The sequence below is a fragment of the Triturus cristatus genome, chromosome 6 (assembly GCF_964204655.1).
Source record: "Triturus cristatus chromosome 6, aTriCri1.1, whole genome shotgun sequence".
Classification (NCBI taxonomy): Eukaryota; Metazoa; Chordata; class Amphibia; order Caudata; family Salamandridae; genus Triturus; species Triturus cristatus.
Window position 1 is genome coordinate 238,421,199 of NC_140589.1, and position 144,179 is coordinate 238,565,377.

Consider the following 144,179-nt stretch of genomic DNA (forward strand, 5'->3'; position numbering starts at 1 on the left):
TTTTCTGTTGCTATAACTAAATAGTCCGCATTCCACGTAATTTACTGGCTTATTGATTGACCAGCACATGCGCTCACACATTTGCATTCCTACCTATTCCTTTGGAAAAGAGCGTAATATATTTTTCTGTAACTGAATGCTGGGTTTATTAGGCCAACAAATTTGTGAAAGACCAGTTCGCAATGTGCGAAATATACTCGCTTTTCAATTTAAAATTGCCAACACACACGTTCATACACATACTTTCTTGGGAGCTAATCGTTATTGTATGCACATGATAATCGCCATCTAAATCGACCGCTTTGTAAAAGTCCGGTCATTTTGCAATGTGGTAGCATATACGAGTGGGTATATGGACATGCCAACACCTTTGCTATACTACAAAAGCCTATGGTAATGTGATATATTAAAGAAAAACAACTTGTTACGTGTGATATATTTACGTAACAGGAATTGAATACATACTTCGTTTGGAATGATTATCCGACTTCTTAAGCTCGCATCGGGGAAGGGGGAGGCCTATACCAATCACTGTGGGTGAGGTGGAAAACATTTAGAAATAAGTAATTGCCGATAACGTAATGTTATTGTTACGTTCGTTGAAAAAGAAGGGGGCGTCTCATTCGGTGCCTTCTTTAAAGACTTAGGCTGGTCGTACTTACATTTTGGAAGGTTTCTCCTCACCTCAGCCTACCGCCGTGCTGCTCAGTTAAGCACCCGCTTGGTACTGAGGTTTTCACAAGCGTGTTGCCGGAAGCGTGTTTTGATCTTAAACATATAGCTGAAGGCTTTGAATTTAATACGATTCTCTACCTTGAGCCAGTGCAGATCACGAAGAAAACCAGAGATAGAGGCAGCTCTGGGGACTTGGCAGAGCAGTCTGGCGGCTGCATTCTGCACCACCTGCAGTTTACGTGTCACATCCTTATTTGCCCCCAGATACAGAATATTACCATAGTTCAGTCTGGAGGTGACAAGAGACTGGACTACTGTTCTCTGGGTGGAACGGACAGCATCCAACGGATTTTCTTTAACCATCTAAGGATGGTAAAGCAAGTCAAGGCCACCTTCATGGCTTGTTGTGTCATAGATAATAGATCATCAATGATGAAGCCTAGATTGCGTACTTGGTGGGTGGGCTGGGGTAGAGCGCCCATTTCAGAAGGTCAGTGTTGGGGGCCCCAGAGAACTTTATTTTTCCCCAAAATCAAAGCCTCAGTTTTTCCTCCATTCAGTTTGAGTAAATTAGCTTGCATCCAAGATGCAATTTTCCTCAACCCAGACTGGAGAGGGGATGACCTAGACACCTAGACCTAGAAAAAAGATGCCTTACGGCAAAAAGACAATCCATCTCTTAACAGTGAATTAACTATGCAAAAACTCTTGAGTACTCAGTGGCTTGTGTTAGCACTATAAAGAAGCAATCCAGTGCGCATAAAAAAGGGTGACAAGATCAGGAGTGTGAGGGTTGAGACATGTAAAAAAGATGACTCCAAAGATCGAAAGAAAACTCCTCTTCATTATTTCCATTGCAATAGAACTGCACATCTAGCAAATAGCAAAGATTGCATGGGGTAGAAGTCTGTCTGCAAGAAATGTGGGCGCAAAGACCACTTTACAGCTAATTGTAGGTTAGTTAGTGACAAAGGTAAAGAGAGAGCAGTGGAATATATGTCGGATGATGATTGTAATGTGACTGTGCTACAAGTTGGTGCTAAGAGCGATGAGGGCCCTGTGGATGTAGTGCGTGTTGGAGGTGCTGATGTAAGCATTCTGCTATTTGAGGCTGGAGCCTAAATCACTTAGGTACCTAAAGAAGTTTACAATCCGGAACTAAGAGGAAAAGTACAATTTTTCAAAGCAAACATAAAACCAGGAGAGTATTGTGGAGAGCCTATTAAGCTCATAAGCTACTTCTAGAGTGACATTGAGCTTGGTGACAGGATCACAGCGGGGAAGGTTTATGTGTCAATGCGGGGAGACTCTCTCATAAGTTGCATTCATCAAAGAAAGTAAGGTGTTAATCTGTATGCGAATGAGTCTACAGCGGTAAAGTTGAGAGGAAGAGTGAATTTCGTGATGTGTAGCAAAATGCATGAAAACTTATACCCAATGTGTTCAGAGAGGGTTTGGGTTGTCAAACTGGGATCTATCCTTAAGGTTTGTAAAGTAATGAATGTTCCTTTGAAAGTGAGAGATCACAAAGCATGTGAACTGGAAATATTAGAGAAAGACAGCATAATCAAAAGGGTGAAAGGGTCCGAGTGGTTGTCCCTCGTAGTGATGGCGAATGGGGAAGCGAGACTGTGCTTCGATTTGAGATAGCTGAATTAGTGTGTCATAGTGGATAGGTACCCTTTATCCAACATAACAGAGATGTTAAGTTCAATAGGGAATGCCAAGTGTTTCTCCTTCCTGGATTTGACCGTACGTTAATTATCAGATAAGATTGCTTCCATTGTCTCAAAAACATCTTTCATCACCCTGTATAGTACGTTGAAGTATGTTAGGATGCCTTTTGGTTGGGTATCGACCTCATCCATGTTCCAGAGGTTGATGGAAGACATATTGAAAGGGATACCTGGGGTCAAGAAACACCAGGACGGTGTTTTAGTGTTTGGTAGTTCAGTGGCAGAGCAGGACAAAAGGTTGCATGCGATCCTTACGAGACTGGAATTTTGTGGTCTCTTGCTCAAATTAAACAAGCATAAGTTTAGTGTGGACAATATAGAGTATTTAGGGCATCAGATTTCCTCAGGTGGACTCCGTCCAAGGAAAGAATTGGTGTCTGCAATCAGAAATATGCCAATACCAGAAGGTAAAGATGAATTAGTGAAATTCCTTGGTATGGCTGATTACTGCAGCAAATTTGTGGCAAATTTCACAGAAAAGAGTAAGAACATGACGGAATTGCCAAAAAAGGGTGTTGAATTTAAATGGAACGACGATTGTGAGAAATAATTTGCGTCTATGAGAGGAGAGTTGAAGGACGGCACTAGTTTGTATAGCTTTGAACTGGGGCAAGAAACAATGCTAATGATGGGTGCCAGTTCAAAGAGCTTGGGACGGTTCTTATGCAGGTAGTTGATGGCAAAGGAAGAACTATTTTGTTTGTTTCCAGACGTGCTTAAAGGAACTACTCAGTGATTGAAAAGGAGGCTTTAGGAGTGTTCTTGGTAAGTGAGAAAGCTGCGGAAATGTTTGTGGAGTCGTAACTTTATAATTAAGACAGATCACAAACCCATGAAAGAGATCTTTATGTCTAAGGGGATCAATGCAGTGTCCACCAGAATGTGTTTAGCGGGGTGTATGTTCCTGGTGCTTAGAATATCTTAGCGGATTGTGTATCTCACTTGTGTTGGGGACAATCACAGTGATGGGAAAGAAGTTATTTTTGGTGGTGAGTTATATGATGGAGAGGTCAAAGTATATGAGGTCACAGGTGGATCCATTCTTGAGGAAAAGTGAATAGAGGAGATCTAGAAGGATCAGGTGTTGCAGCTGGTGAGGCATCGGGGTCGTCAAAATAAAGAGGATTGTGAGGAAGCAGTGAAAGGCTTCTGGGAAGCAAGAGCAATATTAACGGTGAGTGGGGAACTGCTTTTGAGAGGAAATAAGTTAGTTTCTCCCTCCATTTTAAGTGACCACATTATTTCAGTGGGTCACAAGAGCCACCTTGGGATGTCAAAGACCAAAATGAGGATTAGAACTGACTATTGGTGGCCAGGGATGGAAAGTATGGTGGAGAGAAAAGTGAGGGATTGTGTTGAGTGTTTAGATTGTAATAGAATGTTCAAATGTAGGATATTGCCTTCTTCACCTTGAGCGGAGATTTCTCTTGTAATTGTTTGGCCTATTAGGTCTACTGGCATGGATCATTATATTTTGAGCAGTATGAACTGGTATTCTCGATGGCCAGAAGTAGCAGTTGTAACTTCTGCAGAGACACGGGCCATAGTAAACATTTTGAAAATGGTGTTAGATTGGGAAGGTTACCCTTCTGTACTTTTCTCTGAAGTAGGGGTGTAATTGACATCATGAGAAATGAAAAGCTTTCTGAGATATAAGGGGATTATTGTACATAAATAATCAGTGCTACATCATGCAGAATATTAATTGTATCATTGAAAGGTTCAACAAAGTACTGAAGGAGACCATGCAGCTCAAGTGAGCAAGTAATAAGTCATGGTTGGAGGCGGTACATGATAAAGTAAGGGTGTATATGCTGACACCTCACACAACCATGGGTATGTCACCATTTGAACTTTTCAGGGGAAGAAATCCATAATAGTAAGTTGTGTCCCAGTTGGGTAAACAAGAGGAGAGCGGTTGGTATGGAAAACAACACTCTGGGTTGGAGTGTTGTGGAAGAGTAGGGCGGGGGAGAGAATGGGAAAAAAGAAGGAAGAGTTTTATAATCGGAAGAAAGTTAATGTTCCTGTTCATGCCCAGATAGCTTAGTCTATGTCTTCGGAGCCAGAATTGTTAATTCTCCCAGCCAAGGATGGGTATTCCAGCTCTGGAGGATGATGACTGGCAGAATTGGTTTTAATATATGAAGACAACAAGAGAGAGAGGGTTGAGTCACACTCTTATTCCCCCTGTATCATCAATTTAACAACAAAAGAGTGTGAAAAAGAAGGAAAAAAAAAAGGAATACATTTTTAATGGCAAAGCTATACACATATAGATATATATGTTTATGTATGTTATAAAGTGCCACAGACAAATCAATCAGATATGTGTGTAGAACCCTCACTCACCGACCTAGTCGGTGACATGCTTCATCATAGGGTTCCACCAGGGGTGCCTACTGCACCTCTGGTGTGCTTCGTCTCTTACCTTAAAGCGGAGCGCAAATATCAGACTGACGAGACTCTCGTGTATGATAAATGAAAAAAATGGTGAGATTAAAAAATGCCAATGATTCGCCCACAAACAATTTTAATGATGACGAATCTGGCACTATTAAAAACAGTGAAGGATGGCTAATACTGACTTCTATTGGCCAGATACATCCTTTTGAGTAGATATTATATTGGTCGACATGTTTCAGCTTTTTATCGTTGTTCACAAAGCTTTCTTCAGGACCTTATAGACAAAAACACAACATAGCACCTTGGCGGTGTAAGCTCGCTAAGGCTCACCCTGACCTCAGGTGCAGAAAAACCGGATACACTCACGGTTCTGTGCGGGCCCTCGAGAACTCCACGAAGGCCTCAAGATATCTGTAAGGAAACACAATAGTGTATATAATGCATACATTGTTTTTATTTCCAAAACAAAGGATTCATATGTCGGTTTCCTTACAGACTGAGTGAAAAGTCAAAGGCACAAAAACAACTACTATAATAACGTGTTCGGAAGCCTGGCTTGTACACTGACAATGTTCCATAGCTATCAGTGTTTGTAAGCTCATGAAAGAAAATCACAAATTTATGTAAATATTTCCAATCCATTGTGCATAAAATGAGTGAATCTACTCCATTATGCCATTTATCAAGTGAAATAGACCTGCAGGATTACTACGATGTAACTGTAATCGCTTTAAAGCATTGGCACATTTAAAATATGAGAACAACACCCATAATAAGTGATATACACTACCACACAAGAGTAGTAATAAAAACGGGGCTTACGTATCACAGAGAATCAACTTGCTCCTTAGGCAAACTGGTGGGTGGCAGGACTACAGAACAGCTAAAAATGGGAAAGGGAAAAACGGGGAAAACACATTGCGTTACCAGCCCCGTTAAAACATAACCCAAAACGTACCTCTGTAAGACAGGTTTATTTCACGCGGTACTCACTTCATCCAAGTCCACTGCCAAGTAAATCAACCTATTAGTACCACCGAGCCCGGAGTCACCAGAGGAATGAAGCCTTCGTGTTTAAATAGCGTTGAAGACTGGCAACGGAAAGTCTTATTCAAACGTTGCAAGCCAATCAACACGTCACGTGACCGGCGTGAGGGGCGTCAATGTCAACAAAAAGAAAGAAAGGACTGCGCCACCTAATTCCAAGAAGGGCTAGAATGTCAACCCTTCTCTTCGCAAAAAGGGGCCCGTAACTTAATGCTCATCCTGACCCAAACACAGACGGTTCACAGAATTGGAAATAAATACAGAGAGTGAGTCAATTCACCATGAGGCTCGCATTCCAGCTCAGTTTAGTGTAAGCTGAAAAGTTTATAGATTAATAAACGGGAAGACCTTAGCAATAAGAAACAAACAAACCCAAATCAAGGGATTCAGTATTAGCCCACATTGTTCACATGAAGACATAGCCAATAGGCTTTAAGGTTAAAAGTCAAAATGCGTGGGGGGTCTCATCATGGAAGGGGGTTAGAGGCAGAAATCTTAATTGCTCCGTCTCATGACCGTTCCCCATGGGATATTTTCGTTTAGCCCTACCAGATGTGTTGACACGCGGTAAATCCATCGTTGTTCTTTTTCTAACAATAATTTCGATAGATTGAGCCCTGTTCTGACTTGCTCAATAATAGTCCAATGACATCCACAGTGTGATTTAGACGTAAAAAATGCTCAGTCAATTTTCTAGTACTTTTTTTACAACGGATGTTGCTCCGATGCTCTCCAATCCGCTGTTTGACCTTCCTTGTGGTCATCCCCACATAGTTCAGATCACATGAACATGTGATCAAATAAACCACATCAGTGGTATTACAATTAGTATGCCCCCGTTGGGTCCAGATTTTGCCATTTTCTAAACTCAGTGTCTTGGTGGTTGAAGTTAAGTGGCAGACACTACATGATCCACACGGGAAATGTTCTGAAACTGGTGGTAAACCCCAAGCACTAAGAACAGAGGTTTCAATGGGACTCCTCAAATTCCTAGGTCTAGTGTGAACCAGAGAATCTTTTATACTCTTGGCCTTTTTATACGAGAACAATGGTCTCTCCCATTTGATGTTATTGCTCTCCAATATTCGCCAATGTTTTTTGATGGATTTTGAAATGGCATTTGATGCAACATTATAGGTAGTTACACATGTAAGGGGAATGTTAGTTGCTTGTTTGGGATAGTCTTGCAAAAGGACCTCTCTAGGTTGATTCCTAGCCCTCTTGCAGCTTTTAGTGAGAATCCTTTCGGGATAACCCCTCTGTCTCAACTTTTTTGTCAACTCTTTAGATTGTGCTTGAAAATCCGCCACCTTGCTACAATCACGGCGAATACGTAAATATTGACCGTAGGGCAGATTTTCCCTTAACGGTCGTGGATGGAAGCTGGAAAAGGTCAAAAGGTTGTTTTTGGCAGTAGGCTTATAGTGTGTTTTAGTCAGTAAATTCTCTTCTGTCTTGGTGACCACCACATCCAGAAATACCATCTCATTCCTACTATGGGAATGAGTAAAAAGCAGATTTGGATCACAGGTATTAATCCAAATGAAAAACTCAAGTAAGATGTTTTCAGGGCCTTGCCAAATAATAAAGATATCGTCTATATACCTCTTCCAAAATGAAAGATAAGAGGAAAAGAGATTATACGCACTCAGGATGTGTTTACATTCAAAATCATAGACATACAGCCCAGCCACACTCGGCGCAAAAGTGCTGCCCTTCGAAGTGCCTGTGGACTGAAGATATAGTGTGCCCTGGTATTCAAAAAAATTATTTTTAAGTGCCAAGGTAGCACAATCGATAATGATCTGTTTTGGTGTTTGAAAGGTCCAAGTGACAGAGTCCAAAGCTTCCCCAATGACCTTGATGGTATCGTCCTGGGGGATATTCGTATAGAGACTCTCAATATCCAATGAAACGAGAATAGTAGTGTCATTATCTATCCTCAAATCTTGTAAAGAGGCCAAAAAACTCTTGGTATCTTTTAAGTAAGTCGGGGTATTCTGGATCATTGGTTTCAAGAAAAAATCACAGTAAATTGAGAGGGGCTCTAAAAGAGAACCTATGCCCGATACTATTGGGCGACCTGGAGGGGGTAGCTTGTTTTTATGAGTTTTTGGCAGAGTATAGAAATACGGGATTGTACCTGCTCCTTTCGTAAGGAAATCAGCCTCATGTTTGGTGATGTACCCACTGGACTCGGCATGTTCAACAAGATTGCAAATAATAGCCTTTAGATGTGGAGAGGGATCAGCGGGTAACGGGATGTAGTTTTTAGGATTATCCAAAAGGCGTCTACATTCCTGATCATAATCATTGACATTTTGAATCACAATGCCTCCCCCCTTGTCTGCTGGTTTTATAACAATTGAGGAGTTAGATTGTAAGGACTGAAGAGCCTGGAATTCCATTGAGCTCATATTCTTAAAGGCTCCTTGATCCTGAAATGACTCCACATCATTAAAAACTGCTTGTTCAAACGCAGTTATTTCCGCTGGAATCGAATGGGGAGGGGGTGTGAACGTCGATTTTAGACGTAAACCAGTGTCACTGGGATGATCTACAGTGGTGTCAGACTGATGTTTCTCAAAAAAGAACTTCAATTTAAGTTTTCTAAAAAACTCAGAAAGTTCACAATGTAAGCGGAAACGATCCAGTCGTGCAGTAGGGACGAAGCCTAATCCCTTTTCAAGCACCTCACTCTCAGTCTGAGTAAGGACAATTGAGGATAGATTGGTAACTAAACTCTTTGGTTGCTGGTCCCGGCCTTGCTGCGTGTGTGATTTCCTAACCCCTCTTCCTGTTCCCAATGCACCTGATTGTTTCCTCTCCTTCTCCCTCGTCAACGCCGGCCTCTGTCTAAAAAAGGAGGGCGAAAAGAGTTTTGTGGAAAAGGAGGTAGCTGCATGTAGCCAGGATTCCAGCCCATCAAAGGGAACTGGGGAGGTTGGAATTGATTGTGATAACCTAAACCCCCTTGATTAGGGAAAGGTTGCCAGTTAGGTTGATACTGGTAAGGTCTATTCCTGCCTCTACCCCGTTGTTTAGATTTCATACTTTCATTACTTGAACCACTTGAAAAGGAATCATTGTCATCTGTCATATCAGTTTGATCCTCATTTTTTGCGGGAGGAATGTAATCAGGGTGGGCATATGGATAGATTTTGGTAAATGAGAAACGCTTCAGGTCTTTCTGAAATTTCTGAGCTTTGGACTGAGTGAGTGTATCTTTATACTCAGTAATTTCCTTATTAAGCTCATCAAGTTTCTTCTTGTAGCCAGTTAGAGTTGTTCTGAAATGCGTTTCTGTCAGTTGGATTTCTACCATCAATGCCTCAGATAGTCTTAAGGCAGTTTTAATGATTAAAACAAGCCAGTCGCGGGTACAATGCCACGCGATCTGCGCCCAGTCCTTTCTAAAAACAGGGTCTTCAAGAAAAATACGAGGTGCATTCGTAACCAAAAGACCCTTAGGGGCTACATTATTACGTAAATATTCAGTCAATATAGTCCCATGTAGGATGGTACGAATGCGACTCCGTTTTTGTTCTGTTAATTTTTCACATTCCGTAGTCTGAGAAATCGTCTGCGCTATTGAGGGGTCCGAGAAAAGTGAGGAATCAGCTAAAAGTGCATCAACCTCTGCATCAGTGTACGAAAGCCCTGTGTTCTCCATCATAGTGCCAATGCTAACAGTTTAGTCAAAAAATTCACTGAAATCAATACCAAGCTCTCACAGCTGCATGCTGCCTGAATCATATATGAAAACAACAAGAGAGAGAGGGTTGAGTCACACTCTTATTCCCCCTATATCATCAATTTAACAACAAAAGAGTGTGAAAAAGAAGAAAAAAAAGGAATACATTTTTAATGGCAAAGCTATACACACACACATATATATATATATATATATATATATATATATATATATATATATATATATATATATATATATATATATATATATATATATATATATATATATATATGTATATGTATGTTATAAAGTGCCACAGACAAATCAATCAGATATGTGTGTAGAACCCTCACTCACCGACCTAGTCGGTGACATGCTTCATCATAGGGTTCCACCAGGGGTGCCTACTGCACCTCTGGTGTGCTTCGACGCTTTAAAGCGGAGCGCAAATATCAGACTGACGAGACTCTCGTGTATGATAAATGAAAAAAAATGGTGAGATTAAAAAATGCCAATGATTCGCCCACAAACAATTTTAATGATGACGAATCTGGCACCATTAAAAACAGTGAAGGATGGCTGATACTGACTTCTATTGGCCAGATACATCCTATTGAGTAGATATTATATTGGTCGACATGTTTCAGCTTTTTATCGTTGTTCACAAAGCTTTCTTCAGGACCTTATAGACAAAAACACAACATAGCACCTTGGCGGTGTAAGCTCGCTAAGGCTCACCCTGATCTCAGGTGCAGAAAAACCGGATATTGGTTTTAAGCCAGGTCTGGCTCAGGCATCGTAAAGTAAATTTTTATAAAGTTATATTTCCACTTAAGTTATCAAAATTCTGATTTCGCCATTAAATCAGATTTTGACAGTGAAGTAAGAAATTAGTTTGAAGGAATTTGCCCAGGTGCAGATATGAAATTAAATATTTTAATCACACCAACCCTGTCCTATTGAAAATATAGCAGCACCTACATAGTAAAATGGCTTTCAATTCTTTTTATTATATTAAGAGTCCTACATAGTGGGCTTAAGGATGACTTATGAATACATACAACAGGTTTTCCTACATGGGGAAGTCACTTTTTCTTGCTAAGTGTTACTGCAGTGCATTTACACAGAAGCCCAGCCAGTTCACAATAATGCTCCTGATATTTGGGTGGTGTAGCCCACATGAAATATTTAACCTTCCATGTTGTATGTGTAGTTTAATAACCATCTACAATGGTCTTATAGTTAACTTAAATAGACCAAACAGGGAGTTCCAATTTTACAACACTTTTTTGAGAGGGAAGTGTAGATACTTTACTACTGCTTAGCAAGCTAAAAATCGGAGAGGAAAAAATGGGCCAACCACAATAAAAATGATGTAATTCCTTACAGTTTCATTGCTCTGCAATGCAGTCCACTCACAAAAACAAAGACTATAGGCTGGCTTCATTGATGTTTGTCTCAGCTTTTAACTGGATGGATTAGAACATCTTGTGGATGAAGTTAATAAACCTGGACATTGTCAATAATGACGCTACTTTGCTTCAGACAAGTCCAAAGTTACTACTTTGCATTCAGTTTACCGCACCTCTAATGACACATATGATCCCAGGATGTTGAAATTCTGCTCTTTTGCCAGTGGGATGGCTCAGTGAGTTGAACCTTTCACTGCTGACAAATACAGTCTGCAAGGCACGCTCAGGCTTCTTTCCTTGTGTACCATGCATTGGGTAACAGTAATATTTCTCATGTGCTGTGCTCAGCAACAGCATAATTTAGTGCTTAATAGTAAACACATTTTTCTTTGTTATTATGCTTCTGACTGTTACTTATTCTTCTACTAAACACCAAGTGCCTGATTCAAAAACAACAAACTGTAGGAAGTAAAGTAGTAAAACAGGAGTACCACTTATGTACTACTAAATCTATTCAATAACCTATGTGCAGAGACCTCTGCCACTCTCATCTTTTCTGTGTCTTAATCACCACCACATGTGCTGAAAGCTCTGCACACATAGGTATACATTTTGATAGTAAATGTGGAAGGGACCAAGGTGCGTGTCTGGAAAATGGGGAATATTTACCCCAACATTGGTGGGGTTAGGAAGAGACATGCAACTACAAACACCCACCCACAAAAGAGTAAGCCCATTGCTATTCACAAACTACGCTTCTAAAGTGGCTGCAGACAAAATGTTCCCAAAACAGTAGTAAATGTACTCCAACTCAGCATTAAAGTAAATATAGCTCAATATAGGGCCACTCACATGAAATGCAACTCCCTCCCATAGAAAATATAGAGACAGGGACTTAACATAACAATATTTTATAATTATTTAACAATATTAAATACATTAAATTATTTATCTTTTAAAATAATTATATATAACTTTGCTTTTTGTGTAAAAAAGATTACATTAAAATGTAATCTTTTATCATTTAAACTTTAATAATTAATTTATTTTCTATAAAATACTAAAAGTACTCTTTTAAACTTTAAATAAACAATCAATTTATTTTAAATTAATACAAAAACCATGTACCTATTCAATAAATCAGCACTCTGATTACTAGTATACATTTGGATGGTTTCAGAGGGTATTTCCTTTTGTAGGTTAGCATAATTAGAATGCTTATGATAATAATTACCAAGAACTGAAATTAACTCAAATATCCCACCTTTGAGTTTTTATTTCTTTTTAATGAAATGCCCTATGTTTGGTGGGCATGCACATATGTGGGCCGGCCCACATATGTGCATGCCCACCAAACATAGGGCATTTCATTAAAAAGAAATAAAAACTCAAAGGTGGGATATTTGAGTTAATTTCAGTCCTTGGTAATTATTATCATAAGCATTCTAATCTATTGTTGATTTGCAGACAAGGACTGACCATATGCAAATAAGCCTTGGTCCTCATGTGCAAATTGTAGAAAGATACCGGCTTTTTGCTCCTTTTCCCAATTTTCCTAGTTCAGACATGAAAATACTGCCCAGGCCGGTAAAACGCTGGCCTAGGGGCAAGTGGGCTGGCCCTCTTTCCGGGCTCATAGGCATACTCCAGCATTGTACGGCCGAGAGAAGGGGGCTGGTTTATGAGCCACACACACACACAGCATCATTTAATTGCATCTGGATGTTGCATTCCAACTGTGCAGCAAAATTGGGACAGATGATTGTCGATATACAGATAAAAGTAGATACATTTCAAAACTGTTCAGTGATTGAATTATGCTAACCTACAAAAGGAAATACCCTCTGGAACCATCTAAATGTATACTAGTAATTGGAGTGCTGATGGGGGCCTTGTAGCCATAGCTCAGGGCACATCCCATTAACCTTTTTAGCCTACATAACATTGCATTCTGGTAGTTTCTCATTTAACTATGAAAGTTTGGGATGAAAAATCACGAATACTAATTACAGTCTGACCTTTTCCTATGAAAAACCTGTGCTTGATAAAACTTTTTACAAACTTCAGTGCTGAGATGCTCAGGACTAAGTGAAAAAAAATATATATACAGATCTATACACACACATATATATGTTCCCCTGTGCTTGTCTGATGTTACTATATATATATATATATATATATATATATATATATATATATATATATATATATATATATTGATGTAGTTTAAGCCATAAGCCACACGGGCCCTGCGATACTGCAGTAAAATGGTCAAACTGGATTGAAGCTTCTTATCGGCTGACGGTGCCCATGTTTCGATGTTACTGCGCAGCCCTCACATCCCCGTGCTCACAGCTCGCCTTTGTAGTGCGAGTTTTTTCCATTAAAGGCACGCAGGTTATAAGCCACGACAAGCCGCCCAGCCGAGGAGCACGCGCTCCGTATCTTCGCCGCGCATTCCGCCTCTGTAGCGCGCGGCGAGCGCCTGTGATGGGATTTCGCGGGTCTCCATGTATAATTAATCTGGCCGCTATCTCCAAAGTGATTTATGAGCGCTCGCTGTTTTGAAAATAAATTAGAAATAGATTATACATCCCTTCTGGGATATATTCTTTGATATCAAATATTTTTCAGGAGAGAAAAAAGGGGCTGTGAGATTAAATAGTTTTTTTTGTTCATTTCGTTTCTTGTACAGTATGTACGTAGTTCAAGATAAGGTTTGTGGCGTTGGGAGAACTCGTTACTTGATTGCCGGAATTTGGTGCAAGGATATTTGGAAAATGCCAGCCGTTATCGTCACACCAGTTTCCAACAACTACAATTTTCTCCCCTGAATGGGGAATAACTGCACAAAGCACGAAATAATTTGTCCCTTCATGTGCACCTTTTCCCGGTTGCTAGAGAAAACCACTGACGTTTTTCACCTGCTTAGTGTAGGTGGAAAGTGTCAGCGAGCGGGCCTGGAGAGAAGCACCGGCTGCCCCCCCCATGCAGCTGCAATGGCCAGGCAGGGGCCGGGTTCTGTCGGTTCCCGCAGCCCATGTTCCTGCAGGAGTGAAGACAGGTCTGAAATCTCCGTGCCCAAAATTACTGGGTCTGGATTCTGTGGTTGGGAAAACTCTAGGCCTAGAGACACTTAAAGTTGCATATTGTGAAATTCCACGTGAATATGTCACTCCATGGGCAACAAAGTCATTGAAACCATATTTAGAGCTCGCACCTTGAACATGACCTATGCACACCTCTGCGTCCCTCACCGAGTAGACTTCTTTTAGAGTAGAGCTGTGTGACTAGGGAGTAATCTTCAAAATGTAAGGGGAGAGGATGTGGGCTAAAGGTCTAGGATGGCCGATCTCAAATCTGGGGAAGGTTCGAATCTTGACAATGACGCTCAGCATCCTGTTATTCTGGGCAAGTCGGTGCCTAACGAAAATAAAAATAAAAAATGAATGTGTCCTTGTGTAACGTAACTGGTGTTCATGTAAAGCGCTCTAATGCCTACGGTCAAGTTCGCACTATACAGAATTCCCCCCAAAAAGTGTAATTATTGTACTTTCCCAAGCATCCGTTTAAAACATTTTTAAGAATAAAAAAATAAAATTGTAAATATGAAAAAAATGTAGGCTTAAGTCCAGGGTTCATAGATTTAGTCACTTCTTAAACATGTCATAACCAGTGCCACTGGAACTGTGTATCCGCACTGTTTACCGATGGCCATGCAAATAGCAGAAAAACTTCACAATTTGCTTGACCGCTGGATAAGTGGTAGAGATTATGTGCTGTTCAGCTGGCAATCATTCATACAGCAGAAACTCTTCACTATTTGCCTGGCCGCTCGCGAAACAGTAATGATTCTGCACTGTTCACCCGGCAGCTTTGAAAATAGCAGAACAAATTTACTATTTACCCTGTCGCTGTCTAAATAGCAGATATTCTGCACTGTTTGGCTGGAATTTTTTGGTAAAGATTAGTTGAAGCTGTTTACTCTTCTAAAGCTACACCCCCACTCTTACTCAGAAAGCCATGGGAATGTACAAGGGCCAGATATAGGATCACCAAAAGGCTCCATGTTATGCGAACACCTCTTTTTTGCAGCAAATCAAGGCATTCTGTTATGATTAATTCTGGTTCAGTACAATTAAACAAATCAGACTAAAACACCTGAAAACAATGAATTGTAAAAGCAAAAACCAGAAAAGGGAAATGTAGTACTCTAGTAACACAGAGTCATCTAATATTTAGGGTGATTTTCTCAAAATAGAAAACATTTCAAAGGGTCCCTTATGAAGTGACCAACACAGTATAAATGAGAGGCTTCGTTTAAATCTCATGAGAGAAGTAAGAAAAACTATGGGCCTGATTTAGAGTTTCGAGGACGGAGTTAACCTCAACGGAATGGAGGAGGAACATCCACCCAACCACGTTAGAGTTTTCTGCTGGTCCTTTGGACATCACTTTACATTGGCAGGAACTGCTGTCATGGTGGTTCCTATATATGCATGAAACATTTGAAGGCCCGTACGGTCATACATGATGGCCGGCTAGCAAACATTTAAACAATTTTTGGTTTCCAAAAACAAACTCCCAAAGCAGGAGTTTGATATTGAAAAATAAAAAAAAAACTAAATGTCCCCCACACTTGAAGGTGTCTCCCAGAATGAGGGGGTCATTATTTATTTAGTGTCCCTTACAGCTAGGGTTTACTCTAAATAGGGTAGATGGTATAAATCCCTTCCTTACACAGCCCGTACATTGTTGAGTCATCAGAGGGATTATTCTGTCGAGAAGCAGCAAGAAAAGGAATGGGACAATATTTAAGTGACCTGAATGTCATTGCAAATGAATTATATTCCCCACTGAATAAGAGAAAGGCCTATATTAATTGAAGACGCAGAAGAAAAGAAACTCACAGAGATTTGTATTTATTGGCTTTATTGCAAATTTTGTAAGAAATAAGACACTTAATAAACAGAGACATTTTTTGTGACCTCCATTCTTGTGATTGATTATTTCACAGTTCCTCTTTTATACTCATTTTCCAGATAGGGCATGTGGTCGCAGTATTGAGGTTTCAGAACTGATTTAGAGTATTTCTCTTCAAAATATAATTTTCTGTCTGTCGCTCAGGCAAACCTTTGTGCTATGTGATGGGTCTCAGCATTAGCAATAATGCTGGCTCTAAGCAGAAGTATTCATAGATGACACAATGAAGCATCAGATCTCAGCACCTGGCTGTCACCAGCTTTTCTGAGTAGCCATCAGGCACAGACAAAAGGCAGCCCTGCTGAGTACTTTTGATACCTTTAACAAGAGAAACCTATGACATATCTCTTACTTCTACCATCTACCATATGTAGTCACTCAGGAAGAACTGATTAGGAGCCCTTTGCTAAAAATGACCTCACATAAGCTTTTTCTCTATTCTCCCTCCCTCACTTCAGTTCTGGTTCTTCATCAGTATAGGGAAGCTGTATCTACTCTCAACTAACCTCATGCAAAATGCATCCCATTGGTCCATGCACTGAGACTTTCATCACACAAGGAATTTTACTACTACTACACACTCAGGAGAAATTTACTAAGGGCCTGCGGTGCTCTTGCATCATGCAAGGTGACACAAGCCCCTAAATGGAATTTACTAAACCATGCAAAGCCACCTTGTGTGGTTCTGCATGGCTTAGTAAATCCAGAGTAACAAAAAGGCAGCGTAAATCACTGCCTTGCGTTACTCCGTGTGGAGAAGACATTCCATGGATAGAGCATGGGCATTCCCATGCATTCACCTATGGATTTTGACGCAATCCCAGATTTACTAAAGTGAGTAAACCTGCGTCTGCATCAAAATGGTATGCCTTCCCAAGTGAGGTGCAATGAGGAGAAATATCTGTATTGCTCCTTGTTACTTACTCTTTCCACGTGTGCTGCATTCTGGCCCTTTCTGCAATAAAACAATCCTACTTGTAATTCCAGCACCCTCGCACCACGGAGCAAGAATTCCTGTTTTGGCACTAGGCAACACACAGTGTGCCAGCACAAAGAGAGAGAGAGCAGAAATGCATCATTTATTGGTAGATATCACATTTCTGCACTCTACAAGTCATGCAGCACAGCGAGTTGTCTTGCGTGACTTCTTAGTAAATTTTCCCAAGGCTACATACCCACCTCACATACAAACACATTGAATGCCAGCTCAAAGATCTGGGGGTGACATACAATCCCTTTTTTGGCCATGTGAGATGATCTATCTGGAACCTCCACCACCCCCACTTCTGTTCATCAGAGCCTTCTTATGATCTTATCTTGAGCTTCTCTTTGCTGATTACCATATCCCTTTGACCCCTTTCTAAGTCATTAACCAGCGATCTGAGTTTCTCAAACCCTCTCTGCCATCCTTCACAGACCACACTCATGTTCACCCATCCACCTTTAAACTCCTCTGCTAAGTTTTCTAACCTTCCCTTTTCTTACATGTAAGTCACCCCTACGGTAGGCCCAAGGTACCCCCATGAGCAGGATGCACTGTATGTTAAAGGTAGGACATGTACTGGTGTGTTTTACACGTCCTGATAGTGAAATACTGTGTATTTTTTCACTATTACAAGGACTAGCTCTCCTTTGAGATTTTCATTGGAGCTGCACTGTAACATTTTACATGTGTAACTTTCAATTAGGAACAGCTAGCGATTTAGGCTTTCTGAACTCAGAATTCAATAACATACCTTTTTAGTAAAGGTGGTTTTTAAATTGTGTGTTTGGAAATGCCCTTTTAGAAAGTGGCCAATTTCTTGTTTAACTATCTTGTGTGCCTCTTCCTGTTTGTGTATTCACTGTCTGGTTTTGAGAGACAGGAGCTGAGGATGTGCATTCGCTCCAGACAGTCCCAAGGGGGGTTGAGGTGTGTCTTGCCTTTCCTCAATTACTCATAGCCAAGCTGAATAGACCATTTTGCATTTAGAATGGTGGGAGAAGTTTTCACTAGCACCTGAATACGTAGTGTCTGTTCTACACAATGTTGTCTCCACCTCCGGTAGTGAAGCTGGACCAGGGATGACAGAACTGGTTTCTACTGAGCTCACAGACTCTTGAAACAAAGACTACAAAGAGAAATTGGGATGTAAGGATGGTACCTAAATCCCCAGAATTTTAGATTACTTCTGGACGGGACGCGCGCTGGCAGTGTGAAGTGAGCGCTTCATTGGCAAGCTGGTTCTTTTATTCTGCACTCGTTTTAAAAACTGCTCTAAAAATTGCATACTTGTAAAATGTGGTCGCTTACCTGCATTTCTACACCATCACACCCCTCCCCGGTCCTCCGCGAGGCTAGCTCATTGGAGTGGAGGGAGGTGGATCCTGTTTCCGGGCAAGAGGGAGGTCAGCGCTCTAGTGGCTTAACCCCCTGTACAAAAGCGGATGCTCTTCCGGTCGCGCAGCAGACGCGCGCTGGCAGTGTGAAGTGAGCGCTTCATTGGCAAGCCGGTTCTTTTATTCTGCACTCATTTTAAAGGCAAGCCAGTCTGCGCCCGTCCGCGCCCGGGAGTCGCCAGGAGCCAGAGACCCTGAACAATTTGTAGTAGCAGATGACTTCCCAATGAGACAGACGTACTCTATTGGAGAGTTGTTGGAGCTCATACCTAAGCCCTTGACACCTGGCCATCTCCGGAGGGCCCTTTTGCATGCCTAGTCTGCCGGTTTCAGGGTTCTCTGGGTGAGAGTTCCCCAATTCCATGTGCCCCTGTTAATACACAATCTTCAGGCTATCAACCTGCTCTTTCTGAACATTCCAATCCAGGCTTTGACATCATTAAAACAAGTAAACGCCCCACGAAGCAAGGCTGGAGAAGTCTATTATGTAATCTAAGATCTCTTCCTAAGCATTCTGCCGAGGTTTGGGATCTTCTGTCGTCTGCGCAGCCTGACCTTGGGTTTCTGACCAAAACTTGGCTGAAACCCCACTCTGTTCCCTCCATTACACTCGCCTTACCTGAGGGTTACAGGCTTGTTCGCTTGGACAGACAAACCAAGATGGGGGGGAATTGCCATAGTGCACAGAGACAGCATCAAGGTCACCATATTAGAACAATTTAGTGACCTGACTATGGAAGTCATGGTTTTTCGCATAGACCTCTCGCCCCAAATAAGTTGGAAGTGGGCTCTCGTTTACCGACCTCCCGGCCCTCTAACTGAATTTTCCTTACAACTTATTGAAATAATCGTCCCGCATGTGATCGCGAGCAGCAATTTCCTATTGCTGGGCGATTTCAACATACACAGTGAATGTGCCTCCAACGTGGATGCAAAGACACTCCTGGCGGACTTAGCTACATTAGGGCTATCCGAGTTTAATGAGGGACCTACGCGCACAACTGGCCACACATTGGACATTATTTTTTCTAACTCCCCTAATGTTCTTTGTGAATCTCCACAGGCATTGCCTTGGTCTGATCACGCGTCAATTGAATTTTTTTTCGGGCCCCCAGGAAGACAACAGCTTTAGCCACGCTACCCATCATTGTCGTCGACAATGGAAGGGAGTCACCCCGGAGGGCTTCCACACCCTCTTTGTAGAACCACGGGTCTCAGAACTAGGCAACATGGAGGACACCCTCACCACATACAATCTGGCTGTTTCAAGTGTTATTGACCAGTTGGCACCCCTGAAACTTCTTTCCACCATCCCTACCCACCCCCAAAATGCCTAGTACTCACCCCAGCTACGTGTGTTGAAACGCCTTTGTAGGAAGTATGAGAAACGGTTGCGCCGTACTCATGATGAAGGAGACAGAGGTCGGTTTTATGCCTCTCTGGCCAATTACCATGGGAAAATCAAGACAGCTCGTAAAGCCCACATTGTACTGCAATTGGACCAGGCGCATAACGACCCTAAAGTGCTTTTCCGTATTCTCCAAACCTTTACTAATCCTATAGCTTGTGAGAGTCTAGTAGCTCCCACGCAAAAATTGTGCGATGATATTGGAACCTTCTTCACACAGAAAATAGAGCTCATCTACGATAAAATAGTCCTGGCAGGGAAGCACTCCATAGTCACTTCATCACCTGAGACACCTGTGCAGATTGCTATCCAACCATTGGAGAGTTTTCCCCCAGTTACACAGGTAGAGGTGGAGTCATTGATCCGCACCGTTAAATCAGGATCCCCCAGGACATTATTCCGGCTAAGATCACCACCTCTCTTGCCTGCCTTCTGTCCCCTTCTATTACACATCTCCTTAATCTTTCCCTGAAAGAGGGCCATGTTCCTTTAGAATGGAAAGCTGCACAGGTCATGTCTATCTGTAAGAACACCAAGGCTCCGCTGACTGAGTTTTCCAATCTCCGTCCTATTTCTCTCCTCCCATTCCTGAGCAAGCTTTTAGAGAAGCACATAAATACACATCTCTCCAACTATATCGAACGGACGGATAGTCTTGACCCCTCTCAGTCAGGTTTCCGACCTAACCACAGCACAGAATCAGCCCTACTAGCGGTCACCAACAACATCAGGCTGACCCTAGATAGGGGGCATGCCACTATCTTGGTGCTGTTGGATCTTTCCGCCGCGTTCGACACAATATCCCATCAAATACTGCTCGGGAGGTTGGAGGAGATTGGACTTAGAGATTTGGCCCTTCAGTGGAAGACGAGTTTTCTTTCTTCTCGTTCGCAGGCTGTTACTCTCTGGCCATATCGTTCAGCGCCTACAGAATTGACCAAGGGCGTACCTCAGGGCTCTTGTTTGAGCCCGACTCTGTTTATCATCTACGTGGCTCCCTTGGCCAACCTGTTAAGGAGTTGTGGGTTCACTCCCATCTCCTATGCTGATGATACTCAGCTGCTTTTTCCATTTGCAAAGTTTACTCCATCAGTGCAGGAAACCGTCTCTTCGGGAATGAGAACCATTTCTCAATGGATGAGGAGTAATTTCCTTCAGTGTAATGTAGGAAAGACGGAGATTCTGCTTTTCGGGGAGGTCCAATTACTATGGACCCCCAGTTGGTGGCCAACTGACTTGGGCTCTCCTCCCACTCCTGCGTCAAAAATCTCAGCGTTCGCATTGAACAGACCCTCACTATGAAGGAGCACGCTGCTTAGACAGCTGGCTCATGTTTCCAAGTGTTGGGTCTGTTGCGCCGTATCCTCCCTTTGCTTCCTGACTCGAGCCGGAAAACACTGACCCAGGCTCTTATCTTATGCTGCTTGGATTACTGCAACGGCCTGCTGGCCTCCGCTAACGAGGCCGCCTTTAACAGATTGCAGGTTGTCCAGAATACTGCGGCATGCCTGATTGTCAACGCCCCTCCAAGGACTGCTTCCCGCCCCTTGCTTTACAAGCTTCATTGGCTCCCTATGCGGGAGCGAGTGAAGTTCAAGGTTTGCTGTATTGTACACAAGGCCTTGGTCAACTCTGGCCCTACATACCTTGTGGACAAATTCATTCTTTATAAGTCATGGAGGTCTCTCCATTCTGAATCTAAATTCCCACTTGCGGTACCTAGAATTAAAAGGGCCCAATTGGGCCCCCGCTACTGGAATTCTCTTCCTTTTCAGCTGAGGCAGTGTACAGACCATCTCCTCTTTAGGAAGCAGCTCAAGACCTTTCTCTTCTGTTTCTAGTCTATAATGGACTGGCAGGATCTCCCATTTGCGGCCGCAAAAAAGGTTCGTACATCTGGCCCTAAGTTATGCCAATAGGCCTGCATGAGTGCTTTACAAATATGATTTAATTGCACTTGAATCAACAGCGTAACATCAAATTGTAATCTATAAATGTAGCTCCTGTTGTGTATATAAATACAGCCATATGCAGTCTGTTGCTTGACATAAAAAAGGACAGAAAGCTTTGCCTCAGGTAATGTATTGGACCTGTAATGCCTAATGTAAACTGCTTTTCTTTATTGCATTTCTCTGCTCCTGGCAAATGTAGGAGAATTATTGCATTAAAAACCGTAATTTAGAAAAATTCTGAGCCTGATTCACAGTTAATTGTATCTATAGCTGATATATTTCTGTACAGTGAACAGCAAGTAATTTCCATGTACTACCCATGTATTGTTTTCAGACAATAGACTATTGCTATTCCTGAACTCTTAAAATGCCACATGCTGTATAATTTGTTTGGTCTTTTCCTGGTTTTGTGAAAGAAGTTAATTGATGTGGCTATTTGGGTAGAGGATTTTTCCATGTAAAGGCTACAACAAGCTGTTCTATACAAACACACCCGGCCCCTTTATCTCAGTCCTGTGAGTTCCTGCTTTATCCTTTTGTGACAATTTTTCTACCTTTCCCTTCCTCTTTCGTTTCCCTTTAATTGTTTTTCCCGCTCTTGGTAATGTCTGAAGAGGATACAAAAAATGGCGGTCCCCAAAAATGAGGGCACCCATCGGCTCAAATTAAGCACTGGTCCACTACTCAGTAAATTGACCATTGTCAATTACCCCTCCCCCCCCCCCCAGTTCTGTTCTGGGTCCGATAGGAAGTCAAGCCCCCTTAATGAAGGGAAGAGTAATTAACACGAACCAATGTCTGGTAGCATATGGGTAATAAGGCTGTTATTATGCAACGAACAAAAGCAAGTCTCCCTGCCTGCTATTTGTGTCTGCTTCACATCCTCACCGAATCTAGAATGCAGGAAAACTATTGTTATTGCGACCAGCATCAAGATCCAATCTTCACTTTCTATATAGGCACTGACCTTTACTATAAAGTAACTATAAAGCATAGAAAGAGAACCTTATATTTGAGTTCATTAAACCACTACAGCTAAAACAGGAAATCCTCCTGAGTCAGTGCAGCAGGCAGGCCACTCATTTCAGGGAAATACACCTGAGCTTCCTACACAATAAAAACAACAATGGACATCATGTAAACCGTGAAAGGACAAAGACAGCCAACTTCATCACTTTCCACCATCACCCGTGGACTGCAGTGTCTTATATCTAAGCAAAGGTGATTGGGTCCAACCTCACTCCTTCTTTTTACACATAAACGTAGCCCCATTGGGTTGTAGTTGAGGAAGAACAAAACTTAATTAATCCCTTTTTAACTCAGTATACTGTACTGTTTGAACTTGTTTCAGTCTGCCTTTGCTACTTGTTATCTTTCTTCTATTTTTTGCCAGGACTGCTCGAGTTCTTTTTCACCAGCTGCTGCACCCTTCCCTCCCTCATTGCACATTCCAAGGAGATATTAGAAAGTTCCCATTATTCTTCCTAAATTTATAAAGGCATCCGCTTTTTGTTATGGAGAGCAAAGGCTAAATAACACCTTTAAAAAATCTGATAGCGGGGGCATGGCTAGCGCCCGAGGAGGATGGCTGTCGGCGCCTGACTCTCCCGAGGCGGTGGAGGGGTTTGCGGCTTTGGCGGGCGAAAAATTATCAGTGCAGTGCAGTTCCTTAAAGCCTCGCAATTGCTGTCGGAAACGAGGCAGAATTGTCCAGAATGCTCAGGAGACTTTGAACTGCAATGTAAGCAACGTTATTTACTTTAAAGTTAGCGGAACGCTCCTCACGCGAACTCGACCGCCATTTTGTTGCTTCCGCTGCAAGACGCCCTTCATGCGCACTTAATTATTCCTGCAGCACGGTCATAACAGAAAACGCCGATAATACCTGCTATGCTCTGGAAAGGCTGCCGAGGAAATAGGGCGCTGCTGTGAGGCCCTTTATATTTTCCTTCTTTGTCTGTGTATGTTTTTTTGGTGTTGGTATGCCTCGCTCACAAAATTGGCTGCCATTGTGTACCCTGATACCTGTGAAGCTTTCAATGGATATGTCTAAATCAATTTGATACACAGCGCTGACTGTTTGTATGCCTCTCATTCTTTGAAGGAATGCTATTCAAATTTTTAATTTATTTTTCCTTCTCTTTGAACCAGCACCTCTAAGGGTATTCCTCATGCTCCTTCATGAAGTGAAGTGTTGATGTTTTTCTGGATTCACTTCATTTTTCTCACTCATTGAATACAAAAGATGCATTAAAATATTGCTGACTCCCTACCCACTTTTCAATTTACTTGTTGCTGAGGTTCTCAGAGGAAATCATTTACAGATTGCTGACTTGATTTTTGCCTCAATAATCCTTTCTCCACAGTAATAATGGTGTTATAAATAATTACAATATCTATAAGTCTGTGGAACTATTGGTGATAATTTTTTCTCTGGCTATAGCTGCATGGGCAAACAACTCAAAGTTATTTTCACCCCCTCTAATACAAAATTCTTCAATTCGCTACAAAACTCGTCTACATTGCGCTGCCATGGATAACCTATCGAATACTTCACCAAAGAGCATCACAGCTCCCAATATTGCTGCGTCATCTGCCATGAACAAAACGCAAAGCAAATGGCTAAAGAAAGACCCTCCTTCCCCTCTCAAACAAACTTCTTCGGTTTCTTTAGACTTATTACTCGAAGAAATTAGAGCTCTTTGCCCATTTGTTGAGGAGACTAACTCTCAATTACAGACCCTAATTGAAAAATGGTCAAGCTTGCAGGACAGAGTTGCTACAGTAGAACAGAATCTTGAATCCTTGACTTCTGTCAGCAGAAAGACTGAGGGGCATATTAGCAAGACCTGCGATAAAATTATCGTCGTTTTAGCGGTAGGAAACTGCCGCTAAAACGGCGATAATGGGCTTGCTAATATGCGTTATAGAATTCCAATAGAAGCCCAGGTTAAATGTGCAGGACATCTAACCTGGGCTTCTATTGGAATTCTATAATGCATATTAGCAAGCCCATTATCGTCGTTTTAGCGGCAGTTTCCTGCCGCTAAAACGGCGATAATTTTATCGCCGGTCTCGCTAATATGCCCCTCATATCCTTCACTCTCAAGTGCTGTCTCTCCAAAAACAAGCAGAAAGTTTGGAAAATAGAAACAGTCGGAACAAATTCCGTATTTATGGACTATCAGAAGGATTGGAAGGCTCTGATCCTATAAATGTTTTCAAGTAACTTTTACCCAAAGTACTCAACTTGCCGCACAACACTCAATTAAACATCCAACGAGCTCATCGTTTGGGTCCTACTTCGGCATCATCCTCTACCAGTATAAGGTAACCGAGAGGGGTCATCCTATATTTTGTAGAATATACTGATTTACTCAAGATTTTATCAGCAGCTAAATCAGCAAATCGTATTACTTGGGCTGGCAATACTTTGCTTTTCTATCAAGACTACTCAAAACCCACCGCTGACAGACAAAGAGACTTTTTAGCAATGAGACCTCAACTCAGATCTATTGGAGCTCGCTATGGCCTTTTTCACCCATGCCTCTTTAAAGTTACTTTCAATAACAAAACCAGGATCCTTTAAAATTGAAGAGCTTTCTGAATTGTTGTCATACAGATTCTATGGACACATCTACATCGTCCTCATCGACCAACAAAAAGATATCGCAGATATGTTTTTGCATAGTTGCTGTTAATGTTTTTATCTGTTCCTATTTGTTTCTGTGTGACAGTAATTAATGTTCCTTCTCTTTGGTTTGTGTTGATATGTTTATCATCTTCTTTCTTCTTCTTTGCAGGTTCCGCCCTTATGATGTAGTTCCCCATATTATGTATCGTCCGCCATCTCCCACACCCTCTTGCCCTCGCTAGCGGTTTGGAGCCGTCACTCCTTCATGTGGCACCACCTACCCTCACCTTATATGTGTTTTGGATTTTTTGTAAGTATGTTTATCGTGTCTTCTTTATTGTATTGTGTACTCTTTCTCTCCCTTTATCTTCTTTTCTCTCTCATTTTCATTCCTCTTTTCCTTCATCAGACTCGCTATTTAGATTCGCTACTTTCTCTGCTGCTATGTTCGCATTTCATTTGCTGGATGTCCTCTCTCAACCTATTTCTTTCATCCCTTCCTATTCTCTTCCTCCTTTATCTTTCTTCTTTCTTATCTTTCTTCAATTTTTCAAGTTTCAAATATTACATGCATTCTTATGTTCTTGATATGTCTTTTATTGGCAGTTGTATTAAGACTGATTCAATGTATTTTACACTCATTGTTCTTGAGTTATGGTTTTAAAGATATGCTCATGGAATGTTAAAGGTTTAAACTCCCCAATTAAGAGACAAAGGGTCTTATCGTATTTATCTAAATTGGATGTCAAAATTGCTCTATTGCAAGAAACCCATCTTACTGATTCTGAATCTTTAAAGCTCAAGAGAAACTGGGTTGGCAAACATTTTTACTTACCGGGAGATGGTAAACAAAATGGTGTTGTCACTCTAATCCATAAATATCTGAAGGCCTCCCTTAGTTCGCAAATCAAAGACAAGGAAGATAGATGGATATATACCAAGTTAGAGATTGATGGTATCCCTCTTTCTCTTTTCAATGTTTACGCCCCTACTTCTGGAGATGCTCCTTCTGGTCTCATATGAATCAATTGATATCTCAGAATTTTGATGCTAATGTGATCTTAGCTGGTGATTGTAATCAAGTTTTTGACCCTTTTTTAGACCGGAAATCCACAACCTTTTTCTTTCCTTCAAAGTCATATAAAACTTTACGCAAACCATCAAACACTTACACTTATCAGACGCATGGAGACTCTGTAATCCGGCCCTACAAGAATACACTTTCTTTCTCCACCTCATCAGACTCAATCAGGAATAGATTTTTTTTTACATCACACAATGTTTCCCAATTTCTCATCTCTGTGGACATTGGTACCATACTTATTTCTGATCATGCCCCAGTTTCCATTCTGTTAGACCTCTTATCTCATACAGATCATCCTCGTAGATGGCATTTCAATAATTCCCTGCTTCTTGATTCTCTTTTTAACACCTCCTTTACCTCCTTTTTAATGAATACTTTCTTCTAAATGATGTAGACAACATGCCCTTCCATATAATATGGGATGTCTTTAAAGCTTCTGCTCGAGACTTTATTATTAGATATACCTCTGCTAAATGCAAATCATTTCGGACATGAAATAAAGAACTCCTTCAAAACTGATTTTTCCATCTCCAATTTCACATAGAACCCAACTCACATAAAATATCTAGGCATATGGTTTACCACCTCCATTAAATCATCAATTGATCTAAATTTCAATAAATGTATTGAGAAACTCAGTTCCCTCACGACCAAATGGCACCCTTTACATCTCTCTTGGTGGGTCCGGCTCGATACTATTAAAATGATGCTAACACCCATTATCCTTTATCTACTAACTAACATTCCAATCTCCATCCCCATGAAATGGTTTCACAAAATTAATTCTATTCTTACATCCTTTCTTTGGTTAAACAAAAAACCTAGAATGTCCTTATTGAAGTTGTCACGTCCGAAATCCGATGGAGTGGTTCGCTTTCCTGATTTCCTGAAATATCATAAGGCTTTTTTATTAAAACATATATCCAAATGGCTTTCAATTCCCTCTTCAGATCTCCCTTTATGGATTGATCTGGAAAATTCATTCCTTTCCCCATTTTATTTTCAACAATATTTATCCTTTATGAGGAAACCGCATATCTTGCACACCCCAATTATCAAATACTCGTGCAATAGCTTAAATAAACTCCTCCTTATTGAACCGCATGATTTTAAAACATTTCTTAGTTCCACTATTTGGCACAATAATTTAATTTGTGTCAAAGGTAAACCGATTTATTGGAAAACTTGGAGGGACAAGGGAATTCTTTGGGTACATCAATTATTTGAAGACAACTCCTTTTTTACTTTTTCCAAAGCTAGCTCACTCTTTAATCTACCTTCATCATTTTCTAATAAATGTTAAATTTTACGTTCTGATATTCTGGACTCTTACTCATACTTTCAATCCTTACCTAGCTCTCCTCCACCATTTGAGCACTCCTGGTCAACTATTCTACGCAAATCACCTAGGGCCTCTTCCCTCTACACATGTTTATTATCTCCACTTTTACCAAGAGCTAAAACAAAGATTGAGATCGCCTGGGAGACAGATCTAGACACACTTTGGCCCATACATTTTTGGGATAAAATATGGTCAAAAATTAGGAAGTCTTCCAGAGCTGCTTACACCACACAAACTCTCTTCTTTATTTATAACAGACTACTCCTGACACCAGTCTCCCTACATAAAACGCATTGTGATACTCCTGACACCTACTCGTCTTGTTTGTTTCCACAGGCTGATATCCGTCATTTACTTTTTTCATGCCCTCATATTTTACGATTTTAGAAGTTAGTATGGTTCCAAATTAATACTATTTTTAGGACTTCCATCCCCTTACATTTGCCAATATTTTCCTAGGTAGTCTCTGTACATGCTGGAACAAACCAAAAGTTCAGATTCAAATGACTGACCTATTATTAGCTTCTGCTTTTCAGCTGATTACAAAACATTGGAAAGACACCTCTGAACTCTCATATTTAGCCTGGTGTTATTCCGTTTGCCATAACCATAGGCTTGACACAACTTTTGTATTTTCCCTATCTCTGAAGCATAAGAGGTTGCTTTTGTGGTCTCCTATTACTGAGTTTTTGGATGATAGTGCTAAAAGATCCTTTGCTCCAACACCATATATTCAAGAAGTTGCTCAGCCCCCTTGATTTCTTAGTTTTTGTCATTTGCTATTTATATTTCATATATTATACTATTTTCTTCATGATGCAATTACTATGTTTCATAACTGTTTTTAATTTTCAATTTATCCTTTGCCCCTGCCTGGAACCCTCTCCTCTTATATGACTTTTTGCTTATCTGCCATTTTGCAATATACTTTGTATTGTTTATCTCTGTTACTATGATACATGATATTTATCCATTGTGACATGCTTTTAATAAACGTACCCTTTGAAACTTAAAAAAATCTGATAGCAGCAGAGGCGGCTCTTCCGCTATGGCGGAGGAACGTTGCCCCCTGCCTGCCGAGGTAGACGAAAAATAAAATGATTAGCATTTTATCTTTTGTGGGCAGGGCCACAACATTGCAGCAGAGGGAGGGGGAGTGTTGGGCACTGCTGTTAGTGCACATGATGGTTTGGCTGGCCGTTTTAGGATGGCCAAACCATCATGCGTACTGACTTTTCACCAATTCAGCTGCGTTGCTGGGTGTAGAGACTAGAAGGCACAATATCTCAGCTTCAAATGGAGTGCAAAACAAGTACTCTCTGCCCAATCACGATGCTGCTCTCACATTGAGAGCACCGTCGGGATTGGCTGTAGGAGAGTCTGGGAACCTGTGCCACGAGGATCATAAGTGCGGCGAGGAGAAGAGCGCTGAGCATCCGGTACGTTCATTTATTTTTGTCTGTTTGTTTTTTGTAACTGCCCCCGCACTGCCTCACCATTTTTATCGGAGACCAGCCACTACTGAATTGGAGTTACCATTACTGAAAGCTCTTAGATCTTGTACGGTTCATGCTACCCCCAATTTTTGCGAGTAAAGCAATAAAGTAATGGTTTCATAATCCTTATTTCAAACGGATGATATCATACTGGTGAATTACTTTTCACAGTTCTCTGAAAGTACATATTTCCTTTCAATTATGGAATATATTGTGTGGGGGAATCAATTGTCAGTTTGATTTCCTTGCACTTCATCAAGCTCTAAGCATGACACTGCATTTAAATAATGAAATCAATAAACCATTCTCCCAAGAGCAACCATTGCCCTTTCTTTATTCAGCTGCCTCTTCATCAAAGGAAAAAACACTTGAACTTTCTAATTGCAATCTGGACCCACTGGTGGCTGCACTATGCATACACATGCTTCAAACCCCCCCACTTTTACGGTTAGAATGTGCCTTTTAACAAAGTATAATTTTACATTTTGCACTTATTTTTCCATCAGACAGCCAATTATTTTAGTCCTATGTTACACTTCATGTCTTCAATAAACATTTTACAAACTGTGACAAAATAAAGAAACATTATTACAAATAATCCAATGGGTAAATAGCATTATGGCCTTTTAGATATTGTTAAGTTGCACTCCCCATACCAAATTCTTATTTTTTTTATTTTCGCCTATCTTTGATGAATCTACACAGAGTGTGAAAGTTGTTTGAATGCTCCATCTTTATTTCAAATCCAATGCAGCTCAGTCAAGGGTGGACAAAGGTATTTGTGAAGAGCTAAAAGTAGCAGTTTGCACTTCAAGTCGCATAAGAATATTTTCCGTCCATTACAGCAAAAACTGCTCAATAGAATTATGCCAAAATTCATGTGAAGGTTGAGTTTTACTGAGAATAGATTCACTGAAAACACATTTAATACATTTTGAGATATTTGCATTGGAAGATGGTTTGGTATAGGGTGTGCTTTTAAGAGTTTTTTGTATGTACACCATGACATCTGGGTTCAAAAATAATTTAAGAATTGATTTAAAATCGGAAATACAAAAAATGTTTTCAGTTCTTTAACGCTGGAGAATGTCTGTTTTCTTATTGAAAATGTTGCATCATTTGCTATTACATGATGCGAGTGGTTCTTGACTCACTTCTGTACCATGCTGTGGAAAGAAACCATCGGTAGCCAAGTGAGGTTGAAGAGGGCACACATCAACTCAGAGGGGATAAGGGAACACCCCTTAAAATCCCATTATTTTTAAGCAAATATTTTCTGCATACTAGTTTCAGTAGTTTACAATCTGTTCTCTATTGAATTCGAGGATTGTTTGGGAACCTGCTGTCTGTACCCACAGGCTATGCGTAGCTGACCCTTGTAGTACGTGTAAGGGGGTACAAGGTGTAGCTGAAGACATAGTCCAGTGACTACAGCTGCTGCACATTAGCACAGACCATAAGCAGTGGGTTTGGTTGCTATACTAAGTGTGTGTGGGGCATCAATTGAGGATGTGCTTTGTACACAGACACTAATGAAAATGGCCAAAAATGTGTGCAACATGCTTTGGTGCAACGAGGAGTGAATGCCTCTAAGATGTCACTAAAAATCAATGGGCACGACAAGTGGGGGATTGGTAATGATCCTTAATGTAATTGTATGCTGATAATTTCAGGGCTTGCAACTGATGTATTATCACAGATCACAAACCAGGCTTGTGAACATTACACACTGAATGTTTTGCTAATTGAGATGTAATTTGCTATGTGACCTATATATTGAGAGGTCATATTGTTCATTTTCAGAGGGTTTCAAAACAACCTCCATAATGAATATTAATATGGCAGGTCACATTTCGCAACCCCGTGTAAATCATTGCAAAAGTATGGATGGTGATCTGTAAGGGACAGCGGTCTACCAACAGTGCATTTGCTTTTCTGAAAAGGAAAATTATTTTTTAAAACCATTCAATGTCTCTCAAAGTGACGTGCTGCTTAAAAAACTCATTTGGTAACGCATCAGGGGAGCAGGCAGTGTTCAGTTCGACCACAGTTCGCTCCCCTCTACTGCTTACCATTTCAGTTCACATTCTTTTAGTCCTCATTGGTTCATTGCTTGTGGTGGAAGGAATCAATGTTTTAAATACTGTCCAGTTGCCAGCCACATCAACGTCAATTACATCCACTTATCAGCGTCTGAGCCAGTGCCGTTATGTGTCGTCCACCATTAATGCAAATAGAAATCCTTTAAAGAAAGAAAAGGCACTCCAACTGCAGCACATCTGTTTATTGTGCAGACCAGTAATGACACGTTTCAGCTTGGCAGAAGCCTTTGTCGAATTAAAAACAAGCAACAAAACACAGCAAGGCCCCTGAGTCTAAAATAGAAAGGCAAAATAGAACCAGAGATTGTGGAATGTCCCTTTTACAGAACGATTCCCCTCACCCACCCATGGGTGGCATGCTTTCTCATTGGGAAACTTCCTCGCACTGCAAACCTAGTAGCAATGCCGGCTACAACCCCCTCTGAGAGTGAGGAGCTCAGGGATGTTTTAAGTGTTTCAAAAGAGGTCTCCTAAAACCAATTGTAAAGCAGGGTGTGGTGAGGAAAGAAAAGAAAGATAGATGTGCATTTGAGATAAAACTAACTCTAGGGTAAGCCAAACAGTTTTATTGGGGCATCCGTAGGTTAGGGCTAAAAACAAGTTCTATGAGAGGAGGGGATTCAACCTTTCATAGATAAGTGTTGGTCAACATGTTTCTGCCTCGTACCCTCCGTAGAGGTGTGGCACTTTCATCAGGACCAAAGTAGAAACATTGTGATGAAAAAAGGGGAGTAGGTTGCTTTGCATGTGTCGCAACAAACTTATCAACCTTAAAATGTCAAATACTAAACCAATGGTTGGAGTGAATCCTTACTCTAACAGGTGTTCACTGGTAGTGACGGTTTACCTGTAAGAGATAAGATGCCAAGAGACATACATCACTTAAGTCATTCAAGTACGCAAAAGACAAAAATGAAAACTAGTGTGATCGGTAGCCAATTTAAGGGTTACAGAAGTGATCAATATAGCTTAGTGTCCCAAAAATCTCACTACACTAATTGTGTGAGAGTATATGTGTTTATTGCTAACCCACATAGTCAGGTAATCAATACCACCTCTACCTTGACTCGAGATCACATCTATGTCCTATTAATGAAGGAACACGTAAGCGGTCAGTTGTGGATTCAGCCTATATTGAGATGAACAAACAGACAAAAAAAGTGCAAAACAGGTGACTCCCAAACAGTTAAAAACACATACATATTCCAAGTTGTAAGAGTACCTTATTAAGTGTAATCTAGATCAATGTACTCCACATACTACTGTAGACTAGGGTTTAAGGCATACTACTAGCAGCCTTCAAAGAAAACGTCCTAAATTGTAATGAAAATGAAGTCACATGATCAAAAAGGAAAGGTAGTGTAAGGTAAATGTAAGGTAAATGCATACACATCATGCAGATTTAGGTATTTCTTCACAGTAAAACATCCTCGTCTCACCACTTCCTGAAATAGCAACTTATGTGGACCAATAACATCCAGACTTATGTTCTGAAAAAATGGTCATAAGCTGGTAGGTCGCTCAGCATAAAAGGTGGTGCCCCAGTTGGGTGTGAAAAATATGAAATGGGTGCATGGATATCGTGCAGACTAAGGGGCTCATTAGGATGGCGGACGGACTCAAGCCCGTCTGCCATCCAGGTGTAAACCGGTACCGTCCGCCATGCATGCAGCGGTCCCGCACACCTGATCACGATGGGACCACCACCATGGCGGTCGGATCTTGATCATTAACATTGCAGCGGGTGCTACTGAGAGCCGCACCTGCCGCGATGTCAATAAGCCATGTTGCGCTTTTCACAGCACTGTGTGGTGCCTGCCACGTAGTGCTGTGAAGTAGTGCACCCTTGCCTCCCACAACACAAGGGGTGCCCGCAACAGGCCCCCAAACCCAGTCCCCCTAGCCCGCCATGGAAAGGCTGGGTACAGCCAACATCGTAATTTGGCGGACAGTGCCAGTTAGGCACCGCCGCCATTTTACTGATGAATACCGCTTCGCCAGGCAATCGTAACGATTGCCTGTGGTGGTTCCTTGGTGGATGATCTTTGCGACCGTCACAGTCAGATTCCCCCTGCCATCCTAATTTGGTGGGGGAAGATCACGGTCGGAGGACGGAAGGACCGCCACTGCATGGCTGGCAGTGGCGGTACTTCTGCCATCGTAATCGGCCCCTAAGTGTGTGTTGATGGCAAAGTTTATTGGTCTCATTAGAGTATCAGGAGGCAGTATGTCTGCATCAAAGTTGCCCAATCTGAATTCATGAAGGCGCGGAAAAAGAAAGAACTGATGTCAGCGCGCGAGGGCGGCATCTAAGGAGCTACCGTGACGTCATCCCAGTGACCACAACGCCAACGACGAACGTGGATTCGACCGATGCCACCTTCCGACGTGCAGGGGTACTGCTAACTAAAAACTTTTCGAATCCAGACTGACACCTGGGGGTAATTCTAAGGTAAGGAATCTATTACTAACTGTTTCTTTCCGATACAAGCTCAAAGAACACTTGTGGGCATGGTTAGTACCATAAATTCATACATTATGTTTGAGATTAGATCTGAAGCTCAGCCAATTCGATGTGTGAAAAACAGGTCAAGTGTGTTACACTGTATGCGTGGTCTATTAAAAACGAATTAATCCAAGTACTTTCATGTTTTTTGGTTAGGAGTAATGCATGTCTGTGTCATCACTGTCAATCCACATATTCAAGTACTTTATTAGTAAGAGCTAGATGGCGGGGTTTGCAGACTGAGCAGAAGGATTTTGTCCAGGAAGTGGGAATTACATCCCAGTGGTCGATATATGGTTGTGAAGATGAAGGGGCTTTTAAAATTGATTTAAAATCTTTCCAACTCTCCTTCAAATGATGAGTAGGGTGAATTCGATTTTCAAGAAGGTTACATTGGCAGCATACAACAGGGCAACCTGCACCTAGTTTTTTTGGTCTCTGTTTTTGTGGGTCACTTTAAGTGCTGGATGGATGACCTTATTTATAATTACAAATTAAAAAGTTATAATTGTCATAACTGATATGTGTGTCAATGACATGCATTTGAGTTGGGTGTGTGGTAATAAACCCTTGCTTGCATCTGGATGTGGTACTCTAGAAACAATCTTTTCAAGTGAAGATTATTAAAGGCTTAGGCGTGTGTTCTGTGACTTCTGTGTGTCAGTTGCTGTGACCGGCTTTTAAGGAGTGCACGGTCCAGCTACGTTGAATAGTTGAATGGTTTTCGTTGGATGGGAGGCCCATGTGTGGAGCTAATGTGGTTCTTCTGGGGTTGCTCAGAGTGAAAATTTGAGACAAATGTTTTTGGAGAATCAGGAAGTGAATGCACATTATTTCAAGTACAAGCCTATATCATATCACACCTGAATTTATCAATCAGTTTTATACAATAATATGAAAACAAATAAGAATAAGGAGCAAAGCAGGGATATGGGGAAACCATATGAGTATATGCTGAGTTGAACATCTCTAACAAAGCAAAGGTGTAGTAACTAAACAATTTCATACTCCAGTCCTGATCTTTATTGAGCCTCTCCACCTCTCCTTCTCTGGTACTTTACAGTGAGTATAGCATAGTATAGATGAGGAGAATTCTCTCAGAACACAGAGATCAGAGGCACCTTCATGAAACAAAATGGATACTTGAGGCCAGATTTACTTAAAAGGAACACAGTGCAGTAACTAAATTTGCTTCTGTGCATTATGTGAAAGGGAGTGAGCAGAACAATGCCATATCTACTAGGATGTGGCCACACACACTTTTGGCAGTGAAGCACTAATGTACATACCCATGCACCGTGTGAAAGGGTATTTGTTTTTTTCTAAAGCTTAAGTTTCATACTGAAAGGGGTCACTTCCAGTACTAAAACTATTCTTCAAGACTTTTCCAACTTTTTATGTGAGCTGTACCGTGCAGCACACATGCAAAGTTGGAAAAAATTCGAGGATGCATAGGTTTTTGTAGGAAATCCCATGTACAATTCTTTGTTGATAGAGATTTGCATCAAAACCCATCTGTGGTTTCATCGGAATACCCTTGTACCACTCATGGGATACCCCCTTGATGCAAAGTAATGCAAGGCAGTGCATTGGGCAACTTTACCTTTCTATCAAATGCAAATCCAGGTATTTGTTAGTGATAGTAAATCCCATGTCAACACTTTACGTCAGGTTTGCATTACAAAAGTAATACAAACCCTATGCAAAGTGTTAGTAAATCTGTGCCAAGATGGCAGACAATCAAGAAAACCACCTGTATGAGCAAAAGAAACCTTGTAACCTGTTGAGTTTGTTGAGTTGATAGCTTGCAGCAAAGAGCTGTCATTTGAAAGGTCATTTTGTATAACAATTTATCACTTGTAAAGCCATTAAAAATACAGATCCATGGATACTCGAAATACACTGTTTATAGCAGCAGAATGATTGCTTTCTGTCCAGGTCATGCATGAGATATTAGAAGAAATGAACAGTTATCAAACTTTGCTTCAGTGGAAAAACTACAACTTTACAAACATGGGCCACAATGATCAGAATGCAATGGGAGGGCAACTGAGTCAAGTTTCACTTGAAGTTCACAGCTGCAGGTTATTGGTGAGTGCCAGTCCTGTTTTGAGCGCTGCCAAAGAGATAGTTTTAAATGTTACTGTAATAAAATTCAAAAAGGTTTCAACAATATTTTCAAACAATGGATTACTCAAAAACCCACCCAAAATTGATACTTTGTTGTGAATTGGTAATGTGTTATGTGTATTTGTAAAGTTCACTATCACCCATGAGGATATCCCAATGTTTACAAACACATGAAACACAAGAAGAAGAGAGCAACACGAATTGCAAACGATTGTCAGTGTACCTGGTACTTGGCAAAGGAAGGAAACAGTGCCCCAAAATTTGAAGATTGTGTTTATTGGTTCCAGGCAGGTGAACCTGCATCTGGGGATCAGGATAGTGATATTGGCTGACCGTAATTTGAATATCTCACTACCTGGTGTCCAGTGGCGGCTGGTGACATTTGAATGTGGTAGGGCGTAAAAGTTCAGTGCAGTGAGTGAGCAAATTTGAGAAAGCGAGAAGTTTTATAAGGCAAATGCGAAAGGATAGACTTAAAATACTGAAACACATAAAAATGAAATAAAACTGTTCAACATCTTATATATTACCGTACCTGTATAACTTACAAGTTATACAAACATTGTCTTCTATCACTGTTAGCAGCAAATCAAGCTGCACAGCCCATTTGCAGGTGCCTGCGTTACACCCCTGCCTGATATGTAGAGAGGCACAGATTCTGATATTTATAAAGGGTCAGTTCCCCATCTGCACAAAGGCCTTAATTCATTGCATTTATATCAGCCTTGTGATGAATCTATATGAGTTTGCCTCATAATTCCTCAGACAACCTGTGCTCTATCAGTTTAACAGCTTCATCTGACAGTGTAGAGCACATCGCGTTGCACTCTCCTCGCTGATATCTGTGCTTGGAGCTTACTGACAGCCACCTGGGGAGAACTGCTAGCGTGTCCTGCAGGGTCATAAAACATTTTTGAAACGCATTGTGTCTCGGGTCATCTAATAGTAATGTTTTGCCCTCCTATTTACATTTTGTAACCGTCAAAGTTGTTAACCTTTCATTGCTTAACTGGTTACGTTCAGCATCCTGATCCTATGCAAACTTCGAGCGAAAAGATATTGGAAACAGAGCAATTGCTGCGTATTGTTCCCAGCAACAACAATCCAGATAGTGTTAAATGGCATGTGAGCAGTTCTGAGCATGCCATGAACGCTGTGATCCCACCCACTGCCCCCCTCCCAGGAGAGCAGCATGTCCCCTAAAACACATACATATGTTTTACACTCATCTGGAAGTCATAGTCCATCTAATTTATTTTTCTTTGTTTCAATGACATGGGCTGCACCTGCATGCAGTACATTTAATTAATGAAGCAATAACAAAATGACGCCTTCTCTCAGCCAGTAAATTCAGCTTATCCCCTTAATCTAACCCGTGCCACTAAATACAACTCACGTGCAAGGGGTTGGGTGGGGCTGCCAGGGTACATGCTAAAAATGAATATACAAATAAAATACTGCAGTAACAATCTCTCAATCACACGAAGCTCGAGGCTGCCCAAGTCTGTGCCACACACATACTTAATGAGATGCCAGTTCAAGGCGGCGAGTTCTACCTAGCAGCCTCCCGCAAGCATGGTGCGAACATGCGAATAAGAGTTTTTCATTTTCAACGACAACCAGACAACCAATCACACCTTACCAAAATAACCAAGACATAGTGCTGACGAGCCACGCCATTCCCTCACCTTCCCCTCTAATGAGGAAGTAGTAGCCACCAGCCAGCAGCCACTGCCGGCCTCAGGGAAGCGGACCTGGCGACCGTAAAGCAATTGCAAACCACCGCAGAATAATACAAGCACCACGTACTTCTCCCAACAAAAGGTGTTTTCAAAATAAGATTACAGTTAAACAGTTACCGAATGATTTCCAGCGCCGGCCCGTGACATGACATTTTAAGCATGGATTAGCATATAGACTATGACGAGTGTTAATGAGAAACCGCACAGGGAAATGGAACGGTTCGCCACCAAACATGTAGGGGCCCGAGGGATGGTTTCTCCAAGGGAACAAATGTGTCCTTGCTTAATGTAACTGGTGTTGATAGCATGTTGGAGAGAGAAGTATTTCAAAGGAAATTGCCCTCTTAGAGCAGAGACTCTCTATTGAACATAGGATACGGGCAAGCAGGATGGATATTTTAAATGGGAATGAAACTGCATTAGACTCTGTTATCCAGGTAGCCGATGATGACTTATGTAACTTAGTGGAATTTCGGGCTGCTGATGTTTTATCCTCCCATGTTGTGCCAGCAGCAAAAAAGGAAGAAACGGGGTGTGCAGGCAGTCATGTCTGAGGAGTGTGTTATAACTTGGGAGGCAATGCCTAGATTTAGCAATGTCGAACTGTCACTGCTTGAGGAGTGCTGTGGTAGATTTACATACACCAGCGACGGCCCGGGTCACAGTCAGGAAACCTTAACCACCCTAAAATAAATTAAAAAACACTTACCTGACCGGTGACCGCCTCGCCTTCTCCTGGCCCGCGTTGGCGCCTCTCTGCTCCTTCAAACGGTCCGGAACACCGTGACGCGCAAGTGACTGGCAACCCGGCCCTCAGCCAATCCTGGCGTTGCAGCAGCGCCAGGATTGGCTGACGGCACCGCCTACTCCTCGCCCGCCGCCTGCCCATTAGGAGACCGAGGGGCTCCTAATGGGCATGCGCAAGGCAGCAAAAACACAAGTACGCATGACTGGGCACGGAGTAAAATAATAAGCTCCATGCCCACTCATGCGCACTTGTGCTGCCTTTCCCCAAATGTGTCTGACAATGATGTCAGTCAACATGACGCGGACCGCCCACGGTCCGACGTCATGCTGACTGACATTCACAGAGGAGGGAGAGCTGCGGGCGCGAGGCGCGGGCTTCACAGAGGAGAGGGAGAGCTGCGGGCGCGAGGCGCGGGCGGGGGGGCTACGCCCCCACGCCCCAATGGACGCACCGCGCCTGCTGGTGTCGTACATGATCTGGGACAGAGGCTCTAAACACAGGGTTGCATAAAATTCGATGATGAGGAGGTGTCAGATATAGGTCTGGCTCACAGAAATATTATAAAGCCCAAAAGCAGAAAGGGTTTCAGGAAGGGAGCACATGCCTTCCATGCAATGCTTAATTTGTGCCAGTGGTTTCCAGTGCTCGTCACTGGCACTTAATTGTCAACATCGGCTCTAGTGACAGTCCACCACACAGTGGCACCGTCTTTTTTAAATTTTGAGATGAGCACTACAACACAGTTTATTAAGCCAATACATTAGAAATTACTAATACTACTCTCTCCTGCCATTATTATAGCTGTGAGTTGCCTGAAATAGTCTGAATTGTCACACTTGTAGAAGTGCGATGGTTAGGTGTTATGTTGGTACTTCCATTGGCGGCGCTGGCAGGGTATGGGTGGTGCTAACTACAGTGGCCTTCCCAGAAGGGCCATGGCACTTCATTTTTTTTTAAATTAAGCACTGCTTCCATGACGGGGTTAGCTGGAGTACGACGGACTGGGCACGGAAGGACTATTGAGCAAAATATAAAATAATGAAAGGTGCTGCAGAGAGGGAATACGCTCACCATAAGGCAGCCACTGAAAGCCAAACAGCTTGAAGCAGGCTTGGACTGGCCTATAGGCAGAGACGGAACGTGGTCAGTAAGATTGGGAGGAGTGAGCTTCAGATTTCCCAACAATTTCACTGGTATATATTTTAAAAATACATTATATGAGAAGCAGGACATGAGGGGGGCTGAAGAGGCAGTGGAAAGGGACAGGAGTGTGAGGTACCTAAGACACAATATTCTACTAACTAATCAACAGCTTTAAGGGCATTCAAAACTGAGACGTGTGTGTGTCTGTGTGTGTGTACACACATGTGTGTTTTTGTCAGTGTGGGCATGTAAAAATCCCAAGTGAAATCCAACAGACACATGTACCCAACTATTTACTACAGAATACTTTTATAAGGGGGGTGAACCCACCCCACCCCACTGAAGCTGCAGCCCTGCCTATAGGGCAATCTCACAGTGCTCGAATGTATGGTGGGTCAGCTTACTGTTGATTGTTCTGACATTACCATAAGCAGTGCCTGTAACAAGTACAAATGCATGCAGTGTCCCATACCTTACAAACCCCTTATATTGATTGAATTTACAATTTTAAAACTGCAATGATTTGCAAATGTGCACCATTTTGTTAGTTGTCTGATTTGCTTATGGGGGCCACTTTTAATTTAGTGCCCAAACCTATTTACGGTCCCAGCCTGACCCTGGTGTGAGGACATTCTAGCTATGGCACATGCATCCCATATTGCGGATATTCTGGCAGAGGGGATGAACCAGAACAGGAACTGTGAAACATTGCTTAATGAAGTGCGCTGTGATATGGGCCTGCTGCAGATGGCTCTTTGCCACAAGAACCGAGGTGCACGGCCAGACAGGGACCATCAACCAGCCCTGGCAGTCTGCTTGACCGGCCCTGGTAGCAGGGGGTGAAATGCTAGTGAGAAGCACCGCTCCTGATTTTGTTATAGGGGGCCGATATTGCAGTACTACTGCAAAACCGGCCCGTGGGTCCAAAACCGCCCCCCTCCCCCATGGGTCCTAAACCGGCCCCCACCCTTCCGTCCAAACGGGAAAACGCCTGGTGCCCGCTACGGCCAGTCCGGCCCTGCTGAGGTGACAGTGTAGTTGCAGGGGATGTTGACTCCCTCATGCAGTCGATTGCCCGGCACTAATGTGTGGTGGTCATCTCATGATAGTTAACATTCACAGCTTTGCACTGCCCAACTCATTCAATGTTTTATCCAGTATAATCAGAAGAGTCTGCCATGCGCCCTCATATTTTCAGGGTGTAGGGGCACTATATAGAACTGTTAAATAAATAACGCTTTATTAGTGGAGGGAAGGGGTGGTTTGAGAGGAATATTTAAACAGGTAAATAAACCCTTGAATGCAATGAGGGGTCAATGAGCTCTTGATGTCATTTCCGCTCAAATAAATCCACGTCTGTAGAAAACAAAGATTAGCGTGACTGGGGGAACGGGCGAACACAACTGTTATAAATCGCAGGTCAGTGTATAGAGCTCAATGTCACATATTAATATTCAATGTTGACTGGTGCTCAGGAGGGGGGAGAGCCACCTATTCTACCTCAATTGGAGTGATCCAAATAGTCAATACAAAGATTCCCTGGGCACACAGAAAAGAGTTGAGGTCACGGTTTCAACAATTCTTTATTCCAACATTCTGAGATCCTCTCTTTAAGCATCCTGATCGTACTTCCCACATAGATCATAATCAATCAATCAGAACATTTGTAAAGCGCACTACTTACCCGTGAGGGTCTCAAGGTGCTGGGGGGGGGATGCTGCTACTGCTCGAAAAGCCAGATTTAGAGGAGTCTTCTGAAGGTTAGCAGGTCCAGGGTCTGCTGTAGGAGGATGGGGAGGGTGTTCCAGGTCTTGGCGGCGTGGTGGGAGAACGATCTGCCGCCAGAGGTCGCTCTCCGGATGCGGGAGACTGTGGCGAGGGCGAGGTTGGCGGAGCGGAGCTGGCAGTTGGGGGGTGTAGAAGCTGAGTCGTCTGTTGAGGTATGCTGGTCAGCTGTTGTGGAGTGCCTTGTGTGCGTCGGTGAGGACCTTGAAGGTGACTCTCTTGTTGACGGGGAGCCAGTGCAGGTCTCTCAGGTGGGGTGTGATGTGGCTGCAGAGAGGGATGTCGAGGATTAGGCGTGCAGAGGCGTTTTAGATCTTGCCACATTTACAAATCAGAATGTATACTAAGTGGTAAAGGTGATGTTGTGATGAATGTGGTATATCGGGCTTTGGTTATAACAAAAGCTCTTCATGTTTCTTGCCAATTTACGCATGGGACAATGTCCACACTTGTTTGAACCCTTCCTGTGGGTGTGATCTAAGGCAATGAGTCGTAACTTCCCGCCATGGGACCATTCACGTAATAATTTCAAATCCTCGAAAAAACTGTTGTTGCATGCTTTTTTGCGGACCTACCACGACGTTGCAAAAAAAGAATATAGCTATAATAGCAAAATTATAACCCAAGCACACATGGTGTATCAACGGTCTTTGACCCAGGTGACGGGTTCTGAGGTATACAAGTTGCTCCTTCTATATTTAAATTTGGCATGCTTCTTGATAGCCCTGATGAAGTCTGCTGTGACTGTAACAGCAACAGATGAAACACGTGTTGGCTAAGGGCAGATGATGAACTAATGTCGGAATAAAGAATTGTTGAAACCGTGACCTCAACTCTTGGATTTCTGTGTGCCTGGAGAATCTTTGTAAATCCACGTCCGTGTTGGTGAGCTGCTCAGAACCTAGGACATGGGTCACCTGGATCAGAGGTCTGATGGTGACACAGGCTGCAGTTTTATGGCACAGGGGCCATGTGAAAAGAACTCATTAGCCAGCCAGCTCATATGCAACCTTCGCACATTTAAAACTAGTAATGGTTTGACCCTCATTTCTCTCATTTTGGTGAGAAGGCATCGTGAACGCCTGCACCCCATTCCAGAAGCACAACATGCGGGAGAGTAAGGGCTGGGGTACCTAAGACTTCTGTCATCTTTCCTGTGTCATTTCTGCGCCATATTGTGCATGATCAAGCAACGTCAACCGCAGGAGAGCAAAATCCTCATTCCTGCATAATCTTAAATTCTTGAGTGAAGTTGACATTAGCCAGAAACAATTAATGAAGGAAAACACACTTGAAGCAGCCTCAGTGGGAAAGAAAGGCCTTTCATGAATCTCACCATACTCAACATTTCAATAGCCCAGATACCAAAAGCATGGTAGATCCACTAAAACCCAAGAGAATCAGGTGGACATATTGAAAAAGACTTACACCCTGTACAGATAAAAACCTTGCTAAATTAATGCAGAGTCTAGGTACCAAATCATGGCTTCTTACACATATTGTTTACAACAAGCATTTCAATTGCAACGTGATGATGTGTATGTCTACTCTGTTGGGTAATGACTCGAAATAGCGAAACATATCTTTAAATACGATTTAATTTGCTACATTAGGCAGAAGGCTTTTTTTGACTTATTTTTTTGCCACATGATTTCATGACTGATCCTGAACGACAAAGGTTAATGAAACAGGGAGGGTTCTTGCTGTGCTATCGGCAATGCTGGCTTGATGCAGGTTGGCGCTGTGCTGGACTGCAGGGGGTGGTTTGTGTTTACTTACTCGGGGAGAATGGAGAATCTGCAGGCGGCGCTGAACAGAGGTCAGCTCCTATCACACCATTTCACAATGTTCAAACTTAAAGCGACAGAGAAACATTTCTGCAGGCACTGCGAGATTTGGAGCAATCCAAAGATTGCTTTAAGAGTTTTAATTAATATCGCTATGTTAATTTTCCTTATGATGCATAAACTTGCCTGTTATTCCCTACTTTGTGCGAGAAAAACAACACACATCAACTACTCTGCACACCATGCATTATTTTAAATACTGGAAATCCAGGTTGCAAACAATGGGGCAGATTTACAAGCCCCTTGCGTCACTTTTGTGATGCAGTGACGGCGTAAACAATGCGGACAATTTACAACTTGACGCATCTAGGGAGATTCATCACGTTGTAAAGTCCTGCGTCACATTATACCTGCGTCAGGTATAATGTATGCAGGGTGGGCGTTCCCACACTGGAAAGGCTCGTAAAAGTGACACAGTGAAATCTATAAGATTTCCCTGCACCACTTCTAGGACGCCACTGCGTCAAAAGCTTACGCATGCTTTAAGCAGGCGTAAGTAGTGATGCAGTACAATAGGTATAGGCCTCAACATGCATTGCAGGAGTTGCGTCGTGCTTGCGACATGAATCCAGCAATGTGTGACTTTTGGGCCAACAGATGCGTCAGAATTTCTGACGCATCTGCCAATCCTTGAGACATGGTGCGCCGTATTGTAAATAAGGCGCATCCATGGTGGCACCAAGGTATCGCAGGCTGCCACAGGGAATCTGAGGCATCTCTACAGATGTGTCACTTTCTTGTAAATCTGCCCCATAGTTTCTAAATTTATAATTCCATGTTTTAATAGAAAATGCTTCTTTCTTCACATACGCGTCTCTAAGTGTTGTAAATAACAGGTCTTACAAGTGCCAAATTCAATGGTACTCAATTCACCTACCTCGGAACTATAGGAGGCTGAGATGTCCTTAACTGGATTCAAACTTGTGACCTGCAGCTCAACATATTTTGGAAAGATCTAACATGCTGGGCCGTCTTGTTAGCTTAGCTTTGTCACCCTCTTGGATGGAAATGGGTCCTTGAACAAGCCAGTATATTGTCAAATCCCTTTCTTCTTTTCTCCCAGCAAAACCATGAGGTGTTAATTTGATGGGTTAAAGGGTTGATGCAAAGTTAGATGGTGGTTAATCTTCTATGTGCTTATTAGTCCAGACAACCGATGGTGCAGCCTTCATACTAGTAGATACCCTCGGCTTAAATCAGTCCTCATGGGAAGAATATATAGATAAGTTTAGGGTTGCTTTACTTAATTCCTCATATATGTACCTCGATGATAGATCAATCAATCAATCAATCAATCACATAATTTGTAAAGCGCACTACATACCCGGGAGGGTTTCAAGGTGCTGAGGGGGGTACGGGGGGGTGTTGCTGTTACTGGTCGAAGAGCCAGGTCTTGAGTTGTCTCCTGAAGGTCAGCAGGTCTTCGGTTTGTCACAGGTAGAGGGGGAGGGTGTTTCAGGTCTTGGCGGCGCAATGGGAGAAGAATCTGCCTCCGGAAGTAGTTCTCCGGATGCATGGGACCGTGGCCAGGGCGTGGTCAGCGGAGCGGAGTTTCCTGTTGGGTACGTAGAAGGAGAGTCGACTGTTGAGATAGGCTGGGCCGGTTTTGTGGAGTGCCTTGTGTGCGTGGATCAGGAGCTTGAAGGAGATTCTTTTGTCGACGGGGAGCCAGTGCAGGTTCCGCAGGTGGGGTGTGATGTGGTCGCAGTGCGGGACGTCGAGGATCAGGCGTGCAGAGGCAATTTGGATTCTCTGTAGTCTGCTGATGAGCTTGGACGAGGCTCCAGCGTAGAGGGCGTTTCCGTAGTCGAGTCTGCTGCTGACTAGGGCCTGGGTGACTGTTTTCCTCGTGTTTGATCTTGCGGAGCATGCGGAGAGTGTTGAAACAGGTGGAGGAGACTGCGTTGACTTGTTTGGCCATGGAAAGTTTAGAATCGAGGATGACTCCCAGGTTGCGTGCGTGGTCGGTGGGGGTCGGGGGGGACCCCAGTGATGTGGGCCACCAAGAGTCGTCCCATGCGGAGGGGTTGACCCGATGATGAGGATTTCCGTCTTGTCTGTGTTCAGTTTGAGGTGGCTGTCCTCCATCCAGTCGGCGACAGCCTTCATTCCCTGGTGGAGGTTAGATTTGGCGGTGAGGGTGTCCTTGGTGAGGGAGAGGATCAGCTGAGTGTCGTCGGCATAGGAGATTATGTTGAGGTCGTGCGATGCGTGCTAGTGGTGCCATGTAGACGTTGAACAGCGTCGGGCTGAGGGAGGATCCTTGAGGGACGCCACAGATGATCTCGGAGGCCTCGGATTGGAACGGCGGGAGGCGGACTCTCTGAGTTCTGCCGGAGAGGAAGGAGGTGGTCCAGTCCAGGGCTTTGTTTCGGATCCCTGCGTCGTGGAGGCGCGTGCGTAGTGTGCGGTGGCAGACGGTGTCGAAGGCGGCGGAGAGGTCCAGGAGGATGAGGGCCGCCATCTCGCCGTTGTCTAGCAGGATCCTGATGTCGTCTGTGGCGGCGATGAGGGCGGTCTCGGTGCTGTGGTTGCTGCGGAATCCTGATTGGGACGGGTCTAGGATGTTGTTGTCTTCGACGTGCTGGGTGAGCTGGGTGTTTACTATCTTCTCGATGACCTTTGCTGGTACCGGATGCAAGGAGATGGGCCGGAAGTTCTTGAGGTCGCTCGGGTCCGCCTTGGGTTTCTTCAGTAGGGCGTTGATCTCTGCGTGCTTCCAGTTCTCAGGGAAGGTGGCTGTCTCGAAGGAGAGGTTGATGATTTTGTGCAGGTGGGGTGCGATGGAATTGCTGGCTTTGTTGAAGATGTGCTGCGGGAGAGGGTCGGACGGGGAACCGGAGTGGATTGTTCCCATGGTCTTGATTGTGTCCTCGATGCTCACATTGGCCCAGGTTGTCAGGGTGTCATGGGCGGTGGGGTGCGGTGGGTTTGGTGTGGTGTGGTCGGCAGGGGTCATCCGGGGTCTGAAGCTGTCATGGATGTCGGTGGTTTTCCGGTGAAAGAAGGTGGCAAGGGAGTCACACAGGGCGTGCGATGGTGGGATGTCGTTGCCGTTGGAGCTGGGGTTGGAGAGTTACTTCACTATGGTGAAGAGCTCCTTGCTGTTGTGCGCGTTGTTGTCAAGGCGGTCTGTGAAGGAGGTTCTTTTGGCAGTCCTGATGAGGTGGTTGCGGATGGCGTCTTTGTGGGCAGTGCGGCTGTCTGGCGTCTTGTTGCTGTGCCATATGTTTTCCAGTTTCCGGCAGGTGCGTTTGGAGTCGAGTAGTTCCGGGGTGAACCAGCTGACTCTCCTGCTGGTGTCTCTGTTGGTGGGGTTTTTCAGCGGAGCGACGGTGTTGGCGCAGTCGTTCATCCAGTGTTCGAGGGAGAGTGCACCTTCATCCGGGTTGGTGAGGTTCATTGGAGGGTTGAGTGCGAGGCTTGTCTGTAGTTGTTCTTCAGTGATTTTGCCCCAGCAGTGGCGGGGGGTCTGTGGGGTGCGGTGGTGTGTGAGTGGTTTTTGGAAGGAGAAGTGAATGCAGTGGTGGTCTGTCCAGGTGAGTTCGGAGGCACGGCTGAAGATGACGTGGTGGCTTGAGGAGAAGATGGCATCAAGCGTGTGGCCGGTGATGTGGGTCGGCGTCGTGATGAGCTGTTTCAGTCCGAGGTTGGCGAGATTGTCGATCAGGGTGGAAGAGTTGTTGTCGTTGTTGTTCTCCAGATGATAGTTCAGGTCTCCGAGGAGGATGTAGTCGGTGGAGGTCAGCACATGCGTGCTGATGAGGTCGGCGATGGAGTCGCAGAATTGAGGCCGGGGTCCTGGTGGTCTGTAGATGAGGGTGCCTCTTAGGGTGGTCTTGGGGTCTGTGTGGATCTGAAAGTGCATGTGTTCGGCGGTGCTGAGGGTGTCGTTGGTGTTTGTTGAGATCTTGATGGTGTTTTTGTGGACGATGGCGATTCCTCCTCCGGCCCTGTTAGAGTGGTCTCTGCGGGTGATCTTGTACCCGTCTGGGATGGCTATGGCGATGTCTGGCGAGGAGGCTTCGTTCATCCAGGTCTCGGTCAGGAAGGCGACGTCCGGTGATGTGGTGTCGAGTAGGTCCCAGAGTTCGACGGCGTGTTTGTGTGCGGAGCGGGTGTTGATCAGGATGCATTTGAGCTGGTTGGCTTCCGTTGTGGTGGGTGTCTTGGCGCTTTCGTGGCAGGAGAAGTTGCAGTTCCAGCAGGTGAAGGGTCCGTGGGTGCGCTTCCGGGTGGCTTTGCAGCAGGTGTGGGTCCTTCCTGGGTTGAGAGTGATGAGGGTTTTGGCGTCGTAGCGGAGGCGGTCTTCGTGGCTGGTGTGGGGGCCAGGGTTTGTGGCGCTGGGCGCGGTCCAGGCGTGGACGGGCGCAGACGGGCTTGCCTTAGGCACGCCTCCGGCGCGCCAGCGGCGCGGCCGCACATCGGCCGCCATATATGGGGAGGTGGGGAGGGAGGAGCAGCTGGGAGGCGGGAGGTGAGGGACGGGTGTTACGAATGGGCGCGGAGGGGGCAGGCCCGCAGGGGAGGCAGCGACAGGGACGGGGGACAGGAGACCGGCGCGGGGCACAGAAGAGAAAATGGGTACAAAATCAGGGTTACAGGCACAAAGTAAACACAGGGGTACAGTGGACGGCGAGGGGTACAGAAATAAAAAGGGGGCACAGAGGCAGAGTGGCGAGCGGGGGGCAAGGGTCACAGGCAGTAACAGACACAGAATCAAGGGGCACGGAGGCACAAAGGCAGCAAGTGAGACGTACCTAAGGCCACCACTGGCCACCAGGGATGAGGCGCAGGTGGAAGCCTGCGGGTGGTGGAGGGCCTCGAATTCCACCGGCGGCAGCAGACAGTGGGGGTGCAGGCGGCGCTGCAGCGGGGGGAGCGACCTATCAGAAGGTCAAGGGTTGCTCTCCTCACCGCGCAGCGGCCACCATATATGGGGAGGTGGGGAGGGAGGAGCAGCTGGGAGGCGGGAGGCGAGGGACGGGTGTGACGAATGGGCGCTTACCATCCCAATATTTTGCCCACTATATTATGGTAGCACAATATTTTTGAAATGATATCTTGCCATAAAATTGTGTGATTCCAAGATTCAACGTTCTAACACTGAAAGGCAACCAGGTTGAAATTTTGATTATCAGTCACAAGTCATTCGGTCAAACAACGTGTGGCCTTCCTCCCTGTGAGACTTGCTTTCTATTGTCTCTGAAGTGAAAGATTGGGGGGGGTTTGGTAATTGTGAGAAAGTGGTTGTTAGATCCAGTCAAAGGTTTCAATAAATTTAAGCATGATCTCAACCCCTAGTAACTATAGCACAGAGCATACAGACTTAACTTCATGAAAATGTGTAAAGCGTTTAGAAATAAAAAAGACTGTTAAAAAGTTGAAAAACAACACAGTAAAAATCTCACTCCAATTTATTAAAATAGAAAAATATTTAATAGGCAAAATGACAGCAAAACAACAAAACTCCAGTAAGGGGAACTAGAGATATGATTGTTTAAAATAATTAAGTGAGAATAGCACCAAAAAGAGCAAAGCACAAATGGTAGTCAATGGTGACAGTAGACTGGGACCTAAGCGTGATCTGAGACAGACCACAATGGAGCATGGGTCGGATACTCCAAGTAGATTGACCCCTATAGGACCTGGAAGTAGGGAATCTGCAAAAAGCTTCTCAGTCTTAATCTGGAAAGGGAATTTGTCATTTTTCTGAGGAAAAATTATTTTCCATATGGGATAAACCTGTCATTCAATTCTATGCCGTGGGTTGCCAGTGAGATACTTTTCTCTGTCAATCCCCTTGAAGTTCTGGACTAAAGATTTTGAAAAAGTTTCCAAACTTCTTTTGGCACCCAAATAACCACAGGGGTACACCGCCAAAGCCCCCAGGATCTTAGGGTGAGCACCTAAAGACTCTTAGGTCATCAGGGAGGGGGCAAAGTCCAGTCCAGGTCCAGTTGCCACTGGTCAACTGTGATTCTTAACAGAAATTTCCCCTTAGACTTTTATGTTCCTGAAGCCACCTAGGAGGATCAGCCTAATGGAGCTTAGAGATGTTTGGATGTCAAGTGGAAGGAGCTCCAACCTCCTCAGGTTTTTCTCACAGGTCACAGATGGCAATTGCAGCAGGTTCTGTCTGCGTGGTATCCTTTCGCAAGTCTAACCTTGTTCTGTGGAAGACTGGATGAGGGTCCAGTTTTATAGGGTTCACCAGCCTGGGGGTTTGGGCAAATCCAAAATGACAAAGGCCTTCAGCCACACTAAACTTGGACTCTGAGACCAGGGATTTAAATGGGAAGTATACCTTGGTAAACACATGAAACATAAAAAGTCAGTTTGAAGCAAACACTGTATCCACAACAAAACCAGACGCCAAAGTCTGGTAGAACAAAGGTAGGTTCTTTACGTAGCTGCTTTCTAGTCTTTTGACAGCTCATGTCCCTAGTAGGACACTCAAATCATACTCACTTACCTTCCTCAAAATTCCATGATCCAAGAAGGAATGAAGTCGAGGAGAATACTCGAAGTCTTGGGCACCCAACTCTGAAATTCTCTCCTGACTGACTTGTGAAAGACCTCTAATCTTGTTTTGTTTCAAACAAAGCTAAACCGTTTTGTTTTGTTTTGCTAAAACTCCTTTTGTTGTCTCTTTCTGCTTTTTCTTGTTTTCCATGATGTGCCCCAGGCATCCTTCACTGACTAGTCACTGCCATGATGTGTCCCAGGTGTGGAACCAGAATGTCGTGGACAAATTATCATCTGAAAAATATACTATGTCCTAAATGTTCTTTACAGAAATATTGTCCCATTGTATCTAATAGGAAAACATCAACATCCAAAAGTAAAATATTTTTGTAAACAGAATTTATGAAAAAAAACGATATCAGACAATATTTCTGTCAGTGATATTCTGACATACAACCATACCTCAAGGATCCCCCATGATACTATGAGCTCCAGACACTTTGGAGACCCATTTTGATACATGACATTTAGTAAACCTAACAATTTCTACATTTATATTTGTATTTCCTTTTTAGGTCGAGCATTCAAGGCCTCTTGTATATACTTTAGTATATACTTATATGTGTATGTACTTTGTGGGCTCTGGAGATCAGCCCTAGGACTTGTTGCTTCCGCTTAGGGACTTTTTTTCTGTTCAACTGGCTCTATTTAACTGTCTTAATAGCAAATGACCAGCAGAGGTCAGTAAAATACCAGAATTGCTTTCTGCTTAGGGTCTTTATTTTTAAAAATTTTTCCAGCAACTGCCTCTATTTAACTTCCTTGATAGAAAACGACCAGCAGAGGTCAGTAAAATACCAGTATCACTTTAGCATTCTCTAGATTCCAGTCCATAGAAATTGTCTTCCACGAGCACCCGTAGACAATAATATTTTTTTCAAATCTTGTATTTTCAGTGATATGATCACCGAAGGCCCTGATTTTATATTAAAAACAGAGCTTTGGACTATACCATTTCCCGCTGAAAGGCAATAATTCTCTCCATGTGTTCACATACCTGGTGTGTCACTCAGTTTGGTGCTGATTTTTCCTCCATGTTAAAGAATAATAGATGTTTGAGCACTCAGGCTAATGTGCTGCATAGCTAAATAAATAGAATGTCCCAAAGGCGAGACCGATTGCATCGCATATGCTTGTTCTACCATTGGGCTAATGTTTTCCCCCCAAGAAGATTCCACTTCTTCCGCAATTACATGTTTTTGGTGAATATTTCCTAACCTACATGTTTTTGTGTGTTCACAGACAACAAACCGAGCTGGTAGATCTTCCAAGAAATCCCGACAACCCTCTCCTAATGGCCCAATCCACTTTGTGTATCCGAACCATGCTCTATCGTGGTCAGCTATGTTTTTCAACTTTGACTAGATATCAACAGTTGGCGCTTTGATCTTTTAGGTACTCGTTTTTACTAAAAGAGTTACAAATTTATAACTCCAGATCTACTGATTGGATTTTTATCATTTTGGTGTCAAATCATGTAATAGAATTTACTCTAGTTCTCTAAATTGGTGTGGGAATTTTCTTGCGATGTGCTTCACTTTATTACTGTTTGTGTGCTTCATAAATATGTTACACATTGCCTCTAAGTTAAGACAGACTTCTATTTGTACCAATCTCCCCATGGTTAAGCACAGGTTAATTTTGTGATTCTTTTTGTGGTTCACCTTGCAAGGGATTGTGGCTGTTGCTATCAAGCACTCACCTGAGATTCCTGCAGGAGTGGGCTGGAGTGCCTGCTGCTAGTTCCCAACTCTGCCACCAGGCACAAGCCACCCAATCAGTGTTTTCAATGAGGCAACTCTGACCCAATGGGGGAAAGGAGAATGGAGGAGAAAAAGAATGCACTGGTGGTTCCCAGAATTCATGCGGTCCCTTCTAGGATGGGTGGTTACAGATAATCCCTCTGATTCTACTTAGTGCAAAACAGGACAACCTGATTAGTTCTATGTGCAGGTATTGTTATTCCTCTTCCTTATCTCTAGAAACAAGGTATAACTGCTCAATTGGATACACAAAGTGGATTGGGCCATTCAGAGCTTACCTTCTTACTTAAAAAATGTTTTGAGATAAAATGTTCCTGAGAAGGTAAGGTTCAGTGGGGCCAGGCTGCATGAGGTGTCCAAGGAGGGACTGTTGTTGTTGGATAGCCTTGGATAAAAGTTTGGCTTAGACTCTGAAATGGAAGTCAAAACTCTCCAGCAGGATGAGAAAGAGGGCTGTAGCCAAAGACAGTTCCACCAGGCCGGATACCTGTTTGGTGAAGGACCACTGACAAGGATTTGCTGCTATAGAGAAGAACGTAGTGTTAGAAGCCGCAAAAGTCAATCTGACAGGCGATGCACCTTGGGCGGATAGGCAAGCAATTGGTCCTGGTCTCCTCCTGGCTCTCAATACACGTTTTAGCAAAAAAATGTGTAAGTCCCCACTTTTAGATTTTGGCTATCTGGTCACCTTCAGCACCAATACCAAGCGTCCAGGACTGGTGCGGCACCCCTTGTAGGGTCCGGACTCCCTCAGGCTGGGTTCAGGTGAGGGTCCAAGGTGAAGGGAGCCTTAAGTGTCCCTGAGACCCTAGTCACGAGGCCAGCCAACTATTCTTGGAATCACTTTGGGGTCCTGGGTTCAACAGATGCAGGTCCAGTTCTTCTCACCTAGGTAAGAGGGCAGTAGGCAGCAGATCAGCACAGCAGGCCAGCAGTCCTTCAGAGCAGCAGTCCAGCAGAATTGCAGTCCTTTCAGCAGCAAAGCAGTCCTTCATCCTAGTAGAGTATCCACAAAGAAGTGTACTTAAGAGTTGGTGTCTGAGGCCTTATTTTTTTTATTGTGGTGCACTCCTTCTGCAAAGTGGTGGAAGCTTCTACACAGTGGTTTTGAAGTGTATGGAATTTCCTAACTCCCCTTCCCTGATTCCAAGTTGGCTGTAGTGACAATGTGGAAGGGATCGGTCCTTTGCGTGGAGGCACAGCACTCCCCATTTGATTGCAAGGTGGGCTGTGCTCAACTCCGCCCCCCATCATGCAAGCAGATAGTCCATTCGGCACAAATATTGTGTGGCTATCTGGTAGGAATTCATAAAGTCTAGCTGCTATTTACACTCAGTCATGTGAAAGACAGATTGCAGGCATAAAAGGGCTAAGGGCAGAAAATGCCAACTTTCTAAAATATGAAAAGAAAGTACCCAGAAATGTATCTAGGAATACCCAGTGCACTACAATCAATTCACTATAAAGTGTACACAACGTTAACAAAACAATCGTTGGTGATATACAATTATTCTTATTGTAAACATCAGTAGTCCAATCAGTTTTCAATGAATCAAACAAAGAATCAAATCATCCGGCCATGAAGTTGATTGTATCTGCTTTATTTCTGAAGGTTGCAGATGTAGTGTAGTTGAAAAAATAGCAAATAATACAGCTTGTAGTCAGCGAAAACACCAGAATTTCAAATATCCCAATGCATTTCGGGCTTTTCACATACGCCCTTCGTCAGGGAAATTTGCAAAGTGACAATATCCTCATTTTAATAAATGCGATACGACAACATGAAATTATGAAACATTATGGATCACGGGAGGGCAGGAGAAAGACACAATTATGATCACTATTAGACTGCAGTCTCATTCATTGTGGAAATAAACGTGAAAAACAGTGAGGTGATGAAAAAACGGACCTAAACATCTGGTGAGTGTCAAAAAAGTGAACAATAGGGCAACACCCGTGAAAGCATGCAACCCATAAATCCAAAGCCAACAGAAATAAAAATACACAGTGCACATCGTACCTCTAGCATGGACTCTAAGCGAAGACTAGAACCAACACCAAACCACCGCGGTCTCCTGGAGGAATCAAACATATGCTGCAATATGTTTTAACGGACTGAAACAAGTGAAGTGATCCGCCAAGGGTGAAATCAAGCGCTTACCTATGATGTCACGTTTAAGCACGCGCTGCGAAGTACTAAAAAAGCGATCATATAGGTGCTAAGAACCAAGAGCGTTAACAACGTCTGAAGAATAAACAAAATGGGTACTGCGGTATAAGTTCACAGTGAAAGAAAATGTGAACGTGAAAAAACTCTGAGGGTGAACACGAAACGCTTACCTGAAGCGATAAAGTCAAGTGCTTAGTACGACTTCAAAAAGATACCCGACACCTAAAAAAACGAAACAATTATAAAAATTTGACCACAACTACTTTAAAAAGCGTGAGGGAAAAGCAGCAAAGTAATCCAATCTCACAGCGCACTTGCAGCAACTCGGAGAACGCCAGCTCAAATGAACGTGCTAGTCTGACATGCGCGTATAAGTGTGTACCGGTCAGCAGAACTGTGGTCATCAAAATAGGACTATCAGAGCAGTCTGAATGTCTAAGGCAAAAAACGGCAGCCATTATGATAAACTTGTAAGCACTCACGATACCAATGTCATCCAAACAAACTGAAAAAGTGAAGTCGCGAAAAACTGAGTGAAGTAAACAAATCAAAAGTGAGTGGATGAGAACTGCTGATAAAAAGAACAAGAGTAAAAAAAATGAAATTTCAATGGTAAAATACAGAAAGCAAAATGTAATCACAATGACAAAGTGATATAACCTGATCTAGTACATACATGGTAAACCTGTCCGCAATAAAGCAACAAGCGTAGAGAGCAACAGTCAATCATATGGTAACATTCCAGAAGTTGTAAAAAGTTATAAAAAACAGGACAATTCAAATTTATCATTCAACCCTTTCGGGGACAATGTTTGCATGAACCAAATCCAGTGAGACTCGCGCTGAGATACAACTTTAGGCATGTTTCTATCTGGAAGAGCCTCAACAATCTCAAGAACCCCAAATTTAAGTTGTGCAATGGTATGTTTTGCAACTAGCCAGTGCTGTGCTAACGGAGAGCTGATCGTCTTGGTGCGAATTCTGCTTTTATGCTCAGTGATCCGAGTGCGGAGAACCCTCTCTATTTTCCCGACATAATACAAATCACATGGACATTTAATCACATAAATCACATGATGACTATTGCAGTTTGCATTAAGATTCAAGGTAATCTTTTTGCCTGATCGAGGGTGTGACAAGCTTCTGCCTGTAATCACATTATTACAATGCGAACAGTTCATACATTTAGACATACCTTTGTAAGAAGCTTGAATCTTGTTACTAGATTTATTTAAAATTTCTTTCAAATTTGGGGACCTCTTGTATGCAAATAGCGGGGAATCAGAAAACATTCCTTTAAAGTCAGACTCCGATTGAAGCAGATCCCATCTCTGTAATATACTCTTTTTCAAAAGATTGGAATGAGTAGAAAACGTGGAAACAAACACTTCTCTGGTATTACCAGTTCCCTTAATTTTCTTTTTCAGCAGGTCCTCGCGATGAATTGCTAATGACCTAATTGCAGCCTGATCTACTATCTGAGGAGGATAACCTCTGCTTAGAAACTTCTCATTGGAATCATGAATGGTCTGCAAGCCTAACGCTGAATCTGAAGTGATATGCCTAATTCTTAAAAACTGAGAAAAAGGAAGATGACGTTTCAAAGGCCAAGGGTGAAAGCTTTGGTATAACAAAGCATTGTTACGATCAGTGGGTTTTTTAAAAACAGTAGTCTTAATGAGAGTGCCAGACAGGGTAAGCAAAACGTCCAAAAAAGCAATACAGCGAGATTCAATCTGATAAGTGAATTGAATTCTAGGGTTGATACCATTCAGCTTCAGGATTTGAGATTCTAGATCACATCGTGACCCATGCCATATGATGAGTATGTCATCAATAAAACGTAGATATGCTGTCAATCTCGATGTCCATGTGGTGTTAGAAAGAATGTGCTCAGTTTCAAATTTTAACATGAAAATATTCACGTAGCTGGGGGCTCCCGAAAAGCCCATAGATGTACCATTAGCTTGGAGAAAAAACTGACCTTTCCATTGAAAATAACTGTGAAACAGACAAAAATTGAGGATTTCAAAAAGAAACACTTTATTGGCCCTTATATTGTCATGTCTCAACAAAGCCCATTCTATGGCTTCAATGCCTTCAAGATGGGGAATAGATGTGTACAAGGACACAACATCTATCGTGCATAACCAAATGTCACCTGTCTCGGGAATATCAATGTTTTGAAGAATGTTCAACAAATGTGTTGTGCCCTGCACATATGACGGACTATTTTGAACAATAGGTTGAAGAAAGACATCGAGATAATGCCCCAATGGGTCTTGTATGGATCCACACCCAGGGACAATAGGGCTCAACGGGGGATCCTTCACGTTTTTGTGTATCTTGGGAAGCATGTACAACCCCGGTCTCCGGGGAAAACGAGTGAGTAAATACTCCCTAGTTTTAATACTTATCCATTTCATCTCAACCGCATGTGCAAGAATGGATTCCAATGCTGCTGAAAAATCATCAGTTGGATCCTCAGATAGTGGTAAATAGGTGGAAAGGTCTTGTAGCATCTGGTCAATTTTATTCTCGTAATGTGTGCGATCCATTACCACTAATGCTCCACCCTTGTAGCTTTAGTGAAGTGTAAAGTATCATCATTTTCAAAGATTTTAGTGCAAATCTCTCTCTTTTAGATAGATTCGGGGTGCCTGCCATTACAGATGGTAATTTTGCAATATCTTGTTTTACCAAAGTCTCAAACAGATCAATAGTCTTATGTGAAATAGGGGAGACAAAAGTACTGTGTGGCTTAAATTCAAGATATTCCAATTCAGTTTTGGATTCAGGTTCGGCCACAATGGTTGAGAAAAAATATCGCAATCGCAATTTTCTAGTGAATTTGTACAGGGTAATCAAAGAGTCCTGGCCTATAGATTGATAGGTAGGTACAAATGAACACCCCTTATTTAATACTGCAACTTGATTGTCAGTTAGTCTCTTAGAAGAAATGTTGACAACTAGTGTTTCTTTGTGCGATGTGATGTCCCTGTTTTTACTGAATCAGTGACCTCTGCAGGTTTGACTAATTCTCCTATTGCCTGCGTGGGTGGTTGGTTTGCAGCAGGGCTGGTCGCCAAAAAAGAAACCTTAGAGGTACTAGAAACAGCTGTGGCGATGTCACTAACAGGTAGTTGGGTAATGGAGGACACAGATGGACGGGATAACTGAGTGTCACTCACTGAGGCTAGACTCTCTTCAGATGAAGTTGTTCCTGGCTTCTGCCAGTTCCGTTTTTGGGCATATACCTCGGCCCAAGAATAAACTTCATCTAGCTTATAGTCTATCGTGTCGCGACAGAATTTTCTGACCTTACGTTCATGGATCTCTTTAGCATACAAATCTAGTTTTGTGTTAATTTTGTCTAGAGTGGTGGTCCAAACATCGGTCTCCATACGTGACACTAAAATTGCCTGTAGATCTTTGATTTCAGATTCTAAACCTACTAATACCTGTGACAACTCTTCAACAATTAGTAAGATTAAGTCCAAAGAACACTTGTTTAAAATTGCATACCATTTCTCCATGCATTTTGTATTCATTTTAAATAACATGGGCTTGATAGCAAGACGTAACCCCCTTGGTATGCGACTAGCTTTATGATATTGAATCAGCATGGTGGCATGCAAATGTTGATTGATCTCTCTGCGCATTAGATACTCCAGTTGGTGAATTTGTTGCTGAACTGGGCCTGAAGTTGTGTCAAAGGTCCTGACCTCTCTAATGAGTCCATAAATGTCAGCTGCTTCAGAGGCTGAATAAACTTTCGTTTGTGCTCTATTTTCAGTCAGATGAAGTACATCATCAAAAGACATGGTCAATAACAGAGTAAAACAATTAAAAGGTGGTGCAACAATAGCTGCTGTGCAGAAAATTGAACAACAATAAATGAAGTGCAGCTGGGATGCACTCATATAATCTAGTTTAAACAATATGAATGCTTTTTCAAACTTTCAACGAACTTGAACAAATACTGTGTGCACCAGGTTAGGGGCTCTGCAGGCCACCTGATTCAAAAATGAAAAGAAAGTACCCAGAAATGTATCTAGGAATACCCAGTGCACTACAATCAATTCACTATAAAGTGTACACAACGTTAACAAAACAATCGTTGGTGATATACAATTATTCTTATTGTAAACATCAGTAGTCCAATCAGTTTTCAATGAATCAAAACAAAGAATCAAATCATCCGGCCATGACGTTGATTGTATCTGCTTTATTTCTGAAGGTTGCTGTTAGAAATGGGGATTTCTGGTTGGCTAGGGCTTGCGCCAAAGCCAGGCAGAAACCACCACTCTAGTCAGGGCAAGGAAGTTACACGCCAAAGATAACCCCTGCTCACCCCCTTGGTAGCTTGGCACGAGCAGTCAGGCTTATCTCTGAGGCAATGTGTAAAGCATTTGCGCGCGCACCCAGCAACAACACCCAAGGCCCACCACAAAGGAAACTCCACACAAGGTATTCTATAAAAATAGCCTTTGTATTATACACAACACATTAGATAAAAACACACACTTTACAATGTGCCAACAGGCACGGGCAGAATTTACAAGGGATTATATGTACAGGGGACAGGGCCACACGGGCCACTGTCAGGAATTAGCACTTTTAGATATTTAGCACTTAGCACCAAATATAAAATTACTGTAGCACAAAAATAACATATATATAGCACACAACCAGTACTTACTGGCAACAAGAAAGTACCACCTACGCAACCCTAACCACTTTAGGAGACTATCACGCAGGGACTCAGAACCTCCCTAGTACCACCGGTACCAGGGGAACACAACCACCTAAGTATCACAATACCTGTAGGGGAAAACACACATTACACATGATGCATAAAACATTCAGAGGTGCAGAACATGGCACATGACGCATAAACTCATTCAGAGGTGCCGGGCAGGTAAACACATGATGCATAAAGACATTCAGAGGTGTGAGGAAGGAAACAATTGCGCAAGAACTCATTTGCCACCACCTGTGGCAGTCCCTAGGCCAACTGGCCTTGTCAGGGCTAGGACGCTCTGTCCCAGTCAGGCTGCGCCAGCTGCGCAGAGCAAAACGTAATTATCCCCAACCTAAACGGTGCAGCTGCCCACTAAGTGCTGGGCAGCTGGGAAACGGACCTCAGGCACTCTGCGTGCCTCTAGAGCCCTCTCTGGGCTCTGTCCATTCAAAATGCCCCCTAGAGCCTTCGTGGCCCTAAACAAACAATGCCCCGTCGTTGGAGCCACGGGGATCTAGAAACAATGCGCCCCTTCGTTGGAGCGTACTCGTGCTCTGGACCAAGAACGTCCCCCACGCTGCCGCTGCCCACTGTCAGGCGGGGCAGCGGAAAAATGAGCCTCGGTCCCGGGAGCGGCCCGCTGTTATCTGGGGCCGCTCTCGTGCAAAGAATGCCCCCGGACGTTGGAGAGCTGAGCGAGGCTCTCTGTAAGGTAGGGGCCGCTTGAAGACTCAGCCGGTCTGGGACTGGCACCCGCAGGGCACGCACGGAGTCCCCCCCAGCCTTTCTCACTTACCGGGCTGCTTCTCGGGGGACTCCCGCGTTATCTCCGCTTCCCGCCGTCTGCTCCACGGGTCCGGCCGCACTCTTCTCGCGGCGGCTGGGGCAGTCACGGCGCTGCTTCTCTCCTCCTCTCCTCTCTGGGGAAGCACGGGGTAGGCTCCCGTCCGCTTCCTGGCTGTCACGCCCACGTCTCAGTCAGCGCTGCCTGACTTCCGGGTTTCGGCCCGGGATGCAGCGGTGATTCCTCCGGAGATAAGAGGGGTGGGCTCCCTCGATGGATGCGACATACGGCGGGGTGGGCACCCGCTGTAAGGATACTCAAATAAGCGGGGTGGGCACCCGCCAACGACCACGGCCATGCGGGGTGGGCACCCGCTTCAGATCGGCACCACGAGGGGGGGAATCCTTACGCCGGGGATTCCCTCGTTTCAGGCATCAGCTCGGTGCGGCAGGGGCGATACTGACGCGCTCTCTCAGCGCTGGAGTCCCACAACAACGCGCTCCTAGCGCTATACAGCAAATCCAAGCGCTCCTAGGCGCTACCAGTCAAAGTCCAGCAGCATAAAGTCTTCCAATAGCAAGGGGGGCAAAGACTGGGCCCAGAGCCAGCTCACAGGGCCCTCCAGCAGGGAGGCAGTCCCCAGTGGCGGTCTCTCCTGGCGCCCAGCAGCAGCAGGCCCCCCTCAAGTTGATCCTGCAAGAGAACACATTGTAAGGGGACACAGCCCCTTTTTATACAGTAAAAGTCTTTGTCTGAAGGTGCAGGGAAGGGGCGAACCAGTTACATCTGGTTCCTGAGCACTTTGTTTTGCTCAGCCCCTCTCCCTATTCACTGGCAGGGCTAGGGTCATTAGACGCACCACAGGGGCCGGCGCCAGCATTGTGTGGGGAAAGCCCTGTCCTATTCAGGACCCAGGTATACTCCTCCCCAGCCATCAGCATGCTAACTCCCCATTCACCACTGGGTGACTCCTCCTGACTCTGGGGATTTCCCTAGTCCGTCACATGACCTCCACCAGCCAATCGCCAGACAAGCCACACATTTCATACTGCACACTGAAGTGCCCACTTCTAGAAGTGGCACTTCCACACTAGGTACATGCACGCCGCACACATCATCGCGCAGCATTCAATCACACGAGTCCGCACATACCAAACTCGGGCCTGAACACCCCACGCATCAGGAACTACCAGGACACATACATTCCTCCATGCATTCCTATGGGAGGGCAGGCCAACCTCACAACACGCACGCACTTTACCCTGGGACACAGCGGTAAAGTGCGCAGAAACCCAAAAATCACTAAACCAAGTCACCAATAAAAAGCAAAAAGTTTCGGGGGTGAACCTGCCAGAAGGGCCGGGTCCAACAGTTGCAGATGAAGTGTAGTTGAAAAAATAGCAAATAATGCAGCTTGTAGTCAGCGAAAACACCAGAATTATTCATCACCTCACTGCTTTTCACGTTTATTTTCACAATGGATGAGACTACAGTCTAATAGTGATCATAATTGTGTCTTTCTCCTGCCCTCCGGTGATCCATAATGTTTCATAATTTCATGTCGTTGTATTGCATTTATTAAAATTAGGATATTGTCACTTTGCAGATTCCCCTGACGAAGGGCTTATGTGAAAAGCCCGAAATGCATTGGGATATTTGAAATTCTGGTGTTTTTGCTGACTACAAGCTGTATTATTTGCTATTTTTTCAACTACACTACATCTGCAACCTTCAGAAATAAAGCAGATACAATCAACTTCATGGCCGGATGATTTGAATCTTTGTTTTCATTAATTGAAAACTGATTGGACTACTGATGTTTACAATAAGAATAATTGTATATCACCAACGATTGTTTTGTTAACGTTGTGTACACTTTATAGTGAATTGATTGTAGTGCACTGGGAATTCCTACATACATTTCTGGGTACTTTCTTTTCATTTTTGAATCAGGTGGCCTGCAGAGCCCCTAACCTGGTGCACACAGTATTTGTTCAAGTTCGTTGAAAGTTTGAAAAAGCATTCATATTGTTTAAACTAGATTATTTAAGTGCATCCCAGCTGCGCTTCATTTATTGTTGCTCAACTTTCTAAAATAGGCATTTTCAAAGTTCCAATCAAAAATCTGACTTTACCATTAAGTGGGGGTTTTCATTACAATTCCAAAGACACCAAACATGATATAGGTGCCTGCTGCCAATTGGAAATGACAATTTATTAAATGTAATAAGGAGTCTCCAATGTTATCCTATGGGGGTGGGGGTAGACCTCACAGTAGTGAAAATGAATGTAGTAGTTTTTCACTAGCAGGACATGTAAAACTGAAGAGTACATGCCCAACCTTTCAACTACAAGGCACCCTACCCTATGGGCTACCTACGGCATATTTTAGGGGTGACTTATATGTAATAAATGTGGAGTTTAGAGCTTGGAAAGGGGTTTTTATTCCTAAGACGCCCTGGCAGTTTAAAACTGCATTCAGGCTGCAGTGGCATGCCTGGGACATGTTTGAAGATGCAATGTAAGTGGGCGCCACAATATGCCACTGGTAGCATTTAATTTACAGGCCCTGGGTACATGGTATACCATATTAACCAAAAGACAGGGTCAGAGCTTTTAGAGGACCAAGCACCAGACGTCACCAATAAATCAGCCTATTGTATTAATATTGAGCCTCGGTGCAGTGAGATCTGGGGTGTGACCCACATACACCCCAATTTGGTGGTTAAAAACCACCGTTACCAGACTACACACTGATCCTGCACCCGAGCGATGTATATTACCTCTATCCCAATGCAGTGTGGCTTATTGTGATGGAAACATTACAAAAAACACAATTATTAGGCTTCCCATGCATGCATCTATCTATGAACGACGTAAGTCTTGATTGTAGCTTTTTTTTACTCCATTCTTTATTGAAATTCAATGATCTTCCTTTAACATCAACAAATGATTGCTTTGCCAACGCGTTTCATCCCTCTTGCGACTTCTTCAGGGCTCATCAGCGTGCTGTCTTTTTTGGTAATGAGTATAGTGCCAGACCAATGTTGACAGCACCACAAGTGAATTCTGTATGTTACTAGAATCGAGCGTGGTTATTTGCATAAGTATCTGTGCGGTCAGTAAATGTTTTCAATGCGGACTTCACTTTTTATGTAAGAAACATGAATTCTTCTCCGGTGTAAATATTGCTATGTTGCCTCCTCCATGTCCATGCCGCACTTGAATCGAAAACGTGGTTGGAAAACATGGTATACCACTCTATAAGCAAGCACTTTATCAATTGTTAGCTATGGTAAAGTGCACTGTCCTAAGGCCAACGAAAACGAATTTAGCAATAAATGGAGGGTAAAGGCAAAAGGTTTGGGGGTGAACCTGCAGAGATGGCCAGTTTAAACTAAGACACCTCCTAAAGTTGTAGATGTAATGACCACAAAAGCCAAATAGTAAAAAAGGAGACAATCAGAACTTGTTTCCTTGATGGCTCCGCATTTATATTGTGTTGCTTTCAAGGTCCACTACCTTTTGCTGTGGGGTTCTCTGGCATACAGAAAATTGTGTCACTTAACCTCACCTGCTATGACCCACTTGATTTGCTTGGATATCACCACAGTGCGTTGCTGCCTTAGCTTTGTGTTCTTTATATAATATGTATTCCACTGGAAAAGCGTTTTTTGACTTACCTAAATCTTTAGCGCTGTCTGACAAATCTTCCCGAAATTTTTCCATAAAGTGCAATGCGATTATTGTTGCGCATGGCAATATTTGGAGTGATCTGTCAAGCGGGGGGGTGTCAAAAAAAGGGCGCATCCCATGTTAATTCCCATAGGAGCTTTGAACATGACTACAGCCCGAAGGGCTTGACAGAATTACACCAAATTTGGCAGAAAGGTCGATTTGGTTACGCAGATCACACTTTCACTTATTTGTTGTAAATTAGTTCAGCAGTTGTTGAGAAATTTAAGGAAATCTAAATCTGTTTATCTGCGATTGTGACTAATTTGCAAATAATAATGAGCTCATGCAGGGAAATGCAGAGTTCCTATTGACTGACAACACTTCAACCAGGAAATGTTGACAATCATCTTGGGACTCAGCTTGAGCTGAGTCTAAAAAAGAAATATGAAAAAAAAGAAATATGAAATAAAAGAAAAGGGGTCAGGGTAAGTTAGGAATGCCTTGGTCCTGGGGTTCAGGAAAAACCCCTGCAGGGCAAAAAAAGTATTTAACAAAATATATATTTGGGCACATTTGCAGCAAAGAAAACAAGTGCTGGCTCTGAGCTTGTTTTGTATAGAGCCTCTGGGTGGGCAAGGTCCTGGGGCCACCACCTCCCTGGGCTAAACTAAACAATGGAGGGACTACAACCTCCTCGGAGCCAAATATATTTTTTTAAATGGAGAGGGGCTGCGTGGCACCCCTCCTGGGCCATATAAGCCACCGGGAACCACCGCCTCCGTGTGGTGGCACGTGAACGCGAAAGGAGGGAGGCCATGTGACCACCCTTCTGGAGCCATACATGGTCCTGGGGACCTCTGCCCCCCCCCAGGGCTGGCTCCTGCTATGTCCTGGAGTTCCTATCCCCAGGACATAGCTGTTTGCTTTTGGTTGGTGGGAGCTTCAACAGCTCCTACCAAGCAAAAGAAAACACTACGGTTCCAGTGGCTAGAGTTGTCAAAGTGCTCATGCCTGCTGGAAATGGAGATTTCATCTCTTTCCCTACCCGCAGACATGTGGGTAGGGAAAGCGATGAAATGATTGCTCCTGCACTGAGGGAGCTGCCTTTCCTGAAGCTCCCTCTGTGCAGCAGTAATGCCGGCTCCCACAAGAGGTGATGAGCTGGCTGTGACCGCGGGGGCCTTGATGCTCCCTCGCTATCCCAATTCTGCACACCCGGGGGTCGATTCCGATCCTGTATTCTTTTTTCCGTACGACTCATATCCGTAATTATGTCCGTACGACTCGTACAAATCCCGTCCGACCCGTGAAGTATGATTTGTACGGGAAAAATACATACGGAGCTGCCCAATCCGTACGAATCGGATCGGGAAAAGTTGTACGAGACGGACCCGGACACTTTTCCGTACGAATTGTAAAAATACAGTCCGACCGTACAAGTACGATCCGGACCGGTTTCCGATTTACGAATCGTACGGAAAACGTCCTGTACACGGGGAATGACTTTACCCGCTACTAAGCGAACTTTGTACGACTCGTATCCAGGGAAAAGTTGTTCCCGGGGTGCGAGTCGTACAGGGGTACGAGTCGTACAGGCCCCCCATGCATACGTACACACCTTACAACAACATCGTGTATGTACGCACCGTACATATGCAATGTTGGGGTATGCACCGTACATACACAATGCATGGGGGTGTATGCCTGTACGACTCATACTCCTGTATGACTCGCACCCCTGGGAACGTGTCGGAGTACAACTCATACCAGGAGAACGTCGCATATGACCGAGTCGGACACACAAAAAAACAGAAGCAAATACAACGAAACGAGTCGTACTGAACCACGGACACTGTAAAACAGCACAGTGAGGGTCTATTCGACTCGCACAACACCACAAAACACGTCTACAGTGCACAAAACATGGAAATGACTGACCTGGCCACATCCAAACAGGCAAACAGAGGGGCAAACTCACAACCACCCCATATAACACACCCACCGAAAATTCAAACTGAGGCCCACCCACAAATGAACCAATAAAAAGGGCCCACACACACAAACCATGTGCCTTTGCAACAGACTCACTGCAGCTAGAGAGCACACACCAACAACTGCACCCATCCACCTTAACATATACACCTTCACACAACTTCCTTCACACATACCCCCTCTTCACATTCAGACCCACACCTTCACATTCAGACCCACACACCCACAGCCATCCACACCCTCACCCCACACCATGCCCACAGACAAGAATCCAAAGTTCACAAGGGAGGAGCTGCAGATCCTTGTCAATGAAGTCATCAGAGTAGAGCCACAGCTGTTTGGAACATTGGTCAGACAGACTAGCATAGGCGAAAAATCACGCCTGTGGCAGAGGATCGTCGAGAGGGTAAATGCTGTTGCACCCATCAGAAGGACCAGAACTGAATGCCAAGCCAAGTGGTTTGATCTGCGGAGGTCAGTCAAGCGAAAAATGAATGACGACTATGCCCAGAGCAACATCACTGGAGGTGGTGGGCCCCGCAGACCAGTACATTTCCATCCCTGGGAGGAGAAGGTGATGGCCCTGCTTCCGCCGGTGGGAGTACATGGTCTTCAAGGACTTCCAGAGCCTGGTGAGTACACAAACAACTTCTGTAACAGGGGGGTAATGGCATCCACACCCCAACTACACAAAATGCACGCAACTACCCCTAAGCCCTCACCGGCCAGAACCACAGTCAAAAACAACGCTAATGCCACTAACATGTGTATGCCCCATTGAGAAAGCAAGGCCATGCTATGTCCCATGCTACACGAAGCACTAACCCAAGAAAGGATGTCCGGTATGCTGGGAGGGTGGATGTGACAAAACGCATTGTTGAACTCCAAATCAGACACAATTGCCCTCATCCTATATGGCCCAGGTACATACCCATGCACCATGCACAATGCACAGGGACTGGGAAAGTACTGACAAGATAGCTGACACTTGGCCCTGGTGTAGGCAGCACAAGGCCCTCCTGTGACCAGTGCAAATACAAACACCAAGACAACAAGGTCAGATATCTAGGACAGGAACTCACACTCACTGTCATGGCAGCATGCTCCATGGGGGACTGATACATCACCTGGGAGCCCCAGTGCCAAATCACACTACACCCACCAGCAGGCCCTGTCACACACACCCCTTACACAAGCAGACACCCCCAGGACAGGCAATGGATTTACCCACTGTCACAATGGACATGTAACACAACAAGACCAATACATAGCCGAAGAAGCATCCAAGCCAAAAATCAACAAGTCAAAGACTCAGGAACACATATCAATCTGTCCCCCGCAACATACCCATCCACAAGTGAACATTGAGGAGAATGCTAGGCACATACAACTACCTGGAGAAACAGTGCCAACTAGAATGTGTATGAAACATGGATGTTGCATGAAACAGCATTAACATTGACTGTCTCTCACACACAGGGCAACATGAGGAACCTCCCCCCAACAATGGGGGTGAAGAATCACAGTCCCAGGCTCGGAAGGAACCTGATCCCACCGGCAGCGACGCCTCTCAACACTCCACGGATGACCCTGACCGACCTGGACCCTCTGCTGTCCAAGCCCCTGCAGCACCTGGTTCAGGAACATTTGTGCCAACCACCACCCCCATTCCTGCCACATCCCAGGAGACACCGAGGAGCCATGCCCGCAGTGAACAACTGAGGCAGTCTGACCAGGAGGGACAAGGTTCGCCGGGCACCCAGGAGGAGGCAGACAACACCACCACTGCCATCCCTCAGGGGTCCCGTAGACCCGATGTGCCCACAACGGCAGGCCAGGCTCGTGTGGGCAGGGGTGGTGGGAGTGGAGGCAGGCGGAGGCGAGAACCTGACCAGTCAGCTGAAGAGACCGTTATGTCACACATACACAACATCATGGAGGCATACCGGCGTGACACCAGGGAGATCAGCCAGGTAGTTGGGACACTCACAGAGATAAAGGGGACCATCACAGAGATGCAGAACCAGCAGGCCGAGCAACATGCCAGTCAACAAGAACACCAAGGACGGATGGAGGCAAGACTGGCTGAGCTCCTGGCGGTGCAAAGGGACATAAGCCATTCACTCTGTCGGATCGCAGACAACATGGGCAACCCTCCGTGTGCCACCAGGCGAAGATCACCACCAGACACAGGGAGGGAGGAGGAGGAGGATTTGTCCGACGGAGTGTTCCAAGCATCGTCAAGGCCTGCATCTGAGGGTCCCCCGAGGAAGGTGGGTCATCCACGGAAAAGACCGTGAGAGGCAGCGGGCCATCCACATCTCCTAGGTCACCTGGCCTGGCACCTGGTCTTCATGTGCAACAGCATCACCTCATTGACTGACATTCTCTGCCACATGGACTTGCTGGACACAGTCTGACCAATGATGCCAAACACTGTGGTCTGGACACTGCTGCTTTCAAATGCCAAGGATCCCACCTCCCCCTGGGAACTTTGGTTTCTTTGGTCCCTGTATTGAACCTTTTTCTTGCACAAATCACGCCCCAGACCTTTAATAAAGAAAAAAAAAAATGATGTTGCAGTCATTTCGCATGAGTCCACAACATAAGTGTGGGGATATGTCAAAGTATGCCTGAGTGTGGAACTAACTCCAGCCATCCATACACTGGGATCTGAGTCCGGTCGAGGACACACATGTGTCACAATGTATCATCAAATACAGACATGGAGCCCAATACTCACCCGTGATGGCCTGAAGCTGCTGAGGGATGGCTTGCAATACTGCTCGTACAGACCAATTTGGAAGAGTATCATGAAGGCGTAGAGGTCATGGGTCATGTGGAGGTCCCCGGGGAGGGAGTCCCAGGTCTGTTTGACGAGGTGGGAGAACTATCTCCTGCATGCAGTTGTTCTGTGGATGTGATGAATGGTGGCCAGGGCAAGGTTGTCTGCACGGAGTTAGGCCAACGGGGTGTTGGATGACAGACGTCCAAGGTCGGTTTTGGGTCTGGGGTTGTGGACTACCTCCTGAGTGTGGGTGAGGAGTCTGAAGGTGATCCTGCAGCAGACAGTGAGCCATTGTAGCTATCGCAGGTGGACGGTGATGTGGCTGGGGCGGGGGATGTTGAAGATGAGGTGTGCGGATGCACCCTGGATGTGGACAAGTTCTCCTGCAGTCAGATGATGACCTCAGTCCTGTCCAAGTCCAGCCTCAGGTGGCTGATGTTCAGCCATTCGTCAACGGATCTCATGCCTTCTTGAAGGTTGGATCTGGCAATGGCTGGGTCTTTGATGAGGGTGAGGAGCAGCTGGGTGTCAATGGCATACGAGATGATGATGAGGACGTGTGCGCATGTGATGGTGGAGAGGGGGGTCATGGAGACATTGAAGATCGCCACGCTGAGAGATGAGCCCTGGGGCATGGGCCAGATGACCTCAGTGTACCACATGCGGAAGGGTGGAAGCCGACTCCCTGGGCCTTGCTGGTGAGCTACTTGTTGATTTAATCCTGGGCCCTCCTCTGGATACCAGTGTTGGAGATGTGTGAGCTGACAGTGTGGTAGCACATGGTGTACAATGCCGTTGAGAGGTCAAGGGGGGTGTCTCACCATTGTTGAGCAGGGCAAAGTTGTCATTGGTGGTGGCAATTACGACGGTTGCAGTGGTCTGATTACTGTGGAAGATGGTCTGGTGCCGGTTGCCTGGAGCTGTTTGCGTGGAGGAAGTTTGTCAGTTGCTCGTTGAGTGTCTTCCTGATGACATTTGCTGGGTAGGGAAGCAGGGTGATGTTCTAGGAGTACCTACGGTACTGCCGTCCGTTGTTTAAGAAGGGCCTGGGTCTCTGCATGCCTCCAGCTCCCATGGAATGTGGCAAACTCAAAGGAGACATTCATGACGTGCTGGACGTGGGCTTCAAGGATGGGGAATGATGTGGTTGAGATGTTGTGTGGGAAGGGGCCTGATGGAAAGCCAGAGTGGATGGTGCACATGAGCCAGGTGGTGTATTTGCTGCTGACAGGAGTCCAGAACCTGAGGGGGGTTTGTCCCGCGGATAATAGTACTGTCTGCCTCTGTGTGGCAAAGCTGTCGTGTATGTCCATGAGCTTGCAGTGGTAGAAAGTTGCAAGGGATTTGATCTGCCTTGAAAGGGTGGGGTGTCTTTTGGATGGAGAGTTACTGTCAGTCCACTCACAATGCTGATGAGCTCCTTTATGTCGTGTGTTTTGGTGCCTCGGCCCTATCTGAAGGATCTCTACTTGTCCTTGCTGATGATATGGTGATGGCTGTGTGTGGCATTTTCCAGGGCTGTAAGGTAACTGATGGTTCTTTGTGTTGCAAGGTTTGCACAATAGTCCGGCTAGATCTGTATGAGTCCAGTAGGTCTGCCTTGTCCCAGGTGGCTTAACTGTTGTTGTGCTTCACAGGAAAGTCCGTCAATGTGGCAAGATTGTTGGATCAGTTGCTGATCCAGTGTGTGAGGTTGCAGGGTGTGGCGGGGGTGTTGGTTCGAGTGTCCCACACAGCTTGTCTGTGGTGACTTACACCAAGCATCTTTGGGGGATCGGTAGCGGGGTGTGGGGCAGTGTGTTACTTGTCAGAGACGTGGATGCAAATGTTGATGGACCAATGATGGATGGTGGTGTGGTTCATCTCCATCAAAAAGTTACTGGCCCCCAGCCACATGTAGCCTGTGGAGGTGAGGGCGTGCATGCAGATGTACGTGTTGATGGCTTTGTGGATTTGTGGATGTAGGCCTGGAGATCTGTAGATGAGTGTTACTCTGAGGGTTGCCAGACGGTTGGTGCAAAACCGGGATTGTTGGTGCCATCCCTGCGGGTGATCTTGTATCCGTCAGAGATGGCAATGAAGAAGTTGTGTGCTGAGGATGCTTTTATCCAGGTTACTGTCAGGAAGGTGATGTGTGGGGCGGTTGTGTTGAGGAGGTAACAGAGTCCAATGGCGTGCTGGTGGACAGAGCGGATGTGGAGTAGGAGGCACATGACCTGGTTGCTCTGACAGGGTCTGGTAGGTGGGGCAGCGCTGTGTAGGCAGTTGGAGTTGCACACTCAGCATGCAAAGGTGTCGTGTGTGCGCTTAGGGGTTGCCTGATAGCAGGTGGTTGCTTGTCTGGTGGACATTGCTTGGAGGGATGGCTGCAGCATGAGCCTGTTGTGTGACGTGGGACATGCAAGGACCAGAGGGTCATGCACTGTGCACGTTGCAGGTGCAGACGGTCCTGCCTTTGGCACGGCGTTGGCGCAACAGTGGCACAGACAAGCTGCTGGCTGCATTAAGAATGGGTGGAGGGGGAAGGGAGGAGCATTTTGGAGGCGTGTGGGTTGCAGAATCAGGGCACTCGGTGGGGCGGTGCCGCAGGTGAGGCTGTAGCAGGCGGAAGGGGTGAGAAACTGGGCAAAAAGTAGCACACAAAGACAAGGAGGTCAGAAAGGCACAGTGCAACAGGTGTATGTAAAGAAAGGAGTGTCAGGTTACTCATGGGTCACGCCGAGAAAATGTATGAAGAATCAACAAAAATGACAGCCACAGGATCAGGCAACAAAATGCGGAGCTGTGCACAGGAGACACACCGTCATCAGGCGTTGACGTCCCGTTGTGGGGAGCAACTTGCACAAATACATACACAACCAGGTATTTCATGCACAATGGAGATTATTAGCCATGAAGAACTGCATGCATGTTGCCGAAGTACACATACACTCATATGCTCAATCTTTGACAATTATGCCATAGATGACGCATGCAAACTGGCAAGAGATCTGCAGTGCCAGAGATGAGGCACTTTAGATTGTGCTGAACACCTTTATTGCACAAACTCACACAAAGGGAAATGCATCCATATGAACAGACTCACAGGTCAGTTGACAGAACATGTGGGACATACGCTGGACCCCCCTTCACAATACGGATGTTGTAAATCCCAATGAACTGGCACACAAGTTAAGGGGATGAGCCAAACACATCCTGCTGCACACGGAGAGGCTGCATTTCACCAAAGAGCCTGTTGTTGTGATGTCCCACACTATGTCCACCTGTAGCATCCGCAATGTTTCAGAGGCAAGGTTTACGCACATTGATGCCTTCATCAGACTCCACACTCCACTACAGATGACTGTCAAGAAGGGTGACTATCATGTCATGGGAGTGATGCTACATGTTATATGCTCCATGGTGAGAAGACATGTATGCATGGTACCACAACATGCACAGAAGCAGTCCCCACACATTCCCAACCCGTACCACCACCAAAAAGCCGTGCTGCAATCCTTACCCAAACTGACATTTCCACATGTCCGTGCATGGAACGCTGAATCAGCACACGTTGCAATCCTCATGAGGAATAGCAGGAGGACAAAGATGACACGAGCAGACAACAGGCGCAAAAACCTGGGAATGACAGACACACAAGAAGTCACCTAAAACAAATCTCGCCGCACACATGGTCAGTTACGAAACATGAACAGTGTTGGACACATGTAAATTTCAAAGAAAGTCTCTCCGCAAAACTGTGTGGCATGACCTCATCTCTTGAGTGACACATCAGTACACACATCAAAGTCACTTTGCATTCAGTCAGCTGGACACACACATTGCAACACATGCCACTCAATGCTACAAGCTTGCACACTCATACCCAGTGACTCACCATTATGAGAAGAAGTTGCGTGTGAGCTGACTCCAGATATCATCCTCCTCCTCCTCATCACTTGCCTTGTGACCAAGCCCTGGAACCTCCACGGGTGGGTGTTGCTGCTCATCAGGATCAAGGATGAGTGGCACTGCCTTCTCAACGGCCATGTTGTGCAGCATGCAGCACACAATAAAGATTTTGCAGACCTTCTCTGGTGCATATGGGAGGGACCCGCCTGTCTTGTCAAGGCACCGGAATCGGCTCTTCAGGAGGCCAAACGTCCTCTCAATCACTCGCCTGGTCTACCCGTGTGCATTGTTGTAATGGTGATCTGCAGCTGTTCTTGGATTGCGGAGAAGTGTCATTAGCCATGGCATGTTGGGATATCCAGAGTTCCCTACATGGAACATCATGTAATTAAGTGGGTCAGGAGATGCTGTAAGAGCCAAAGATACCGCAACACACAGGACCAACAGAGTATACCCACCAACAAGACATGCTCATTCGTTGTGCAGCCGCAGCATCATTTGTGGCACCCTGCTATGCCTCATGATGTAGGAATCGTGTGCTGATCCTGGAAAACGTGCATAGACATGGGAAATCAGCATGTTAGCAAGACACACCACAAGGGCATTTATTGAGTGGTAATGTTTACGGTTGCGATAGGCTTGCTCCTGTGCCTGTGGTGGTACCAAAGCCACATGTGTCCCATCAATGGACCCAATGACATGGGACACATGTGGCATAGAAATGCCTCCCAGGGCATAGAAATCTCCCTTCACATCTGTCAACTCCTCAGGAGTAAAAAAATTTGATGAATTCATCAAGGTGCTCCAACATGGCTGCCAAAACATCACGCAGGACACGACTGAACATTGTCTGTGACATCCCACCAACATCAGCTATGGTCAATTGAAACGTACCTGTGGCAAAAAAATGTAGGGCTGCCATCACCTTCATCTTTGGGGTCAGCGCAGTAGGATACCTGTGTCGCGGTTGGAGGTTTGATGCCACCTTGTCGGTCAAGTCCTCAATCAACTGTTCAGTGAATCTGTAACGTCGGATGCAGGCACGTTCCCTCAAGGCAGCCAAGTCTGGCATTGGTCTTGGGACAGGCGGTGCCCTGCAAGACATTGTTAGGAATAATGAAGATTGAGAGTCTGCCAACATCAATGTCAATTAACATAGCACATGCTAAACTGCTACTAAACATCAGGTAACTATGGAGTCTGGTGTGTGCAATACATCCAGGACACATATGCCAGCTTGCTGGCACTCCTACGAAAAGCCAGATACACCTGTTGATTGTCAAGTCTACATGACATGCCCTGAAATGAGCTGGGGGCAAGTCTGAGTGAACAGCCAGTGATATCACCGGAGTGACACACATCCACATAGCTGCATTGGAAGGATGTCATCTCATCCAGACAGTTGACTGCAAGGCACACGCACAGGTCACATGGAATGTCAAATGTACATATGAAACACATTGCGATGAAGGGTTACACTTGAAAACAAATAAACACAGCCATTGAGACGATGAAGACATGTATGCCTGGGAAAATATGATGTCCAATGCACACAGACCCTACAGCCGTGAGAATCCACATGTGGCATGGTGTGCGTAGATGTGTGCCATGCCCATCTCCACACAGACCCATGTTGGATGCACCAACAGCAGATGCAGTTGACGGAACACTAACAGCAAGCTCATGGGAACACGACACACACCTGACATAGTAACATAGGGGCACGCTGATCGTGACATGTCAGTTGATACAGTGTCCCTGTCCCTGGCATCAGGAGACAGGTGCGGGTGGTGATGACTGTGCCATCCCACTGCTGCTGTGCATGACACAGTTGGACTACAGACACACATGTGGCAAGTGTCAAGGTGATGTGTGCCACATAGTGCCCCATCACACATGACATGTGTCCACAGGTCATGACACATCAGTTGTGCAACTAGATGAGATGACCTGTGCAATATCACTGGCTGACACACCTAGGGCCTGCACATGAAAGTATGCAATGACAAGTACTTGATGGACATTGTTAGACCCGGCCCTCGTAACATAGCCATACCTGACCCCTGCACCTCACACAGCCCCCGAGCCCACGGCCTAGCCGATCCTTCCCACCAGAACACACACACACGACCCGGACTTCCCCGTCCGTGGCCTTCCTCCTTTCGGCCACACCGGGCCCGCGTGCCCACTTCATGCACCAAGATGGCCGTCCGGCCCCAGCGCGACCCTGGCCTAGAGGCGCCACTCCGGCTGGAGGACATCGCGCTCCCATTGGGATGAGAGAGGGAGGAGCAGTTTCCATCGCACCTCTGAGCTTCCCTGGGAAGGTGGGTTTTGATCGGCCCGCCGGCCTCCCCGAGGGCTGGCTCCATGCCTGCTGGGTGTCTGGGACTCCTCCCGACCCGGCCCTGAAAGGATCAAAAGACAATGGCAGGAAACCCCGACAAGCGACCCCCAGGTGACAAGACCCCTGCCTGCACAGACTCCGGATATCAAAGAGGAGTCGCCCTATAACAAGGGGTGCTCTGGGACTGTCCGGCAGATTCGCCTTTGGAAACACCTGAGCCCTGCTGAGTGACTCGCGGCTCCCTGAAGATCGTAAGACCTCCGAACTGGTGCTTGAGCCCTGCTGAGTGACTCGCGGCTCCCTGAAGATCGTAAAACCTCCGAACTCGTGCTTGAGCCCTGCTGAGTGACTCGCGGCTCCCTGAAGATCGTAAGACCTCCGAACTCGTGCTTGAGCCCTGCTGAGTGACTCGCGGCTCCCTGAAGATCGTAAGACCTCCGAACTTGTACTTGAGCCCTGCTGAGTGACTCACAGCTCCCACAGACTCTCTTGGTCCCGCCGGACCCCACGACGACAAGCGTATCCCCCAGCTCGAGGATTGTGAGCTGTGCGCCGGGTACGCTCCTGCATTTGATCCATATCCCCAAAGACTGTCCCGCTACCTCCTACCCCCCTCCAAGAGTCTGTGAGCCCGCGCTCCACTTGTATATATTTGCCTTGCTGATCATAAAGATCCTACAACTCCGATCTGATAAAGATTTATTCTTAAGAACTCCCGGTGTGGTGTCTCTTTGTCGTGTGGTGCCGAGTGTACGATCCTAGATACGAGATTCCTCCCCTGAGGAGTCTCCCGCGAGTGGCCGGCTACGATACCTCGAGGGTTGGTCTCAGGATAGTCAGGGCCCCCTCCGGGCTCCTCTGAGGTCGCCTTCTAACAGACATCCTTGTGCGACTCGTAGCCCTCCATTCCTGCCATGTGTATGTCTCGTATCACTATTGTATTGGTGCCGTTGGGGTACGTGTGAAACGCACCGTACCCCCGTATTCATTGCGTGTGTATGGTCCGTATCACTGTTCTACTCGTGCCCTACGGGTACGTGTGAAACGCACCGTACCCACGCATTCATTGCGTGTGTACGGTCCGTATCACTATTGTACTGGTGCCGGACGGGTACGTGTGAAACGCACCGTGCACCCGCATTCATTGCGTGTGTACTGTCCGTATCCCTGTTCTACTGGTGCCGTAGGCGTACGTGTGAAACGCACCGTACACCTGTATTCATTGCATGTGTATGGTCCGTATCACTGTTCTACTGGTGCCGTAGGGGCACTTGTGAAACGTACCGTACACCCGCATTTATTGCATGTGTATGGTCCGTATCACTGTTCTACTGGTGCCCTACGGGTACGTGTGAAACGCACCATACCCACGCATTCATTGCATGTGTACGGTCCGTATCACTATTGTACTGGTGCCGTACGGGTACGTGTGAAACGCACCGTACACCCGCATTCATTGCGTGTGTACGGTCCGTATCACTGTTCTACTGGTGCCGTACGGGTATGTGTGAAATGCACCGTAAACCCGCATTCATTGCGTGTGTACGGTCCGTATCACTGTTCTACTGGTGCCGTAGGGGTACATGTGAAATGCACCGTACACCCGCATTCATTGCGTGTGTACGGTCCGTATCACTGTTCTACTGGTGTCGTAGGGGCACTTGTGAAACGTACCGTACACCCGCATTTATTGGGTGTGTACGGTCCGTATTACTGTTCTACTGGTGCCGTACGGTTATGTGTGAAACGCACCGTACCCCCGCATTCATTGCATGTGTACGGTCCGTATCACTGTTCTACTGGTGCCCCACGGGTACGTGTGAAACGCATGGTACCCACGCATTCATTGCATGTGTACGGTCCATATCACTATTGTACTGGTACCGTACGGGTACGTGTGAAACGCACCGTACACCCGCATTCATTGCGTGTATACGGTCCGTATCACTGTTCTACTGGTGCTGTACGGGTACGTGTGAAACGCACCGTACACCCGCATCCATTGCGTGTGTACCGTCCGTATCACTGTTCTACTGGTGCCGTAGGGGTACGTGTGAAACGCAGGTACACCTGCATTCATTGTGTGTGTACGGTCCGTATCACTGTTCTACTGGTGCCGTAGGGGTACGTGTGAAACGCACCGTACACCCGCATTCATTGCGTGTGTACGGTCCGCATCACTATTCTACTGGTGCCGTATGGGTACGTGTGAAACGCACCGTACCCACGCATTCATTGCGTGTGTATGGTCCGTATCACTGTTCTACTGGTGCCATACGCATTTGTGTGAAACGCACCGTACCCACGCATTCATTGCGTGTGTACGGTCCGTATCACTGTTCTACTGGTGCCGTAGGGGTACGCGTGAAACGCACCGTACACCCGCATTAATTGCGTGTGTACGGTCCGTATCACTATTCTACTGGTGCCGTAGGGGTATGTGTGAAACGCGGGGGATCGGAGTCGGCGCCTACCACAGGTCCGAATACGGTGGCAGGACATCCGGTGCTGGACCCGGCGGATCGCCCAGGTCCAGCTGCGACTCGACCCTCCTCGCCCCCACTGCGGGCGCCAACGCCTGACCTCCCAGATGACCCGTGTCATGGCGGTGGTCTTCCCTGACCTCCATAGGCAGTTACAGGAGAGACTGCAGCAAGGAGGGGGTAGGTACATGGCTGTTTGTTGTGTTATGTGTCACCAGCTTTGGAAGTGCTCTGGAGCCTGGATACATTCCCAGAGTTTATATGTGCAGTGCATTTTCTGTTCCCCAATGTCACCTGGTGCTCTTTTTCATCCCTTCCCCTCCTTGACATGTGTCCCCTGGTCTGTGTGTAATCACATTTGCACTAGGTCTTCTAGGGTGCCAGAAAATCAAAGTGCACATTGCTTTTCGCATCATGTGGGAGGGTGGTCTGTGACATGTGTTGGTACCTTGCCTGTGCCACGACCTGTTCACTATGTTGGGGGTCCATATTTGTTGGCACTGATGATGAGTCTCAACATAGGAGTGTGAGGTGTCAACTGAACACCCTTGCACCATGCATGACCAATGTTGTGGCCTCAGACATGATGTGCATGAGTGGGAGATATGCATAGTGCCATGACGGTTGCTCATGGTACAGTCAGCTCATTCCAGGAACACGGAGCAGTGTGCCCACTACAATCCCCTGAGACACCCTGGCCTCCTAATCATGTGTGTCATCCAACACTGTGCACATTCTCTGTGGGTTCAGCATAGGTCTGCCTCTGTGGCATTGTTCCCTGGCCTAGTTTGCATATTTCCAATGTGTGCTACATGTGTCCACTGGACAGGGATACACCATTTGGCTTGTGCATACTCACACTGGGCAGTGCCTGTGTTGCTATTCACAACAATCTGTTGATGGTTGTTTGTCACAAATATGTGTTGGCAGCCCCACGAGGTGATGTTGTGTCAATTTAGCAATTGTTGCTGCACAGTTTTGGAAACCCTGATTAAGAGGTGTCACTTCTTGATCTGTATCAATCACATTGACGCAGGTATGGGGGGTGTTGTGCAGAAGAGGCCTACATGGGCACCCCTGATTTCTCCTTGCCAGGTCTGACCTGTGTGTGAGAATTGTCTGTACAAAGAATCACCGTGCAGTGCCCCTTTGAAAGCCTGTGTCATTTTTTTAACAACATGAATACTGCTCATAAATTATTGGAAATTATTGGCACATGTGTGTGGTTCAGATGCAACGCAGTTTGGTCTTTGTGTGCTGACATCTGTGTGGACATTCTGGCTTGCCATGAGGGTGTCTCCACAGTACAGCTATGTTTTTTTACAACACAATTGCAGGCCCATTAGCTTATGCATTGTCCTGGGTTTGGACATGTGTGCCACTCTACATCACAGGCAGTGGGTCATATGTGTAGCCAACTGTGTCATCAGGTAAAGGATGGCCATGTGACAACTGACATAATTCAAGTTGTTAGTCAACAATGTTTGTACCATGCCACTCACAGCACTTGTCGACAGTTCTTCATGTTTTAAATGTGGTCATTTGATGATTTGTGTTAAGAACACTAATGTGCCTGCATGAAAGATGTCTCCCAAGGAAGTGCACACCAAACAACATTTCCACTTTCATGGAACACGCTGGCACCTTTTCAAAGAAGCCACTGTTAGAAGACATCAAGACCTCCGTGGGCCCATGTATATGTACTTTCTGCAACACCATTTATTTCTAACAGTGGCTTCTTTGAAAATGGTGCCAGCTTCTTCAATGACAGTGTAAATGTAGTTTTGTGTGCACTTCCTTGGGAGACATCTTTCATGCAGGCACATGAGTGTTCCAAAGTACTTACAGGTCTCTGAGTCTCTGAGTGTGGTGACACCTTGAGTAGTGAGGTGTGTTAGTTTACTTTGGGTGCACCACTACTGTTTCTTTCAGGGTAAACAAGAGGTGGCATGACTTCATTGTATTGCTGTGCTCACCTGTTCACAGACACTAGCTTCTCAGTGTATTTCTCATTCAAGTTGGGGCCTGGTGTGTTCTTTTTTTCCTTGTGTCCAAGTGGCATAGTGGGTCTACCAACTGGGCAGTGCAGGGCTTACATATGTGCGGAGTAATCTAGCTGTTACTCATGATGCATTGCCTGATATGCACTGTGACCTATTGTTTTTTTTGCTCATGTGTCAGATGTATAAAGGTGACTGATGCATTTCTGTTTCTTCTCCTTGCCCACAGCATCATCATCGGAAACCGAAGGAGACACCTGCACGGACCTGGAGGAGGGACCCAGCGACAGTGCCACCAGTGCTGTAGAGTCAGAAGGAGGCAGTGGCAGGGAGGGCGAGGGGAGTCAGTCCGAGGACCTGTCTGGAGGCGATACCAGCTACGACGCCGACGGGTCCGATGCTGACCTCCTCGAGGAGGCGGAGGCTGCAACAACACCTAGCAGCATCCCCACATCTGTCCCCGCCTCCTCCGTTACCATCTCCGCCCTCCCAGTTGCTCCCGTCCCTTCTGTCCGTGCAGAGGCCCACCATGTCTCCTTCGGCCCAGGCACCGCACCCCCTGCCCCTGTCACCCCTACTGCCCTCAGTGAAGAGTCTGTGGACATACTGCGGCAGTTGCAGGTTGGGCAGGCATCGGTGCTGAATGTCCTCCATGGCCACACTTAACTGCTTACACAGATGGTGTCATTCATGGAGGGCATGTCAGCAATGATGTCTGACCAACGCAGGATTCTGCGGTCCATGGACTCTTCCCTGACGGCAGCAGTTACTCTCCTGCAGCGCTCCTTCCCCCCCTACTCCGGACCCATCCACACTTCCCTCTCCCATACCTGTCCAACGCACACCCAGACAGTCACGATCACGCACCCCACCAGACACAGGCAGCACACCCCCAAGTAAGGCAAAGCGCACACCTCCTGGCACGCACACTCAGGGGGATGTAGGCACACCCACAGGGTCTGGGGACAGACGACATACACGCAGCCACAGTCACAGTCCGCAGTCCTCACAACCCTGTCCCTCCAAAACCACTCCCCTTGGCTCCCCTGACAAATGCTTACCCAATTTTTATTCTACTGGTGCCGTAGGGGTACATGTGTAACGCACCTTACCCACGCATTCATTGCGTGTGTACGGTCCGTATCACTATTGTACTGGTGCCGTAGGGGTACGTGTGAAACGCACCGTACTCATGCATTCATTGCGTGTGTACGGTCCGTATCACTGTTCTACTTGTGCCGTAGGGGTACGTGTGAAACGCACCATACCCACGGATTCATTGCATGTGTATGGTCCGTATCACTATTGTACTGGTGCCGTAGGGGTACGTGTGAAACGCACCGTACCCACGCATTCATTGCGTGTGTACGGTCCGTATCACTATTGTACTGGTGCTGTAGGGGTACGGGTGAAACGCACCGTACGCATGCATTCATTGCGTGTGTACGGTCCGAATCACTATTGTACTGGTGCTGTAGAGGTACGTGTGCAACGCACCGTACACGTCCACTTCCGTTGTTGCGGTACGCAGGAGTTGCTGGCCACGCCCCCCCAAGTGACTGGACCCTGGTGGTAATGTATGGGCTCCATATTATAGGTTTGGATTTGGGCATGGGGTATGTTTCCTGCCCCTCACCCCCACCCTGGCCCCTGGGTGTTGTTCTCACCTTCTGCGGCGTGTGCGTCGGGTCCGGTGCACCAGGTCGTAGGCTAGGAGGACCGGGATGACACGTACGATGGGGTTCATGGCGTGTACGTCGCGTACCGGGGCTCCGTTGCGTAGCGGTTCGCATAGGACTCTGCTTTTCCGGCTGTGTTTGCCTCCCGTAAAAAAAGAGCCGTACGGAGTGACGTAGGGACGAATCGTACTCGCTGGGCCGGAAACCGCTGCTTGAATACGTCCGGACGTCGCGTACAAGCTGTTCCGGATCAGAATCGTTAGTTTTTTTGCCCCGTACGGTCTTTTGTACGAAAAGAACGGAAATAGGCTTTCTGTACGAATCGTACTTCCTAGATTGTACGGAAAGTTTACCGGGTACCAGTCGTATGGAGAAAACGCTCTGTAGAACGATTCGTACAGCCTTTTTCCAGGATTGGAATCGGCCCCTATATTTGTATCCAAAATTATTTTACACCCCTACACTTCTTTTTAAAACAAAAGTTCTTCCACACGACACCTGTTGGTCATGTTGTAATTAAATTGGATCTAATATGCATATTTTTTTTAATGACTGGTTGTCCGACAATTTTTAGTCCCGGTCAGTTATAAGATAAGTACTGTCTGTGGTTTGGCCATCCCTTTTTCTTATTTCAATATATTCTTAGGAGGATGTCATGATCCGCACCAACATAAGACACCTATTACCAAATGTATTGATATGTTGATTGCAATTGCTTTTCATGTTAGCACTTCAAACTGGAAAGATTTGGGAAATATTTGTCTAAAGAGTTGGTAGAGCATTGTTTGAAAAAATCATAAATTTGACACATAGGAGGTTACATTTGCGCAGTTAGCTATTAAGCTGACCTTTGGAGACCATTAATGTACTTTTTGGATCTTTCATCACACCCATACCAGCAGCTTTAAATCAACTGAAAACCACAGCAAATATTTTATTATGATTTCTATACTTTTATTCTTTTGATGTATTATTTTTCAAAAATGTCTGATCTTCATGTAAAGTATTGGTATCTCTAGACTGTTTATGCTTCTTTCCTGGTTTTAATCATATTGACTTGACTTATCTTTTTCTTCTACCCGGTTGTAGTTCAATTAATACTATATGCTTATGTGCCAACATATATTGCTTTACCCGCTTTATTTATTATAAGAATTGCATTTATGTTATTTAGTACAGGTGTTCTTGTTTTATAATTTATGTATTTCATCTGTTTCTTTTCTTTAAAAAATGTCTTGCATTTTTTGATCACATGTTGCATATATTAATTGTTATCTCCTTATTTATAACCTAAAGATTGAAGAAATAAATACCAGCCATTAAAAAAGTAAAAAAATGTGATAATTGACAGAATATCACACTAACAGAGAATACACAAACAAAATGTAAATATAACAATTGAAATGTAGAAATATTTTTTTACTTAAAATCTCAAATGTTAAAATATTAAAAATGGTTTAAATATACATCAATAATATAAACCTAAAATATATACAAAAACAAATTATTGAAACAAATACTTTTCTTTTCAAAATATTTCACATATATAAACCAAAAAAAGAAGAAAATTGAAAACAAAAGAAACATTGCAGAAAATGTACAACGAACAGGACCGAAATAGAGAAGAAAAGATAAAATCTGAAATGTTAAAAATGTACATAGTAACAACTACCTATGGAATACTCAAGTCAAGTCAAGATAAACTTTATTCAGCCAGAGGCCATAAAAGCACACAAAACCAGACCACAGATTTTTAAAATAAAAGTATATAAAATGCATATCGCTGATCCAAACTAAATCAAGAATATTCAATTCAATTCATAACATTTCATGACATTAGAAAGCATTGCCGATTACAAATCCAGACAGAACAACCACTTTTGAGGTTCATAACCCCTCCTAATGTAAAACGCAGATTTTATAAAATTGAGTATGGAAAAGCAGACTTCAAGTGAGCCTAGTGCCTGCATAAACAAAGGACCTTCCTTGTACTGTCTCATATTGGCTTTGCCTAGAAGAGGTGCCAGGAAGCGGCGTCTTGGCTTCTGGTACAAGTGGCAAAACAAAAGCTAGTGGCTAATGCTTTGAATTGAGCTTTTGTTACACCTGCAGAAGGGCAGGTCTTTCGTCCAGGCACCCGTTGCGAGAGAGGCAGATTTAAAGTGCAAAGTGCTAAGTCTGAAAAGATTAAGGCAGGGGATATGAGCCTTCCTAAGTAAGTCTCTAAGCCGGGGGTTGTTAATTCTTGAATATAATTTACAATGATTTGCATCTTTTGGGCCGTATCTAAGCAGTTATTTATGCAATGCTCCAGATATGCTTTTTTAACACATACCTTAAAATTTGGGCCAATTGAAAAGGGGAATTGTAGAAATAAGACAGACCCAAACACTTAAAAGAAACCTTCAAGTACTTAAGCCATGGTATTTGTTCTACCCCATCTAGTAGCAGGCAGTCGGAAATACAAAATCTTGTTTATCCGGCCTCTTGGAATGACCAATTTTTCATCCACAGTAATAGTGGTGCTAGCCCAATCACATCTTTCGAGGAAAAGGTGTAGGGCAGTGGCCAGGGCTGCTGACTCCAGCACACGTGGCTCACGGTTCGATCGCCGGCACCATGAGACTCTGGGCAATAGCTCGCTTAATCTTCCTGATGGCCCCCAGCACCTTGAGACCCTTAGGGGGGATTAGTTTTCACTTTACAAATACCAGGTTATTGGTATTAGTATTATTATCGCACCAAAAACGAAATGTCTAGCTCTTAATGGCAAATGAAAGAGGAAGTGCTTCCCGGGACTGATAAAAGTCTACACATAAATTGGTTCTTCGCATGGTGTAAAGTTTCCACATTTTTGTGTCCCCAAAGGCCAGCACCATAAACTCAGGCTGACATACACTTACTCTTGTAAATTTACAGCATTGTTTAAATTGGTTTGTTTTCAAGCTTACTAGCGAATTTTAAACTTGCTTCAATATTTCTCCTGAAAATCTGGCCTCTCAGTGTTATAAGTGAAAACCAGCTAAGAAACCGGTAAAACAAAATCCCCAGATAATTAAAAATATTATCCTTTAATAAGGCAGACTCACTCATTTTAAAAGACTTTGACTTGGTACCGGGGCTACCACAAGTCATAATGTAGGACTTTGAATAATTTACTTTAAGGTCTATATCCTCCATATACGTTACAAAAAAATCTAAAAGACATTGGAGGCTATTTACTGTTCAGACTATTAAAACTGCGTCATCCGCATATAATAAAATGGAGATAGGGGTATGCCCCATACAGGGGACATCTTTACTGCTCCTAGACAAAGACTTGAAAATTCAATTTATAAACAGCAGGAAAATAATGAACAGCAGGAAAAGGATTGGGGCCAAAATGCTTTTCTGCCTGACACCCCTGATTGATCTAATGCTCAGAAAGCATTCACCTGAGGAGCCGTAGTGGATCTTAACTGTGAGATCCTGATGGAGGAGCATTATGAGGGACAGTAAATCCTGTGCAACTCCCATTTTACTCATAATCTCCCACAGTTTAGAGCGATTAACAAGATCATAGGCGCTCGATAAATCAATAAAAGCTAGGTGCAGAGAACCTTTTTTTGGCTTTCACATACTCCCCTCAGATTAGGTACAAATTCAGGCATTGCTCAACTGTCCCAATGCCCTGTCTGAACCCGAATTGCACATCTGCCAAAATGTTTTTTGTGGTGGCCCAATCTCCTGGGGGGAGGGGGGAGAGTGTAATATGGCCTAATATCTTGGAGCTTGAATCTATCAGGGAAATTGGCCGATAACAAATCGTCCGATCCCCTTCTCAAAATATTGGGTCCACAACAGCAGACTTCCATGAATGGGGTCTGGGCCCATACTCCAGAGATCTAAACACATTTGTAAATAGAGGAAGATTTGATTTTAAACAGTCAACTGTAACCCCATTTGGTCCTGGTGCTTTGCTTGTACTGGACTTATTTAGGGCAGTAATGACCTCCTGAACTTGAAAAGAATATTGGGTATTGTGTGCTAGAACAGGGGGAAGATTACTTTCATAGCCAAAGGAGAAAAGGTTTTTGTGAAGTGCGTGACCCAGGCCTTTATTGAAATGACTGCATCAATACTAGATTCATCATGCTCCTTAAAGAAGGGTCTGTTGACCACCTCTCCGAACAACTGCCTCTCATTTTACCCGCCTCCTGGACGTCCTCCCAAGCTTTGCTTCTAATTTCAGACTTCCTAGTTTCTTAGGTTTGTTTATACAAGCCCCTAGATAACTTAACTTCAGAGGCTACACTGGGAGATTTTTTTAGTGCGCCCATGTGTGCAGGTGAGCATGCCCAATTAAACCAGCGAGGTGATGATCTGGCCCTGGAAGGAATAGAAGATATAAGATTATCAGAAATGGTGTTACAAAACATTGGAAAACTTGTACTGGATCAAAACCTCACCCGCCTCTGCAGATAAGCAGGCCATGATAGAATCCCTTGCCTTACCTACAATAAGATAGTTGAAGGCTACAGGGTCAATCTTTTCCCATTTCAATATAAGGCCTTTATTCTGAGACAACTTCAAATTATCAGGGTGACTTATTTTAGTAGGATTGACTTGGGAGGCCAGCTTGATGGAAAGTGAGTTGTGATCACTCACACAGCTACTGGCTATTGTAAAATACTCAACATATTAAAATAAATGTAGAAATTATTCAGAAACATGACGTTATTTTAAAAAATGCATTCAAAGTAATTATGTAAAAGAGACGATGTTTTCAAAACAAATTCAAATATAATCAATTAAGTAATTTGTTTATTAAATTAAATGATTAACAATTACAATTCAAAAACAAAATGTACATCTTTACACTACTTCAAACCCACCACCCCCAACGAAAATAACATAATAATAATACCTAACCCATAAATACCATTTTAATATTTATACCAACTCAAACTAAAACATTTCAAATACAAACTAAAAAAGGACAAAAAAACAAAATGATGTATTTTAATAATTAACACAATCAATTTAAAGTATTAAAAAATAGCAATTATATAACATTTAAACACACTTCCCATACTACTCCGCTACAATGTCAACGCACCACCAATAAAATAGCATGTTAATTAAACTACAGTGATTTCCATTATACAAAAAGATTAATATAAACAAATTATACATTTAAAATCTATTTTTATAAAGAATGAATGAAAATGTTACAAATGATTAAGGTATTAAATAAATTAAATGAATAATTATATAAGTTACACAATTAATCAATTATCCAAACAATTATATAAGTAACACATTTAATCAATTAAAAAAGTACAAAATATATGCATTCAAAATCATGTCCCATTCTATTAACCTACAAGCCCAATGGCCGCCAAATAGAAAACACATTATAATGAAATACTACAAAAAAACTACAAAGAAAGTGTAATTATACAAAGCATAATACACAATAAATAATGCAAGAGAATAAGAAATTACTCTGAAAATGCAAAGTAAAACATTTATTGATGCATGGTAATGACCGAATTTTCAGAAAAATGCTGTTCTGTGAATTTTTTGTAAAACTCACAAGTATGGGTTTTGGTGAACAATGTCTGTTGAATGATGAATTACTTACTAAAGAAGGTCCCAGCTCCAAAGTCTAATCTATGTCCCCGCTTCCTGTTACAATACCCTTTTGTATTATTTGGAAACAGCACACTATGATAGTATTATAGAATGATCGCTCTCAGATGACCTGACCTCTTTCAAGAGAGACTGCATTCCCCCTTTTTATCTCCTACTCGGTGTCTGCATCAGAAACCATTTGCTATGTCTTTTCTTGATTAGTCAAATTACAGGTGCCGTTCTCGGCTTCTTCAAAGGAGTCGCAGGTGTCTGAACAAAAGCGAACAGCAATTTCATTTTATTCTCCGTGAGAGAGACTCATTACTCTGATTAGCGCTTTCAACTCTGCAGCGAAGCCACAGTAAAGGGAGTGCAACAGAAGCTTCGGCTCTCATGTGTTTTTGAAACATACCTTCTAACCCTTTTTTTCATGCAACGCTGAAAAACAGGTTTCCACAGGTGATAAAGGAACAAACGTTCAAAAGAGAAGTTGTGCCAAACAGTGCTATTGTAGACTCTCTGGTTGCTGTTTGCAGTTACAAGAGTGTGTACGGTTTTATGAACATTAACGACGGCCATGATGAAACGACCGCGTGAATGTACCCTCACTGACACACAAAATGGCCGCTTCATCCTCAGGGAGGGAACACAGCTGTGACGTGTCCGAAGGGAGGTATCACAAATAATCAGTCATGTTTTATGAAGCTGCAAAGTATTTGCATATACATCAGACTCTAAGTTCCAACTAGACCTATCATTTATGCATATAAGTTTAATGAGAGCAGATGTACAACTGGTGGGGTAGCAAGGTCAGGCGGTACCCGGTGTGGAAAATTTCTTGTCACCCCCGGCTTGACAAAATGGCAAAAATATATGTTTAAAACACATATTTTTGCCATTTTGTCAAGCCGCGGGGGGGGGGGGAGAGGGGGGGAGCAGGGGGGGTGACAAGTGACATCACTGAGTGGGGTGACAAAATGGCACAAATATATGTTTAAAACACAAATTTTTGCCATTTTGTCAGCCCCCTCAGTGATGAGACCCGGAACGGCCCGCACCCACCGCAGCCCCCTTCCTACACCCCAGTGTACAACTATTTATTTCTGTTCAGGAGTTGTCTTTTTTGGGGAAGGAGGGTGGATGGGGGAGTTAAGGTCACTAAAGCATACATTCACGTAGGAGACTCCTGAGTTTTTACGCAAAATATTGCTTAATTTTATCTATCTCCCATCTGAAATTGCCTCTTCTCCAATGAATGGGGAAAATACTGTCCCTTGATTTAAAAAATAAATAAATATCTTATTTCCTTTTCTAAAATGATGGCATGTACGCTCTAGAATAACTTACTGTGATGGGTTTCTGAACGAAGGTAGCCAGGTGAAAGCATGGAAAAACACAATGGGGCATATTATCAAGACAGGCGTTAAAATTATCGCCGCTTTAGCGGCAGGAAACTGCCGCTAAAGCGTCGATAATGGGCTTGATAATATACCCTTGAGATTTCCAATAGAAGCCCAGATAATATGCCCCAACAAGTGGTCTTTTTCAGCATTCTGTGGATCTTGTAAATGTAGCATAATTTAGGATTTGTTAAGTCCCTGACACAAACTCATCCTGGTTACGATCTGTGTTCCAATATGATTTATGTGAAACCTATTTATGTGGCCACACCACAACAACTTTCTACCTGCACTTACCCTAGTGTCAAGAGATAATATCCCTCGCACAATCCCATTGATATGGGCTCCAAGGGCACCAACACTAAAAATATGTATTTCATGCATACTTATGGATTTGCTGCATTTGCTACTTAATCCATCATTTGCTGCAGAATTTGCAGATTTTAACCAAAAAGTTGTTTCTATCTCAAACAGATCAAAAGTTACCCAAAAAATTGTGACGTGTTGCCGAGTAGTAGAAGGCCCTTTGCAAAGATTGACTAAGCATCTTTCAGTAGTTTGTTGCTGTATTTGTATGTTAAAGTGGTACTAATGAAGTGACAACTTTAGTAAGGCATTGTAACTTGGATGAAAATGACAAACTAATGGAGTAATACTATCATTAAATGTGCTGCATTACGATGCATAACTTGCCTTTTCTTGCTAGATAATTTAATCAACCCTGCGGCATAATTCTAAAGGCCCTGATTAATGGTTCACCCAGGTTCTGTTAACTACAGACCCATCTACCTGCAGCTTTGCACCGAGGTAGATATACAGCTCAAGCGACACAGCATCTGTTATCAGGAGTATAGGACGTCTCTCCGATTAAGCCTGAGCAAGGCCTTGGGTGGCTCTGTCAATTTAAAAGCTACACTGGGGCTATTTGTACATGGCACCTGTAGAAAAACTGTAGATAAACAGTTCCTGGCCTCTAACACTTTAGGGTTACAGCTGGATCCCCACATTCCCACTTATTACTCAACTGACAGATTCAGGGGCATAGCTTGGTCAGTAAGATTGGGGTGGTGAGCTTCAGATTCTCCTACAATCAAACTGGCGTATATTGTAAAAATACATTATGCGACAAGCAGGGTGCATGAGAGGAGGTTAAGGGTCAGTGGGAAAGGAGAGAAATATGGATTGGTAGTGGAAGAAAATACAATATTTTTTTAAATAACCAAAAATTTTACATGCTTTCTAAACAGAGGGGGATATTCAAAAGAACGTGTGATAACTGCCGCAAGAGTAGCTTAACGCAACTCTCAACATCGCAGCCCATCACAGGAAAATAACCCCGTGTCAACGTGGAATTCAAAATAAGGTGGTACCATGCGATAGTCTGCTGAAACTGCGGACAATGTCCGCGACACAACCACCTCGATGGAGATAAAAACACAAACCACAACACCAAAAAACCCGCGATGGGCCAAAGGGCGATGAGGAAATCAGCGATAAGCAGCTGATCAGGGCTGACCAGCTGCATCGAGGAGACCCCACTCACCATCCAAATCACCCAGCAGGAGGCACCCATGGCCCCGCCAGTCCCCAAGACCCCCAGGAACAACACATGGCCTTCCAACGTTGTGTGCTGGAGACCCAGAGGGAGACGGTTGAGCAGGTGCGGGTGGGGTTCGACCTCATGGCTACCAAACTGGACGTCATCCATGGGTGTCTAGACCCTCTCCATGGCCTCCAGCGAGCCCTGACTAACATCGCTGGAGTCCTGACGTGGAGAGAAGAACACCTGTCTGCTCAGAGGGCCTCCAGCGATAGCAGCCATGAGCTGGCACAGATACGGAGGCTCATGGAGGACATGTGTGGATGGAGGCGAAAAGGATAGCAGCCACCGCTGTACACCAGCGAAATGTAGCTGGAATCTACCATGCCCTGCAGACCATCATCACAGCATTGCTGCCACAAGGCGTGGCGCTGATGAATGCTGCTGACCCCACACCTTTCACATCTCCGCCCCCTGATGTGTCAGTGCCCCACAGTGTGGTAGGCGTATCCACTCCAGCATCTGATGTGTCACTGCCACATAGTGCGGCCGACAACCCTCCTCCGGCCCCTGATGTGTCAGTGGCACACAGTGCCCCAGCCGGAACTGCAACACCCACATGTGGGGCAGAGCACACATCCGGGGATGAGGACATGGATGGGTTTGTGATCAGGAGGCACTAGCATTAATTTCCGCCACCTAGCCTGTTCCTGCATGGTACCGCACATGGCCCCATGACCTACCACTGACCCCCGATACACTCCGATACATTCACCTTGGACAGCGACATGGACTGCCATATCCTGTTTGATGACCAATGACACGGCGACCACACTGCGGACTGTACCCTACCTCTTCCGCAGGACTTCTCATCCCCGGATGGACTCTGGCAGGCCCTCCATGGGCCCATATTGTGTAGTGTGCTCGACATTGCCCTGTACCGCTCCAGCTGCAGGACTGCACTGGATGTGCAATAAACATCCAGTGACACACTGCTGTGTTATGTCATTCATCATCCATGTATGAATGTGTGGTGAATCTAGGGACAGTGATGTCCCTTGAGACAATGATGCTCATCCTGTGGGATGTCATTCAGAGGGTGGTACATAGCATATTGTGTACCGGGTCCCGTGAACACTACAACAGGGACACACGCATCAGTCACTTCCATGTTCGGGACTGGACTGAACCACGCCCAGATCCCACGTGTCATTGTTGCAAGCCCTGCGCTGGCCCGGCGTATGGCAGGCCAGACCACTCCTCTTACGCTCTGAGGGGGGCCCTCATTGCTACCCGTCGCAGGCGTACTCACTGGTGGTGTGCAGGTCACTGGTCTAGTTGTCAGCATGTCACAGCCACTCCCTGAGGTCAGGTTTGCACACACACCACACCCATCCGGCACAGGCGTCACAGGCCATGTGACTCCGCCAACATAAGGGGCCGACGATGTCACATTCCCCTCTGCCGTTGGTGACTGGATGATGAACGCTCCACGGTTCTCAATCATAAAGGGCCCATGAGTTGTTGTGTACAGGGTTAGTGGCAACCGAGGCCTTGCGTCCATCACGGGCCTGCCACCAGGTGGCACTGACTGGGTATGCACAGGGTTAGTGGCACCCGAGGCCTTGCATCAGTCACGGCCCTGCCACCACGTGGCACTGAATGGGCTGCTTGCACAGGGTTGGTGGCACTTGGAGCATTGCCGCCAGCACAGGCACCCTGCCACGGGATGGTGACTTTGGGTGCACTGAGTCAGTGGCACCTTAAGCTGCTGAGCGGGTGTGCGGCCTGCGATGATGCCCTGTCCCTTCTTCTTCTTCTCTCTCTCTCTCTCTCTCTCTCTCTCTCTCTCTCTCTCTCTCTCTCTCTCTCTCTCTCTCTCCCCCTCTTCCTCTCTCTCTCTCCCCTCTCTTCTTCTCTCTGTCTCCCCTCTTCCTCTCTCTCTCCCCCTCTCTTCTTCTTCTCTCTCTTTCTCTCTCTATTTCTCCCCCTCTTCCTCTCTCTCTCTCTCTCCCCCTCTCTTCTTCTTCTCTGTCTCTCCCCCTCTTTCTCTCTCTCTCTCTCCCACTCTCTTCTTCTTCTCTCTCTCCCCTCTTCCTCTCTCTCTCTCTACCACTCTCTTCTTCTCTCTCGCTCCCCCTCTTCCTCTCTCTCTCTCCCGCTCTCTTCTTCTCTCTCTCTCTCTCCCCCTCTTCCTCTCTCTCTCTCTCCCACTCTCTTCTTATTCTCTCTCCCTCCCCCTCTTCCTCTCTTTCTCTCTCCCCCTCTCTTCTTCTTCTCTCTCTTTCTCTCTCTCTTTCTCCCCCTCTTCCTCTCTCTCTCTCTCTCCCCCTCTCTTCTTCTTCTCTGTCTCTCCCCTCTTCCTCTCTCTCTCTCTCCCACTCTCTTCTTCTTCTCTCTCTCTCCCCTCTTCCTCTCTCTCTCTCCCGCTCTCTTCTTCTCTCTCTCTCTCCCCCTCTTCTCTCTCTCTCCCCCCTCTTCCTCTCTCTCTCTCTCTCTCTCTCTCTCCCAATCTCTTCTTCTCTCTCTCTCTCCCACTCTCTTCTTCCCTCTCTCTCTCCCTCTCTTCCTCTCTCTCTCCTTCGCTCTCTCTCTGTCCTTTGATGTGTGCAGAACACACCTTCTCATCATGATTTTTGTCTTGCAGGCTGTGACCTACATATTGGCCCGAGGGGAGCCGCAATGTGTCTTCATTTAATTTCTGTATTAATTTTAATAAAGTATGATTTGTTTCTTAGGAATGAATGTGTGATGCTCATTTTTGTGACGACACATGCATGTCACCAGTTGTGATTCTGCGACATCATGCGGATAATTTTGTACGTGATTGGGTGTAGCTGATGTGGCATGTCTTTGGTCGGGGGGCAGGGAGGAGGGTCCTGGGGGTGGTTGCGGTGGGTGCTATTTCCCTTTCGGCCCTCTGGGCTGCATGTTCAGTTGCCCAGGTGCATCTGTTGTTCTTCAGGCGTGGCTGTGGGCTGTTCTCCCCTTTGTGGTGCAGGCTGTGGTCGACTTAGCACCAGGTCATAGCAGGTGTTATTTTCCTGCTGCTAACGTGCCTTATTGCCTGTTTCGTGTTCTTATCACAGTTCTGTCTGGTCGTTGTGAATGTTGTGGAGTGGTGTTGTTGTGGCTTTTGGCACGGAAACGCCTACTCTGCATCTCATTAGCGATAGTTGCGGGGGTCCTCTGTGGTGATGTTTTTTGCGGCTGCTATCGCAGGTAAAACTGGTGCTATGGGCTGTTAACACCAGCTTGTGAATGGGGCAATGAATTTATTGCAAGTTTAGCTGCGATAAAGTGCCGTTAACTCAGAGATAGTTCCTTGTGAATATGCCCCAGAGAGCGGGAGAGACTGTGTGTGTGTGCGTGCATGTGTTTTCGTCTGTGTGTATGTAATTGTTCTTTGTGAAATCCGTCAGACACCTCAAAATAGCCAATTAAAAGCACCTGTTTACCAGAAAATACATTTATTAGGGGGTGTAACACCCAAGCACCCTGCCGAAGCTACGCCCCTGAACACTTTTCAAACACCACCAACCTTGCATTTTATGATGACATCAGAGTGTTTCAGCTCTGGCTGGCAGTAGAACATTCTCCATAGCAAAGCATACACGCCCATACACACAGACGTGCATTGAGAAACCCTGCTTCAATGCAAGGCCAATAAGTACATAGTCAAATGCAACATCCACACCCAAAGGGACGATGGACTGCTGTGCCCGTGGTCGGACTGCTGCGAGCTCGGCGGTCTGACCATCGCATTAGGAGATGAGAGTATTGCCTATGCATAGACCGCGGCTGAACTGCTGACACCGCAAACCGCCGTGGTTGTGGTCAGGGGAAAGAAGCTGCCATAGGGCGGTACAGAGGAGCTATACCACCGTCCATATTATGAGTTGGCTTTCGGATGAGCTGACCATGGTGATAGGCCTGCCAACTTCAGGTCGGCGGAAACAAAGGTCTTGGGGTGCATACTCACCCCTTTCCTGTTCTTTCCACTAGCAGTCGATGTGGATCCCTTTTATCAGGTCTCTCCTTTACAGCAGCATTGTCACCCCGAGGAATAGGACCCCGTCTGCAGCAATACACTGGTAAGTCCTTTTTGTACCACATATCCATTGTCAGGAATGGCCACATAGTGGTCAGACTCCGACAATGGATAGGTGGTGTTTTTCCACATGTATCATGCATATGTGTATATCCAACACATATGCAATTTAAATGCTCACACATGCATCCATACATATGGAAAAGTACTCACCACAGCTGCAAGACCTCGCAGCCACACCACAGACACCTCTGTCAACTCATAAAACCGGCACTGTGGTCTTCTAGGGGCCGCAGCCACATTCTTCAGGTGGTCAGACTGCGAAACTCGAAAAAAGGTCCTATGTGAAATCATAACTTAGAACATGTCCAGTGTACTTATCCCACCTCTGTCAAGAAGATACCATAGCTTACATTTAGGACCTGATTCCCACCTTTGGGGTTGAACTGCCAGACCGCAGAGTCGACAATCGTGGGAAAGCCCCCAAGCTGATGATATCGCAACCGCCACATTCTGAGTTGACCGCAGAGTCACAGAGTCAGAGTGAGCTTGAAGGCAACGCTGCCACACTGCAGCACCTACATTGTCATGCGTGTACTGTTACCATGCATCATGTTGTGCATGGCACACAGTGCGGGCACGACAGTGCAGGCATGGTGGCACAACATGTGCCCCTAGTGTCATGTCCTTTAGGATAGTCCCATCATGTACATAACAATTACATAAATTTTGTCCCACCCATAAGGCATAACTGTTCTACACAGGTCACCTTTTACCTAGTAGCTTACCTCTGTCTCTTTGACCCCAAGCTACTGGTACCCGATCTTAATCCCTGTACCTGACGTACATAAACATCTCTCCAGGCACAGCAGATTTATTCTGTATAATGGTCACCACTTTTTTCATCCATGGCCAACAGCCAGCTGTGCATGATCATGTTTATTTAGAAAAGGATTAGCAGAGGATTAGTGAATGTTTTCAAAACATATTGATTCTAGAAGAAACCCTGGAGTGACCACTTTAGTATAAAAGACCCTCACTCTCCCTTACAGACACAGAGGAGAATTCCTTCCAGGCTGAACCGAGACTCTGCAGGCGGATCCTTCGACAGGCAGAGACCTGACATCCCTTGCGAGGGGCCATCCTTGACGCAGAGACGTGGTCCTTCATTCAGAACCATCAGGTAAGGGGTTAGCACTTCCCCAGGGGATTCTTGACTCCATTAGGATATATCCTGACATTTACATACACATGCTTCACCTACATATCCAGACTAGGTACATTTAGGTAGGCTGCGCATTGTAGGAGTACGCCAAAGCTATTGTTTTATATAATCTGCTTTTATTCATCTTCTTAGCACTATGGTAGAAATGTATCTGCTTTTTACGATATTGGTGCTAGCGATCACATTTGTCTGCTCCTGTCTTTTGATTATCGCAGCGAATATGTTTCGTACGAGACTGATGCTTGACCAATAAATAATTATTGAAACGGTTCCAATCGTCATTCTATGTGTATTCTGAGAAAATGAAGCATGAGTGACTGAGCGAAAGATACCTTATTGTTTCCACGATGCCTGTGGAATCAGGGTTGTCATGTTGAGTAGTTGCCAGAAACTACACACACCGCTGTAGAATACAGGGGGGTGGTAGTGGCACTATAGAGCTAGCTGGTCTAATGGCTGACTCATCCTGTGGGGGTGTTCAGAGTCTGTCTGTACACCAAGCTATCAGTTTAGGTCATCCAAAATGCACAGGTCCTGGGGTGTCCTAGGAACTACACACCACTAGCCACAATTCCCAGTATGTGAAAATGACCAGGGACCTTGTTTGGGGCCTCCTCTTTGCTTTTCTGCTGACCTTTTAATGGCCGGATCCCCGCCATGAAAAGGCCGGTGGAAAGGCAGGTCGGAATATGTACCGCCCCCATTCCTTGCCGTTTTCCCCACCGCTGCAGGATCAAGAATCCTGGTGGTGGCAATGGTCTTCTGTCGGTCTGACTGCCAGGGTGGAATTGGGCGGTCGGGCTGCAGAGGTTACGACGGTCGGACTGCTGCCATGGCTACGGCGATCTTGGGATCGCCGTACTCGTAATAAGGCCCTAAGCCTGTAAACCTCATGAGGGTTACACAGGTGAACAGGAATTTAGCCTTACAGCTTATCAGGGTTATGCATGGGGTTGCAGCAGAAAGGTTGGAATAATAATAATAATAATAATAATAATAATAATAATAATAATAATAATAATAATAATTGTTAGAAATTGGGTCTCTAGTTGGCAGAGGTTTGCACCCTGTCCAAGTAAGGACCACAATCCCAGTTAGGCTAAGTCAGATACACAACCTAAATTGACCTGTGCTTGGCACAGGGCACTCAGGCTTAATTTGAGAGGCAATGTGTAAAGTATTTGTGCAACACTTAAAATTAAAGTAACACAGTTAAAACACCACAAAAAGATTCCATAGCACTTTAGAAAATTGAGAATATATTTTTTTTGTTTACATTTCTTTATTGGCATTTAGTTTTAAAGCACCATAAGTCATACAGAGCACTGAAATAACGGATGTCTATCAAGTAAACAAATAGACCCTGCCTTTGTGCATACTTTAACAATGTTTTGAAAGCAGAAGCTTCAGTAGTATATAGAGTGACAGGCATGTAGAGAAAACCGATCAACATAAAACACCTGAGTCCAGAGAGGAGTAACCAATGTGTACTTCGTAAACAGAAAAGAAAGATGAAAAGAACTGAGCAGTAACTGTTAAAACCCTCTGGCTGGGGCTGTTATGTGCAGCGAAACAAGGTTGTGGCCTTATGAGTGGTAGCAGCGCACTGCCACCATGGAAATATGGGCAAACGGCCATATGGGGGCAAGAGTGGGAACAGGGACAAGCAGGATGGGTGTGAATAGCCTTGCCATAATCAATCCCCTTAAACACAAGGTCCCAGTGGTGTTCAATAAGCGTGTGTGTGCAAGGTAGGAAGTCACCCATTGGCTCAGTCTGATCCACACCATCCAATACCCCATCAGGCTCTACTGCCTAGGGGGGAAGTGGGTTCAGACTGTTGAATAATTTGAGGACATAGGTATCCCATAACGTAGCCACTCCTCGCAACCCACAATCATGTGTCATGGACTTTGCCTGAGCCCATTTGTGAGTCACCTGAACCCACACTTGATCCAAGGCAGATAGGGAGCCTTCCATGCCATGACAATTAAAAGCTTAAGGAGAACCAATGCCAGATCGACTAGCTTCAGGTAGTGTTTGTTGGGTTTAGTGCCTTTCTTGATCCCCAGGAGACAAAGAAGTAGGTCTGGTGGCAGACGGACATCTATCACTGAGTACACATGTTCCATCACTTGGGTCCATGTGCTCAGCAGTGTTGGGTATTTCTAGACCATGTGTAGAAATGTGGCATATGTGTGACCGCATCTCGGACATTGTGAGGACACCATCAGAAATATGGTGTGATGTAAAGGTAGGTTTGATGCAAGTAATTGTATTGAGTGACCTATAAGCAGGCATTGCGTGATATTCACTTTACCCATTTCAAGGTCACGGTCCACTGATTGGTGGTCAGGTTCGTGCCCAAACTCTCATCCCATTTGGGCTGGCCTGAAGCACAAAGTCTCTGCAACCCCCCTCTAGTGCTGTTTACAACACTGAAACCACCCAGCACCCAAACCCGTCTATCAAGAGGCACTGTAACCCCAAGTGTGATGGCGGCTCAGCCTGCCCCAATCCCCAATTGTCCCCACCCCATATCATTGAAGAGAATGGCTCCCAGGTTTTAAAGTTTCTGCATGCCCTGAAAGGACAGCAGAGCACCATCTCTGTATAGGTCGTCTTACTGGGTAATCCCAGCCTCCCATCATGGGGTAAGATCGTAGACCCCCAGCAGTGCCCTCATGGCTGGAACGCACCACAGGGGTAGCTGCGGTGCATAAGGGTTCAGTGCTCAGCTGGGCTGGATATACTGGATCCAGACGAGCTTGGGCACACACTTAAGCTTACCCAACTCTCTAGCCTTACGTCCCAGTGAGAGCAGCCATTCAAGGATGCCCCACAATTTTGTCCTAACCAGGCTGCCTTCTGCAGTTCCAACCTCGGCTACCCAGCGCATATGCCACTGCAGTTGATCTGCTGCGGAAAATACAATACCAGATCCGGGACTCCAAGCCCTCCCTCAGTCATAGGTCGCTGAAGCATGGAAACTGAGAACCTCTTCCGAGTGCTCCCCCACACGAGCTCAGGCTCCAGAGTGAAACTGTGGCAGAACCAGCATCTTTGCAACTGACGCCCTTCCCAGAGGCGAAGGAGGGAGTTCTGCTGTGATTACCATCTAGTAAATCCCTGACCCTATGGTAAATGTTCACACTGAGGTAGTGAAACATTTCAAAGCTCCAGGGGAGGCACCCATCCGCTGGGACCACTTGGTTCTCCAGCTCGATCAGGCTCAATGGGAAAATACACGACTTGTCCCAATGTACCTTGAGGCCAGCCATCTACCCAAATAGATCAAGTCAGTTGTGAAGGGCCGGAGGGCGAGCGTATGGTCTTGGAGATATACTAACACATCATCCAAGTATAATGACATGGTGTGCCCAAATGGTCCTACCCGGATACCCCAAGCAGGGACCTCAGCGCACAGCATGGCAGCAAGTGGCTCCATAGCCAGCTCAAACATTACCAGTGACAGACAGCATTCAAGCCAGGTCCCTCTACTTACAGGGAAAGATTGCGAGATCTGATGGCTTGTGTGAACCCTCACCTGCCGGGCAGTATATACAAACTTGACCCAACCAAGGAATACAGGACCAATCCTCATTGCCTCCAGCACTTGTAACAGATCGGACCAACTCAGCATATCGAATTCTTTTTCGAACTCCAGGAAGACTTCCACCAGCAGGTTGGACCCCCGGCTACTGCATCCATGAAGTGGCAGGGACGGCGTATTTTGGAATGTTATGTTATGTTAATGTTATGTTAATGTGTCACCCTTTGCAGAACAAATCCACATTGGTCTGAGTAAACAAGAGAGGTAAGCATTGGGATCCTACTTAATATTTTGTAGTCAATGTTTAACATTGACAACGGGCGATAAGAGCTTCCCTCGAGTGGGTCCCTACCCGCCTTCAGCAGCACCACTATAAGGGCCTCACAACGAATCCCCAGAAGAATGCCCCAGTGCAAGCAGGAGCTATTGTTGCTCCAAATGTCAGAGAGTACTCCATGGGGATCCAGTCTGTGCCTGGGGTCTTGCCACGTGCCATCTGCTGATTGCTAGGTTAATCTCTATCTGGAGAGGCTGCTCCAAATCCAGCAGCTGCAACAGAGTTAAGCTAGGTAGTGCAACCGCTTGCAGGTAGTCTCACACCCGAGCCGGGTAGGGCTCCTGGGGTGATGAGTGTAACTGCTCATAATACTGAGTGAACACTATGCACTATCATGCACGGCCCCTATCATGGTCTGGGGGGTCTCTGTCCAGAGTAGCCATGCCAGAGTTCACCCGGATGGCACCATGGGCATGCTGGCGAGCCAGGAAGTATTTATGATCACAGAGATGCCCATATCCTCCTGCTGTTCGTGTTGCAAATCCACCAAGTAGGGGTGTGTGGTGGGGGCTGACACAGCCTCAAGCTCTGTGGTCTGCAGGCGGGCCTCTATGCTCATCACACTATGAGTGAGAGATGATTTAGCTCTCCATGTCGTGGTGATGCAGTGTAACCTCAGAACCACCTTCATGGCATCCCACTCCATCCTGCAGGAGCCCACCATCCTCAAAGTAACAGGAAATATGCATGGCAATAGTTTCTCAGTATACTGTGTCCTGCAAGTCTTCTGTCTGGAGTTGACAGGTCAGAACAGGAGCTCATGTCCCTCCCCCACTGGAATGTGACCCGCAGCAGATTATGATCTGACAGTGTCCTGCCCAGGTAATCTGAACTGCTCATGAGGGGCCAGCAGTTTGTCTAGAAGGAGAAATAATCTAGCCTTGCATGAACCAGGTGTCCCAATGCATAAGAAGAGTACTCCACCTCACCAGAGTGCCCCAAGCGCCAGATGTCATGTAAATTGGATACACTTTTCCGGTGTCGGCGAGGAGGGGTAGGTGATTCGGCTCCTTTCCTCAGCATATTGGACATCATGTTCAAGGTGTCTTTTTACTCCGCCGGACACCAAATGAAGTGACACTTCTACTACAGATAGGTCACTGTTAGAAGGCGACCTCAGAGGGGCCCGGAGGGGGCCCTGACTGCCCTGAGACCCACCCTCGAGGTATCGTGGCTGGGCACTGGTGGGAGACTCCTCAGGGGAGGAATCTCGTATCTAGGATCGTACACTCGGCACCACACGACAGAGAGACACCACACGAGGAGTTCTTAAGAGCAAATCTTTATCAGATTGGAGTGGTAGGATCTTTATGATCAGCACGGCAAATATATACAAGCAGATCGTGGGCTCTCAGAGTCTTGGAGGGGAGTAGGAGGTAGCGGGACAGTCTTTGGGGATATGGATCAAATGCAGGAGCGTACCTGGCGCACAGCTCACAATCCTCGAGCTGGGGGATACGCTTGTCGTCATGGGGTCCGGCGGGACCAAGAGAGTCTGTGGGAGCCGCGAGTCACTCAGCAGGGCTCGGATACAAGTTCGGTGGTCTTACGAACTTCGAGGAGCCGCGAGTCACTCAGCAGGGCTCAAGCACAAGTTCGGAGGTCTTACGATCTTCAGGGAGCCGCGAGTCCCTCAGCAGGGCTCAAGCACAAGTTCGGAGGTCTTACGATCTTCAGGGAGCCGCGAGTCACTCAGCAGGGCTCAAGCACAAGTTCGGAGGTCTTACGATTCTCGGGGAGCCGCGAGTCACTCAGCAGGGCTCAAGCACAAGTTCGGAGGTCTTACGATCTTCAGGGAGCCGCGAGTCACTCAGCAGGGCTCAGGTGTTCCAAGGCGAATCTGCCGGATAGTCCCAGAGCACCCCTTGTTATAGGGCGACTCCTCTTTGATGTCCGGAGTCTGTGCAGGCAGGGGTCTTGTCACCTGGGGGTCGCTTGTTGGGGTTTCCTGCCATTGTCTTTTGATCCTTTCAGGGCCGGGTCGGGAGGAGTCCCAGACACCCAGCAGGTGTGGAGCCAGCTCTCAGGGAGGCCGGCAGGTCGATCGAAACCCACCGTCCCAGGGAAGCGCAGAGGTGTGATAGAAACTGCTCCTCCCTCTCTCATCCCAAGGGGAGCGTGATGTCCTCCAGCCGGAGTGGCGCCTCTAGGCCAGGGTCGCGCTGGGGCCGGGCGGCCATCTTGTTGCATGAAGTGGGCACGCGGGCCCGGTGTGGCCGAAGGGCAGAAGGCCACGGACGGGGAAGTCCGGGTTGGGTGCGTGCGAGTTCTGGTGGGAAGGATCGGCTAGGCCGTGGGTTTGGGGGCTGGTGTGAGGTGCAGGGGTCAGGTCTATCTATGTTACGAGGGCCGGGTCTAACATGCGTCCCCCCCAGCTGAAAGCCGGAGAAAACTACCCATCTTCTTGGGGATTCTCTTCGCTGAGGCGGAAGAACTGGGAGAGGCCATCGGCGTTGGCGTGGTCAGTCCCAGGGAGATGTTCCACGGTGAAATCCATCCCCTGGAGGGAGATTGACCACCGCAGTAGCTTGGGGTTTTCTCCTCGCATCTGCATGAGCCATCGCAAGGGGTGATGGTCGGTTTGGACCTTGAAATGGGTGCCGAACTGGTAAGGGCGTAGTTTCTTGAGGGCCCAGACTACGGCGAATGCCTCTCGCTCGATGGTGCTCCATCTCTGTTCCCTGGGCAATAGCCTTCGGCTGAGGAAGGCTACGGGCTGGTCTAGGCCTTGGTCATTTACCTGGGAGAGGACTGCCCCGATGCCATGCTCGGAGGCATCAGTTTGTACCACAAACTCTTTGGAGTAGTCGGGGGCCTGGAGGACGGGGGCAGTACACATGGCCGCTTTCAGGGCCTCGAACGCCTCTTGGCAGGCAGGGGACCATTGCACCTTCTTGGGCTGCTTTTTGGACGTGAGTCCCGTGAGGGGACCGACCAGGCTGCCGTAATTCCAGATGAATCTCCGGTAGTAGCCCGTGAGGCCCAGAAAGGCTCGGACCTCCGTTTGGGAAGTGGGGGGTTCCCAGGCTAGGATGGCGTCGATTTTGGGCTGTAGAGGGGCGACCTGCCCGCTTCCGACCTGGTGCCCCAGGTAGGTTACCGAACCTTGCCCAATCTGGCACTTGCTGGCTTTCACAGTGAGGCCTGCCTGGCGCAGGGCGGTCAGACCCTCCGAAGGTGCTGGAGGTGCTCACTCCACTCAGAGCTAAAAACTGCGATATCGTCGAGATATGCAGCACTGAATTTTTCCAGCCCGGCCAGGACTCTATTTACCAGTCGCTGGAAGGTGGCCGGGGCATTTTTCATCCCGAAGGGCATCACGCGAAAGCGATAGTGCCCATCCGGGGTGGAGAAGGCGGACCGCTCCTTGGCTCCTTCTGTGAGCGCAATTTGCCAGTAGCCGCAGGTGAGATCGAAGGTGCTGAGGAACCTAGCAGCCCTGAGCCGGTCAATGAGCTCGTCGGCTCGGGGAATGGGGTGGGCATCGGCTCGGGTGACTTCATTGAGTCCCCGGTAGTCCACACAGAAGCGGAGTTCTGGTGCGACCCCGGGGGCAGCTGCTTTTGGGACCAGGACCACGGGGCTGACCCAGGGGCTGTCTGAGGGTTCGATCACGCCTAGGGTCAACATTTTCGAGACTTTGGCTTGGATACAGGACCGGACCCGATCAGGGACTCGGTAGGCCAGGTGTCTCACTGGCAGACTGTCCCCGGTATCCACGTCATGGACACACCAGTCGGTGACCTTAGGGACCAGGGAGAAGAGGTCCGAGAACTGCCCTAGGAGCTGGTGGCAATCTTCACGTTGCTGGGGAGTGAGAGACGGGAAGAGGTTCACTCCCTCTACGGAGCCGTCCTTCTCTTTGGTGCACAGGAGATCGGGGAGAGGATCTGACTCCTCCTCGGACCCATCATCAGTGGCAAGTAGGAGGCTCAGCTCCGTTCGCACAAAGTGGGGCTTGAGGCGGTTCACGTGGAGGACCCGGAGGGGGTCCCGGGGGGACTGGACGTCCACCAAGTACGTGACCTGGCTCTTCCGCTCAACCACTTTGAAGGGCCCGGTCCATTTATCCTGGAGGGCGCCGGGTTTCACGGGGGCCATGCCCCACACCTGCTGGCCCGGCTGAAACTCGACCAGAGTGGCGTTCTGGTCATACCAGCGCTTCATCTCCTCCTGACTCGCCTCCAGGTTGGCCTCGGCCATCTCTCGGAACCTTCTAGTCTGATTTCGGAGGGTCAGGACGTAGCGGAACACATCTCGGGGGGGCCTCGAGGCGCCGCCTCCCAGCCTTCTTTGACCAGGCTGAGGGGCCCCCTGACGGGGTGCCCGTAGAGTAACTCAAAGGGGCTGAACCCCATGGATTTCTGGGGAACTTCGCGGTATGCGAATAGGAGGCAGGGGAGCAGGATGTCCCACTTACGCCGGAGGGGCTCTTCCAGGCCCGCGATCATCCCCTTCAGAGTCCGGTTAAACCGTTCTACCAGGCCATTTCCTTGGGGGTGGTACGGGGTGGTGAACTTATAGGACACCCCGCATTGTTGCCATAAGGACTTCATGTATCGGGAGATAAAGTTGGTACCGCGATCGCTCACCGACCTCGCGGGGGAAACCCATGCAGGAGAAGATTCCCATCAACGCCCGGCCCACCACGGGGGCCGTGACGGTGCGCAGGGGGATGGCCTCAGGGTAACGGGTGGCATGATCCACCAGGACGAGGATGAACCGGTGCCCTTGGGAAGTTGGGGGGTCCAGGGGCCCTACAATGTCGATCCCGACCCGCTCAAAAGGGGTACTGACGACAGGGAAGGGTTGGAGGGGAGCCTTGCTCTTCCCTCCGCTCTTCCCACTGGCCTGGCACGTGGGACAGGACTTGCAGTGGGTTCCTACATCTGCTTTCATTCTGGGCCAGTAGAAGTGGGTCACGAGGCGACTGTACGTTTTCTCCTGGCCCAAGTGGCCTGCGAGGGGAACATCGTGGGCCAAGCCCAGGAGGAGGTTTCAGAAGCGTAGGGGTACCACCAGCACCCGGCCGGACCGTAGCTCCACCGACTTCTGTTCGCTGTACAGGAGGTCATTCTCCCAATACACTCGGTGCGTCCCCGTTTGGTCGCCTGCGGCCTGGGCCTCTGCCTGTTGCTGGGGCCCGTCCAGGGAGGGACAGGTAGCCTGCTCTCGGCAGAACTCTTCTTGGGAGGGGCCCCCCTCGTGGCGCCACTGGGCTAATTCGGGCAGATCGCCGAACTCGGTGACGGGGGTGGAGTCGGAAGGCGGGGGTTCGTCACTGGCGATCGACTCTTCTGGTGGGGTAATGGGGGGACCCTCGGCTGGGACCATTCTATCTTCAGGGGTCGGGGCGTCGTCGACTTCCCTCAGGGGGGTCAGTCGAGCCGCCATGGATCGAGTGGTGGCGCACACCCACTCAGGGAGGCCCATCATCCCTAGATGGGTCTTGCGCTCAACTTGTCCCCAGGGGGAACTTTCCAGGTCGTTCCCCAGGAGACAGTCGACGGGCTGGGAGGTTCTCACTGCAACCTTCAGTTTACCGACCACCCCTCCCCACTCAAAGGGCACCAGGGCTACCTTACATAGGCTTGAGGTATTCAAGATATTACGATATGATTAGCGCAGTATATCTAATGATAGTTTACCTCGTTATGGTGAATTAAACGGCTCGAGATCCCCGATTATGTTTAGTACGACAAAAAGGGCCGAGAAACCGAACCGCCTCCATCTTGGATTGCGGCTCTCTCTCTCACTTGGGAGTCACGTGGTCTTTTCCGCACACCCTCTGCTTTCCCCTTTCCTTGCATTTAATTAGGAGACAGGCTGAGTTGCTGAGAAGCAAGGTCACATCTGCTAAAAGGGAGTATCAGGCAAATTCCTCTAGGCCTGGGATGAAAAGGGAGTTACCCTTTCGACCTTCTCTGTAAAGATAGTAACCCTTTGTATGTGCAACCGAAACTAGAAATGCGCATGAGCTCATTAGGGGCGCCAGGACTAACTGGTACTTTTCCACATATATGGTTTTGTATGCTGTACTGATAATGTATAAAAGTGTGTTACTGTCAAGGAGCCAGCAGTCTTCCTCGGCGCACCTGATGGGTGAGGATCGACGAGGCTCCTCTATATAGAGTTCTGTGGTGACTAATAAACGTTTGAACCTTCCACGTTGCCAACTGCTCCTTCTTACCTATTATTGCGGGCCAATGGTAAGTGTGGCCCTTGGAATAATTATTTTGGACACAACAGTTGGCGACCACGAAGGGACCCCGTGAAAGGGTCTTCCCCCCCCCGTATTCGGGTGGTGGGGTTGGGGGCGTCCTGACCGGTTGGCGGGAGAGGAGCCTGAGGATTTCTCCCACCCTGCACGACTTTTCGGTACGTCCCCTGCTGCTAGTTACCCTTCACCGGGGTCCTACGGGCTTAACCCAGAAACTGGATCGATTTGGTCGGGAGGAGTTGGCAGCGGAGAACGAACATTCGTATCTGGGTGCACCCGGTGAGTATTGATTTGATTTTGACGCACGCGTTGTACACGGTGCATTATTGGTTTAGGCACGCGTCGAAGACGGTGTGCTATTTGATTGATTTGAGAGCATTCGTTGGGAACGATGCGTTTTTGATTTTGAACACGGATTGCATTTGTTTGAAGCTCGCGCTGGACAGCGGTGCATTGATTTGAAGACACGCGCCGGAGGGTGGTGTCTTGCTTAATCGAGGTTAGCATTACCGTGGTTTGACTCGAAGTACGTACAGGTTGTATTTGATTTGAGTAGAAACGGCGCGCCGAAGGATTACAAACGGATTGCACGTGGAAGGACCCGCGACCTAGACTGGGTAGCCACAGGGCATACTCCTGACGGGGCAAGTCCTCGTTGGGGGCTGGTCTTAGTGGTGAGCCAGGAGGGTGGCCGGAATCCCGCGTGTAGTTTGGTGTTTGGACTGTGAACCAGAGTCGACGGGCTTGGTTCTCTGATACGGATTGTATGTTGTGTATGATTCATGTTGACTGTTGTTTATGTATACATGTCTGAAAACTAACAACAAAAAATGTCTTGTTTTAGTAAATTGAATTGTTTTGGCTGCTGTTGTCGAACGAGTGACTCCAGACTAGCTGAGAGCCAACCTGCCCCGCCGGAGGGCAGTCCTAGCCATTTTATGTATGTCAAACATGGGATCTCTCCGTTGTTGTTTTGCACTCTGTGGCATAAGTATACCAAGGGCAATGTGGATTTACGCTGGCCCAAAACGGGCTCATTTGATGAAAAGAAAATTGCGTTCCTACAGGAACAGCTGTTTTCTAGGCGAAGTAGGCAGGCCATGTTTGACGCCCTCATTGCATGGCAGAAGGAGGCCAAACAACGGCGAATAAGGGAAGAGAAAGTAGCCAGAGCCAAGGCAGGACAGAATGTTACTCAGAAAGCTATGGCCTATGACCGAGACAGAGTAGAAAGGGGATTGGATTGCATGAATCATGAATTTCGACTGAAGGTGGATAAGAGCTATGTGACCCGCCCGAATGCAGAAGATGAGATAGAGGATTTACTGGACACCAGACCACCACCCCCTTATGTGCCACAGAGGATATATCCGGAGGTATCAGGGGCCTCGGCCCCGGCTCCAGATATGTCCCAGGGGGCCTCGGCTTCGGCTCCCCCGACCACCACTACCCCTCCCTCCCTGCCGAACCTCTCCCGGTTACCGACATCTGTGTCTGAAGTTATGGCCATACTGCCTAATTTATTGACGGCAGCTGCAGCCGGGACCCCTCAGCTGTCGCTGGGGTCAATGCCTTCCCCTTCTGTTCTGCCCTCCTCCTCCGCCAGTACCACGCCGGTAACAGCTGCAACTACTCCGCTACGTCCGGCCAGTCTCACTGAGGGTAGGAAGTTGTTCACTCGGTCGGCCTTGGGAACGGAAGAAAGGGAAACTATAGCTACACAAGCATCCCAGTGGATGCGACATCCCATTTATACGCTTGCTGATATTTGGAGTACCATGAGAGACTATGAACCGGTGATGCAACAGCATGCTCTGGAGCATATGGCCAACCGTCTTATTTCTGTGTGGGAACAGGTACATCAGGAAGGGAAGGCTCCGGCTATACTATATGATATTCTTGATCAGGTCCATAAATCTCAGTTGACACCGGAAGAGGTGTATGGGAAGGTACAGACTTTGGTCTCTTATAGAGCTCGTTTGCAGTCTACCACTCCCGCCGGATTCTCCCAGTTCCCTATGCGGGAAGTGCACCCTATCTTTCATCCAGAAGTTGCCGCAGTAGTAGATGCCCACGGCGTCGTTACCCGTCCCGGGGTAGACGCCCGGTTCCAGGAACAATGGGTCTATACCCCCTGGAAGCGGAGTGAGGTACTATCCCTAAAAAGCCAGTTGCCAGATCCTAGAAAGAACCCCACCGCATATTACAAGGAACTGACCGAGGCCGCCTCGTCAGCGGTAATGACGTTGGCAGATATTGAATTATTCTTTGCTTTATTAGTACCGGTGGACATTTGGCGCCAGGTACATGACCAGGACCATGTTACGGAATTTGGTGGGACATGGGATCAACTGAGAAACTGGGATAGAGATCGTAAACCAGGGAACAAGCCCCGACCTGAGATACTGGCCTTGCCTGAGAGAATAATAACTTATATGCATTTGCTGATCCCACCCAGGAAAGTAGATTGGGACAAGCTGACGGCCTGTAAGCAAAAGAAGGACGAGAGTGTCTCTGATTTTTTCACGAGGTTTGAGGGAGTGTTCATTGACTTCAGCGGACAGGACTTGGCAACGGAAGGGGGTGTACGTTTATTTGTTAATAGATTTGTAACAAATTTGCTACCCGAGGTATCGGCTCGGTTACAGGCAGCCGAGAGTACCTGGACGACCACCACGCCCTCCACGATACTGAGCATGGCTCAGTATTATGAGCATCGGGAAAATGAGAGCAAGGATAAGACAGAAAGAAAGTCGAAAGAATTGAAAACACGAGTGTTACTACAGCAAGTGGAGAGGGGTAGAGGAAGAGGACGAGGGTTGCAGAATTTCGCTCCAAGAGGGGCGGGACCGACACAAACAGCTGGGCGAACAGATTTGGGCATAAATCAATGTGCTTTCTGTAAAGAGGAGGGGCATTGGAGAGCGCAGTGTCCGTTACTATATGAACAGAATACGGCTTCGAGGGGTCGCGGACGGGGAAGGATGAGTGGGCATCGTGGTGGACACACGAGACAAGAACAGGCAGCCCGAGGTGAGAACAGTCAGAATTATTTCGACCAAAACCAGGGTAAACAGTACTACAATGATGGACGTGTAACGGACGAAGACGCCGGGTATACTCCAGCATAGGACAGCCAAGGGCAGAGTAAGGGGCATGTGTCAATCCCGATAGATCAAGCTGGACCTTATGTCCATGCACGATTGTTGGATGCATCAGGTAAGTTTTTGGTTGACACAGGGGCTATGAACAGTTCTGTTTCACGTGCCCTGGTCCCGGGGGCCGCTCTGTCTGGCCAGACTAATGTGTCCGTGGGGTTCTCTGGAACTCCGGTGGTGAGCCCCATTTCTAAGCCACTTTCCCTTACTCTGGGACCGGTTACGATAGAATCGCCTTTCCTCCTCACCTCCCAGTGTGGGGAAAATCTCCTGGGTATTGATATATTGAAAAGATTGCATGCCCACATCTATTGCTCCCCCGATGGAGTTTATCTGACCATTTGGAATACCTCTATCCCTTCCGTTCAATGTTTTTCGAAAACGGACTCACTACCTCCTGAACTTGCACAACTCCCGAAGGATCTTTGGGCCCTGGGGGACACTGACGTAGGATTCCTACAAATTCCCCCGGTGTCCATCACCCTGAAACAGAATGCCAAATTGCCGAGGATCCCACAGTATAAAATAGCCCCCGCAGGGGAACGCGCTTTACTGGCCATTATTTCTGACTTGATTAGAACAGGGGTGGTGGAGGAAACGGCCTCTAATGTCTGTAACAGTCCCATTCTTCCGATTCTTAAACGAGCCCCCGTACCCCAATCCCCTGATTATGCTGATACCCACCGATTTGTGATTGATTTACGAGAAATTAACAAGATCCATTGGTACCAGACATTAATTCCATTTTGACCATGATTCCTCCCACTGCCACATTTTTCTCGGTGATTGATTTGAAGAATGCCTTCTTTAGCATTCCCATACATCCGGATAGCAGACATTTGTTCGGTTTCTCATTGGGGGGCCGCAGCTTTAGATTCTGTTGCGCCCCCCAGGGGTATACCGAAAGCCCTAGTATCTACTGCCAAGCCCTAAAAAGAGTATTGGATTCCTTACAATTGCCGCCAGGTAATGTCCTATTGCAGTATGTTGACGACCTCCTTGTGGCCTCTGATACAGAACAGGGTTGCCGCGATGCTACGGTTACCCTGCTACGGCACTTGGCCACTCATGGTAACAAGGTGTCGCTCTCTAAATTTCAATATTGTCGACCGGAGGTGACCTATCTCGGTCATCTCCTGTCGAAGGAGGGAAGACGGTTGACTTCTGAGCGCATCGCAACCATAACTAACATGCCTGTTCCTCGCACGCAACGTGATGTCCGCGCTTTGCTTGGTATAACCTCCTACTGTCGCCAATGGATTGCTAACTATTCTCTCTTGACTAAACCTTTCTTGTATCTAACTACGAAGGATGTGCATGAACCCTTACCTTGGACTGATGAATGCCAGACTGCTTTTTCTGCTCTGAAAACTGCTCTTTGCTCTGCTCCTGTGCTTGGCACCCCTGACTACCGGAAACCTTTTTGTGCTCTATGTGCATGAGGTGGACGGTTGCTCTCTTTCAGTGTTGACACAGGACTTTGGTGGTAAGCAAAGGCCTTATGCATATTTCTCGGCGGTTTTGGATAACGTCGCCAGAGCACTTCCCAGTTGTCTGAGGGCTGCAGCGGCAGCGGCAGTGGCTGTAGCGATCAGACAATCGGAAGGGCTAGTCCTGAATACGGATCTGACAGTGATGGTGCCTCATGCTGTGGACGTATTATTAAACAGGACACAGACGCAGCACTTAACTAGTGCGCGTCTTACAGGGTACGAATTGACCCTGTTTGCACCTCATATAACGATCAAACGATGTGTTAACTTGAACCCTGCCACACTGTTGCCCCTCCCTTCAGGGGATGGTGGACAAGACATACATGATTGTATTTTTTGAACTGAAGAAGAAACCAAGGGCCGGATAGATCTAACTGACACCCCACTTTCTGATGCCCAAGGAGAATTGTATGTTGATGGGTCCTGCTTTAGATTACCGGATGGTACGACAGCTGCGGCTTATGCGATCACTACCCTGCAAACGGTAGTCGAGGCAGCCAAGATACCATACCGGTCGGCCCAGGCGGCCGAATTGGTTGCATTATTCAGGGCCTGCGAGTTGGGGAAAGGCTTGAAGCTAAATGTCTACACCGATAGCCAATATGCGTTCGGTGTAGCACATAGCTTCGGGAGGTTATGGGCTGAAAGAGGATTCTTGACATCTCATGGCGAAAAGATAAAGAATGGGCCATTAGTTGACCGATTGCTGGCTGCATTAACGTTGCCTAAAACCCTGGCCATAGTAAAATGTAGCGCACACAAGGTTGTAGTGGATGATGTGGGGAGGGGAAATTCCTTTGCGGATAGGATCGCCAAGGAAACAGCCCAGTCTGACACCACTTCCATGTTTGTAGTGACAAAAATGATAGAGGCAGGGGTTTTTAACAACACCATAGACAGTGTGAAAGAGCTACAAAAGGAGGGGACCCCGGAAGAACTGACATACTGGCAAGAACAGGTGGGGAGGCTTGATGAGAATGGATGTTGGACTGATTTGTCAGAGAGGTGTAGATGGTTACTGCCAAACGCATTTGTAAATGCAGTAGTAGCTATGGCACACGGACCTTCACATGTAGGGGTCCAGGGCATCTGTGCCACATTGGATCCTGTCTGGTACAATGTTAATATTCATAAGACAGCTAGGAACCTGGTTCAGCATTGCATGATCTGTCTCCAGCATAATCCTGGGGTTAGCATTCCCGTCTTGGCGTGTAGTTTTGCGCCGCCCACCCTGCCTTTTGAAGTACTTCAAATGGATTACATACAGCTAGAACGAGTTAACAATCTGAAATACGTGCTGGTGGTGATCTGTACTTTTAGTAAATGGGTGGAGGCGTACCCCACAAAGGAAAATACTGCCCTGGCAACCGCGAAAGCTCTGGTAAAGGAGTTTTTCCCTCGATATGGGTTGCCACGGGTGATTTGGAGTGACAACGGGACACATTTTAATGCTGACTTAGTTAGGCATGTATGCAAGGGTCTGTCCATTCAGCAGAAGTTTCACGCAGCCCGACATCCTCAATCAGCGGGCCTAGTTGAGAAATATAATGGGATTCTGAAATTGAAACTGGCTAAACTTCAGGACACGACAGGATTAAAATGGCCTGATCTCCTGCCCCTGGCCCTGTTGTCCGTAAGAACTACTCCCCATTCCCGGAGCGGTATCTCCCCTTATGAGGTAATCTTTGGCAGACCTGCCAACGTGTGGGGAGTACCTCGGCCCAAATCCTTCAGGGACATCGACCATCCTATGTTGACTGATTATTTGTATGCTTTGACTAAAGATCTCCATTCCATTCATCAACAGATATCTGCCGTACTGCAGCCCCTGCCGGAGGGACCCGGACACAGCGTGGAACCTAGACAGTGGGTCTTGCTTCGGAACTATCAACGAAAATCGAGTTTGGATCCGCGCTGGTCCCGACCGTACCAGGTGCTCCTGGTAACGCGAACGGCGGTGAAAGTTGAGGGTAAGCAGCGCTGGATCCATATCTCCCATCTTAAGCGAGTTCCTCTCCCATTGCCAAGGGAGCAGCTTGACCAGGAGGAAGGCCTGCCAAACCAGGGCGAGCCCAGCACTAGGAAACGACTTTCCCTGGACACCCGCAGAGAAGTTGACGGGCGAGGGGAGAGTGCTGTGAGCCTGCAAGACCCTTTTTGCGACCACTCAATTGCTCCGAGTGAGGCGCCTGGTCAGGAGCCCAGCTCCCCGTCTGATTCCATTGTGCCTGCTTTGTTTGTGAATCCTGATACCCCTGGTCGGGATCGATATCATCTGCGGCCCCGGAAATAGGGAATCCCAGGTCTAGCCTTGGCAAGTGAAGTTGGAAGCCTCGGCAAAGACCTGAGGATTGGTAGAACACTGGACTGAACTCGTTGAGAGCATGGAACTTTCAGTAAAGCTCTGTTCAGAACGAAGGTAGAGACATTGGTTGGACTGGTGGGGGCCCAGGTGGAGTTTCCTTTCAACAAGGGTTGCGTCAAGTGCGACCCCAACGCGAGAAGTTTTTTCTTTTTTCTTTTTCTGAACAATAGGAGTCTGCCTGTGAGGCTCTATACGGACACAGGAAAGAAGCACCCTCCGGCAGGTCGGACTGCTCGTAGCCCTCTTCCCGAGATTATATTGGACTTTTAGTGAGAAAATGTACCCTTTTGCTCGTTTTGTCCCTGAAGAAGGGCGGCCCATAGTACCCCGTACCATTCCCCCGCATTTGCCAAAGTTCTCCTCATGGAGTTTGCGTGTTAAAATTGTTTTCATTTCTATATTGATTGTATCCTTTGTGCTATGCTTAGGTCTGTTTATATATCTGGAGTTTCGCCATCCTGTGCACACCTTGATAGTGTCTACCCCTGCTCCTAAGGAACATCATTTCCAGACTTTTGCCCCCCATAAGGAGAGACACCGACAGACATATGTACATAATGCTTTCATTGAGATGCTACACCAGACTCATAGTTCCACAAATGTTACTGATTGTTGGGTCTGTGGTCTTCTCCCGTCAGTGATGCATAAGCAAGATTTGTTCATATCAATGCCCTTGTCTTATTTAGGTAGTTGCGAAGCCTGGTTTAAAATGTTATCCATGCTATATGAACACTACGCTATAGATGAACGTCGATTCTCAGAGAAGGATTACGCCTTGATTTTATCCTATATAGAGACACACCAAGGTTTTACTCCTAATGCTGAGGGGACGGATGGTACCCTTGATCCTACCGCCTGTATGAACGTATACACTGATCATGAGAATGATACCTGGTTGAGGGATGAAGTGTTGGATTTCATGACCTTTAATTTTACTGAGTATTTCAAGTATTTCCAGGAGCGAAATGTCTCAGATGAGAAAATAATTCTGGTCCCAGTATTGAATACGTCCTCCTCCTTCTGTGTGCAGGGTACTGGACATCTATCCGTAGGTTATAGTAGATGTAATTACACTTATAAACTACAGACTTTCAGTAGTCCCCCAACACTCACCCCTCCCAATGTTTATTTCGTGTGCGGTGAAAATGCATACACTTGGCTACCCAGGGAATGGGCGGGCCGATGTTACTTATCTTTTCTTTACCCACCGGTCTACATATCTCCTTCCGATTATCACAAATCTCATTCCTTAAATCGGCGGAGCCTAAAAGCTGAAGCCGCCAGTAATGATGCCACTGACCAGACTGACACTCCAGCCCAACACTTCGTTGATATCATAAAAGGGGCGTTGCCCATATGGGGACCCATCCTCAACAGTAAAGAAGTTAGGAGGCTATCTAGAGTAGTGGAAGGGGTGGTCAATACTACTGCAGGAATATTAACTAATATTACAGTGGAGCTCCAGGCGACCCGGCTTGTGACCCTCCAAAATCGTCTTGTTTTAGATGTTATCCTAGCTGATCGCGGAGGAGCTTGTAGAGTCATCGGCAGCTCCTGTTGTGTATATATACCTGACTCCGCCCCTTCTGTCCATTTAGCCATTCAGAAACTACATCGGCTAGCTTCAGAAATTCACACCGAGACTGGTACTTGGTCCTTGTCTGGGTGGTTTTGGGATTTGGTGACAACCTGGGGATGGAAGTTATTTATGATTCTTTTAGGAATAGTGGGGTTCATTTTCACCTGCTGTCTTTGTCTACAGTGCGGGCCTGCTTGCTGTGCATACTGTGCCGCTCAAGTTCGCCGATCCATCCCTAGGCCAGAGCCCGTCCAAACTAGAATAGATACCCAGCGGGCTCAGAAGGAGACGCACGACTTAATGCAGATTGATGAGGGTATTTTCGAAGACTGACCCCGTTATTAGCTATGCTGCGCTAAAAGGGCCGTTCTGAGGTATTCAAGATATTACGATATGATTAGCGCAGTATATCTAATGATAGTTTACCTCGTTATGGTGAATTAAACGGCTCGAGATCCCCGATTATGTTTAGTACGACAAAAAGGGCCGAGAAACCGAACCGCCTCCATCTTGGATTGCGGCTCTCTCTCTCACTTGGGAGTCACGTGGTCTTTTCCGCACACCCTCTGCTTTCCCCTTTCCTTGCATTTAATTAGGAGACAGGCTGAGTTGCTGAGAAGCAAGGTCACATCTGCTAAAAGGAAGTATCAGGCAAATTCCTCTAGGCCTGGGACGAAAAGGGAGTTACCCTTTCGACCTTCTCTGTAAAGATAGTAACCCTTTGTATGTGCAACCGAAACTAGAAATGGGCATGAGCTCATTAGGGGCGCCAGGACTAACTGGTACTTTTCCACATATATGGTTTTGTATGCTGTACTGATAATGTATAAAAGTGTGTTACTCTCAAGGAGCCAGCAGTCTTCCTCGGCGCACCTGATGGGTGAGGATCGACGAGGCTCCTCTATATAGAGTTCTGTGGTGACTAATAAACGTTTGAACCTTCCACGTTGCCAACTGCTCCTTCTTACCTATTATTGCGGGCCAATGGTAAGTGTGGCCCTTGGAATAATTATTTTGGACACAACAGTTGGCGACCACGAAGGGACCCCGTGAAAGGGTCTCCCCCCCCCCCCGTATTCGGGTGGTGGGGTTGGGGGCGTCCTGACCGGTTGGCGGGAGAGGAGCCTGAGGATTTCTCCCACCCTGCACGACTTTTCGGTACGTCCCCTGCTGCTAGTTACCCTTCACCGGGGTCCTACGGGCTTAACCCAGAAACTGGATCGATTTGGTCGGGAGGAGTTGGCAGCGGAGAACGAACATTCGTATCTGGGTGCACCCAGTGAGTATTGATTTGATTTTGACGCACGCGTTGTACACGGTGCATTATTGGTTTAGGCACGCGTCGAAGACGGTGTGCTATTTGATTGATTTGAGAGCATTCGTTGGGAACGATGCGTTTTTGATTTTGAACACGGATTGCATTTGTTTGAAGCTCGCGCTGGACAGCGGTGCATTGATTTGAAGACACGCGCCGGAGGGTGGTGTCTTGCTTGATCGAGGTTAGCATTACCGTGGTTTGACTCGAAGTACGTACAGGTTGTATTTGATTTGAGTAGAAACGGCGCGCCGAAGGATTACAAACGGATTGCACGTGGAAGGACCCGCGACCTAGACTGGGTAGCCACAGGGCATACTCCTGACGGGGCAAGTCCTCGTTGGGGGCTGGTCTTAGTGGTGAGCCAGGAGGGTGGCCGGAATCCCGCGTGTAGTTTGGTGTTTGGACTGTGAACCAGAGTCGACGGGCTTGGTTCTCTGATACGGATTGTATGTTGTGTATGATTCATGTTGACTGTTGTTTATGTATACATGTCTGAAAACTAACAACAAAAAATGTCTTGTTTTAGTAAATTGAATTGTTTTGGCTGCTGTTGTCGAACGAGTGACTCCAGACTAGCTGAGAGCCAACCTGCCCCGCCGGAGGGCAGTCCTAGCCATTTTATGTATGTCAAACATGGGATCTCTCCGTTGTTGTTTTGCACTCTGTGGCATAAGTATACCAAGGGCAATGAGGAGTTACGCTGGCCCAAAACGGGCTCATTTGATGAAAAGAAAATTGCGTTCCTACAGGAACAGCTGTTTTCTAGGCGAAGTAGGCAGGCCATGTTTGACGCCCTCATTGCATGGCAGAAGGAGGCCAAACAACGGCGAATAAGGGAAGAGAAAGTAGCCAGAGCCAAGGCAGGACAGAATGTTACTCAGAAAGCTATGGCCTATGACCGAGACAGAGTAGAAAGGGGATTGGATTGCATGAATCATGAATTTCGACTGAAGGTGGATAAGAGCTATGTGACCCGCCCGAATGCAGAAGATGAGATAGAGGATTTACTGGACACCAGACCACCACCCCCTTATGTGCCACAGAGGATATATCCGGAGGTATCAGGGGCCTCGGCCCCGGCTCCAGATATGTCCCAGGGGGCCTCGGCTTCGGCTCCCCCGGCCACCACTACCCCTCCCTCCCTGCCGAACCTCTCCCGGTTACCGACATCTGTGTCTGAAGTTATGGCCATACTGCCTAATTTATTGACAGCAGCTGCAGCCGGGACCCCTCAGCTGTCGCTGGGGTCAATGCCTTCCCCTTCTGTTCTGCCCTCCTCCTCCGCCAGTACCACGCCGGTAACAGCTGCAACTACTCCGCTAAGTCCGGCCAGTCTCACTGAGGGTAGGAAGTTGTTCACTCGGTCGGCCTTGGGAACGGAAGAAAGGGAAACTATAGCTACACAAGCATCCCAGTGGATGCGACATCCCATTTATACGCTTGCTGATATTTGGAGTACCATGAGAGACTATGAACCGGTGATGCAACAGCATGCTCTGGAGCATATGGCCAACCGTCTTATTTCTGTGTGGGAACAGGTACATCAGGAAGGGAAGGCTCCGGCTATACTATATGATATTCTTGATCAGGTCCATAAATCTCAGTTGACACCGGAAGAGGTGTATGGGAAGGTACAGACTTTGGTCTCTTATAGAGCTCGTTTGCAGTCTACCACTCCCGCCGGATTCTCCCAGTTCCCTATGCGGGAAGTGCACCCTATCTTTCATCCAGAAGTTGCCGCAGTAGTAGATGCCCACGGCGTCGTTACCCGTCCCGGGGTAGACGCCCGGTTCCAGGAACAATGGGTCTATACCCCCTGGAAGCGGAGTGAGGTACTATCCCTAAAAAGCCAGTTGCCAGATCCTAGAAAGAACCCCACCGCATATTACAAGGAACTGACCGAGGCCGCCTCGTCAGCGGTAATGACGTTGGCAGATATTGAATTATTCTTTGCTTTATTAGTACCGGTGGACATTTGGCGCCAGGTACATGACCAGGACCATGTTGAGGAATTTGGTGGGACATGGGATCAACTGAGAAACTGGGATAGAGATCGTAAACCAGGGAACAAGCCCCGACCTGAGATACTGGCCTTGCCTGAGAGAATAATAACTTATATGCATTCGCTGATCCCACCCAGGAAAGTAGATTGGGACAAGCTGACGGCCTGTAAGCAAAAGAAGGACGAGAGTGTCTCTGATTTTTTCACGAGGTTTGAGGGAGTGTTCATTGACTTCAGCGGACAGGACTTGGCAACGGAAGGGGGTGTACGTTTATTTGTTAATAGATTTGTAACAAATTTGCTACCCGAGGTATCGGCTCGGTTACAGGCAGCCGAGAGTACCTGGACGACCACCACGCCCTCCACGATACTGAGCATGGCTCAGTATTATGAGCATCGGTAAAATGAGAGCAAGGATAAGACAGAAAGAAAGTCGAAAGAATTGAAAACACGAGTGTTACTACAGCAAGTGGAGAGGGGTAGAGGAAGAGGACGAGGGTTGCAGAATTTCGCTCCAAGAGGGGCGGGACCGACGCAAACAGCTGGGCAAACAGATTTGGGCATAAATCAATGTGCTTTCTGTAAAGAGGAGGGGCATTGGAGAGCGCAGTGTCCGTTACTATATGAACAGAATACGGCTTCGAGGGGTCGCGGACGGGGAAGGATGAGTGGGCATCGTGGTGGACACACGAGACAAGAACAGGCAGCCCGAGGTGAGAACAGTCAGAATTATTTCGACCAAAACCAGGGTAAACAGTACTACAATGATGGACGTGTAACGGACGAAGACGCCGGGTATACTCCAGCATAGGACAGCCAAGGGCAGAGTAAGGGGCATGTGTCAATCCCGATAGATCAAGCTGGACCTTATGTCCATGCACGATTGTTGGATGCATCAGGTAAGTTTTTGGTTGACACAGGGGCTATGAACAGTTCTGTTTCACGCGCCCTGGTCCCGGGGGCCGCTCTGTCTGGCCAGACTAATGTGTCCGTGGGGTTCTCTGGAACTCCGGTGGTGAGCCCCATTTCTAAGCCACTTTCCCTTACTGTGGGACCGGTTACGATAGAATCGCCTTTCCTCCTCACCTCCCAGTGTGGGGAAAATCTCCTGGGTATTGATATATTGAAAAGATTGCATGCCCACATCTATTGCTCCCCCGATGGAGTTTATCTGACCATTTGGAATACCTCTATCCCCTCCGTTCAATGTTTTTCGAAAACGGACTCACTACCTCCTGAACTTGCACAACTCCCGAAGGATCTTTGGGCCCTGGGGGACACTGACGTAGGATTCCTACAAATTCCCCCGGTGTCCATCACCCTGAAACAGAATGCCAAATTGCCGAGGATCCCACAGTATAAAATAGCCCCCGCAGGTGAACGCGCTTTACTGGCCATTATTTCTGACTTGATTAGAACAGGGGTGGTGGAGGAAACGGCCTCTAATGTCTGTAACAGTCCCATTCTTCCGATTCTTAAACGAGCCCCCGTACCCCAATCCCCTGATTATGCTGATACCTACCGATTTGTGATTGATTTACGAGAAATTAACAAGATTGTGGTACCCCAATATCCGGTGGTACCAGACATTAATTCCATTTTGACCATGATTCCTCCCACTGCCACATTTTTCTCGGTGATTGATTTGAAGAATGCCTTCTTTAGCATTCCCATACATCCGGATAGCAGACATTTGTTCGGTTTCTCATTGGGGGGCCGCAGCTTTAGATTCTGTTGCGCCCCCCAGGGGTATACCGAAAGCCCTAGTATCTACTGCCAAGCCCTAAAAAGAGTATTGGATTCCTTACAATTGCCGCCAGGTAATGTCCTATTGCAGTATGTTGACGACCTCCTTGTGGCCTCTGATACAGAACAGGGTTGCCGCGATGCTACGGTTACCCTGCTACGGCACTTGGCCACTCATGGTAACAAGGTGTCGCTCTCTAAATTTCAATATTGTCGACCGGAGGTGACCTATCTCGGTCATCTCCTGTCGAAGGAGGGAAGACGGTTGACTTCTGAGCGCATCGCAACCATAACTAACATGCCTGTTCCTCGCACGCAACGTGATGTCCGCGCTTTGCTTGGTATAACCTCCTACTGTCGCCAATGGATTGCTAACTATTCTCTCTTGACTAAACCTTTCTTGTATCTAACTACGAAGGATGTGCATGAACCCTTACCTTGGACTGATGAATGCCAGACTGCTTTTTCTGCTCTGAAAACTGCTCTTTGCTCTGCTCCTGTGCTTGGCACCCCTGACTACCGGAAACCTTTTTGTGCTCTATGTGCATGAGGTGGACGGTTGCTCTCTTTCAGTGTTGACACAGGACTTTGGTGGTAAGCAAAGGCCTTATGCATATTTCTCGGCGGTTTTGGATAACGTCGCCAGAGCACTTCCCAGTTGTCTGAGGGCTGCAGCGGCAGTGGCTGTAGCGATCAGACAATCGGAAGGGCTAGTCCTGAATACGGATCTGACAGTGATGGTGCCTCATGCTGTGGACGTATTATTAAACAGGACACAGACGCAGCACTTAACTAGTGCGCGTCTTACAGGGTACGAATTGACCCTGTTTGCACCTCATATAACGATCAAACGATGTGTTAACTTGAACCCTGCCACACTGTTGCCCCTCCCTTCAGGGGATGGTGGACAAGACATACATGATTGTATTTTTTGAACTGAAGAAGAAACCAAGGGCCGGATAGATCTAACTGACACCCCACTTTCTGATGCCCAAGGAGAATTGTATGTTGATGGGTCCTGCTTTAGATTACCGGATGGTACGACAGCTGCGGCTTATGCGATCACTACCCTGCAAACGGTAGTCGAGGCAGCCAAGATACCATACCGGTCGGCCCAGGCGGCCGAATTGGTTGCATTATTCAGGGCCTGCGAGTTGGGGAAAGGCTTGAAGCTAAATGTCTACACCGATAGCCAATATGCGTTCGGTGTAGCACATAGCTTCGGGAGGTTATGGGCGGAAAGAGGATTCTTGACATTAGTTGACCGATTGCTGGCTGCATTAACGTTGCCTAAAACCCTGGCCATAGTAAAATGTAGCGCACACAAGGTTGTAGTGGATGATGTGGGGAGGGGAAATTCCTTTGCGGATAGGATCGCCAAGGAAACAGCCCAGTCTGACACCACTTCCATGTTTGTAGTGACAAAAATGATAGAGGCAGGGGTTTTTAACAACACCATAGACAGTGTGAAAGAGCTACAAAAGGAGGTGACCCCGGAAGAACTGACATACTGGCAAGAACAGGTGGGGAGGCTTGATGAGAATGGATGTTGGACTGATTTGTCAGAGAGGTGTAGATGGTTACTGCCAAACGCATTTGTAAATGCAGTAGTAGCTATGGCACACGGACCTTCACATGTAGGGGTCCAGGGCATCTGTGCCACATTGGATCCTGTCTGGTACAATGTTAATATTCATAAGACAGCTAGGAACCTGGTTCAGCATTGCATGATCTGTCTCCAGCATAATCCTGGGGTTAGCATTCCCGTCTTGGCGGGTAGTTTTGCGCCGCCCACCCTGCCTTTTGAAGTACTTCAAATGGATTACATACAGCTAGAACGAGTTAACAATCTGAAATACGTGCTGGTGGTGATCTGTACTTTTAGTAAATGGGTGGAGGCGTACCCCACAAAGGAAAATACTGCCCTGGCAACCGCGAAAGCTCTGGTAAAGGAGTTTTTCCCTCGATATGGGTTGCCACGGGTGATTTGGAGTGACAACGGGACACATTTTAATGCTGACTTAGTTAGGCATGTATGCAAGGGTCTGTCCATTCAGCAGAAGTTTCACGCAGCCCGACATCCTCAATCAGCGGGCCTAGTTGAGAAATATAATGGGATTCTGAAATTGAAACTGGCTAAACTTCAGGACACGACAGGATTAAAATGGCCTGATCTCCTGCCCCTGGCCCTGTTGTCCGTAAGAACTACTCCCCATTCCCGGAGCGGTATCTCCCCTTATGAGGTAATCTTTGGCAGACCTGCCAACGTGTGGGGAGTACCTCGGCCCAAATCCTTCAGGGACATCGACCATCCTATGTTGACTGATTATTTGTATGCTTTGACTAAAGATCTCCATTCCATTCATCAACAGATATCTGCCGTACTGCAGCCCTGCCGGAGGGACCCGGACACAGCGTGGAACCTAGACAGTGGGTCTTGCTTCGGAACTATCAACGAAAATCGAGTTTGGATCCGCGCTGGTCCCGACCGTACCAGGTGCTCCTGGCAACGCGAACGGCGGTGAAAGTTGAGGGTAAGCAGCGCTGGATCCATATCTCCCATCTTAAGCGAGTTCCTCTCCCATTGCCAAGGGAGCAGCTTGACCAGGAGGAAGGCCTGCCAAACCAGGGCAAGCCCAGCACTAGGAAACGACTTTCCCTGGACACCCGCAGAGAAGTTGACGGGCGAGGGGAGAGTGCTGTGAGCCTGCAAGACCCTTTTTGCGACCACTCAATTGCTCCGAGTGAGGCGCCTGGTCAGGAGCCCAGCTCCCCGTCTGATTCCATTGTGCCTGCTTTGTTTGTGAATCCTGATACCCCTGGTCGGGATCGATATCACCTGCGGCCCCGGAAATAGGGAATCCCAGGTCTAGCCTTGGCAAGTGAAGTTGGAAGCCTCGGCAAAGACCTGAGGATTGGTAGAACACTGGACTGAACTCGTTGAGAGCATGGAACTTTCAGTAAAGCTCTGTTCAGAACGAAGGTAGAGACATTGGTTGGACTGGTGGGGGCCCAGGTGGAGTTTCCTTTCAACAAGGGTTGCGTCAAGTGCGACCCCAACGCGAGAAGTTTTTTCTTTTTTCTTTTTCTGAACAATAGGAGTCTGCCTGTGAGGCTCTATACGGACACAGGAAAGAAGCACCCTCCGGCAGGTCGGACTGCTCGTAGCCCTCTTCCCGAGATTATATTGGACTTTTAGTGAGAAAATGTACCCTTTTGCTCGTTTTGTCCCTGAAGAAGGGCGGCCCATAGTACCCCGTACCATTCCCCCGCATTTGCCAATGTTCTCCTCATGGAGTTTGCGTGTTAAAATTGTTTTCATTTCTATATTGATTGTATCCTTTGTGCTATGCTTAGGTCTGTTTATATATCTGGAGTTTCGCCATCCTGTGCACACCTTGATAGTGTCTACCCCTGCTCCTAAGGAACATCATTTCCAGACTTTTGCCCCCCATAAGGAGAGACACCGACAGACATATGTACATAATGCTTTCATTGAGATGCTACACCAGACTCATAGTTCCACAAATGTTACTGATTGTTGGGTCTGTGGTCTTCTCCCGTCAGTGATGCATAAGCAAGATTTGTTCATATCAATGCCCTTGTCTTATTTAGGTAGTTGCGAAGCCTGGTTTAAAATGTTATCCATGCTATATGAACACTGCGCTATAGATGAACGTCGATTCTCAGAGAAGGATTACGCCTTGATTTTAGCCTATATAGAGACACACCAAGGTTTTACTCCTAATGCTGAGGGGACGGATGGTACCCTTGATCCTACCGCCTGTATGAACGTATACACTGATCATGAGAATGATACCTGGTTGAGGGATGAAGTGTTGGATTTCATGACCTTTAATTTTACTGAGTATTTCAAGTATTTCCAGGAGCGAAATGTCTCAGATGAGAAAATAATTCCGGTCCCAGTATTGAATACGTCCTCCTCCTTCTGTGTGCAGGGTACTGGACATCTATCCGTAGGTTATAGTAGATGTAATTACACTTATAAACTACAGACTTTCAGTAGTCCCCCAACACTCACCCCTCCCAATGTTTATTTCGTGTGCGGTGAAAATGCATACACTTGGCTACCCAGGGAATGGGCGGGCCGATGTTACTTATCTTTTCTTTACCCACCGGTCTACATAGCTCCTTCCGATTATCACAAATCTCATTCCTTAAATCGGCGGAGCCTAAAAGCTGAAGCCGCCAGTAATGATGCCACTGACCAGACTGACACTCCAGCCCAACACTTCGTTGATATCATAAAAGGGGCGTTGCCCATATGGGGACCCATCCTCAACAGTAAAGAAGTTAGGAGGCTATCTAGAGTAGTGGAAGGGGTGGTCAATACTACTGCAGGAATATTAACTAATATTACAGTGGAGCTCCAGGCGACCCGGCTTGTGACCCTCCAAAATCGTCTTGTTTTAGATGTTATCCTAGCTGATCGCGGAGGAGCTTGTAGAGTCATCGGCAGCTCCTGTTGTGTATATATACCTGACTCCGCCCCTTCTGTCCATTTAGCCATTCGAAACTACATCGGCTAGCTTCAGAAATTCACACCGAGACTGGTACTTGGTCCTTGTCTGGGTGGTTTTGGGATTTGGTGACAACCTGGGGATGGAAGTTATTTAGGATTCTTTTAGGAATAGTGGAGTTCATTTTCACCTGCTGTCTTTGTCTACAGTGCGGGCCTGCTTGCTGTGCATACTGTGCCACTCAAGTTCGCCGATCCCTCCCTAGGTCCGAGCCCGTCCAAACTAGAATAGATACCCAGCGGGCTCAGAAGGAGACGCACGACTTAATGCAGATTGATGAGGGTATTTTCGAAGACTGACCCCGTTATTAGCTATGCTGCGCTAAAAGGGCCGTTCTGAGGTATTCAAGATATTACGATATGATTAGCGCAGTATATCTAATGATAGTTTACCTCATTATGGTGAATTAAACGGCTCGAGATCCCCGATTATGTTTAGTACGACAAAAAGGGCCGAGAAACCGAACCGCCTCCATTTTGGATTGCGGCTCTCTCTCTCACTTGGGAGTCACGTGGTCTTTTCCGCACACCCTCAGCTTTCCCCTTTCCTTGCATTTAATTAGGAGACAGGCTGAGTTGCTGAGAAGCAAGGTCACATCTGCTAAAAGGGAGTATCAGGCAAATTCCTCTAGGCCTGGGACGAAAAGGGAGTTACGCTTTCGACCTTCTCTGTAAAGATAGTAACCCTTTGTATGTGCAACCGAAACTAGAAATGGGCATGAGCTCATTAGGGGCGCCAGGACTAACTGGTACTTTTCCACATATATGGTTTTGTATGCTGTACTGATAATGTATAAAAGTGTGTTACTGTCAAGGAGCCAGCAGTCTTCCTCGGCGCACCTGATGGGTGAGGATCGACGAGGCTCCTCTATATAGAGTTCTGTGGTGACTAATAAACGTTTGAACCTTCCACGTTGCCAACTGCTCCTTCTTACCTATTATTGAGGGCCAATGGTAAGTGTGGCCCTTGGAATAATTATTTTGGACACAACAGGCTTTCTGTGTTGTCGGCTGAAATGACAGGGCAAAAGACGTTGGGGAGGACCTGGTCTTCGTGTACTAAATGGCTAAGGACACCGGTGATGCTGGCCCCGGTGTCATGGAGGGCTTCTACTTGGTGGCCATTGATCGTTACGAGCTGCCCATATTTCTTTGTGTTAGAGGGCAGGAGGCTCCCAGGGACCATCTCTCTATCTCCTAAGGATACTAGGGCCATAGCGGCGGGTTCCCACTCCTCGGCCTCCTCAACCTCCTCCCCCAGGGCTACGTTGGCTATCTGTCTAGCAGGGGGTGCTGCCTGGGTGGTGCGTGGGGCCATGGGGCATTCAGGGTCGTTGGCGTAATGCCCGGGCTTCTGGCAACGGAAACAAGTGATGGTTACCCGGTGCCCCCGTCTAAGGGGGGGGCCGGATACAGCTGGTGGGGGTGCCGGGAAAGGTGGAGGTTGGGACTTCGGGGGACTAGCCTGGGACTCTCTCTGCCCTCCCTGGTTTCCCCCCCCTCTCTGGCGGGGTGGTCCCTGACTGGCTCGGGGGTACTCTCCTACAGGGCCCCAGGAGACCCGGGTGTTGGTCCAGCGATCCGCCTCGACAGCCAGCTTTCTTGGGTCCGTGAGCTTGCTGTCGAGCAGATGCTGGCGGAGTTCCACAAAGCAGTTGGCCGCCAGGTGTTCCCACAACATAAGGTCTGTTAGTTCTTCCAGGGTGGTTACCTTGCTGCCCTTGATCCATCCATCGAAGGCGCGGCTGAAGAAATTCACATATTCCACCCAGGTGGTACCCGGGATCTTCCTGCAGTCCCGGAACCGCTGGCGGTACATCTCCGGGGTGAGGCCGTACCTTGTGAGGAGGGCCGCTTTCATGTGTTCATAGGATGTTTGCATGGAGGTGGGTAGGTCGAGCAGGGTGTCTCTCCCTTCGCTCAGGAATCGACCCCATAACCCAGCCCCCCAATCCTTCTGTGGGACCCGATGGGAGGTCATGGCGACCTCGTAGGCCCGGAACCACTGCTGAATGTCATCTTTTTTGTAATATTCTTTGACCACATCCTTGGGGATGTGGACCTTCTGTTCCGTCGGGGCGGCCGCCTCCCGGTTCCCCGGGGGCCGCGTTTCTTCGCTTCTTGCTTTCAGTTCTATTTCCTTCAGGCTGCGTTCATGTTCCAGTTGAAGTCTCTTTCCCTCGTGTTCTCGTTGTAGTTTCTTCTCTTCCAGTTCTCCTTGTACTCGCAACTGTTCTACTGCTAGCTTTTTCTCGGCTAATTTCAGCTCGCCCTCAATTTTGAGTTTGGCTAATTCGAGCTCGTGATGGCGACTTTTTTCTCTGTCTGCGAGTTCCTCCGGGGATAGGCCCCCGTCTGGTACGAAGCCTCGCACCTGGTTGCTACTGCGTTCTCCTTGGGAGGGTCCTGCTTCGTCGTGGGGCTCCCCCGCTCCTTCTGGCCGGGAGGCTCCAGAATCCACCCAAGCTTTCAGTGCTTTTTGCATATCTTCTTTGGTGTTGAGACCAGTGGTAGCGATTCTGAGTTCCTTACAGAATTGTTTTAGTTCTTTGTGAGTGTACTCTTCCAGCTTTTCCACCTGGAACACGGTACTGGCGTTGTCTTCTATGAGAACCACGGCGTTTCCTTCTGCCATCTTTGTCGGTAGTGCGTCAGCCGTTCACGGTACGATCTCTAGATTATGGGCCCGAATCCCGTCGCTTGCCACCAATGTTAGAAGGCGACCTCAGAGGGGCCCGGAGGGGGCCCTGACTGCCCTGAGACCCACCCTCGAGGTATCGTAGCCGGGCACTGGCGGGAGACTCCTCAGGGGAGGAATCTCGTATCTAGGATCGTACACTCGGCACCACACGACAGAGAGACACCACACAAGGAGTTCTTAAGAGCAAATCTTTATCAGATTGGAGTGGTAGGATCTTTATGATCAGCACGGCAAATATATACAAGCAGAGCGTGGGCTCTCAGAGTCTTGGAGGGGAGTAGGAGGTAGCGGGACAGTCTTTGGGGATATGGATCAAATGCAGGAGCGTACCTGGCGCACAGCTCACAATCCTCGAGCTGGGGGATACGCTTGTCGTCGTAGGGTCCGGCGGGACCAAGAGAGTCTGTGGGAGCCGCGAGTCACTCAGAAGGGCTCGGATACAAGTTCGGTGGTCTTACGAACTTCGAGGAGCCGCGAGTCACTCAGCAGGGCTCAAGCACAAGTTCGGAGGTCTTACGATCTTCAGGGAGCCGCGAGTCACTCAGCAGGGCTCAAGCACAAGTTCGGAGGTCTTACGATCTTCAGGGAGCCGCGAGTCACTCAGCAGGGCTCAAGCACAAGTTCGGAGGTCTTACGATTCTCGGGGAGCCGCGAGTCACTCAGCAGGGCTCAGGTGGTCCAAGGCGAATCTGCCGGATAGTCCCAGAGCACCCCTTGTTATAGGGCGACTCCTCTTTGATGTCCGGAGTCTGTGCAGGCAGGGGTCTTGTCACCTGGGGGTCGCTTGTTGGGGTTTCCTGCCATTGTCTTTTGATCCTTTCAGGGCCGGGTCGGGAGGAGTCCCAGACACCCAGCAGGCATGGAGCCAGCTCTCGGGGAGGCCGGCAGGTCGATCGAAACCCACCGTCCCAGGGAAGCGCAGAGGTGTGATAGAAACTGCTCCTCCCTCTCTCATCCCAAGGGGAGCGTGATGTCCTCCAGCCGGAGTGGCGCCTCTAGGCCAGGGTCGCGCTGGGGCCGGGCGGCCATCTTGTTGCATGAAGTGGGCACGCGGGCCCGGTGTGGCCGAAGGGCAGAAGGCCACGGACGGGGAAGTCCGGGTTGGGTGCGTGCGAGTTCTGGTGGGAAGGATCGGCTAGGCCGTGGGTTTGGGGGCTGGTGTGAGGTGCAGGGGTCAGGTCTATCTATGTTACGAGGGCCGGGTCTAACAGTCACTGCGTGACACTACGGGAAACTTGACCCATTGTGTGAACACGTGGTAGGTAGTAATCACCCCACCACGCTGTGTAGATAGATTCACTCACTAGGTCCTGAAGAATTGCTACCAATCAAACTGACCAGCAGGCATGAAACATGTTGACCTTTAGAGTTGAGCATAGCTTAAACTGAACCATCATGTCAGAAAGCTGCCACTCTGTTTGTTTTAATGAGGTGGATAGCCAGCCAGAATAAAAGTCTTATTTGGACTATCCAACTTTTTTTAAGTCACCCTTTCACTACATCTACACACTCAAGGCCCCTCACCCCCACTGCATCATTAGGCGAGGAACAAAATATCTCCGCTAAAGAGCCCCTTTACGGGTGCCCGTTGGGTATTGCAGCGCCGACCCAACGAGGAGCAGGTCCATATAATGAAGCATGACACCTAGCTCGCTGGGTGTGTGAGGACCCAAGTTTCGATAGAAGGAATTCCCCCTCCCCTCTCTCTCACCCCCAGATCCACCGAGTTTGTACTTACAAACAGGGTTGTCTTGGTTTACTGTTTTACTGTCTCCTAGGCACTGAGATAAGAGGAACTGCATACCTTTAGGTATTAGTATTTGAATGGGCTTTCATGCTGGACCTCTATAAAAATCCCCACAGTCCCTTCTTTTGTTGATTGATGTAAATTGGATACCCTGGATCATTGCTGAAAGTGCTTAATTTGCCTGTATGCCCGGTGTGTTCGTTTGCGGAGGGACCAAACGATCCAGGCCTGTGTCATGTACGCATTTAAAGTCTCCCACCCTCCCACAACCATGGGGCCTGGGGATTCAGCAGCAGGGTTGGGAAGATAGAATCCAAGAACGCACCCTGCGAGATATTGGGTGCAGAGAGGGACACCATGGAGAAGGAGGGCCCATCCAAGGTGCCCTGTGTAGAAGGTTGGCTTAGTATATGGGATAAACTTTAAGAAGTGATACACATTACACTAATCCAGGTAACCCTAATGGTGATTTTAGACGTATCTTATAACCTTAAAGCTCTCGAAGAGTTAGCGGTGGAGAGCAGCCTTCAGGCTTATATTGAAGGAGTTTAAAGCAGCTTGTTTTACCACTTTTAATCAATAGTATAGATTAGATAAGAAAGAACCACACAGTGTTTATGAAAAATAAATATATTTATTAATATAGCACAATTACTATCACTTGGTATACCTCCTACCTGGAGATATCAATAATACACATAAGAATACTTAAAAGAAATCAGGTAAGCAGCACAAATATAAACTGGTCTCCAGGGGGAGACCAAACCATATACTAAATAAGTGGAATGCGATCTGCAAAGAAAAACTTGGCTTCGGAACAAAGGACCTAGAACAGCTTGGGGAACCAGGAACCATCCAAGTTAGGTACCCAGGAACCCCAAGGAGGCTGTGTGCAGAGTGGAATTACAGCCGCGTGTTCAATAAAAGTCAAGGAGAAGTTGTGATTGCCGTTCTAAAGAAAAAGGACCCTTCAAAGAGGACCCAGAAGAAACTTTTTGGAGGACAGAAGGTTGGAGAGCAATCCCCGTGGATGCCCCAGGAACCAGGTTACCTGCACCAGGGAAGTTGGATGCATAGGGGTGAAGTGACAGAGGAACCATCCTTAGATGACAATTGGTGACTCCGGAAGAAATGGTCCTGGAGAAGTTGGTGAAGAAGTCCAGTGGAATCCAAGGGTGGATTCTTCAAGAGGTGAACCTGCAAGCAGAGGAGATAGAGCCTATGCCCCTCGGAGATGACCAGGAGGCAAGGAAGCACAATGCCCACCGTTGTCGGGAAGTTCAGAAGAGTTCCCAACTGCACTTACTAAGCCTGGAGAAACAACTATGGGGTTTATAGGGGTGTCCTACTCATGCTGGTACACCTTCACACTTATAACCAAGCATCCTGCCCTCAGGACTGAATGCCTCCCATAGGGGCGACTTATAGGTTTTAAGTGCAGTGACTTCAGATATAAGAAAACCTATATCTGTCATAAGAGGTGCAAGCACCATTTCACACAGAATGCAATGGCAGGCTAGTAGTCAGAGTTTAAGTGTACTCCTTGGGTGGCACAATACATTCTGTAGCCCATTGGAGACCCCTTTGTGTACTTATGCCCTGGGTACCTTAGTACCATATACTAGGGAAATTTAAAGGTACACCAGTAGCTAATTGTGGAGGTACCAAAGTACTTATCCAAGCCATTTTGGGAGAGAGAACACAGATGCTGGGGTTCTAGTTAGGAGGATCCCAGCAAACTACAGTCAAAACATACTGACACCAGGCAAAAAGTGTGGGTAACCATAAAAGAAAGATCCTACTTCCCTACACACAGCCCCTCCACAAGAGAGCTGGTAGGCAGCCAGCAGTTCTCAGGATGACAAGTGCTCCCACTGTCCAGAAGGAGGTCTATCAGTGTCACCCTGTCCCTCAATAGTGGTGATGGTAAGCCCCAGGTGGTCGTGCTGGTGAAGAGTGTGTAGAGGTGTGAGCAGGGGCCACCGGACGTGTCCTCACTCTGTGTAAACCGCCCTCCCAGCCCCCGCACCAGCCTTGTGACGTGGCTACACTTCCAGGTCCTGCAGCAGCAGCTGTGGGGTCTGAGCGCCATCCGGTCCCCAAGTTCATACGCAGTTTGTAAAGGGAGGCTGGAAGCCCACATCTGACTGGCGGGCAAGGCCACACTGGTGCATGCCACGAGCTAGGCCCACCACTTTAGCTGGCCCGCATGGCCACAATGTCCTCAATGTGGGGTCGCTGCCTCTCAAGTCCTGGATCGGGCAATGTCGGTCCACCACGGAGAGTACCCGAACAGTGTGTCACTTGCTATGTAAGCTGAATGGGCAGGATTAGGCCAGGATTTTGGACGTGCTGGCCACAGATTCCACTACAGTACTTCCGATGCTGCCACTATCTTGGCCACGCCCCCATCGAGAATATTTATCTGAGTACAACAAGGCCAAAATAACCAAAATCCAATACGAAGAGCTTGAGATATGAATTTTAAAATAATAAACTGCTATATAGTGCTTAAAAGTCAATGGTGCCATAAAGGTTACTTGATGTTACGCTAGACCGGGGAAAATCCAACGTTCAGGCCGATAACAATGGAGGGCAGGCTGACTACAGGACTCAGACAAGTCCCACTGGCAAAGTGCTTTGGATGGAGCAAGCATCGCCATCAAAGACTCAATGTGAGGAGTTGAAGAGGTGCTGCGTCGTTGTCGATCCTGTTGATGGAGGTGAAGCACTCTCACCGACCTGTGCCGTTAATGAAGGAGTTTTTAACGAACCAGCATGCAAATGTCATACCCCAGCTCCTTTTGTGTGTGACTGTCTAGAGGAAATGCACAAAGCCCAGCTGTCACCCAACCCAGACATGTATTCAGAGACTGTCAGAGGCACGGAATGTGCCATTGTCAGACTTGCCATTTAAAATCCGATTTCTCCATAAGCTGTGATTTTAAATTGTGAGTCCAGAGACACCACACTCCAAATCTCTAATGTAAGACCTGCCATTCTTTGCATGGTTTTACTAGTCTTTTTGCATCTGACCTCCTGTTTTTGTCTGTGTGCTGCATTTCATTTTTGCTGGTGTTAAGACTCTGGGGACACTTCACCACTGTTGGCCAGTGCTAAAGTGTAAGTGCTACCTGTCTAAAATGTGATGATATTTGGGTCCTCCATGACTGGCCTATTTGAATTGCTAGCAAGACCCTAGTATAGCGCACTGCGTGTGCCCAGGGCCTGTAAATGCAATGTTACTAGTGGATCTGCAGCACTGATTGTGCCACCCACATGAACAGCCCAGCAAACATGCCTCATACCTGCCACCACAGTATATGTGTGTGCAATTTTAAACTGCAATTTCAACCTGGCAAGCGCACCCACTTGCCAGGCCCAAACCTTCCCTTTTACTACATGCAAGGCCCTAGTTAGCCCCATGGGTTACAGTGTGTTTAAAAGGTAGGGCATGCACTTTTTTGTTTTACATGTCCTAATTGTGAAATACTGCTAATTTTGTTTTTCACTACAACAAGGCCTATCCCCCTCAGAGATTAGCGTTGGGGCTCCCTCGGAAAGTCTTACAAGTGTATTTGTCAATTGGGAGCTGATAGGAAATTAGAGTTTCGTGTCTCTGGGCTCACAATTTAAAAATACATCTTTTAGTGAATTTGGTTTTTAAATTTCAGATCTGAAAATGGCACTTTTAGAAAGTTGGCATTTTTTTTTACTTTAACCCTTCTGTGCCTCTGCCTGTCACTGAATACATGTCTGGGTCAGGATGACAGTTGGGCTTTTTGTACATTCACTCTAGACAGTCACACAAAGGGAGCTGAGGTGTACCCTGCATATCCTCATGGCATCACCAGGCTGATGGGTCTTCCTGAGCTAGAGTAGTGGGAGGAGTTGACACTGACACCTGAATAGAGCTGTGCCTGTCCTCACACAAAGAAGTCTCCACCCCCAGCAAAGTGCATATACCCAAGAACCTAGGGAAAGAGTATACCAGGGAGGATGGCATAGGTGGTCTCAGGATTATGAGTCAGCTCTCCACATGATCAGGGTCCCTGAGAGAGATTGGGGGGCAGTTTTTGTGCAACTATTTCACGTGTGTGGGGATGGGCACTAGGGAAAGCAAGTGAGCTTACCTACCCTGCCATGAAGGATGCCCTGATCACTAGGTATGGTCTTACCCAAGAGAGTTACAGTGTGTCTGGAGCCAGGGCAAGGAAGGGCAGGGTCTTGTGCACTAAAAAGACTTTTCTTTGAAAATATCCTACTTCAAAGGCTGAAATGGGTATAAGTACTGGACCAGTGACACCATATAATCAGAACAATTCTGGGTTGAGGACATTCTGCCAGGAAGAAGATCTGGATAGCTTTCAGGAGGGAATGCAGCTTTGCTGTTTGCTTTGCTGTTTTGGCCTGCTGCTTGCTGCTTCTGTTCTGGGAGGGAAAGGACTGGACTTTCCTTTCTACGTCATGCTTCCAAGGTTCTCCAAGAGCTTGAGTTAAGCTTGCCTCCCGTTAAGAAGTCTCAGGGCCATCATAGACTTCACCTGCAAACTCTGGGCCCCTCTACTGAGGAATCCTACTTGCCAAGTGATGTCAATTCCATATCCTGGGCGCTTGAAAGTGAGTTTGGACTGCTACTAAGAAGAACCCAAGGCATTCACACTGATCGACTTCGGAACCGGAGCCTGTCTGTAATTCTGACGCCGTGCCACTGCTTGCACCAGAGCCGTTGTCCTAGTAAACACACAGACTGTGACTTGCACCGCAGGCTCCGATGATGCTGCAGTGTCTCCAAAGCTCTGCCACTACACGAGTCCCAAGCACTGCACCACCGAAGTCTGCGGCACACTGCCCGACTCTGACGTGTGTGGCCTGGTCCGACATCATCGCCCTGGAAGCCGAAGTTGCGCGGCTTGATTTTCGACACCTCATCAATGCCTCTCCACAGTAAGGAACCGAGGCACCACACTGGCCACTGCAGTGTCACCTCCCCTGCAGCAGTAAGGAACCGACGTATTACCTCCCCTCCCTGGCAGTAAGGAACCGACGCCGCTCCTCCCCGCAACAGCAAGGAACCGATGCTGCACTGGCCTCCACAATGCCTCACATCCTCTGTGTTAGAAGGCGGACCGCTGGGGAGTCGGCGGGACCACCCAGTGGGCCTCCTTACTGCAAGGAAGTAGCCGAGCGCCGCTGAGAAGCATCCGAGGAGAGGTCCTTCCCCTATAATCGTACTAGCCCAGTAACACCACCACACAGGACTCGACACGAATATCAGTTCTCATATATCTTTATCAGTAATTATCGTAGGTTTCTTTGGCAATATGTACAGGTGGATCGAGGGATCCGCAAGAGAGTCTCAATGTCTTTGTGGGGAAAGGGTAGTGGGACAGTCTCAGTTTCAGCCTGGTACGGGGGTACCCTGCGCCCAGGTATTAAGCCTCAAGCTGGGAGGGGCTCCGGGAGTTGGAACGTCGGGTCCCGGACACAAGGGCAACCCGAAGAGGTTGAGCCGCGATGGAGTCAGCAGGGCTCGGTGGGTCAGTTCCGCTAGCTCGAGCCGCGACGAAGTCAGCAGGGCTCCGATGGTCGTTCAGCGAGGTTGGGCCGCGACGGCGTCAGCAGGGCTCCGATGTTTCCGTGAGGGTCTTGTTCTCAGCAAGGTGGAGCCGCGACGCAGTCAGTAGGGCTCGAGGTACAGGTCCAGATAAGAGTCTTTTCTCCGTAGGGTCAGCCGCGATCCGATCAGCAGGGCTCTCGACTCCAGGATACAACTACTGTCCTGGTGCGGGTTCGCCCCAGATATAGGTCTGGAGCTCTTTGATGTCCGGACCCTTGCGTCCGGAGGGGGCGGAGAGGCCGGGCTGGGAGAGGCCAGACGCCCAGCGGGAGAGGCGCCAGTGCCCAGGGAGGCCGGAGAGTGGTTGCACCCAGGCGTTGGGGGACGGTAGGGGGTCCCATCGACACTCCCCTTCTCCGGGATCGGGGGATTGGTCACGTGGTGCCCCCTGGCCGGATCTTGGTGCCTCGATGTCGGGGTTTTGCTGGGGCCGCGGCCGGGGGGAGGCCGGGTCACGTTGGCTGGTGTGGGTAGATGTGTACAATCCAGGGGGGACCCCGAAGGGTGAAGGGGTCCCCGGTCGGCCTGAAAAGGGGGCCAGGACCACGCCACAAGGCCGGGTCCAACAGGCGTCCCCCCCAGCCAAAGGCAGGGAGAGTCACCCATCTCCTTGGGGGTTCTCCTCGCCAAGGCGGAAGAAACGGGACAGGCCGTCGGCATTGGCGTGGTCGTTGCCGGGCCGGTGTTCTACTGTGAAGTCCATCCCTTGCAGAGAGATGGACCATCGCAACAACTTCGGGTTTTCTCCTCTCATTTGCATTAGCCACCGCAAGGGCCGGTGGTCGGTTTGGACCCGAAAGTGGGTGCCGAAGAGGTAGGGCCGGAGCTTTTTGAGGGCCCATACCACGGCGAAGGCCTCTCGCTCGATGGTGCTCCATCTCTGCTCCCGGGGCAGCAGTCGCTGGCTGATGAAGGCCACTGGTCTGTCAAGGCCTTCCGAATTTACTTGGGACAGGACCGCCCCCACCCCGTACTCTGAGGCATCGGTCTGTACTATGAATTCCCTGCTGTAGTCGGGGGCTTGCAGCACAGGAGCGGTACAAATTGCTGTCTTGAGGGTCTCGAAGGCCGCCTGGCAGCGGGGTGTCCAGTTCACCTTTTTGGGTTGCTTCTTGGACGTAAGCTCCGTGAGGGGTCCCACAATGCTCCCATAGTTTTGGATGAACCGCCGGTAATAGCCCGTGAGGCCCAGGAAGGCCCGGACAGCGGTTTGGGTGGCTGGGGGCTCCCAGGCCCTGATGGCATCAATTTTTGGCTGGAGGGGAGCCACCTGGCCGCTCCCCACTTGATGGCCCAGATAGGTCACGGATCCCTGGCCTAACTGGCATTTGCTGGCCTTTATCGTGAGTCCGGCTCTCTGGAGGGCGGCCAGAACTTCCCCGAGGTGCTCCAGGTGCTCGGCCCAGTGGCTGCTGAATACGGCAATATCGTCCAGGTAGGCGGCACTGAACGCTTCCAGTCCGGCCAGGACCTTGTTCACTAGTCTTTGGAAGGTCGCCGGGGCATTTTTCATGCCGAAGGGCATCACCCGAAAGTGGTAGTGCCCATCGGGAGTGGAGAAGGCGGATCGCTCACGGGCGCTGGGGGTGAGCCTGATCTGCCAGTATCCGGCAGTGAGGTCGAAGGTGCTTAGGTAGCGGGCGGCTTCTAGGCGGTCGATGAGTTCGTCGGCCCGAGGAATGGGATGGGCATCGGTCTTGGTGACGGCATTCAACCCTCGGTAGTCCACGCAAAATCTGAGTTCTGGGGTGGTGCCTGGGGCGGTGGCCTTTGGCACCAGGACCACCGGGCTGGCCCAGGGACTGTCGGAAGGTTCGATGACCCCGAGGGCTAGCATCTTGGCGACCTCGGCTTGGATGCAGGCACGCACTCGGTCGGGCACCCTGTAGGCCCGGTGTCGCACGGGGGGCTGTCCCCGGTGTCGACGTCGTGGACGCACCATGGAGTGACCCCGGGAGTGAGGGAGAAGAGGGCAGCGAAGGGTTGCAGCAGCTGTTGACAGTCGTGGCGCTGTTCCGAGGTCAGGGTGGTGGAGAGGTTGATGCCCTCTATGGAGCCGTTTGGTCGGAGGTTCTCAGGAGGTCGGGTAGGGGCTCGGAGTCGCCCTCGCCCCCATCGTCGGTAGCCAGCAGCAGGCTTAGTTCCGTTCGGGCAAAGTGGGGTTTGAGCCGGTTTGCGTGTAGAACCCGGAGGGGGTTCCTGGGGGACTCCAGGTCGACTAGGTAGGTGACAGGGCTCTTCTTTTCCACCACCTTGAAGGGCCCGGTCCATTTGTCCTGGAGGGCACAGGGGTCCACGGGTGACATGACCCAGACTTGCTGGCTCGGCTCGAACTCAATGGAGGAGGCGTTCTGGTCATACCAGCGTTTCATGTCCTCTTGGCTGGCCTCGAGGTTGGCCTCGGCCAGTGCCCGGAACCTCCGGGTTTGGTTCCGCAGAGTCAGGAGGTACCGGTAGACGTCGGGAGGGGCATTTCGGATGTTCGTCTCCCAGCCTTCCTTGACCAGGCTGAGGGGACCTCGGACAGGGTGTCCGTATAAGAGTTCGAAGGGGCTGAAACCTAGAGACTTCTGTGGGACCTCCCGATAGGCAAATAGGAGGCAGGGCAGCAGGACGTCCCATTTCCACCTCAGGGGCTCTTCCAGGCCCTTGATCATCCCTTTCAGTGTTTGGTTGAAACGTTCGACTAGTCTGTTCCCCTGGGGGTGGTACGGGGTGGTGAACCTGTAGGTGACCCCGCATTGTTGCCATAGGGACCGCATGTATTTTGATATAAAGTTTGTACCTCGGTCGCTCACCACTTCCCGGGGGAATCCCACTCTCAAGAAGATTCCCATCAAGGCCCGGCCCACCCCCGGGGGCTGTCACAGTTCGGAGAGGGATGGCCTCAGGGTATCGGGTGGCGTGGTCGACTAGGACGAGGATGAAGCGGTGACCCAAGGCGGTTCGGGGGTCCAGGGGCCCCACTATGTCGATTCCCACTCGCTCGAACGGGGTGTTGATGGCCGGCAAGGGCTGGAGAGGGGCTTTGACCCGTCCCCCAGTCTTCCCGCTGGCTTGGCAGGTCGGGCAGGTCCGGCAGTGATTATCCACGTCCTTACGCATTCGGGGCCAGTAGAAGTGGGTCACCAGGCGGCTGTATGTTTTGTCTTGCCCCAGGTGCCCGGCGAGGGGCACATCATGTGCCAAATTGAGGAGGAATCCTCGGAATCGGAGGGGGACCACCAGCACTCGACCGGCCCCTAGTTCTGCGATCTTCTGCTCGCTGTAGAGCAGGTCATTGTCCCAATAGACCCAGTGCATTCCTGTTTGGTCACCGGCGGCCTGGGCGGCCGCCTGCTGTCGGGTCCCCTCGAGGGAGGGTCAGGTTTTCTGTTCCTGCTGGAACTGTTCCCTGGTGGGGCCCCCGTCGTGGCGCCACTGTGCAAGTTCAGGGAGTTCGCCGAGGGAGGCAATCTCGTTCTGGGGAAGTTCGGGCGGCCCGGCATCCGCGTTGGGTTCCTCCTCGACTGAAGGAGGTGGGGGTTCGGGCCCCTCTGGCTCGTCGGGGGCCGCCGCTACGGTTGGTCGGTGGGCCTGGGCGGTCATGGACCGGGTGGTGGCACAGGCCCATTCAGGCAGTCCCAGCATCCCTAGGTGCTCCCGGCGCTCAACCTGGGCCCAGGGGGAACTTTCCAAGTCGTTCCCCAGGAGGCAGTCCACCGGGGCGTCGTCGTAGACGGTCACTTTCAGCAGGCCTGACACTCCTCCCCACTCGAATGGAATCCGGGCCATCCGGCACATGCTCTCGGTGTTGTCGGCCGTCCGGACGGGGCATAGTACATGAGGCAGGATCTGTTCGGGGGTCACCAGGTGGCAGCGGACAGCGGTTACGCTGGCTCCAGTGTCACGGAGGACTTCGGCCCGGCGTCCATTAATGGTGACCCACTGCTGGTATTTCTGGGTGTTGCTCGGGATGGGGGTTTGGGGCACCATTTCTCGGCTGCCCAGGCATACGAGGGACATAGCGGCCGGCTCCCACTCGGTGGACCCGGCGTCGGTGTTCTCTTCCTCCTCTTCCCCTTCCCCCAGGGCGGCGGCCGCCAGCTGTCGGGGCGGGGGCCCGGTGGCCCCGCTTCGTCGGTTCATGGGGCAGGATGGGTCACTGGCATAGTGTCCTGGTTGTTGGCAGCTGTAGCAGGTTACCCCCTTCGTGCTAGGGTCGGGGACGTGCGGTTCGAGGGCGGACCCCGAGGAGGACTCCGGGGCGGCCCTGCTGTAAAGTCTCGGTTCCGGTTTGATCCCCCTCCTCTGCCGCGCTGGCGGGGGGGTCCTGTGGCGTTCCGCTGGTACTCCCCCATTGAGTTCCGGGGGACCCGGGTGTTCACCCACCGATCGGCCTCGACGGCGAGCTTCCGTGGCTCGGTCAGTTTGCTGTCGAGGAGGTGCTGTCTTAGCTCGACGAAACAGTTGTTGGAGAGATGCTCCCAGACAATGAGGTCGAACAGCTGCTCGTAGGAGGTGACTTTGCTGCCCTTGACCCACCCTTCCAGGGCTCTGCTAAAAAAGGCGACGTACTCCACCCACGTGGTACCGGGGAGTTTCTTGCAGTCTCGGAAGCGCTGGCGCTACATTTCGGCGGTGAGGCCATAGCGGGTGAGCAGGGCCTCCTTCATGTGATCGTACGAGGTCATTACGTCGTCCGGGAGCAGTAGCAGGGTGTCTCGACCCTCGCTGAGGAATCGTCCCCATAGGCCGGCACCCCAATCCTTCCGGGGTACCCGATGGGAGGTCATGGCCACTTCGTAGGCTTTGAACCATTGTTGGATGTCGTCATTTTTGTAGTATTCTTTGACGACATCCTTGGGGATATGTACCTTCGCCTCTGTCGGCGGAGGAGTGTCCTTGTTTCCGGGGGTGCCGGTCTCCCCCTTTTTGGACTTAAGTTCAAGTTCCTTGAGGCTCCGCTCGTGCTCGAGGGTTAGCTTTTTCTCCTCCAGTTCTCTGTGCCGTTTTTTTTCCTCAATCTCTTCTTGCAACCGTAGTTGCTCTAGGGCCAACTTATTTTCCGCCAGCAGGAGTTTTCCGTCCAGCTGGAGTCATGCGAGTTCTAATTCATGGGTCCGGACCCTCTCCCGCTCCCGTATCTCTTCTGGGGATAGGCCGGCTTCCACGCGGTTTCTCCCCCCATTTGCCGGGGCCGTGGTTGGCTGCAAGGCTACGTTTAGTTCTGACGTTCCTTCGTTTTGGGGCGATGCTGCTTCGGACTCTACCCAGGCTCTTAGGGCTTTCCTGCATGTCCTCTTTTGAGCCTAATCCGGTGGTCGAAATACCTTTGTCTTTGCAGAACTGTTTGAGTTCTTTGTGGGTATATTCCTCCAACCGTTCTTGTTGGAACCCCGCGGTCGTGGTGGTCTCCTGGCTGCTCATGGTTATTCTGCGTCTGGTTAGGTAGCGGGTGAGTTACTTGCTGTACGATTTGCGTCCGGCTCGGATCCCGTCGCTGGCCACCAAATGTTAGAAGGCGGACCGCTGGGGAGTCGGCGGGACCACCCAGTGGGCCTCCTTACTGCAAGGAAGTAGCCGAGCGCCGCTGAGAAGCCTCCGAGGAGAGGTCCTTCCCCTATAATCGTACTAGCCCAGTAACACCACCACACAGGACTCGACACGAATATCAGTTCTCATATATCTTTATCAGTAATTATCGTAGGTTTCTTTGGCAATATGTACAGGTGGATCGAGGGATCCGCAAGAGAGTCTCAATGTCTTTGTGGGGAAGGGGTAGTGGGACAGTCTCAGTTTCAGCCTGGTACGGGGGTACCCTGCGCCCAGGTATTAAGCCTCAAGCTGGGAGGGGCTCCGGGAGTTGGAACGTCGGGTGCCGGACACAAGGGCAACCCGAAGAGGTTGAGCCGCGATGGAGTCAGCAGGGCTCGGTGGGTCAGTTCCGCTAGCTCGAGCCGCGACGAAGTCAGCAGGGCTCCGATGGTCGTTCAGCGAGGTTGGGCCGCGACGGCGTCAGCAGGGCTCCGATGTTTCCGTGAGGGTCTTGTTCTCAGCAAGGTGGAGCCGCGACGCAGTCAGCAGGGCTCGAGGTACAGGTCCTGATAAGAGTCTTTTCTCCGTAGGGTCAGCCGCGATCCGATCAGCAGGGCTCTCGACTCCAGGATACAACTACTGTCCTGGTGCGGGTTCGCCCCAGATATAGGTCTGGAGCTCTTTGATGTCCGGACCCTTGCGTCCGGAGGGGGCGGAGAGGCCGGGCTGGGAGAGGCCAGACGCCCAGCGGGAGAGGCGCCAGTGCCCAGGGAGGCCGGAGAGCGGTTGCACCCAGGCGTTGGGGGACGGTAGGGGGTCCCATCGACACTCCCCTCCTCCGGGATCGGGGGATTGGTCACGTGGTGCCCCCTGGCCGGATCTTGGTGCCTCGATGTCGGGGTTTCGCTGGGGCCGCGGCCAGGGGTCACCGGGTCACGTTGGCTGGTGTGGGTAGATGTGTACAATCCAGGGGGGACCCCGAAGGGTGAAGGGGTCCCCGGTCGGCCTGAAAAGGGGGCCAGGACCACGCCACGAGGCCGGGTCCAACACTCTGTGTTTTGCATCACCTTTGTTTTTCATAACGTCTCCAAGGTACAGTACTAGGGTCCGCCCGACTCTGTAATCAGCCTTCTCTCCATCAAGGTCGGACTGACTTTGTGAACTCGTCAACATCAACCGTGACCAAATAGCCCCGGTAAGAGCTATGATTCTGCAGAGAGAGCAGAATTGTGTTTCGGTGAGTTAGGGACTGACAGAACCAGGGTAAATGATGGTGCTATGAAGAATGGGCATAAAGCTCCACTGTGCATGTATTCTTCAGGGTTGACTTGAGAAGTTTCAGGCATCCTGAAGAAGGCAGAGGTTGTGCAGTGAGAGGTGGAAGAGAATGTATGATGGCTTGGTTAATGTTAAAGACCTTTGGCTAGATTTGTATGTAGGTCTTACTGACTGTCGCAAGGATGGAAGTGAGGGGGGCCATGAGTGGTACTTGCAGTGCAAGCTGAGTCTGTCACATTAGGGCTTGAGGATACATTGGGGATTACAGTCGGGTGTTGCTTTGGGTACACTTGGTCTCTCATCTCAGTGCCATGGGCAGAGGAAAGGGAGCACAGTGTCAAGGTGCAATGTTGGCATTATTTGCAGCTTTTTCAAAGGCGTTTTACAAATATAACCATGCTCCAGTTGAATTTCTACTCAATAAGACATGCTTCTAGGGCCTGTAGTTGGTGTGGTTAGATGAGGCCTAGCAGTCCGCCAGCCTGGATCCCTTAGATGGGGACCTGGTTACTTGATTTGGCAGCCATTTTGAAGAGACTTTAACCACTGGCACTAACTCGATCCTTGGTCCCTAGAGAAGACTTTCTTGGTGGATGTTCTTGTAGAAATCCTCATGATATGAAATTATAGGACATAACTTAACAGAAGATGACCTAACACAACACAATGTAAGACAATGTCAGTGCTTAATGTGAGTCGGTGGTTTCCGGTGCTTAGCACTGGCACTTAATTGTCAACATTGGTGCTTGTGACAGTCTGCCACAAGGGGGCGCTCTCTGATTAATTTAGAGATGACCACAACAACAGTTAATTATCAATTCAATATACAGTAAAAATGACAATTACATGCCACCCAATACATTCTTGTAACTTTTGGGACCTGGAACAGTCCGAGTTGTCACAGGAGTGTGATGGCTAGTAGTTGTGTTGTTACTATCATTAGCTTGACTGGGGGAGAATGTATGCATTGTCAGCATTCCGTCCATCATTTGTTTGTTGTAACGCTTTTCGCCCTAAGTGGGATGGGTATTCCCAGACGTGGGACCCGTGCTCACTACGCCACTGGAGTCAAGCTATCCTGGCTGATGACGGCTGATAGCCAGAAACCGGTTCTAGGATGCTTGATTCCGGTCCAGGGAAGACATGGCTTGGCAGTTCGGGCTGGACTGTTCCCATGAGGCACAGGGTCAAGACTGATTTGCATATGGCCATGTCTAAACTGGGGTGGTGTAGTGGGCAAAAGAACGATGGATTTAACCCAGATCTCTTGACTGGGGGAGAATGTATGCATTGTCAGCATTCCGTCCATCATTTGTTTGTTGTTACTATCATTAGCAGCATAGCAGGGCCACTCTGTGGTGCAAGCTACAGTGGCCTCCTGTCTAGAGCCCTGGTACTTATTTTTTTTACAAATTAAGCACTGGCCAATGCAGCAGTGCACAGAACACAACACGACCTACCAGAGCGCAGCACACCATAACACAACAAACGACAACAGTCAGCCCCATGTCTGGTATTCATTATGATCTGTACAAGAAAACTCCGACTTGCTCGAAAAAAGAGCGATGTGGCTCAAAGTAAAGTGACTTTCCTTGGATATGTGTGCGTTTGCATTTAAATACACGCTTTGCATGTAAATACGGATATCTGTGGTCGGGTATGAATAGAAAGGATGGCTTGGAAGTGGTGAGCACCTGCTGTATTTTTATTGAACCTATCATTAATATAAAGTGATGGAGGGCCATTTTGTGTCCCCTTTCATACTCTAAAACGCTTTGCAGGTCTTCAATTGCACATATTGTGTTTCCTTCCCTTGAAAATAATAATAATCAGAATCCTAGTCGGGTGCATGCCTCTGTGCCAGCATGGCACATCCCAACCCTGCCAGCCGGGGTTTATGAACTCCAAGCTCACCCGGGCACCTGCATCTTTCCCAGAGATAAGTAAACGGAAAGCCGTGGTTTTTCATTCCATTTTTCTCAGCGGCAGCCCCTGTCTGCGCGGACAGGAAGGCGCGCGCATCAAACTGCAAAACTGACAGAAGCTGCGAAGCTCTTCCAGGCCAACCATCTCGATCCGTGTGCGGCAACCGCACTCTGGATTCAATTTAATTAAATGTAAACCTCTTCAGTGTTTAAATGTCAGTGACTCGCGCCGCGGCTGGTGCGGAAAGAGGCTGCAGAGATCTGTCAGTTCAATTAAAAGAGCACACTGGCGGAGCGCCGGTCTTTGAGACCGTCTCACCACTTCACTAAAACAGTTTTACAAGTTATTAAATGCCACACGTTTCAAATTCCGTTTTATCTCACACATTATTGCCGACAGATTACACAGGCTGCCCCTGGCATGACACAATGGCCCTCAAAGTCACGTACTTTTCTTTCCTGAGGTTCACGTCCGCTTTTTAATGAAATCTCGAGCACGTTTTGTTTGGGGAAGTGTTGCATTTGCAAAATGTATGCGATTGTTTAGGCGAAAATCAAAGGCCTGTGCTTGGTGCCAAAGCCATACTGGACGGTAAAGATGCAGGCCACGTCACCAACGCCTTGCAAAGCTTCCCATCACCCTTGAGGTCAGTCACCCATAAATAACCCTCTTACCACCCGCCCTCCAAATGTTGGTGGGTGATCCTTGCACCTTCATGAATCGACGTTGTGCAGTACCGTAGGAGAGCAACTTAGACGACAAGACGACCTCTGGGAGGCAGGGAGGGAGGATCGATGGATGGAGAGACACGCTACCAGGGGCCCTTGCGTCTATATTCCTTTAGACAATTCTCTTGCAGTTTCCGAAATTATGGCTGACAACTGACATAACTATATAAATTATAAGGCATTGAACTAGTAGGCCAGCTGGCTTTGGCTGCTTCGAGGGCTAAGGTTCTAATCCTAGCGGATCAACTCAGCTTTTCATCCTTCCGAGGTCAATACAAGGAGTACCTTGGGTAACAGTGAAAAGGTTGCCTTTGGGGTGAACGTGAACAAATGTAATATTCGTGGATGTGGATATGTTGCTGTCATTTGATAATATTATTGCATTAAACATAGAAGGAATATATGCCGGGAAATCTCCTGATATGTGGAAACTAGACGACGTTGAAATAGCAGTACCTTCAGGAGGTTTGTGAATTCAGAGAGAAGTGCCTACCGAAAAGCGATACGGATGATAAATTTAAAAGGATTTGGAAAGTTGTAATGTTTTACTGGGAGAAATTTAGTCAATGACACCATTTTTCCACTGACTATGTACACCACAAGGTTCATTCTCTTAAACGGTCATGTTTACAAATAAGATTGCTCTAGGTTAGTTTGTCATTTGGTTTTCTGTGCGCCTTTGGGTGTTATTTCTTTTACAATCAATAACACTTTTATCATGTCTATTCGCAACTGCAGAACCTCCAAAAATGATTGCATAAGGCAATTGAAAGGCACAGCCAGCTTATGGCAACCTTCCTTTGCATCCATTATAAAAGTAGTGTCATGCTGGTATGTTTTTTTGCAAAAAATCAAATATGATAATCATCCACTTTGAAGCAGTATAACAAGCCAACATGAACAGGGCACACGTTATCATTCTGCAATGTTTTTGCCCAAAACCACATGCAAGTGACAAAATGTTTGGAGAAGGCTGGGACCAGGAAGATGATGGCTCGCTTTTAGGTCTCGCCTACAGACACTTTTAGATGCCTAATGAGAATCATGTCATCACGCAGCACACACACACGCACACACAAACACACACACACAAACACGCAGACACGCACACACAAACACACACACACAAACACGTGTGGATAGCCCCTTTCAGTCATTGGCTACTGTGGTTCAGCTGACCAAGCTACCAGAGGGTTAAGCACAGGTTAACGTAGTGACTTTTTGGTATTTCACCTTGACAAGGATTGCATCTGCTGCTTGAGAAGGGTTTCACCCCCTGGACCAACGACCCAATCTCTCACACTGCCAATAAAACACTCTTGTGCTCTAGTGTATCCTCACCTAACCTGCCCACCGCCTGATAGTTCATACCCATGGCCTCCATTAAGGACATTGGGGTATGCTCTATGTCAATTATGCTGTATGTGCCAGTAGGACAAAGTTGTTTCTGGCAGCCATTACACTGTACACTTTGCTGAGTGCTGGCTGCTTATCATGCCCTACAGAGCACAACTTTCGAGATGTGACGAGACCCTCCCGGCATCCACCTACATCTCCTTCATGGCACAGCACTGACTGTGCATCACTCCCTAGTGGGCACAGCTTCTGATGCACCCCATGCAGAGCACAGTTCTGACTACGCATCACTCCCTCCAGAGGCATCGCACCAACCCCTACAGAGCAGAGTACAGAAATCCCTGCTGGCTGCCCATCATCCCTTGTGAACCAATAGAAATCCAGAAAATCTATACCAGTGTCAGATTTCCAGCGGCACTGACATGGGCAAGCATTTTCAGGGTAACTGCCAATGTTGTGTGAAACCACAAATTAATTATTGTCTATGGGTGTTAACACCCTTTTTGCATGTTGGGCTGCATCAGAATGGCTGTAAACCTCCCGCTAACCCAGAAATTGTGATTGCACACCTTCCACTATGAGTGGCGGCTCCTCGAGGGAGTGCTGCGGGGTGGTGGGGCATGATGGGGAGGGTCAGGGTGGGAGGTAGTAAACTCCAGCATACTGCTGAAAGAAGTTAAGTATATAAATAAATAAATAAATAAAACTAATTACATTGCGTATGCTGCATTGCCAAATGGCGGCACAAGTTTTGGGGGCGGTGGCCTCCTTCCAACTCCTAACTGCCATCTCGGGCGACAATCGCCAGCACATCCACCCCACTCCTCAGTGCGGCCGCCGCAGGGTGGCAATCTGAGGAATCGCCACCCCCGCTCTTCAATGCAGCCGCCGCAGGGCGGCACACGCAGGGACCGGTCAAAGGTCTAGCTATGCCACTGAAAGAATGTACAAAAAGAACACTTGATGGACAGAATGCAGAACCATGTCATACATTCACCCCAGTACAAAGATCTGGGGCTAAATCCATCGTTTTTTTGTTCCCCATGAAAAACGTTACTCCAGGGA